We start from the raw sequence: 141,527 nt of genomic DNA on the forward strand, positions 1-141,527 counted from the left end.
TATGTTAATGGGGCTTGAACGTTGTTCAAATTTGAGTTATATATGTAATTGTTGTAACTTTAATTTTAATGCGATTAAACCCGAAGTTTATTTTATTAAATAACATTAAAACTGGAAAAATTGCGAGTAAATTCTATGCATTTTATTTAAAGAAAATAACAGTATAATATTTATATTGGATGGATTAGTTGCAGGTTTTTGTGTGATGTTGTCAGCCAGTGAGACTCTCGGTGGACCTGTTTGGTATATATATTATTACACGAGTGCTTATGTATAACAATATACATAGAGAGTTCAGATTAATCAGTGTTGGAGTAGTGCGTTAAGTCTGAAATAAAGTAGTCATAGACTCATAGAAGTAGGAGAGTACGTAAATAGCATTTATCACAATGTTGGTGCCTGTCGAAATGAGTGAGTTTATGTCGATTCTTAATTCTTGCGAATCCTTTTATATACTTAGGCAAATTAGGCTGCATGGTCAAACTCCGCCTCCCTGATGTACGTATTTTCATCCCTAAATAAGTCATTTCAACTTTTCCATACATATTAATATATACATTTACATATGTATCATTATTCATTTACATGCGATTTATAAATTTGACAGTGAATGTGTATTTTTCGGTTAAGTTATATTTTCAATAGTAAAGTCAAAATACATTTTCATCAGTAGATACACATTTCCACTAGCGAAAATATAATTTAACTGATAAGCTCTATTGAAATTATATGCTGCTCTAAAATGTCTATGAAACTCAATTTGACAGTTGCGAAACGTATATTCGCTGTAAAAACCCAAACCTAACCTTCACGAATTAACTAAGCCCAACTTGACCTAATGAAAGTTTAGAACTTTTATAAGTTCATGTTAAGTTTAGTACAAATAATTGGCGTTTATACTATTAATAGTATCTTTATCTGTAAGAATTAATTCTAATTTTTAACAACACATTTTTGGAAATACTTTTCAAATTAAATAAAAAGCTCCAATTCTTAAAAAAATGATCGATTTGTAGAAAATGTTCTTTAAGAAAGACTAATATTTTATCTAAAATTATATTAATTGTCATGTGTTATTTTTGAATTTTTCTTCTACACATTCGTAATCAAACTCAGATATCTTGTAGATGGTGTATAGAGGAGGTTGATTCCTCTTTGTTGCGAGCATCCATGAAAGTATGTTGTCCGCGGGCGGACGGGAGTCTGCTACTCTCTTCGAGTGTGCCGGAGTTTGCCAGGTGACTGACCTTATGTATTCAGGGCTGCAAAGCTTACTCACCAATCACAAGCGATCATCCAGCCAATCGCTGCTCTCGCTTCTTAGAAACAACGAAATAACTATATGCCTTTAGAAAATGACATTTGCTTGACGGATATCTCCGAGGTTGAATTATGTATGCGTAACGGGAAATATTGTTTCCCGTGACCGTTTCATATAAAATAATTATTCATTCAATGCACCGGAGAATTCTTGCGTGTTATAATATATATGAAGGAACCCTTTAGTTCTAGTCGGAAGGGAGCCTTTATCTAATCGCAGTATTGTTAAATAATCACTTTTGGTTACAGTAATTACGTGAGTTTTAAAAATTGTCCTTTGTAAGCAAATGCTCTGTGTGGTCCCCACATCATTTAATGGAATACCATGAATCTTAATGAGATCGAAATATTAAAAAAAATGTCAACTGGCCAACTTTTGCCCCCCCCCCCCCTGGAAAAAGCTGAAATGACGTTCCTGTTAATATTTCTCTCGAGCGTTTATGTATAAAACGATTTTATTTAAATAAAGCTTTCGCACATGTATGGAAATCTTAAAAGTATGAAAGATCTTCAACAAATGTATGCCAATATTTTCTTGGCTATAACAAAAAATTTCACCAATTCTAGCTGACCATTATTCACATTCTCATGATTTTAATATTCTCAGTGACCCTCAACGTTCTTTCCTAATAATTTTCTGTATTATCGATACATTTATTATTTACTATTTTTTTCCACCATTAGTGTTTAAAAACTTATACATAATAATTCAAATTTCTTTTATTATGTCTTTTGTGACTCTGATTATGCAATAATATCCAGGGTTATATATTTGGATAATTTTTGCCTTTGTAGCACATACATTTTATGATTACGATACATCTATTCAACTTTAATCACATTGTTTTGAGTTAATTTTTAACTTTAAACATTTATCGTATTTTCATAGATCGCAAATTTCTTACGATTAGTTCTCGCAAAATAAAACAAAAAATACGTTTGCACCATCCTAGATAAAGTAGTGGTGATCTTAGTTTTTATTAGAATTTTTAATAAATACACATCATCTCAAGAGATTTTGTAAATGAATAAACACATTTTATTATGTGTATTTTCAACCTTTTAAGTGACAGTATGCAACGTAAAGAACATTTAATTACACTATATTATTCACAATAACTTTATATATAAAAAAGTGACATAAAGAAAATAATCTATTTGTCAATAATTACGCAAACCTTTGCCTTTTAAAAATTGTTTTCACAAATTTTCTGTCACACAATCATGTTAAAAAATATTTTTTGTCACAATTAAATACCTTACATCAAATAATTTAAGCAACGATACCGTTACCCGATACCCGAGTAGTTTTTTTTTATAAAAATAAATCATCAAAATAAACTTAATGTAGAATCACCGACTTAAGAATACATTTATGGGCATTTTATACCTACATATGAGTACAAACAAACTTTATTTATCGGTTTTGGTAACACAAATTATTTTGTCAGTATTTTAATACCATTGCTAAACATCTATTCGATTTGCTATACAATTTTTTTAAAATACACATCACCAATAAATTAGTTCATGACAATATACATATAATATATTATATTATACATAGGTAGCTAAACTACAACTTTTGTTCTTTACAGTCATGTTGCCATCTATTTAATGATAAATATTTTGTACTGAATGAGTTTTCGCAATACGTACAAGCCCAATCGGGATCGATTCCATGAAGTATGGCTAAGTGAAAGCGTATTTCGTTAAATTTTGCACTCTTATTACAAAGTGTACACTCGTACAGGATACCTTTATTTTTGAAGGCTGATAAAAAATCATCGTCAAATATATAATCGAGTTCATCGCCGTTGTTGGTGACATTGTATTTAGGATCGAAGTTCAGTAAGTTAAACGATAGCATCGGGTACGTCATTTGCTGCAATCGGACGTTGAGTTCGCTGTTGTCCAATTGCAACTGATCTTCCATGAACATCTTCGGCAACACGCCTCTCGACGGCCTGCCCAAGTATCTTACGTAAGGATATTTCGACAGGTTTATATGATAGTAAGTGCTGGTTTTCATTTCGTCTTTGCACAAACCGACGTCCTTTTGAAATTCGGATAGAACTAAGCATATGTTGTCTTTTATATGTTTCGGAGTGTCGCTGTTCCTTCTCAGGAACCTTTTCAACTGCTCTAAAAAATTATGAATATGCAGAGTTTTCAAAGATCTGAATCTGCACGTCGATATATTAGTCGACGGTTCATAGCGCAACTGAATCGATTGAATATTGATATCGTTAATCTTATATCCTTTTCGCAAGTTGATCAAATCAAACTTGTCGTAGTTCACGTTTTGATGCAGCATCGCAAAGCCGGGGAGATTCAACTTGATCATAACGAACGGGTTGTTCAGTATCGAGTTTCCGGAAATGTAACCAACGCTGTTCAAGTCTTTATCTATCTGAAATCTTGTGATATGGAAATCTTTGTGCTTTTGTGGCTCGTAATAAAATAACGTTTTAAGATTTTTTAACGTACTACTGACGTGCAACACATTTTCTACTTCATTTTTCTCCAACTGATCCAATATATCACTATTACATTTAGTTAGAACAAAATTAATGTTCGCTCTTAAATAAAAATAGAAATGTTTAAACAACTTTTTATCAATTATGACACGGCCCGAATGGACATCTTGCCAGTGATCCCATTTTTTTATTAAAGTTGTTAAAATTTCACTATAAACGCCATATTTTGCATACAAGTTTCCGGCATTAGATTTGCAGTTAAAAATTTTGTTAATTACATTCTTACCGATATATTTAAAAACATTAGACAAATTGTATTTTTGTTTTATTACAAAGTTGATTAGCTGAATAATACCGTTTATTCTATTAACATCTGAAAAAGTTAAATATTGAAAAAATATTATATAAATAAAAACAATACTTATATATAATATAAATACCATTGCTTTGAATATCACGTTCGCAGTCTTTACCCTTTTCCTTATTACTTTTTAATTCTACATTAGATGCATCTAAATGATTATTTGTTTGGTCCGTATCTTCCGCGCTCACCAGTAATATTTCTGCGCATGAAAAACTAGTCGACGGCGTATCGCTACTGACTTCGTCGTCAATCAAAATGATAGGGTTAGACAATCCGGAAAAATCGCTATTCGCGTTTGTACTCATTTTCAGTATGAGATTTATAATTATCGCTAGTTACAAGTACATAGTATCTGGAAGTAAATTACAGAATATAGTAATATGAGAACGGCAAATTAATAATATATAAATTTATAAACATAACCTCAAATCTACATATCAACAAGGATATAAGGTCACTTATTACTATTGAACGAAAACAAAACTAATTACGATTTTTTAAATACATATTGTAAGGTCGTATTAAAGACTACATACCGTCGATGACAATAGACGAACCGCGACAGATGCAACACAAGCAACGCATATGTCAAACGGAGTCCTTGGCCAAAGAAATAAAAACAAACAATAAAAATACATGTTCAATATTACCACTGGGATGTTTTTATTTTATTTTTATCTACTTAGAATCAAACTGAGCTCAAAATAAAATTGTTCAACCTGTGTTTAATTGCCACCCGTTCCATACGTCAGCAATTTTTTTATTTTTATTACAAAAATATTTGTTTATGATTGTGGGGGGGGGGAGGGGCTGGTTTATTTTCTATGGATAAAAAAATATATGTCACTCTGGTAATACTGACGTGCCGTCAGCGGAAGGCAAAGCATTCTTTGGTGAACCTCAACAGGAAAATGACGACCGGAGACGCCTCATCCGCTGATCACGCACGTCGTTATAACGTGTAGCTAAATTATAAGCCAGTGAACGCCACAGCTTCCACTTTTTATCCAAAATACACGAACGCTGAACTATCACAATTATACTAAGAGCTGACAGCCAGTTACTGTGATATTATATATATTATTTTTTTATGTGAAATGGGCCGAAATATGTACCGCGCATGTATCGCTTCTCCCTCGCATACATATGTATACGTAAACAATGCATTCACAAATAGAATGCCGATGCACTATTGCAGTACGAATTTTTTATGTATCAGTTAACAGCAAATTGTCTTTGGATTCGGTACTCACTCAATTTTTCATAGTGACTTTTTAAAAATTGAAAATGAACTGCCAATCCTTTCTTTCTACATCATTAGAAAGTGCTAGGATAGTCTTGTTGGAACGAAACTATAGAAAACTGCACAAAGGAGTTTTGTTTGACATTATGTAATTATAATTTGCCTGGATTATTTTCTTCTTATTAACTAAAATTTGTTTTTAATTAATTTTAAAATAGAATTTCGCTTTTATAAAATATGGATTTTTCAATATTATACGTGCTGGAGTATTATTTCCCAAATGCGTCAATTGTCATCGAATGTTCTCAAATAATTCTATGAAACCTTCATTACTTAAGAAAAACACTTGTTAGCATTTCATTCTAGATTGGCAAAAAAGACACCGATTTCTTTAAGCAACAGGAATCTATTTCAATTAGGAATAATTTAAATTTAAGTGAATCTCATATGGTTAAACTATCATATATTCTTTCGAACAGAATTGATAAATGTAAAGTATCATATCGAATGGGATTAAATTTAGTAGAACTCTCAATTTTACACGCTATCCATAAAGGTTTAGGCGAACCTTTTTTAACACAGCAATTTTCTTGTCTTGCTATTTCGGCTTCTACAGTTTCACGGCGCGTTAAAACTCTTTAATTTGCCATTGAAAGTCAATTAATCGAGAGATTAAAAGCATGTCGACTTTTTTACCTTCAAATTAGGCCTTAGATTATGCTTAGGATTGACGAACTAGTTATTTAAGATAAAATAATGCATCTGGTGTGTGAAGAGTATATCAATTGAATCTGTACAAAAGAAAGTTAATTGTGTAGTGACTATTCATCAGATATGAATCTGAGGTCCCGCCTTGATCCTTGGATCTGATGTTTTTTGGTGTTCTTAGTTTTTTGTCTCTTTGATTATTAATGGGTGGGGATGTGATTGATAGTTGGCGGGTCAGGATAGCTTGTGAGCGTTTGTGTTTGTGGGGAATGATGTTTGGGTCTAGGTTCGCTAAGTGTTGTAAATGAGGTCACCTTCGACCTCGGACTACCTCTTCGCTACAAGAACATTTTCGTTAAACGGACTCCTTCAACCTCGGATTTACGTCTCGCTTCCTGTGCGAGCAATCACCTCCAGGACACGTGCTCAAGGACAAGCACTGTCGCCTTCCAGAAAGAGATATTATATACAAATTATACAAATCATTAACTAACACAACCGAAAACATCAAAACTACTACCCACCAATTTTGTTTAATATTTTTTGTAGATTTATATAAATATACGACTTAAAAAAATGAGTATATTTACTTCCAACTTGTATTTTAAAATATGTATATTTTCTATGTAAATTTACTGTAAATGTATTTTTTTATATAATAGTTTGTGCAAGAAAAAATATAATTGTACGAACTGAGTCTTTAAATATTATATTTTAGATGTCACTTAAGTGTTTAGGGGAGGGGAGAGGGGGCACAGCAACAATAAGCACTGATGCCCGATTTTTGCATTGGCCTATGAATTTTCTTAATAAAAATAGCGGCTCATTTTATTTTTGTGAAAAATATCAGATTATCACAAAAGTTTCGACATATAATATATTAACATTAAATTACGTTATGTATTGTATATTTGGCATTAGTTATTTTTGTTTTTAATAATAATATATAACACATGGGAGGAAGGGGAGCATCATTACAGGGATAAGATTAGGGTACTAGCTAAAACGTATATGACTCATGAGGGTTTTTAAATACTGAAATCATTTATTCTTATACATTTAAAGGGGTATTTTTGCATGAGAGTAGAATTTCGTGGTTTTAAAATGAAATGAAATTTGTGCATGGTCAGCTGCCAGAAAGCTACTGCTGCGCATGCGCCAAGTCGAAAGAATCCGAATGGCGTATCCCTGATGTTGACGTTTACGCCGCGTTCAGATTAAAATTCAATGTACTTTTGTTTATGAACGGTCGTTGAAGATTAATTGTAAGGTAATCATGTAAAATGTAAATGTTCGACGTGATTAATTAATTTGTAAATAATTACGTTCCAGATAAACATGGAGAAGGAAGAAAGCGTTATAGTCAAAAATCCAGAACCTGTTATCAACAATAATATGGTCGTTCGTAAGATAGGCGATTTCGTCGAACTTTCGACGTACCAAATTCGCGGAAGAAGAGATGCAGTCATCATCAGATCGAACATGAAGAGCAGACTTTTACCAGGTGGGATATTGAAATTGTGAAATAATAATAACTATTTCCTTTGAGCATCCGACTCATTGTCGCTTAGCAGTACAATTATTTCATGCCATAGGCTATCTAAACTTCACTCAGTTTAAATTATATGATAATTATTGAAAAATATATTTACTCACTTAATAACTAATAAAAATTACCTAATAAAAATCAAATTTAAAAATCCGTTCTCTTCCACTGAAAATGGTTTTTAGGTTAGAAGTAAATTTACTGGTACAGATTATCAAAAGTGATTTAACATGTAGGTTGAACGCTTATGATCGGCAATATTTATTTTAAATTGATAGCCCAAGAGCGCTGGCAGTCACCAAAACACCAGGTTTTAACATTAAATATGACCATCACGGAGCATCTGAATTATAGAGAATTTCTTAAAAAAATTTAATTACTTAAGAAAAACATGTATAATAATATAATAAATTATAGATTTTTCATATTACCTTAGTGCGTATATGAGTTATATAATGAAATGTGAAATGAAAGTAATTAAGCTTTCATCAACAGAGACATGCTCCTTAGGATTGTAATGTTTTTTATAATTTTTATTGAGTTCATCAATGATATTTCTCACTTTTGCTAAACAATCTTCGGGATCGGCAGTTGAATTATCTGGGAAATGCTATATTTGGAATAAAATCTCAAACTTGTTTCGGCTCAATACACTTTTAAGAAATATTAGTCTAAATGCACTGTGCTCCAATATAAATTGATACTAGGAAGTTTGACGATTACAAAGCCGAAAAATTTCTTCATCTCATTCTTGTTACTGGATGACCAAGAATGTAACCGAGAAAATGATCCCGGAACCATGCCTTCCAGCCAGGGACATCATTTCAGCTTTTTCTAAGCGGAGGAGGAGGCAAAAGTTGGCCAGTCAGTGCTCGTTTTTTTAATATTTCGATTTATTAACACTTTTTATAACAATATTATGACTTACAATAAGTGAGATTCGTATAAAACATATCTAAACTGAATTTTGACCAATAGGAGAGTGCAAAACACAATTATGCCTTCTCAGAAGTCAAAAATTCATGTCAAAAGTAATAAAATAGCGCCGTCGCAGTAAAAATGCTCGGAATTATCTAGCGTTCATATTAAGACTTTTTATAACAATATAACGTCTTACAATTAGTGAGAATCGAATGAAGCATATTTTAACTAAATGTTGACCAATAGGGGAGGTCAAAAAACAATTATCTCTTCTCAGAAGTCAAAAATACACGTCAAAAGTAATAAAATCGTGTAACCCACTGCGACGTGTTCGAAACAATCGTAATTGTATCAAGTCGGTATGCTGTACAATTGCTAGAAGCAGGGACGTCATTTTAGGGGGGGGGACAGGTGAGGAGGCATTTACCTTCGCTTGAATTTGGTCAGAAAAATACATGTCATTTAATGAACTACAAATATTGCTATGCATTTTAATAAAATCGAAATATTAAAATAATTACCCCACTGATTCTATGCCAAAAATTCTCAGGTTATCCCTAAAAAAAATTGAAAAATAGTCTCGAATCTATCCCGAAAATATTTTTAAAAATGTCATCTCAGTAAAATCATTGAAATACATTTTCGCTGGTAGATATATATTTTTATCAATGAACAAATAATTTATCTGGCATGTGCTAGTAAAATTATATGATTTTAACTTTTCCATACGTAATAATATGTATTTACAGTTACATACTTATCACTATTTATTTACATACATGTTACAGTGAATGTGTATTTTTCGGTAAAGTTTAAATTATTAAACTTAAATTCTCTAGTGAAGTCCAAATTCATTTTCACCAGTAAATATATATTTCTACTAACGAAAATATAATTTAACTAATTGGCGCTAGTGAAATTATATGCTGCTCTAAAATGTCTATGAAACTCAATTTGACAGTTGGGAAACGTCCATTTACTGTTCAAACCCAAACTCAATCTCAACAGAACCTAAACGAATTAATCTAACGGAAGTTCAAAAACTATAATTAGGTTTAGAACTTCCATCAGGTTTGGCTTCGGTTTGACACTGGTGATCCAAAATAGGTGTTCCGCAGAGCCTAAATACATATTTCACAAAAATTTGGAGTAAATTAAAAAAATGTTAGTCGTGCTAATACATAAATCTGATAAAAAAGTATGAAAATATGTGCTAAATATTCAACATTGATGTGTATAAATTCTGGAGGGAAAAGTTTCATAAGTCGGTGTTGTTTTTTTTTAACTTATAAATTTACTCGAATTTAAACAATATTTCTTAGTTAATTAACCACATGATATTAGTGCTTGTTATGCTTATTTTATTTATGTGATTTCACTTTAACGCAATTTTTTTGGGTGCCACGAATGCCACTATTTACACGATTAATTCACGCAAATTCACTTGTACGTGATTTTTCAATGTCTTTACAAAAGGTTATTGCGGATAATTTTTCACGCGTTTTTATTCTACGTGTTAATTCCTGAAACTAATTTATTGCGTTAAATACATTGGGTGTATACTTTTGTAAATGTAAATAAATTAAATAAAATTTGCATAAAAAGAATCGATTTTCTTGTATATTAATTTAGTCTGATTGCTTACAATAAAGATTTTTTTACATTTTGACAAAAAAAAATTTATTACAGAACTTACATTTTATTCAAAAATTATCCATGGATCTTTGCTTGAAAACAGAAAATTTGACGAAAGAAAGGCCAAATACTTTTACTGATACGTCTACATCGAAGAAGAATAAAATAATCCAAAAACTGTGATTTCTTAAAAATCGAATATTAAAGAACAAGTGTCATCTATGAACAGACCAAAACAGAAGTACGATGAAAATTATTTAAATTTTGCATTTACGTATATTAACAATTCAGATGCTCCTGATGCTATTTGTGTTCTGTGTCAAAAAATACTAGCAAACAGTTCTTTGGCTCCAGCTAAACTTCGTAGGCACTTTGAAACGACACACTCTGATTACAAAGGAAAATACGTGCAATTTTTTAAGAGACAACGTGACTCACTAGAAAAGTCCAAATTTCAAATGATTACAATGGCTAAAACTGAAAATAAAAATGCAACAGAAGCTTCTTTTCGCGTGAGTTATCGTATTGCACATAATGGTGAAGATCATACAATTGGAGAGACACTCATTAAGCCATGTGAGAAAGACAGGGTGTAATGTGTTCTTAATGAGCAGGCTACTAAAAAATTGATGCAATACAATTATCAAATAATACTGTTTCACGACGCATTAAAGAAATTTCTACTAGCATAGAGAAAGAGTTAATTCGTCGACTTGGACTTTGCAGTGAATATGCATTGCAAATGGATGAATCTACAGATGTCGCAGGACTAGCTGTGTTATTGGTATTTGTTCGTTACACATATGATAAAAGTATTAAAGAAGATTTACTCATGTGTGCATATCTACATGGAAAAACTACAGGAGAAGATATATTCAACTGTATTAATGATTATATTACAAAACAAGAGATAGGCTGGGAAAAGTGTATTGATATTTGTACAGATGGTGCTCATGCAATAGTAGGAAAAATGAAAGATATTGTATCACGTACCCTGAAAGTAGCTACAAGAGCTACTAGCAGTCACTGTATTTTGCTGTTGCATGCACTATTAACTAAAAAAATTTCACAAATTTAAAAAATGGTATGGATGAAGCTGTGAAATTTTATCAAATTCTTAACAAATCCTTCCTGGTTGAGACATCTTGCATATCTGGCAGATATTTTTACAAAGTGCAATGATGTTAACTTACAAGGAAAAAATATTACAATTTTTAATATGAGAGATAAAATTGAATCTTTTGACAAAAAATACAATTTTGGATTTTATCAGTTGAATCTAATAATTTTTATTGTTTTCCTGTCTTGGATGAATGTTTAAATGATTTGAATTTTCAAGTTGATCAAGAAGTTTCACAAGTATTTTTAGAACGCCTATATAACTTGAAAACAACTCTTTCGGAATATTTTCCGAAAACTAGTAAGGACGATTCCTGGGTTCGGAATCCATTTTCCGTGACAGTTAAACCAGTGGGCTTAAGCACAAGGGATTATGAGAATTTAGTTGATTTAATTAATAACTCTGAATTGAAACAAAAATATAAAGATCAGCCATTAAATGATTTCTGGGCGAGTCTGGCTGAAGAGTTCCCCAATTGTCAAGACAAGCTCTAGTTTGTTTACTTCCGTTTTCCGCGACGTATTTATGCGAAGTGGGATTTTCTAAATATAAGTCGCTGAAAAAGTTTGGGAAACCCTGAATTAGAGTAATGATGAGTATATCCGAATCGAGTGCTTTAGAGCTAATAGTAGGGGCGTAAACCCAAACTTGCTATTTCTTTCTCAATTATAATAATAATGATTAAATGGATAGCTCTCGAACTGACTGTGTTAATGCAAATAGAGTATAGACATTTCGTTTTTTTAGAACAAAAATGTCTAGTGGGAGATAAAAAACAATGTCATGTCGAACATTTTTGTTCAAAAATGTCTGGGGTAACTGTTTTTTTAGTTCCCACCAGCGTTCCCCGCAACGATCAAGACCAATGTTTGAAACTAGACAATCCCAGTCCAACTGGGGTGTATGGTAAGCCTAGTTATTGTACATAATTTAAGGCTGAAAGCTACTTTAATTTATTGAACTAAAATATTTAAAGAATTTATTTATATGTAATATTTTTATTGTATTTAATTTTAATCTAATATATATTAACACTGAAATACAACGAAATTAAGCATACCACGAGGACTATATTACGCGTTTGCTCAGCGATATTGTAAAGTTCAGCTGCAAAGTATATTTAATAATTAATATGAAAATTAATATATGCGTTTGTTTCTATTGCAGAATTTCTGGAGCCTTTTGGATTTTTGACGCGTCGTAAAATGGCAGAGATATACAAAGCGATTAAAACGTTTCATTTTCCGGACGAAGTAGCACGCGGCAAACTGCCAGTCATGCGAATCAACCTCAGCTTGTTTTCTGAGTATTACAATTTTACAAAAACCAAGGAGACTTGCATCGAACAAAAGATATTTTACGAATGTTTTAAGAAAGCTTTCTCGGCATGGGAAGGTTGGGTCAGGTTAAGCAAAAAAAGTATGTGCATAGAGAAGATATGTTATGAACTCGGTTTGTATTTAGATAAAAGCGTGAAACATATAAACACTATAGTGTACGATCAAATTCCTCTAATAAGTTTTTCTAAAAATTCGACTACCAGTTTTCTGAACGTGGATTGTTCGTACAAAAATTTGAAACAGTTCTTTTATCATCGTCCAGAGATGACTGGTAAATCTTTCAGCTTGGCCGGTTCGAAATTGTACGACACCGTAGGCGAAGACCAAATATTACCCAATCTCGTAATAAATTGGCCCAATATTTGCATAAAGTTAAATTTGCCCGGTTTCGAAATTACGCATCAAAACTTCCACGTGGACTGTTTCAATGCGATAAGTCTTAACAACCCCATAAATTTGGAAGATTACGAGTTGCGGATTCCGACGCACGACGATATGATGTGCCGATCGAGCCCTGCGGTTACGCATCCCACGGCTCAAGTAAAAAAGTTCATCACCGATCTGAAGAGATATTTGAAGTCGAACGATGACTTTAAAAACTCTAAGAACGAAATCTTACATTTATTGCTCACCGAGTTTCAGAGAGATTTAAATTTTTGCGGTGACGTCATTCAGAGTAAAATTATGTACAATTTTAACGTGATAGAAAGTCCTTATGTGAGGTATTTGGGGAATACTGGTACCGACGTGCCTCAGATCACTGCCGACGAACAATTATCAACGAAGCCGAACACGTTGAACGTCAGACTTCAACAGTTCATCCTCCCGATGGTGAAGTTTACTCTCCTTAATTTCCATCCACCGTTAGGGAATTTCGAATCGGATCCGATTCTAAATAACGCTATCAAAGGCAACTGTTTAACATATTTATGTACTCTGTGTAATGTTCAATACTCGTGGTTTCTGGGAGCGTATGAGGTTTGTCAACATTTATCGCAGGAACACGGCTTGGAACCGGATTGGACGTGTGCCAAATGTAATTTTTCGTTTTCTAACATACATTTAGTCGCTAATCGGTGGATGCATTCTTGTACTAATTTAAATATCTGTGCTCAATCGAGTTCAGAATGAGATCATTACGATCCGGCGAAAGCGAGAACATGACACCAAATTTTATTTTTTCAAACAATATATTCATAAAGAAATTAAATTTTGTCATTTAATTTTCCATAAATGCCTTGAAAATACTTTTGGAACAATAATAAAAATCAAAATATCAATACAGTATATTTTATTCTTAAATATAGTTTTTCCTCACCTTGCAAATATTTTCTGCACTTTCTTCGACCAGTCATTTTACTCGGAATTTGCGAATACAGATGTCAAATATATATTCATATATCAGTGGCATGCCGTCCATCATGCATGCGGTAGATTCAAAACGTCAACTGCATGCACGGTTGATGGCGAGCGACTATAAACACGAGTACGTGTAACAGCTGAGCTGCTCGCTATTAACCGTACGTGCGGTTGACGTTTTGAATCTACCTCATGTATGGACGGCACGCCACTGATAATATATATAATAGATATAGCAAAAAATAAATAAAATTTGCAGCTTAATTTTTTAAACTATAATTATGGCATTATATTAATCATACCATATCTAAGACCTTTTCAATATCGATCATCAATCATTTTTACTTTTTCATATCAAAATGTGCAGGAATATACTGTAACGATGGGACTAATTTTTATACATCAATGACTTCCTATCATAAAACTGATTAATAATTTTTGTATTATATGAAAACATTCCAGGAAAAGTCCATCAAACAAATGTCCTCGTTTTTGATTTTCAGACTTCATTTAGTCTAGGTTAAAATAGGATTGTATAATATAATTTTTTAGAAACAATTTTGATTATTTTAGAATTTAGGTTACGAATGTTGGTAATTTTATAATTATGTCGTTTTGAAGTATTTTTTGTTTATTTTAAGTATAATATGCAGTATTTTATAAAATAAAAAATCTTAAGAACCCGAAAAACTATTTATTTTGTCAAATAATAAAGATTTTATTGGATAGTGTTAGCATATTTTACGATCTAAATATTAAAAACACTAAGAAGTAGGATGATAATACCTTTTCGTTTTTTACATTTGTATCATAAAAACAACTAATCTAATAAATACTCATGAAACCGAAACCAGAAGGTTAAATATACTTACTTAATATTTTGTTAACTTTCATATACTTACTCAAATAAATTTGGTTAGACTAGAACTTATTTTACATAGAATTCTTTGATAAATAAACAGTCATATATTTAGTATGTGTATTTATTTCAACTATTATTATCTAAGAAAATAATATACGGAATCTATACAATATATATAATAACATTTTAAAAAAGCACTCCCGTCCCAAGACAGAAATTTGTTGAGTTTTTATACTAGTAAAAAAAAATGAGGTATACTTTAAATGTCTTAAAGATTTTGTTATATAGATAGTATAGAAAATGCATTGGAGAAAAAATACGAATATATATTATGTATAAAAAATGTTACGTCACATAATAACACTATTCGACAGTCGGAAAAAATAGTATGATGCCGTTGGAAACTAAAGACTAGAGTAATTACATTATGAAAACCCAAATATGCTAAATATTTTAAATGCGTAAACTATCAACGTCGCTATCTTAACGGAGAGTTATCGAGGCATCGGAGGGGCAGCGCCCGAGCCGATCATTGCTGCACTCGGTCCCAGTAAGTACTGAAAGAAAATCATAATAAAAATATAGCAGTTGAATTATTATCAATTTTTACGAAGTTCTAGGAATTTTGTTGTAACTTTTAATCGGCGTGTTGATTAGGTATCAATATAATTCTGCAAAGTTATAATAATTTTGTAGCCATGAAAGACAATTTTTGATGAGTAGAATTAAAAGTAGCATTTATCATAGGATCGACAGAATTGAAAACGATGAACGCCATGGTCGTAAGTGGTATCCCCATTCCCTTTATTCGCCTAATAATTACCACATGTTCAGAGGAAAAAACACATTAGAGAAAGCATTTAATCTTTTAACGAAGTTAAGGGGTTCAAAAAAACTTTTTTTCTCATTGAAAAGGGCATTTATGGTGAAAAATTACAGACAATTCCTAGAACTTAGTGATCAATTCTCGTATATATACGTACTTGCTTTTGTTCAGATTTTTGTTTCTCTTCAATTTTGGCTATTTCTAATTCGAAAAATACGGGCGCGAACAATATTACGGATGTGCTAGCTGCGATCCACATCACGCTTCGAGATAACGAATATAAAGATTTTACTCCAGACCTGTAAGATTATCAGCGAAGTTCAATTTGCATTATGTAATGAAATCAATTGTTAGGATAACGGTGATTTATACCAAGTTTTCGCAGATGCTGTATTAGTAGCATTTATTACGCAGTCCGGAAACATTTCCGTGAGGCCCCACAATCGCTCCGCCAAGGTTTCATCAGGTTCCTACATAGATTTAATGCAAATTAAGAACAAAATATGATTATTATAATATAGATTATACACACATCTTCGTAAGATTCGGGATTGTTCGGGGAATATTTTGAAACTTCCGTCGACGGTTGTTCGGCTTCGTCCGATTTCAAAATTTGAGCCTGATTATTCGTAAGATCGGATAGGAAAGACATTGCTTCCGCCTGAAATCATAAAAAATTGAGGTTATGTTTCATCATGACAGATCGTTGCAGATGTTTTGCTTTTTAAGTCCGCAGAGTTTCTAAAACGCTATTTTATAGCCTAAAGTTATGATAGGTGAGCGTTTGTTAGATATTTGTAGTCGTACGTGCAATCGGTGAAGAAAGTGAAGTAACGAAAGATCAATAGTAAGTCGTAAAAAGCGGATGACGATTTAGAGTTAAAAATTACCGAGAGCTCATCTTGATTTCGTCGCTCTGGCGTGTTAGCCTTGCTACGTGGGGACTCCAGCCCGCTATCTTGCGATAACTCTTCAGAAATATCCATTCCAGTGGCCGAAACCCAGGAGTTGCCCAAAGGCGAATTCATTAGTGTTGCCAGTGGATTTAAAGAGATGTTCGAGCTTTTGTTTGCTTGTGACACTGCATCAAATTAAAAAAAATATTCCTAATGTTCATATAATACAAATAAAATAATTATGTTTGATAAAATAATAATTCAGGAAATACTGATCAATTTATTAATAGTAACTTTAAATTATGGTTATTATATCAATATTAATTTAATATTCAAAATATCCCGTTTTAAGAACATTGCAGGCAATCCCCCCAAGATTAAAAATGATTAGCCCCTCTTAATTAGGCAAATCTTCCAGGTAGCTTAATATTAAGTAAATAATATGTAAAAAAAACGCAAGGTGAAATAGCCAACGCAAATAAGTAGCTATAGAAATATAAACATACATACAGTAGTGATATTTAACAAGTAACAACTAGGTAGTAACGCCTTGAACACAATGCGTTAATAAATGATGCCATAAACCTGTTAATTTAAAAGAAAAATGATATCTTATCAGATTTTAAAATGTCAGTGTAAAGTTCACCATAAACTTCTAGGTGTTTGAATATATATGTTCATCTTATGTGGTTTCCAGCTTGTTGTGTGCTCTATTTATATATTTTTAAAAGAGTATCATTAACAAATTTGAAGTTTTCATGTCTAAAATATTATCAGATAAAATCCATAAATGCCGTAAGTATAAACTATGGCATTTATGTTCTTCTTTCTGAAATTACTGTAGAATAATTTGAAATAAAAAAATATGTGCCTGCTTATAAAACAATACATAAATAGACATACAAAAATAATGGATGATTCAATTCGAGTTTCATATCTTGGCAGCACTGTAAATCAGACAGCTGTCAATAATGAGTACTTTTGAAATATGAGTGGCGAGTACTTTTGAAATATGTTGTCGTTGGCTGATAAGGCAGAATAGCAACAGTTGTGCACGTTTTATATTCTCAATGCGGTGGATATTTAATCCTCTATGATTTATGGCACGTAACTTAATCCGTTGAGGTCTCCCACGGTGTTTCATTTTAACGAAGAATTCCATTTTTTCAACGAAGAATTCCCTTTTTTATGATTATAGTATGCGTTAATCCCCTCAATTGTGAATAGATAAGTGGTTCAGTTGATGAATCCGACACTTTTTCTGAAAATTCGGGTCTAATTTCCACGAATTTTAGATATCGAGATAAGATCGACGATTAGCGTTGTTGAGTTTCGAGTACATTCTATACTAGTCGAGTACATTTTGTACCATATTTAGTAGATTATTTATAAAGCACATAGATTAATCCACAGATACTGTCGGGGTAGTTGGACAAATTATTTATAAAGGTCTGAACCCAAAAACGTGTATACGTGTCTTCAAGTATTTATTGAATAATGAGTTCGGTGTGTTTCGAGCGCTTCTTCGAAGCTATCGAGACCGACTGCAGCTAAAACGACAAATTTTGCTGCCTTTACCATAATGTGGCGTTCGCGAACACACAATGTATGCAAATCAGGCGTCAACAGATATAGTCTTGTATATCTGTCTTAAATATCAAAACGATCTATGATAACAATAAAGCAATCTGCTACCTAGTAAACCTGAAGAATTTAACTTTCTGTGTTTGCTGCAAAAGTCACCTCTTTATGATTATTCTCGCCTATTACAGTGCTAAAAGCGTCATAATGATTTTACAGAACAAGCTTTAGGCAATGGCCTTTGAGTTTTATATATAGGATTTCTCATCAAACAGTGGAACAAAAAATAGTCGCTGAATAAAGCTATACTAAAGAATAAAGCCATTTCTGTCGTGCAATAAGCATCCTGGACACCGGTTAAGTTCAATGAACAATATACATAGTATATCTGATCAGATTGATCTTTTTAAAAATATGTGTTCGAAATCTATTGTACTTGCAACCATGCTTATTTCATTGTTATATAATATAATTTGCGAATTTTGCAATAAATTCTTCATCAATACCAGCATCTCCTTTTTTTCGTTAATGAAATCTGTGTAAAAGAATATATCGTATATCTCACATCTTTACTTCTCACATAATTTTACACTAATGTGTATAATATTATCAGAAAATACTATAAGAACACATTATAATGGTTCATTTAATGGCTTAATAACACATTTTAATGGTTCTAGATTTTCAGTCAAATGTATTTTTATCAAATGTAAATTAGTATTGAACCCTTTGTTTCTTCTTTTCGTTTTTCTTTCATTCAAACTGTAAAAGGCTTTTCTCTTAAAATGTATCCTTTTAACGTTTTATTTATTGTAACAATTTACACAATTATGAACATAAAAATGGATATAAACCAGTAACGTGTATCATGTTTGTATGTTTAAAATTAATTATCATATTGAATTGAACGTTATATATATAATATATATATTTTTAAATTTATTATTAAAAATTACAAGTTGTTATGATCCAGCTTGTACAAAGATAAAAACTATTCTGGCACAAGGATTTCATGGTAAACGGATAAGCTATGTTTCAGAAAAATGATTATCTTATTAGATTATTAATTCCTGATAATTAAATAGACTCTCTTATTGTTTTTTTTTATAATTAAATAAAATCATTTTAATATTGCTACTCTTGGTTTTAGCTATTCATTTATAACTTTAGTATAAACTGTGTTTGTTGTTCAACATGTATGAAGCTAATATATAAAATTAGCATATTTTAAGTAAATTTCATTAGACAAAAATAACCATAATGTTTAAATGTCAGATCGAAGTAATTATATTATTTAATATTACAAGTGGCATAAAAATTGTCCAAGTGAAGCAATTCTAGCAATTTATGGTATCTATTAATGTAGGTAATAATAATTTTATGTGCATTATTATTACTTTACATTATTTAACCATTTCCTAATTGGTGTAGCGTCATATGCGCTAGGTAAATTATAAAATAGACAAGTTTAATTAAAAATATATTATTTAAAAGAACGATTTAATTTTAAACTAATTTACTTAAAAAATCTAATGATGATATTACAATTCGTTATCTATTTCGCAATGCTAAGACGTATACGTATCTCTAGCTCTGTAAATAAAGACAAATTTTAAAATCTTGTGCAAACATTTGACAAACACGCGTATGCGTATATAAATATAATTATGCACTCGTCACACGTTCATTATAGTTTCTGTCTTTCGCGGTCCATAACTTAATTTATTTCACTTTTCGTGTGACAAGATGTAGCCAATTGTGATGGTATTCCCATATCGTAGATATCTTGATTTATTTTCAAACATATGGGATAAGCGCCTGGGATTCGCTTATATCTTTTATCATAGTCAATAGATATAAAAATAATAATTAGATGGGATAAATTTGGTTCGGTATTATCTATTTAAGTTAAAAATAATAGGTGGAGGTATTCTTTTTTTGTGTAAGCTCAATGTGACTTACATCACACTGCCTAACTATAATACATCGTTACTTCGTTACACTGCCGATAAGCAACAATGGACACTTTGGGTGAGTAGATGCAATTTTTATTTTATTATTTTATAAAGTAAAAGTAAGTAATATATAATGAGTGTGTAGGTTTACTTCTCATGGTTAAATAATTCCGGGTATTATGCGAGCGCGTTTGTGAAAATCGTTCTTATTACGCATTTTCTTTTTATTGGGCAAGTTTTTAGACAATGTCTTTTATCTTCGTTTTTTATTCATACAATCAGTAAATACGTATAAAAATGACATAATACAATTATTATTACAAAAATACTTATTTATCATTCATTACTTGCTACTGTTGCTATGAAAAGTATTTGTGATATCAATAATCGATATACCAGCACCATAGCCCAGTAGTATAAATGTGAACTGAAGTCGGGGTTGTACTGTGCGCTAATATCGCACGCGCTAACGTCGGCGCGCTAATGTCGACGCGCTAAAGTCGGTATGCCGAAAATATATTCCGGTATAATTTCACTGAAATGACATATTTTTAAAAATATTTTTGGGATAGATTCGAGACTGTTTTTTTTAGATTTTTTTAAGGGATAAATTGAGAATTTCTGGATTAGAATCAGATTCATTATTTTATCTATTTCTAGGGCAGGGGGGGAGGGAAAGTTTGCTAGTCAGTGGTCGTTTTTTAATATTTCGATTTCATTAAACATTTTACACCCGCCTGCCCCCCCCCCAAATGATGTCCCCGATGACACGTTAGTCGAACATTTAGAAAATTTGTTAAAAGATCCAGCCGGGCCGGACGGATTCGTCCGGCACGTCTGAAATGGTAGGTACTAGCCCATACAACACCATCCCCACTACACGGCGCCGGCCTGATGCCGGGTGAATCCATCCGGCACGTGTGAAACCGGCCCAAGAGACCTAAATAAGTTTGGATTTCTGCTAGACATCTTAACTTTTCTTTCTAAAATAGATGAAAATAAACTACGTCAAAATTGCACAAATTTTGTGAATTTCTACGACATTTTGGAAAAAAGGTTGACGTTTCTTTCATGAAATTTGGGATCTGGAGGTTTGATTCGGTTTGATACGATTTACGATAAGACTACAACACAATGAACGCTTTTTTCTTTATAATATGAAAAGAAAATTTCGTTTTCCATTAAAATATGTAAAAAATATACATGTCTAATCATGACGCATTTCCAACAAACTTTGTTTCATATTATTATTTACTCGAGTGGTAAAAATAGTTACATGATAGCATGTTATAACATATAGGTGTGATAGGAAACACGACATATTGCATTTTGAACGACTATATCATTAAGTTTATAAACGTTTGTTTTTTAAAGCTTTTTATAGAATATATAGGCTTCACAAAATGAACCGAAAATTATTTATAATCACAGTTATGAACAAAATAATATAATATGTTCATAAATCACTGCTTCTTTGTATTGTATATAAGTAATGCAAAGGCAACTAAATTACTAGTATCTTATAAACGTTATTTTTGTGGTGTTTCAGACCCATTAAGACCCATGCCTTAATCTGACATTAATTCTACGTCAAACTCCACCCTAATTCAATCAAAATTTTAAAAGACGTTTTGTTTTAGTTTAGAATTGTTTTGTCACAATGTCAATATTTGCCCGTCAAACAAACACAATTTCAGCAAAACACAGCTTGATTATTATCAAGTAGATATTATATTTTCAGGCATATTGTCGCCTTTAGCACGACGGGTCAGATAAAACATGTCGCGTGTCAGCCGCTTTTTGATTTATGTCTTTCGCGTGTAAACAACCGAGTGTGTTGTCTGCGTTTTGTGTTTACCGGCGAATTAAGTGATTTCACTTATCGGCGTAGTTCGTCCCCATGACTTCAACGTTGGTGAGTAGTGGGTCCCTCCCGGGAAATCCCGGGATATTTTCAAGTTCTTTATAATATCATTTCCCGAGATTCACGTTTTAAAAACCGGATAGAGAAAATATTAGTGATGTTATAACTTTTTTTATCTATTGATGATATTAATAATATTGATGATGTTAAAAACCTCAAATTCTTTTTTATAAAAACGAGTTCAAATTGTATTGCTGTTTTATTGCCTGTCTACATCCTCTGTGTAAATTACAGAAATTGAAAACATTTTTAAATCTTAAAAATAATTACCAACTTTAATGTAAAATTAAGCAACTTGAATATATAACGGGTTTATGTTGTATGAAACGAAATACATGTTATATATGTACATACATATATTACTAGGAGTGTTACATTTGTATAAAAATAATTATAAAATTAAATTACAAGTACGCGAATCAATTATTAAATTTTGTATTTAGTTGATAAATAGCTTCTTCCCTTTGAAAGAGTTTTACCGTTGCTCGAAGAAGCAAAAATAATACACATAAGATGGTTGTATTTTGTTATTATGTTTCATTAGTCTCGCTACCGCGTCCGCGTAGTTCGGGAGCCAGTAGTATATCTACGTTTGAGCAGAAGGTCCCCTCATGGCTATACATATGTAACGGTCAAGACCCAAATAAATCAGAACAGTTTTTAACGGCTTCAAAACGGATTAAATATTACAGCATTTAATTTTTGGTTTATACAGCATTTTTTTAATGATTTCTGTGAATGCTATTGATAATGATCACTCTAAAACAGGGGTCGGCAACCTTTTGAGACGGAAGAGCCAAAAGTTACAATTTAAAAAATTTTCCAGGTTTTAAAGAGCCACTAACATTTTTATTTCAATATTATGGTATTTGATTAGGATTAGGTATATAAATTTGATTTTTGATTTAAAATAATAGCTTTAAATATCAAATAATATTTATTCATATAACACCATTCATATGCACCAATAACTAAATAAACAGAACAGTGTTGCCACATTGCAAAAATGTCAGCTGTCCGTATACTCTCTTCTCCACCTATTCTTACTATTCTCTGTTGAGTGTTTTTATCCCGTTTAAAGTTTTTTGTAGTATAACCTTTTTATGAGTTTTGAAAATAAAATAATTATTAATATTTGCGCATGGAACTGGAGAGCCGCATCTTGACGTCAAAAGAGCCGCATGCGTCTCGCGAGCCGCAGGTTGCCGACCCCTGCTCTAAAATAATAACAAACTTAGCATGTTTAACATTTTTATTTTATCGAATATTTTCTATAAGACAAAAATAATCTACAAGCAAAAATCTGGGTTGTTTTGAGCGCCAAGTAAATGTCACAATAAAAATATTCTTAAAATAGTCACTAAAAAGTTTATGGAAAATTCCGTCGAAATAAATTAATCGTTAGTGTTATATAATAAAAACAAGACTATACACTTTGCGGAGGCAAAACCAGTATTTCGGTTCAACAATTCCATTTGCACAGAAAAAATGTTGACTTGTAGAAAAATAAGCATGTTTCTTTGGAGGCGTGCATGGGCGCGTAGGTGCATTTAATTTTAGCAGTAGAAAACTGACATAAACTAATTATTAGGGTTAGTATTATAAAATTGCTTCTGCTTCTGAATATTTTACATCATCCTCTAAAACTGTGAAGTTTAGTTTTACGCTACGAGTTACTTTAATTGCAAATTCACAAAGCTTCTCTCAAGATTTTTTTGTCGTAACGTAAAACTTAGAGCATTCAGAACACCTATATGGCAAATAAAAATCATTCAATAAAATACATTTATATGATACAATAAAACTGATAAACGAGATAAGTCGGCAACGAAATAGCTTAAACTTCAGTATGTGCCACTCCGCCACGACACCTTGTAGATTATCTTACCGTTCAAGTAAATATTTATATAGTATATACCGCTTATTTTTACCCCACTTCTATAACTTTATGTTTTCGTTGTGGTTCGTCCCCGTGACGTCAACGGTGGTGACCAATCGATCGCATTTGTCTTCCTTTTTTCTACGCGTCGACCGTGTCTTCCATTGATTGGCGCTCGTTTGTTCAACAATGGGCTCTGGATACGTTTCGTTCTAAACACAACGTGCATACCATCATTCTTGAAGACGTCAATTAACTTTCACGGAATACTCGAATTGGTCTCGAGAATACCTTTCAAAGAAATAGAGCTCTAGTAGCGGTTTGACGTAGTAAACCAAGAAGATTAGTTATTTGCGGTTGCATGTTTGTTGAGACTACTTTTGTTCCGGATTCTGAGGCTTTAGGTTTGCATACACAAGTACCGGCTAATGATTTTTTGAAAAGGTAAAATGGTAATTAGTTTATATCCAAAGATTATTTTACAGATACAAGTTGTGTTCGATAAGAATTTTGGGAAAATTTTGTATATATCATAAGCATATATAATATATATGTTCATTTTTAAATGGAATTTTAGTATATTGGATTATTTTACACAGTACATAAATATAGATAATTAATGTATTATACATTAAGATTCTTTTATTTTCATATAATTAATAATATTGTTCATTAAAAACGATAAATATAAAGATAAAAATATTAAAAGTATATTTTTTTACCGAATGAATTATTAATGAATTTAACTAATAATAAAAAAATAATGATGATATATCAGGGCTGTGGAGTCGTTAAAAAAAAACACGACTCCGACTCCAACTCCGATTCCGATATTTATCAACAACACGACTCCACTCCGACTCCGACTCCGACTCAAAAAAGTTTAATTTTATCAGGTATTTTTGGTGTTTTTCTACACGTTTAATATTCATACGCTATACACATTCATTATTACGCAATTAAAAATTCATAAATTTCATAATTTAAAAAATGCTTGGAGTCGCTCATTTTTCACGACTCCGACTCCGACTCCAACTCCGGCCAAACCACCACGACTCCACGACTCCGACTCCGACTCCGACTCCGACTCCACAGCCCTGTGATATATGTATATTATACAATATATTAAATCAGACAATATAACTATTACATAAACACATACTATTATATAATAAGTAATAAATAAATTTAACTATGGAAAAAGTGTTAATAAAATTATATTATTTCTGTTCCACCTAGGCGTTTTTTTTGTATTAATTTCCATTAATAAGCGTATAAAATGCTGTTGATAATAAGTGTAGCGATATCTGATAATTTTTCTTTAAATCCTCTTCAGCAACAAGGAGTATTTCGCTTCGCTGGGATTCCATATAAAAGAGCTATATTCATATAGCAGCCAATATGGGGATGTGGAAGTGTGCAAATGTTTTGAGCAGGGTCTTCAAAAATAGTTATGCATAATTTGATCTATATCTATTAATGGCTATTGTAGGATTATATTAAGGGTACACGGGCCTTTGACAATATTTTTAAAATTATTGTTTTTGTATAACATAGCGATTTTACCATTTGGCAAAAAAACTTAAGAATTTGCAGCATATTATCAAACTCATAGCAGTTATCGTAAATTGAATTTATTTTCTGTCTGCATTAGTCACAATCCAAAAAAATACATAGCATAAAGCACTATATTTTACATAAAAATCCAAAATACAGGTTTTAATTTGAGCGTCCAGTTTTATGGCGCATGGATAGCGCTATCATTTCAGGCGTGCAGTGTTACACGCATCCGTATGCTTCTCAGGTCCACCGCTATCCGACCCGTACACATCATTCACAACTCGAATAACCATTATATTTATTGTGCTCTTTTAATCGACTCATTAAATAGCAACGATTCATTGTAAAATAGTAAGTCAGTAGCTTGCAACCGTTTTACGCACGTGTATAGGAAGATAAATCCATTGACGATACGCACGCTTCAGTTTTATTATACATTTATAAATAAAATGTATAAGCAAAAACTGGCATATGGTGTGATGCGGGTCATAGTCTTCCTTGGTGACTTATCCGTGTCAGCAAGGGTTATCTGCTTGTATGGAGCAAGCGGTTCCGAATGCGAGATCGAGCAGAGACGCAGCAAATTCGTACGTACGAAAGATGATAAATGATCGTCTCGGTGGCACGTAGTAGTACCGCAGTCAATATTAATTACTATTGATTGTGTACCAAATGCAAAATAATAACACCACTGTGACTAACAAAGCGCGCAAATTTGCTTGGATCATGTTTCGGCTAGGCGGAAATGTGTATCTATTCAAGGTCTACATTTGCGCTACTTTGGTTTAATTTGTTTTTGGATTATTCGATTTGAGATAAGATTTTATCTTGTAGAGATTTTCTTCGTTGTATTGGTAAAAAAATAAAAATTTACTATGAACTGGAAGGCTAAAACTTGCTCCTCCTTCAAAAATACTTCGCCCATATCTCAAAGCTAAACTAAATTAAAAAAATATTACTACACACATGTGTAGTCCATCCAAGATGTTAGTGCTCATCATCGTTGTGTTGGAAATAAGGATGCGTGTACGCATGCATGCATACATACACAGTTTTCCGCGAATTTGTTTACACCGAAAGGAGAACGTCTCTCATGTTTTTGAGTTAAATATTAAATATAAATATAAATAAATAAAATAAGTAAGAAAGTGATATTTTACACCTTCCTCGACAAATTAAATTAAAAAAGTAAAAACTATTGCACTTGTAATTTCACATGGTCACCCTAGCGTTCATATCTTGGACGGACTGTACATATAATACATTTTGGTTTATTTGTTTGTTTGAAGAAAATGCTAAGGTTTAATAAAAGTGTATTTGGTTGCGCAACGAATTTTTTTAAATATTTTAGTGATACATTTTTGAGGTTTAACTGATGGAGCAGTGAAAATATCTTTGTAAATTTTACTCACAAATTAATTTAAAAAATAGAACAGTGAATATGCAATATATTATTATGCTCAATTTAAATAAAAAAATCATTCTAACATTAGTCTTTTTAATAACTAGGTAGTAGTATTCATTAGTGTTAACCGGTTTTCATCCACCAACTCTTAAAATTTATACTTTACAAAGTGTCTTCGCCTGTTTTAAAACATTAGTATAATATTTCAATAAGATAGCATATTCATTGCTTTTGACATTTCTGACACATATGCACATGTTTATTATTTAAATATTTCTGGGTATTTCCATAGCATGCAGTCATGAAATCTATATAATTTGTTTGTAATAATTTTTATGCTATATTTATTAATATTACTTGAACAATGTTTAACCTAAATAGGATAACATAATGTAAAACACAATTTGTAATTGTTTGATACTCAGAAAAGTAAAAAATACAACAGGTTCTTTATTTGTTAATAAGTTTGCATAATTTTTGGGTGAAATACAGTTTTATTATATCAATTACCTAACCTAAGTTACATTATTATCTAGAAAATTTTCAGTTTTTAAAAAATATTATATAATTCTAGATTATTAGGCTAATTATTTATAGAGCAAAAGCGGATCTGTTATTTTTTATTTATAAATTTAAAAAAATAGTTTTCACAATCAACAATTTTCACAGTAATTTCGGCGAGTCATTGAAAAAGATTTTAAATTCAATTTTAACTTAAAACTAATTACCAGTTTTTATTATTATACTAATGGGTGTACTCACACGAAGAGGTTTACATAGCATTTTTGGTTCAATGTTGAGTGCTGATTTAAACCGAACAATTGGCGTCCCCACTTTCTTCAGGGACTTGCAGGTGTCACAGCAGTAGACACCTGAATGCAGATCATTAAACTTCTCAGACGGTTTGTTTCTTAAGAAAGAAAAAAATATATAAAATATTAATATTAAATTATAAGAACTGGACCAGCTTCTCAAAAGTGACATTAAATAAAAGTTCAATGCCAGTGTATTAAGGAGCGGGATGGCGATAGCCGTAGGTGGGTCGGACAGTGCCTACGTCTTGTATTAGTATTAAAAGAGGACGCTATCGTGATTTTCGAAGACGATCCAAAACTCAAAAATGAAATTTTTTGAGAATATTTTATTGTTGACAGCACCCTTCAGTAGTTAAAAAAAAATACTTGCGACACATAACTTTCTGTGAGAACTCAACGAAAAAGGCGCTGGTAATAATTTTCCAAAGTTTTTCGAGTAAGAGGGAATATTTATTTTTTCGAGGATTCTAAATTATAGATCTCGATTCAGCAATGCTGCAAACTAGTGTCACAGAGGACGCGAATAACTGACAGATCGTCAAAGTGAAATACGTTTCTCTCAAGAAAGCACCATCTCAAAATTCCCGCATCGAGAGATTTTGCCATCGTTTTGGTATAATATAGAAGGTTAGCAGTGAAACATGTCTATTTTATTTATTCATATTTATATCAGCAATAAACGAGCCACATATTATTTATTGACGCAAATATTTTAAATAAAATAGACAAGTGTCAGATTCGCATTTATTTATAATTGTAGATTTATTTTTTAGATGAATATAATCAGAAAATGTTAAATTATTATTTCAGTTGAGTTATTATATGTATTTAGTTTAATTATTGTTGTTAAACTGGCGAACGCGCTGGCTCTGACGCAATATGTAGAGCACCCGCTGGTTTAATAATGACTTATCTATACAACTGTAAATACATAGTATGAAAAAATATTTGCTACACTCAAAACTACACTACGATTTGGGTACTTGACATGTTTATACATATATTAAAGCAAATGTATTTAATATTAATATTACCCATTGATCACTGATATAATTTTTCTTGCAGTATTACATTTTTTTGTGAGAATGTAGCTACTGACATTACTGCGCAGCTAGATTTTTTACTTTATTTTATCACAGTTTATTTGACAACGCATCTAGATAAATATGTTAATGGAATATAATGCTTTGTAGATATTTGCATTTTTTTTATCACACATTACCTGTTTTTAAGTTGCATTAAAATGACGACAGTATAAATAATGTTATATAAACAGATTGTTTTTATGATAAATTATTAGGTTAAATATAATTTTACTATAATATTGAAACAGCAATCAACTTATCTAATTTATCTGCATCATGCTCTTTCATTCCAGTTATGTTCGAATGTAAAAAACATCTAAATTACACACAATTAGTAAACAAATGATTAATAATAGTTCGTAAACACGACTCCACTCGATTGGACTAGTTTGCATAGTCAATAACGGTCGTCTCTCCCAGTATTTTATCATCGTACCGATGCTATAAAAATAATTAAAAATACCGTAAAATCGCTCGGGAATCCAATGAACCGAAATGCGAAATATATTTTAATTTTTCTACAATGACCGACCTTCACCGTATATTTTAGCAGACGGGAGATTATAATACATCGGCGGATCTGGTTATCTGCGCTTTGTTTGGTATACCGGTTAAGATTAATGCTATCTTATGTATTTTCCCGCAAGGTAAACATTCGAACCACACGTTGGCATTTCTTTAGTATTTTTATTAGGGGGTGTATGCGGATTAACAGTGCAGTTGATCAAGTAGCAGCCGGACAAAAAGTCGTCTCGTATTGGATTTGTCTTTAAGTTTTGATACTAACGCGAAAATGAAGCGCGAAGGTTTTATTTCGACGTTCGAAAATCGCGTTTCAGTCTCGATATGGTTCACTAAAATTAAAAGTAAATATTAGTTGATAGAGTCAAAAGCCAACACGACGATGGACTACGACGTTGCAAGATATTTCAACGATGGAGGTTTGAATATTTTTTTTTATTAAAAACTACATATTTATCGACTGGAAATAGTGAAAGACTTAAAGATTACCTTTTAACATAAATATATTTGAGAAAAATAATAAATTTGTCACTCTACTTCCTCAGTTTATACACTAATGAAATGCGGTTAAAAAATAGCATTCGTTCGTTTATTTCACCTGCAACTTGGATTTTCATAACGAGATGAATAATAATAATAATAATAAAAATAAGTTAAATTAATTGGAAATTATAATATATGTATAAAACCATACAAGGTACTAACCAAATGAATTTATTCTATTGATAGATTTCGTCTATAGAAATCTAAAAAAAAATCATTCTTAAATCCCAGAAAATATTTTTAAAAATCCGAGCTTTTATAATAAATTTAAATTTTAAAACAGAAATTGTAACAATGAACATTCAAATGTAATCCACAAATCCATTGCAAAAAAATAAGGAATAATCTGATTACATCTACCGTGTAATAATAAAAAAAGCATAATAATTTCAATTTAATTACAGATTGAATTAAATGATTCCGATAATTTAATGATTGATGCAATTATCGATTAGAAGTATAAAATTGGTTCTTGGAACGGAAAAAATATGGACGGAAACAAATATTAATCTTCTAAGAAATATTTTAAAAGCTTTATTCCAAATAAAACTGCTATTAAAAAACTAAGTTTCAGAGATGCGTCGATTATGACTGCTCTAGTAATTCATAAACGCTCGTTTATATTATTTATCCATTATTAGTAGAAATATTTTAAGGACTTAAAATAAAAATTTACGAACGAAAAATAAAAAAATCATAACTGATTTTAACACAAATTTTCTATGTACAGTGAAACCCCGACTTTTGCGTTTTTCAAGACACGAGCAATTTTTTTTAAATTGACTCGATATACGAGCGTAACTTAAAAATAAACTTTATTAATTTAGGTAGTATTTATTTACCATTTAAATTGCCAAAAAATCATATAAATTTTCCGCATTGCAATGGATTATTGATATTTCAATTTATTTCAATTATGAAAATTGATTTGACATACGAGTAATTTGAGTTACAAGCTCCGTCACGGAACGAATTAAACTTGTAAGGCATCACTTTATAAAAATAATTGATCTTATCAAACAGAGATTCAAAAATTACAGATTAAAATGTGTTATTATTCGTTTTATTTTTTTAATTATATTTTAACTTCTATTCTCTACAAATAATTGTATAAAATATCAAGTAAAGAACTTATTCAAAGTCAAAGATTCCTCGTAAAATAATAATATATTTTTATGTTTGACATATACGTATATACTATTTTGGTTATTAGATTAATTTACGCGTCTCACGATTTAGTACATCTCAGTTTAAGCATAATTAAGTTTTTTAATATTTGTCATTTTGCAACAAATTTCAAATTAGATATCAATTTGTTAGTCCAATTAAATGCTAATTAGTTTTTCGTATATTTTAATTGGTCAATTTTGCTCCATCAAACTACTAACATAAAACTTAATTGCATTAAGAAAAAAATAATTTAAATAATTACATCCTTTAAATATTCAATGTGAAAAATTTCAACTTTATACTTTATCGGAAAATTTAGAAACACACCATATGGCTTTACTTAACAAGGGGAAAGAAAAGTTAGTTTTAAAATAAAAGTTAAAACTTTGACGTAGTAATGATTATAATTTTTTAATGGTAAACTTCAAAATGATATATTTTAAAATAACCGAATAAAAAAAATACGTGTATACGAGTTTAGTTGTCGTTATTTAATTATAATTAATAGACATAGGTTAAATAGTATTGCATCTATATTACAACTTAAAATAAGTGAGAATCTAATGAAGCACATTTAGATGAGCTTCATTAGATTCTCACTTACCAAAGCGAATGTAGACCAATAGGAGAGCGCAAAAAACAATTATTCCTTCTCAGAAGTCAAAAATGCCGTCACCGTCGCAATGGGAACGCTCGTTACCGAGCGTTTTTTATAATAGCGCATTTTTAAAAATAAAAATTCGAATGCCGCTGCCGGGGCTAGAACCCGCAACTGAGAGTTACTGGTCTGAGACGTTACGGACTACGCTATTCCGATATAAAAAAATATATAATTTTAGGGCTCAATTTTTTTTTTCAAATAACGTAATGTGGAGTCTAGATGTGCACAAACACATATTTAACAAAATATATACTCAGGTATCAGCGGTCAAAACATAGCAGACTATTATAACTTAAATTTACAAAAATTATATTCATTTTGGGATTACAAATACCCAGCTCACTTTTGAGAGGCATAACTTATACAAAGCAATCAATAACATTTTGTGAACTTACCCCTTTGGTATTTTTGCGTGGATCTTATTTTTGTATTTATACCAATGTATCAGATTACAACATCGCTTCATGTAATATAATACAGCTAAGTTCGATTTCTGCTGATGTAGCGCACGTACTGTATATACGAGCCGCCGCTGCCAGTTGATCAAACTGCAATAGCGAAAAAAAATCTACAACCGGTGAAAACAGTTAGTACTGTTTTTATTAGTTTTTAAGTCTGTAAATTATAATTTAATTATTCTTTATAATAATTATTATAAAGATAAATTAAATTAGGCCTATTCCCCTTTTATGCTTACGCGAATTAAAAAAATGGCACGCAGTTGAATAGTTTTTTAATTTGGTATTGTTGTCTTATTAATTTATGCAGGCGTTTATTACGCGATTGTAATTATTCACACAAAACAATGATGTATATTTTAATTGTTATTCATTTGTCGTAATAATATTTAAATAGTAATTAGTATTCAAAATTTAATTATATTCTTATCGATCTGTGTCGATGGCCGACTTTCGCCGCGTTATCGGTCTCAATCGATGTCATTACCAGCCATTGCTTTTACTGTTGTTTTATTATTTTAATTATTAGATATTATTAAAAGTTTTTAGTTTTTTAATTACTGTGCAATATATAAAAATTCAATCTTGACATACACATTACTTTTCGCCCGTAATTGAATCACACGATTTACGAATTCCACAAAGAAAACTCATATTGTCTTAAAATATAAACTTTTTTAAAAAATATATCGGATAGCTTTTTCAAAAATAAAGGGTAATACTTTATGAACTTTTAGGCGAAAACACAATATTACAATGTATTGGTCAAACGACATTACTTAAATTACATTATTGCTTTTTACATTACAGTATGTGCGCAGATATGACAAAAAAATGTTTTACTTATCAACAAAGATCTTAAAATTATATTTAATAAATTATGCACGGGAATCTTTATCGATATATTATAATACAAATGTTTACCATTTACCCAAAACTTGTAAGAAAGTTAAATGTCAGCATCAAAACCCTCAATTTAGCAAAATATTCGGTAGTCGGTGATTCTTCTTTTGATAAGGGCACGTGGACACAGATGTGTATTTTTTTATTATATGATATTACCATTTTGCTTGTTTTTCACTTTTTGTTATATTGTCTTTCTCAATCTGCGAGTTTTGAGCAAATATATTCTTACATTAAATTATACTTTTTAAAACATCCGCCAGTCGTAAGAATAATGATAATGGCTAAGAAATACTATATGTACTTATTACCCGGCTTCGCCAGGGATAGATTCAAACGTTGTTACAAAATTATTTTAATATTTGGCTGTACACAATATTTTTAGTCTCTGGTCGTCGGCACGTCGCAGTTTAAACTTAAAAGTAGCACAGTTGACCCAGAAATGGCAGCCAGAATGACTTGTGCAAATGTCACGTCGCTACTGATCACCACTTGTGAGGAGTTATTGTGACGGACGGACACACGTATTATATTATAGAACAGAGATCGGCAACCTGCGGTCAATTTTGCTTTTTTTCTGCGGCCCGCAAGTCACACTTGCTAATATGTGGCTCAGTTTCAAATTATTTAAATAATAAATTTTATATAAATATAAAAATATAATTTATTCTTTAAATCGCATCTAAATTTCGTTTAAAACATATTGCACAGCTTTGCAAGAAATATAATCGAAGTTAAAGGATGTTATTTACTACTCGGCTGTTTTTAAGAAGATTTTTTGATTCATGTGTAAAAATTGATATTTTCATGACGGAGCATATGAATTTTGTCCCACAACTTTTGGATAAAGAATAGAAAATTTTTTGTGTACTATCTAATTACTAGCGCTTGCGTCATATTTCAGTGCAGTGGACAACTGTGTAAGTAATTGAAAGTTTCCCAATAAGCACAGCTATCCGACTTTTTAACTATTTGTAGTATAGTACTGATTTGTTATTATCCAGATACTCGCAGTTGATGGACACATTGTGGTAATAACATGAGAAGTATGGAGTTTGCAAGTTTTGGAGAGGCAATCATAAAACATGTGGTTGATTATTATAGTGCAAGAGAATTGTATCTTTTCGATTAACTAATACGAAAACCAGACGTGGCAGTTTTTATGTATTTTGTCGATTTTTTTGGAGATTTAGTGAAATGATTAGCGGCTTCCTTTTTTATCAATCGATTACCCTCATTGCTTTTATTTCATTCAGTTCATGTGGCACCCATTTGGCAAGTTTTTTAATTTTGTACCTTTGTTAAGTGGTCTAGAACCATTGATAAGTAATCTAACGCCTAACTTTGCGCAAGCTCTCGAATTATATTACAATAATTGGTCACTATCAACAGGACGCCCATGAACTTTTTCTTCTTCAAGGTTCCTGTCTTAGCACGATTTTATTGAAACCACTATTGCACCATACGTTTCTTAACAGTATCTGCACCAAAAGCATTGTGTATTTTACGAGCAGTTTCTGATGATTTACCATCAAAAATAGCCTGATTTATTCCAAAATTACTAATAAATCGAACTTAATGTTATCTTAAAGCAGAACTAAAAATGCATAAGCATTATAAAATGAAAGATACACAAAAAAATTAATGATATAAAAACGTAGAAATTATATTTTTACTGTAAAAAATGAAAGTTACACAAAAAAACATATTTATTTTTATTCCAGTAAATAGTAAGAGAAATTAGCTAGAATGTATAATGAAGTATCCAAAAATAAGTTTTTTTTCTTCATAAAATACTATATCAATACCCCCCTAATGTAAAATATGTATTGCTATTTGTATATTATAATTACAAAGATTATATATAAAATGTTGATAGTTATAAGAATTATCGTAGAATCAAAGTAGATATCACGAGGGCGTTCTTTGACATCTTTCACTTTTATAGATTTGTCCTTTATTTGCCTTCGATGAACTATGGCAATACTAGAAGATATTTTGTAATAACTGCTTATGCAGTTAATTAAAATTAAAAATAATCCAGTCTTTAATTGGAAGTTACGATCGATTCCCTTTTTCGTGTCACAGGCGTTTTGACATTGATGTTCCTCGAACAAGGAATTCGGTCGCATTCGTCACGAAACTCGGCCGTTGTGTTTGTTCAGTAACCGTGCCGACCCGATGCGGGACGGACGTGCGTTCGCGAACGGCCCGACGCTAGCGAGACGAGCGTTTGCGAACTTTGTTTATTAATTAAAATCTTAGATTAAAAGCCGCGTTCGTAGATCGTTCTGTGCGCCAACGTCAATGGCCGTCGGCGATAGGTGTTAAGACCGTGTTCTTCTTTTTAATTCAATTCGGCAGGCAATCGAAAGTGATTATTGGTCGCCGTAAATAAATGGCGATACGTTTCCGCTCGCGGAAAAGACGATCACTTTCAAATCTTCGGGACAAAAAGTGCGTTCGAATCGAACAGTCGCAGTTGCAGTCGTGAAATGTGCTGTTGCAAATTGATGACCGGATTTTGCTCAAAACTCTGCGGAGGTGAGACATATTGCAAAATTCACTCTTCATATTACGCTATTTTTAGTTCGATTGCATTATTTTAGGAACTTATATTTAAATAAAGGCTAATATTTACAAGGTTCTATTTACGCCATTAGATTAAAAATTCTCTGCAAAACATTTAAAAAAAATATTATTTTTAAATTTATGTATGTGCATACATACGTATGTACATTCATATATATTTTTTTACCGTGGCAGTTTCATAGTTTAAAACCAAATATTTTTTTAAGTAAATATTTTTACGTCTTTACCCTATTTCAACTTTTTGGATTTGGATTCATATAATTTTTAATTTCTAGTTAATATTGAAAAAAATCTGAATACTGCTGGTATTTTGTATTAACAAAAAGTAGCGTATATTTCGTTAATAAAAAATGTATATGAACCGTCATTTTATTTGTAATTAATGCCGATTGTCGGATTAATAGTAAAAAATATTTATTTTACGCGTTGCACGGTCGCTAAAGATAGACACTTTTTTTAGGAATAACGGCTATTTATTAATAAACTGGCTAACTTTACATTAAAGCCAAAATTAATTAATCATGTCATTTTGCTCCCACTATTCTGATACAATTGATATTAAAATCTCACATCTTTAAAATGTCAAGTTGACGTCATTTTTTTATTTAAAAAATATAATTAGAACGTATAATTTGTGAAATATTAAATATATGTATTCTCGCCGTAGTACTGCATTACGTTGTCTGAAAGTTGTTTCGAAGGTTAGGTCGAAAGGTCGATGATGCTTTCTCGGGCTTTTAAGGGTCGTCTTGGTAGATTCGGCGTAGTTCCACTTGTTTGAGTCCGGCTGAACTCTCGTTAGTTCCATGTTGGAAGCGAAGTGGTAGTCCTAAAACCTAAGGTGAATATGTTCATAATGATATTTCAACCGATTTCTATTTTTAGTTTTTAAATTCACGATTGTGAAAAATTATTGTTTGACAGATATACATTTAATACGTGCTTTATTGTTGGAGCAAGCTTAAGAAGTTCTTCAGGCTCTTGCTAAAAATAATATTAGTAATAAAAAAAACATTTTTCATTTAAGCATATAGTTTGTCTATTAAAGCAAGTAAATAAAATTTTATTTTCTTGTAACTCATCTAATAAGTTGTGATTAAAATGTGTACGATTATTGAGTCTTCATTACCCCTAATATTTTATTTTTATCTATTTTGAGGTAAATTTCCCAGATTTCCCGATCTTATGTAAAAAATAAGTATTTTATTGAAATTATTGTCAAAAAACAGTGTGCCCAAATGAATGTTAATTTATTTAATATTGTTCCTTCATGTGTTCAAAACAACTAGGGCTGTAATCGCGGAGTCGTGGTACTTTAGGAGGAGTCGGAATCGTAAAAAATCGACCGACTCCGACTCCTTTTTATAATTTTTGTTAGCACGTTGAGTGCGCTGCAGAGCGTATATTTTCCGTTTTTAAAATAGTCAAAACTAATTTAAGAGCTTACATAAATGCTGACTTATTAGAAGCAATTACTTTTTTTAAGATTTAATTCAGTTTAAATCATGGACGGAAAAGTTAAATTTAAATTTAGTATTATTAAAGATTTTTTTATTATTATTATTATTTAATCAAAGAAACAAACTTTTTCCCTTGCGAGTATAAATAATAAATTTAATATTTTATTTATTTTTTAAAGTATATCATTATAATAAGTAAATAAATGTGAATTAGGTAGACGTGCCTTTTTTGCTTAATATTATTTAAAATTCTTTTATTTTAATTAAAATTTAAAAATCGTTGACATTATTTCTTGAAAAAAATAATCGTACTAAAATAAATCAGAGTCGGAGTCGGCCCATAAGATAAAGTCATAGCCGGAGTCGGAGTCGTTAAAATTTTAAATGACTCCACAGCCCCGAGAACAACGGCGACGTTAGTGACGTTGTGGACAAAAAACGACCAACAGCTGATTGTTTGGCTCCAATCTACTAACGATAAATATACGTTTTATGGGCGTTGTTATTAATATCGCATGTAAACAAATATTTACAATAAATTGATTTTATTGTGAAAAATTCGGTCAATCGAAATATTTTATTATTGTGTTTTATTTTATCTTGACGTAAATTACAAAAAAGATTTTCTATATATTGCTTGCTTATCATTTAATGTTATATTGTGCTGAGTAATTGATTAAAATACTAGGATTATTGCTTGTGAAAAGTACATTTTATGAATTAGTATAATTATTTATTTTTTATTTCCCTTGAAACCTGTTAGATTCCATTATAAATAAGTGTCAATTATATGTCAACTACATAATTGATTAAAATAATTAACATTTCTCACTCTAAACAATGAAACATTTTTTAATCACATGGATATTTTTTTATTGGTATAAATAATGGTAAAATATTATTCTGAAGCAAGATATAAATATAATAATATAAATAATGTATATCTGCGAATAAAAGCAAATTGTCCTTATATTTTTAAATTTCTAAAAGAGTGAACTTTTCTTTGAAAACTCAGAAAATATACGACATTTTCTTAGAAGCTCATTGTTTACGGTTTTCCATCCTGTCTATTTAAAATCGTCTTGATTGTTTTCCCACAATGACTAATTGTTTGCTTATATTCGAATGGCGATACATAAATACATATACATACATACATATGCGCTCCACTCTTACAGTTTTTCCAAAAATAATTTGGCACATTTAACGCCATTTTTTTATTTATAAACATATTTTCCCCACCGAAATATATCGAGAAAAAAACATAAATAAACAGCAGTTGGATCGTGTTAGAAATAAATTTATTTCCATGCGCCAAGACGTCGACATTTTGTTTTTAACAAATAAAAAGGAAATTTGTGTGTGAAAAATCAAATACATTTGATCTGTGCCCCTTTGCACTTCTTAAGATAATAGCAATTAATTTAAAGTGAAACATACAAAATTTACCCACTGCTCATCCAGTGATTACTTAACATTTTCTTTAAGAAAATAACGAAATAATCAAAATGTTCATCTTTTTTTGAAAAATTTAGCGATATTAAATGAAAAACTGCAAGTTCAATTTATTTAATCACAAAAATAAAACTTTTTACCTATTATTTATATATAATTTATTTAGAGTACGCTGTACCCATTCCAGGTGTTAGGACAACTACCTGAAAAAAAACACCTAAAAATTCAATGACAAAATAAATAATGTTTCGCTCTATTCTTGTAAATAGTATTTAGTTAATTGTTCACTATTGTAATTCACACAACACTAATGGTTCTTTATGGAATTTATTGCTGTTTTTTATACTTTGATATATGAAACACTAAATATATTTAGGTATGTATAATACATTACAATTACTTACATATTTATATACTTGATGTTTGTTTATATTTGTCCATCGTATGATTTTTCCATATGAAGATATGATTTTGAATTACATTTGTAAACATATATACACTCCTTTGTTTTTCTTTCACCGTTTTTTTTTTTTTTTACATATTATAAGAATTTACTATATGAGAATAGTACCTATTTGATAAGCCACACCTAGTACACATTTTGCCCTTCCGTGTAAATAATATAATATTATTGTTCGTTTATTTATAATTTGTTATTATATAGAATAATCTAATTCGAGTTTCCTAGCGCTGTAAATCAGACAGCTGCAATAAATAATCACGCGTGTTCAAAGTGTCAAATGCAGGGACGTCGGTTTAACTTCTTCCAGAAGGAGGGAGGGGCATAAGTTGGTTAGTAATTCATTCATATAGATAGTATTTTATTAAATGAGATGCATTTTTCTAGACAAATGCAAGGGGGCGTTCCTATTTAGAATCCACGTTAAAAGCAATAAAATCGTGCCGTCACCGTCGCAGTGTAAACGCTCGGTTATCTAGCTCTTTTTATAATAATATTACGCTTTACAAGTGAGAGTCGAATGAAACACATATGGACCGAATTTTGACCAATAAAAGAGAGCAAAAAACAATTATCACTTCTCAGAAGGCAAAAATCCACGTCAAAAGCAATAAAATCTTGTCGGTGCTGTCGCAGTGGGAACGCTCGGTAACGAGCGTTCCCACTGCGACGGCGACAGCCCGATTTTATTGCTTTTGACGTGGATTTTTGAGTTCTGAGAAGTGATAATTGTTTTTGCGCCCTCTTATTGACCAAAATTCGGTTTGAATATACTTTGACCAACACTTTAAAAGTTCGTAGTAATATCAGTGAGGATAGCTATTATATTTTTAAAACATAGTGTAATATCAAAGATGTCGCTTTTACTGCACTTCTTCTTCCGCTTATTTTCTCCTGAGAGAAATATTTTGGACTTGACCTAATGAAAGATCTATATTTAGTTTTAGAACTTTCATTAGGTTAGGTTTGCGTTTGAACAGAAAATGGACGTTTCGCAACTATCAAATTGCGTTTCATAGACATTTTAAAGCAGCATATAATTTTACTAACGCCTATCAGTTAAATTATATTTTCGCTAGTAGAAATATATATCTACTGGTGAAAATGTATTTGGACTTTACTGAAAAATACACATACACTGTAACATGTATACACTGCATGTGAATAAATAATGATAAATACGTAAATGTATATACCTTACAGATAAATTATATTTTCGCTGGTAAAAATATATGAAAATTTATTCCGATATAATTTCATTAAAATGTTTTTTTTTTGAGGGGTAACGCGAGCATTTCTGGTTAAGAATCAGGGTTATTTCAGCTTTTAAAGGAGGGGGGAGGGCAAAAGTCAGTGGTAATTTTGTAATATTTCGGTTTCATTAAGATTCATAGTATCTCATTAAATGACATATATTTTTCTGTCCAAATTCAATAAAATGTTTGGGAATTACTAAATCTTTTTATCGTAATATAAATACTAGAAATTTTATCAAGTCATTTAAAATGGCTTCAAAAAATAGAAAATATATTGGGCATGACATAGATGCCTTTGGACTGTAATGGTAAAACCATGTTGGGCATAACATACATGCCTTTGGACTTCTAAAGGTTAATGAGTCTGAAGAGTTTATTGACTCGCGTGTATTTTCCATATTAACCATATTTTCACGGAAATTCCCGGGCTCAATCCGCCCGTGATCAGATCACATGTTTTTAATTTCCCACGCTGGGATTAGTCAACTAATTTTTCAGCTTCCAAATCTAATTGCGATCTGCACTTAAATTTATGTAATAGGCACTACAATATATAACAAACTTGATATGACTTAACATTTTTTTATAAATCAGTAATGAATACGATGTAAGTTCTTCCGATACTTACAAATATTATATTTGTGTTTAAATTATTATGATTTCTTGCCTTCTGTAGGGTCATGAAAATCATATTCATAGATCAATTTTATTATTATTATTTTATCTAATTAGGTTCAAGTATTCGGTTTTATAACTACTTATTTAAAGTTGTGAATGACATCAAAGTGTTTATATTTAACTTTATGACTCAGCTCTTGAATAAAAAAGTTATACACACCTTTTCAAAAACAAAGCGATTGTTTTTATGAGTTCATCGCAACGTGTGCCATGAGTACATGTATTAACGTACACTTACAAATACACATCTACTGACATTTCAGACATTATATAATTACACGAAAACGCTCTTGTGTCTCGCCGATTAATATAGTGCACGTCTCAAAGCAGCCGCGTCAAAGCCATACATTTTAGATTACAAACTAATCTGACAAGACCGGCGCCGTTACTTCATGCCACGACCGACAGACTGATCCTTGAATTTTTCATCTCGTCTATAAGTTGTGAAAACCAAAAATAGCTTCCACTGGTTAAAGGATTGCATTTTCTCGGTCCTGTCACGCGACTTTGCTGCTAGTCTTTGAATTATTGAGTTCAGTGGCAAGGAAACCTCGTCACGCTCGGATGTGGTCGGCTGAAGCGAAAAATTCATCTTCAACGAGACAAGAAGGTCGACATGGACTTGTTTTAACCTTTTTTCTTAGTTAATTAGACACTCTAAGATGATTCGACTGAAAAATAAACATAATCCTATTTTTGCAACGTGTTCTTTATCTTTAATTATTGCAACTATATGGTTAAGGATATTGTGACGATTTTCGTTTTTAAAATGTTTTATCTGCAAACACATTGCAGTTTGAAAGCTTCATTTATATAATTTACCACGAGAGAAGCATTGCTATCTCAAATCAATTCCTATCACAGTAAGTAACTAGTTTATGGTTATTAAGTACACATTTTTGTTGGATCATAATTATTTCAGTAGTATAAAAAATTTAGTTATTTACATTAAATGTAACCTCAAGGTTCTCTTTAGTTATTTACATTAAATGTAACCTCTTACACTAAATGTAACCTTCATCCATTATCTTGCAATCGAGTAAAATATACGTGCTGCAACTGACATAATCGAGTGATTTATTTTATCTACTTTTACATTCATTAGCGCAATTATTACTCATTCTTAATGCCATTTGTTGTATTGTACTTACATAAAAATTTATATTTAATTAAGGAAAAATACTGAAGACGTTCTGTATTTTTTAAAATCACTAGTGTTTCATTAGCGAATTTTTAATAAGATACATTATTAAAAAATTATGCCTCTATTGTCAAATGTGATATTACGCTAACGCCTGTCGTATTACAGAGGTTGATTTATAATACAAATAAGATCTCGGAAATCCTATAATTCTGATCAAATTACTTTTTTTAGAAGCAATTATTTTCTACTCTAAAATTTTCCATAAGGAAAATAACAGCTTTAAGTTCCATTAAAACTGACTAACGAAGTTAAAATAATTACATATTTGTTAGAGAATGTGTGCATATTTTTATTGTTAATTTGTGTATTTTTATGAGTTTTTCTCAAAAGGTTTTGACATATATTAAATATGTATATATTTATTATTGTTAAGGTTTTATTGCAAATAGTTTCATATTATAAAAAGCGTTTATTATCTCAAAGAAACGATTAAATATCTCATTAAGAGACGTCCATTTAACAGCTGTTGTTATACAATCAATTTAAGCAAATAATAAATATTCATAAATCGTTTTTTTTTAATGCGGAAAAGGCAAAATCAACAAACAATTTGCATTATAGAATGTGTGTAAAAAATAGTTAGAGGTCGCGCGTAGGCCAGATTATCAGATTTTCTTTCTTCGTATTGTATACCTATGTAAAACACACATATGACGTTGGTTAAACTATACAAAACCATTATTGTGCCTCTTTAATAATCTTTGTTCGTTAAAAATACATTATTTAAATCAAGTATTTATCTACTTGAAGATTTTTCTTTTAAGAAAAGAATGAGTCGTAAATAAAGTCACACTACGTCAGTAAGTACGTAAATAAGGCATGACTCAATCCTTATGCAACCCTGAAGTTTATTGTTATTGCAATATTTCATCATTGATGTACAATATAAGGATTCGTCATTAGAATTAATTGGTTTTTGAATATTATTTTAGGTACATGACGTTAAGTGTCTTATGAAATTTTTTAGGTCTAGTAGAAACCAGTTGCATAATTAAAAAGTGATGATTATTATAAACACTTGTTTTCCAACCGAAAAGCAAAAATATATTGAATCAAGTATGATGAACAAATATTTATTTTATAATATGTGTATTGAGGACTAAAAATTAAATGCCTGTACCTATTTGGTTTCTGGGAAAACGAATTAGGATTAGTGGTTTTAAATCGTCGATTCAGTAGGATGGGGTGAAATTGTTTTCTTTTTATATATTACACAAACGTATACAGGATTGATAAAAGTATGGTTTACTATGATTATAAAATATTATCTATAAAAGTCTACACGGTTATCGAGTGATCAAAATATCAAAACATATTGCGTCAAAACTAGCGCTTTCGCTAGAGGTGTGCATGTAAAATATTATTTATGTCAGAATGCACAGATTATTGTAGTTTAAATTAACTATCGGTTAATGTTTCAATGTGAACTATGCTATTAGATCATATGCTTATCAACCATTGGTCACACATTAATTTACAAAATTGATTTATATGTACATTAGTACCATTACGTCATATCAATTTGATAATGCCATGGTAGTATGTCCATTCAACGAGGCTAACGATACCGTTGCGTTTTTTGCTTTATGATGTGTGTTTGTGACGAAATTAATTTTTGAAGCGTGATATTAAAATTTGTTTAATGTATTTATGCTTCCAAGTGATATTTTTAGTTTTAAAGTTTTCCACGAATATTATTTACATTCATGCACCTGATTATCATGTCATGAATTTAGACATATTATAGCTATTTTCAGCGTCAATGTAAATTTTATTTTTAGTTTTTGACAGTGCTAAGTGACATACAAAACGTATTTCGAGGAAGTGGTGGAAGCCATATGTCTACATTAGATATTAATAACAATTGATAAGGCCAGCTTAATAATAGAGTGTTAAAAACCTATTGAAGGTTCAACCTACTTTGGTGTGTATTTATATTTACATAGAGAGTTTTCCGGATGTGTTGTTGTAACGTCGTTAGTGAATGTAATACATTTTTGATTGATTAAAATTAGAATAGTGACATTTGTCTAAAAAAAATATTAAATTGAATACATAAAACTTTTTTTAAAGTAGAGTTGAAATGTACCATAAATATTTTTTTCTACAACCTATTTATTCTTGATTTGGGTTGTAAGATAACGTATAAATCAGTGACATTGTGGTATATATTTTCTATGAATTGTTATTTGCATATCGATAATTTTACTTCCCGTGAACTTATTAATAAATAATAGCTGAGTATAACGGATAATAGATAAGATAAGGGCTAATCTTTGGTAAATACTTATGTGTAAAAACCCATAAACAATTTAAATTGTTTGCAGAATCATGTTTTTGCGGTTTGAAAATATGTAAATTTAACAAAATTAAGTTCAATCAGTTAAATTGACCATCTATAATTCACTTTACAGTGGATATTAACTTGGTCAAAACTACCTCAACAAGCATTACTCTATATTTTTTCACTCGCCAATATTTTTAAAACTATAATAACTTAATAAGTACTTAACATCCTGACGTATTATAGTTATAAACTGTAACCATAAACATTTTCTTAGAAATATAAATACAGCGGGAAAAACCGTGAAAACAGATTTAATTTAACTGATATTATATATGATTCATAATACAGCAAATCACTCTGTTGTATTACTTTCACTATGCAGTAACATTTACATATATTTAAGGTCTTCAATCTCAGTATTTGACTAGGTATTGCATTTTTATAACTTAAGTAATTCGAATATTTATCAAACTGTTCGTGATATAAAAAAAATATATAAAACTAGAAACTCTCTGTCTTTGAAAAAAGTCTTTGTGTATTACAACAATTTAAGTAATCATTATTTCTATGTTCCGTTGATTTAACTAAATTGTTTTGCAAAATGTATCTAATTTATCGAAATTTATGATATTTATAACAACTAACTAATAACCGACAAACAAAAATACATTTTTTAATTGCCGAAATTCCAAAATTTATACGTATATCAGAGTTAATATTGTGCTGCTGTGGATTTTTTCAACAGTTGGTAGTTATTTTTTAACTCTTTAGATTAATAAGAATCATGTTTAATTATAAGTCTGCCCAAAGTAATTTATTATGGTAATATATTTTTAACATACTAAGTTGTAGTATTTTCGATAGCAATTATAATTAAGAATAAATTTTGCACTGATTTATTAAAGTATGAATCACTTTATACTATTTTTTTTTTAATAAAAACAGATATTTTTAAATGATTCCCTGTTAAATATCACTACGAGAGTAACTAATGCTATTATTTAAGATAAGAGAAAATGTAATATTACATTTTAAAGTTTGTAAAGCGCTACCTCCGACCGTTGACTCGCTACTTTAACACACATGCCACAAACATGTTCATTCAGTAAACTGTCACGTAACGATTTTCCGTGACTTTTCTTTGTCGACGATCAGATTGACGCGCTCTGAATACCGTGGCGCATTTTTTCCACTATTTAGTCATCATTTCATTATTTTCGTGGAAGTTGCAAACTCACCCATCCACCGACCGATGGGAAAGCGTCTTAGAACGGAGCTATTCCCACGACTTTTTTCGTTCACATTTTGTGCAACGAGCATCCGGATGATGACACGGAATATATAGTCTTTAAAAATGGCAAAAGCATAAGCTGAGCCATCGCCGAGGTCGCGCCTAAATTGGATTAAACGCTCTAAATGTCAGTTACTAAACGAAAAACCTTTCAATTTCGGATCAGCTGATTATCGATCAGTTAAATGAATTTATGGTAAAATAATCGTATTAGTTATTTACGGCCATTAAATTAACGACTGTGTTAAATTCAGTTAAATAAAGTCGTATGTACAATTAGTATGAATTATCGATTGTGCCTTAATGGTCGCTAATGACAAATTGTATGGCTGTATACAATTTCCATCAAGACCTTGGATATTGAGATCGTTTACGGTGCAGCGACGTTATAAATTTATTATTCTATGAAATTTAATTTATTTACTAAAAATGCATAAACGCAATACTTTAAAGCAGAAGTGCAATAGATGTCAGAAACATGATTTTTTAATAATTATGTTACATAACAAAGCAATTTTTGTTTATCTAAAACTATTTGCCATTAAAATAAAAAAACGCGTTTTTGTGGAATCTTTTCGAAATATTATTTTTGCAATTTGGCTACCTAAATAAATTTTATAATTTTCCATATTTTTTTTCCCCTTAAAAAATAAATAAATAAAAAAAAAAGGAATAAATAGATACCCAGGTGGATGGCTTTGGCCAGGAACTGAAAAATAAATATTAGACACTGTATAATTTTTCATATACGGATGTTAGTAACCTGTGATGCAAGTTTCATGAGCCATGAATAAAGAAATTTTAATTATATCATCATCTTGATTCAGCTGGCTGCGCAGTGCAATTAACATTTTTGATTAATTTTCCCACTCAAATACTGCTTTTTAAATTATAAACAACATTGAAGAAATTCTGGCAGCACATCGTAATTTTTTTATTCTTTAATCATAATCTGTCATTCTCTTTTAATTGAATACATTTTTGAACAGAAGTCTTAATTTTAAGTATTTTGGTCATTATACACCTATTTAATGTAAATATTCTAATAATTTTTTTCGTTTCTTGTCGTAGACTAACATTTTCTTGAAAACGTGAAATTATAAAAAAAAAACATTAACCAATACAGGTCAATGTATCATACATTAGGAATGAGCAAACTTTCGATTTACGCGGTCTGCCAAAATATCATCCACTGATTTTCTGTGTATAATAGTATTAGACACAATACCAGTAAAAACAATATAGGTATATATAGATAAACGTTTTAATATACAACATTATGCACATCGCCAAAAATTTGCGATAAAGCGTCAAGAATGCTCGCATTCATTATGCGGAGCACGTTTCACTTTAACAATTTATTGGCGACTCCCGTTTTGTACGATACGTTAGTTCCTAGCGTTTTCGAATTAGGCTCTATTGTCTGGAATCCCAATAATGCAAATTAGAAATTTATTTTTTATTAAAAATTAAATTCGTACGAATATTTTTAAATGTTCTACAACCACTGCATAAAAAGGGGTGTGTCCGTGCCAGATGATTAGAAATATGCATGCTTTATTTGAAGTTTTTAACCACCTCATGCCTGAAATATTTTTCAAAACTTGTTCAAAAATCTTTCTTTTAGATAAAGAAATATTCAATAAAAAATGAAAATATAATTTTTAGAAAATTTACTCGAAAAAACACATTTTTTGAAAATTTATTAATCATAAAATTTAACAGGAGAAATTATCATTCATAATATATAATTCCATCAGTTCCAGTCATATTTGAATGGCAGAAATTGTAACGATTTTTTCAAATACTCTAACCGGTCTTATCTTTGCTTTAATAAACAATGAACCACATTAATATTCAGATTAAAAAAAACGTTCGTCGTATGTATCGGCAGATTTCAAAAATGTATGGGGGTTTTTCAAGAGGTATGCCATAAAATTTGCATGTCTTGAACTTAAACTTTTTTTATCATTATCTTTAATAGCTGTTTTTAACAATTTTCTCTACGATTCGGGTTAAATAAGAAATATCAATTAAAGTAAATTGATCTATTCTAGTCTTTCGTTTATTTGCGTTCATAATGACTAATCATCATTCTATTGAAGTTATTCTCTTCAACGATTATCCAGTTCTCTGTTCATTAATGTAAAGATGTTTACAATAAAATACTGGATTATTACAATCATATTAAGCATTTGTAGTGGAGGGACTGCGGTAATAAAATTTGACATATTGCACAAAATATCGTAAATAAAACTAAAATATGTACTATAAAGTTACATACATACAAATATTTAAAATATGAGGATTAACTTTATACTAGAAGGACTGCAGCCCCGCAGTCCATATAGACAAACTACTACTGTCACATACTATATATTACGTATATAGTTTTACTTATTTCGAAAATCGAGTAATAAGAATAAAAATTCTCATTTTTTTGAGTAGTTTAAAAGATCAAGAAATATTTAATTCATTGTAGTGCATATTCAATCAAGCTAAGTTTTTAAGGGGCGGTGTCGACAATCCTTCAATGCTCGGCGATTTTCAGCTGCGAGCTTTATTCATGACGCGATCTCGTCCCGTATCCTTGACCATAGTGGCCAAGACGTCAGTGCTTGAGAACGCTTCTCTTACACGATTCAGCTGCTCAACGAACTTGCCAAACACAATAATGTTTTCGGCGTTAATTATGAAATGCTGGAAGAATTTATGTGGGGTGGTGCTTATTTATTTTAGGTTTGCATCACAATAATTTTTTTAATATTTAGTGGTATAATTTATGTGGGTTTTTAATAATAATGTATGTATATGAGCGTATTTTTAGTATATGTGTGTATACAAAATAGTGTATCACGCCGGAAAAGCGTATGCTATTACTGCTTTTATATTAAAATATTTATTAATGGTAACGCGCTTCTCTTGCTTAATGTCGGTTTAAAGGTCGCAATAGCAGCAAGCTCATAAGCAACTTATTTAGTAAATTTGAACTTGTAATTAAAATGCAGATTCAACAGTTTCTGTTTTCTTTACTTTTTTATTTTTCGAGAAAATAAATTTTAAACGGAAATCATATCAATAGTGTGTCAAAACTTTAGTAAAAATAATTAAGATTATTATAATTTTTATGCACAGTAAATAAGGAAGGGGAAATTTTGTTATGTTTTGTATAGTATATAAATATATTGCCTTCCTGGTTCCTGCAGTCTATATATCTCACGCGCATTCGTAACAATGGTGATGAACACCAAGAACAGAGTATCTACTTTGTCCCTGGTTTCACATTTCCGCTTTTTGTTCCCCGCTTACTTCCAAGGCGTTTCGCTTCCGTTTCTATTAGTACAACGCCTGCTCTCGTTTGCCAAATACAACCTTCCGAAAAACCTCCAAAATATTGTTTCGGTAAAATGCCTTTTCCAGCGATCGTTTTGTCTAATGTGTTGTAACTAATAATTACTCGTATGAGTGTTCTCGAATCACGATCGGCAATATATCATTTAACTATCGTGCTTTTGAAACAGTTAAGAACGAGTGTCCTATAAAGTTGCGATTTATAACGTTAATATTTCATCAAAATAGTTTTTTGATATCAAGTTATTCGCTTTTTATACGTGCGCTTTACTTTGAACATTATACGCGAAGGTAAACCGCAATTATATACTTGATACGATTTTATTCAGAAAATGCGTACATGTTTTTTTATACAACGTCATTGTTTAAATACACCGTATGATATATAGTTTAATTTATGACGTTTCGCCTAGTTGACACAGCCTGCTCTCCATTTTCGCAATCGTTTGTTTGCTTTGTGTTTTAGTATCGCGCTGAAAAAATAACAATGATACAAAAAACTGCAACGTCGACATATAGTGATAATTAGCGACTTTGGTTGTGGTTGTGGAAACTAGAGTGTTTCGTCCCTCGCGGCGGCGGTTCAAGTTCAAGTTAACAAGTCTGCGCAAACCGGGTTTTTGTGATGTAACTGTTTATAATAATCTGGGGCAACGTGCCAAGCGTCGATTTTTCTTTTATTCGCTCTCGCGGCATTTTCCACTTTTTTGTTTGTATACACGTTTACAGCTCGGTGGTTTTATGATGATGATGATGATGCATCCTTGAATGTATTTATGTTACCATTTTTATTTAAATGCGTTTACCTCTCGTTACTATGTAGGCATGCGATCATGCATCGTATCAGGATTTAAATATGAGTACTTTAGCTTTATTTATTTTATTTTTACTACAACTATAATCGCATTTTTATTGTGTGTTAAAATTCTGAATAGAGCCTTGAATATTAATTTTGACTAATTTCTCTATTTATAGTCAAGAGTTGTTCTTAAACTTCCGCAAGAACACACCTTTATGATTCAACATAATCACAATAAACCAATGCATTTAGTGAGTCTTAGTACGAGTTTCTTGATTTTAAAATCTTGTTCAAAAAACGCGTCCATATTTTCCGTTTCCATCATAGAAAGTAATGCCAGGAGACCATCAATACTACACAATCTTCGATCGTGACAGCTTAGGTCAAGAACGGAGATGAAGCACTTCTATGTATATATTAACCTACAAGATGTTGAAGCTACGGGTTGCTAATTAGTCTGTGGTTTAGGGTAGGGTTCTCAATTATTCATAGTTTTCTACTATTCGAATATTGAATAAAAAATAGATGAAGTATTAGAATATTCGAATATATTCGTAATTTTTTTTTTTGGTCAAAAGAAAAATGATTAATTTATTTTTTTACTTACTTTTTAATCAGGGACATCATTTAAGCTTTTTCCTGGTGGCGCAAAATTTTTTTTTCATAAATTTATACATAAAATTACAACCCTCTTCATGTAAAAAATCTGTAAAAATGTATTTTTATTGCTTAGGTTCTATTATATCCTCAATGTTGCTACACTTTAAAAAAAATGCACCGCAGACGATTTTTTTTCAGTAAAGTCAAATGTTTTAATTGAATGTTATATTTTTGCTAGATAATTCTATGATTTAATTTTTTCAAAAAAATCTTGTAATTTTAGTGTTTTTTGTTTACACAAAATAATAAAACACAGTAAATTTTATTTTAACTCAAATTTTCAAAAACGATTTTTTTTGAAAAGTGTCTCATTATTTAAACAAATGACACACATAGTGTTTCTTTTCGACAATTTCACGAGAAAAATGGCAAATAGAGAATTCTCATTTATAAAGCATTTTTATTAAGTAAAATTAAATTTGTACGTATATTTTTAAAATGTTTACAACCACTGCATTTGTTTAATATGTATACTTCTTCGAAGGTTCTAATAGGGATCTGGGAACGACAAAATTATTTACAAATTTTTCACACTGAGCTCGACATATTTTGATTAAGCAATAAAAAAAAACCTTTCCGAAGGTGTTGCTGCCAAATGTTTTAAAATATGCATACTTTCTCGAAGGATCGAAAGTATCTGGATGACTAACATTTTTTTGTGATTTTCTGTTACTCTAACCGGCCGGCGGTTTTATGATTCCTTTGGTGATCTAAGAACCCGCTCCTGTTATAGGGCTATTTTTCTATTTCGATACTCTTTATATTGTTTTTGTAAAGTAGCAACAGCTGTTATTGACTGTCAATCTGAGCAATTAGTTTTCTTGATGGTCAGTATTGAAGACCAAGGACAAGATGAAGAATGCTACGGAGCACAGTTCGCACAAGTACACATACTTAAGTATTATATTATAATAATACTCTCACTTCAATTGATACTAAACTGTCCGTCCCTATTTATTGTATGTAAATTATTGTTTTCATATTCGTACAGATAGAGTAATGAAACATTATATAATATATATATTCTTTAGTCTATGCGTACAGATAACGAACGAGTTCACCTCGCACATATCTGAAGCCATATCTGCTTAATTATTCTTTTATCAATTGATGGTTTTGTAATTTTAAATGAATTACTAATAATAACAACAACATAATATGTAAATCTATGAACCTACTACTAGCAATATGCATACTGACTTTTATGATTATTAAATTTCAGTTTTTTATATGCATTCAATGTGTAAAGAAGTGTTGCTATTTCAAGCAAATTGCTCGTATTTGCTTATTTATGCACAAGTATTTCATCACTTGTGTGCATAGGTATAACACGTGTATTTTTATTGCACATTTCATTATATTAACTAAGAACTTGATAGAACATTTACGCTTGAGACACACAGCTACTATTGCATTATACACAATAAAATAAACCGGTTAAAATTCACTTTCAATCCATTATAGTACTCTGTTTAACATATATTGTATATACTATACGACGCAATCGGGCGTGACTATGTTAATACAGGAGATCGTCTGTTCTGCGCTTTCTACGAGTAAATTGATTTATTATTCCGAAATTTTACTTTCAGACCTTTGGGTCAAAGCAATGGCTAAAAGTTGATAACATTGATTCGTACGTCGCCCTTATCGAGGTCGAAACCCTGCGATTTGCAATTAAATTGATTCTTAATTGAAGGTCGGTGACGAGTAAATCCTTGAAAATGTGTGTTAAGAAATAAAGAAGTATACAATAGTAAACATATTTATTTGACATTAAACTAAGATAAAAATACTATAAATCCTTAGAATAAAACAAAAGTAATTTTCTATATTATGATAAAATAAAATTAAATTTACACGTCGAATTGTTTAGACCCCGTGTTAAAACTCTCGCATAGTGTAATTATTTAGAAGTATTATAAATACTTATGATATTTATAAAGTTATTCGTAATTCCAAAATCTTCAAAGTATCATTTTAAATAGATTCCATTGAGGATTATGAAATACTTAAATTTGATGTTCTTGGTAATTCGCTAATAGATTACCATTTAGCATAAAAAATGTCATGGAATGACATTTTATAGAACAAAAACACCACTTAAATTTGATTATAAAATGGATAACAATGTGCTAAATCGCACAAAAATGGTAATCAATTTTAGTGTCATATTTCAAAAGGACTACAAATACCATCAGTATATTTATTTATTTATTTAAATTTAATTAAATCCACCATTACCTAATCCAATACACCACGATGGTTGAAAATAATGCATAAAAAAATATTACATAGAAACAGTAATAATAAAAAAATACCGGACCAACTCCACGTAGCTGACAATAAACAGATATACGTGCAATGCCAGTGTATTAAGGAGCCGGATGGCGACAGCAATAGGCGAGTCGGCAAGTGCGGATGTCTTGTCCTAACCAACATCAAAAGATGACACAATAATTACTTATGGATATAAAAGTGTATTTTTGCTTGACTCTAAAGTATTATATATTTCCATAAACAAGGATAATTTTTTCGTTTATTCAATTTTACAAAAGCTTGATCAACGACGTGCAGAAATATTGAAGAGCATGCATTTATTTTTTCTTTTAACGTTTTCATCAATAACACTTGTGTGTTAATACTTCATTTTTTATGATTGAGTGTTCTACACGGAAGTCAAACTGTAAGAAGAAATTAACTAATTGACTTCAAATATTGGTTTGAGGCGCTTGAAAAGCAGTTTTTCAAATAGCTTGGAAATGAGTGGATATATAAAATGACATTTTTAATCGGTTTTCCTTGTTTTGGTATTACCACTTCACCTCTCATTATTTCAATCTAATGAACTATTTTTATGAACTTCTGTTCGAATTAGTTAATGAAAAATCAAATCCTGGCACATTTTAATTTTCTTGTGGATTTCGTTTCGCACTTACTTTGATGTAAGTTAGTGGACTAGTATCTCGGGCGCGTATGGTGAGATACATTCCCTTTCGCTCGCTCGCTTGTAAAATTATGAGAGTGAGTGAGAAGAAGTGGGCGTGCGGAACGCATGTAACGCACGCCCTTATCTCTCGCTCACTCTCGTCACTTAACACTAGGTTTAATAAATAGGTTATCTCTGAATGGTTTGCATTAAGTTGTTCTTTTCTTGATTTGTTATTACCCTAGTTCTATATTTATTTCACAGTGAAGGCACAAGTAATGATATTGTTATATTTTAGTGGTCTGTAGTTTTATCCGTAAACACTCTTTATAGAAAAATGCAAATCTATTTTTGTTTTTGCTTTTTAACTGCGTTAGAAAGTTAACGTGTAAGCTAATTTAAGACATTTTTATCAACAGGATTGTTTGTTATTTTGCATTTCTTTTGCCAGAAACTATATATTTTATCTTGAAAGAATAGATATTTCATTCGTCATTTCATCAGTCTAACCAGATTTTCATTTTCAGCATCTTGCTGTGTTTTTGTTTTAGAGGTATTTTTTTACTTTGTGAATTATTATTATTATTTTAAGATTATATGTATATGTAAAAGAAAAAGTTATTGCGATAATAAATTATTTTATCAACATATTTGTCATTGTAAAATAGATTTATAATTCCCTAAATATCTATTGTATACTATAAAATATATATGTAAGCCTATCACATTCATATGTAAAAAATATATCCATTTAAGACATAAGGTCAATATTTACTACGTACTAGAATTTATCATAAAATTGTGAATTGATATTAAACAAATTAAAAAAAAACTAAAAATATGCAGAATAAACTAAGATAATAAATTAGCGTTTAATTATACATATAAATTGATTTATTTTTATCGTTCTGGTAAACCTTGTAGTACAGTAAAATTAACACATTGTATTACATACAGACTGTATTATAGTACAAAATTAACGTTGAAACTCTTTTATTTATGACAATGTTAGACTTGTGTTTTTATCTATCATATAATAATATTCAATAGTAATGTTAATGATAATGACTATGAGCTTATGTTTTATATTTTAATGAAGAAGTAGTAAATTTTTAGAATAATTCTAGCAGACGTTTATATGACGCTGCTTGGAATCATTTTGTAAATATTTGCAAAAGTGAACGTTCTGCTTGTTTTGATTTGACTTACATAAGTACATAAGCCACTCTCATCTCGAGCTTTCAAGGCTTTAAAGAAGATACTACAAGATACGACCTTCGTATTTTTATTTCCTTTTTATCACAAATAACTCTTTTTGTGCGGATTTAAATGCAATAACATCGATTCAATCGATGTGTATAATATTATAATTTATTTTATTACACCGCATTGTATAATATAATGACATTCATTTACATATTTTTACTGATATATCGTACCGGGGTAAATGTTTTCTAATTGATTTTTCGTAATGGCATATTGGCTGTAGAAGGCAGATTTCACCCATGTGGATATTCAAGGTGCGTTGTTACAAAATGTCAAATCTCAGCGCCAGGCGCCGACTTGGAAGCAATTCTAAAGTGTTACAAAACGTGTGTTCAAATATCGCTATGGGCGCATTTATAATTCAACTTTGAATTGATCTAAATTATGTGCATAATATGAGTTATATTTGAGACAAACAAGCCATTTAAATGTCTAATTTTAGAACAAAGCCTTGTTAAACGTCTGAAAATAAAACTCTCGGAATACGAAGCTAATTGAATATCCTCATAAGAAGCGAGGATGTGACTGTGGATTTAGTGTCACGGTTACAATGCACTTTCTAAAATAAATAATCAATTAGAGCAAGTCTCTACATACATTATTCTTAATGTGTAGTTTATCATAATGCTATTAGTTATTAATTGAAAATCAAAACTCGATTAAAATTGTTCTTGAAAAATCTATTTAATTATAATCTATTAAAATCTATTAAATCTATTAAAAATTATTTAATGTCTCTAATCAATTTTAATGTGCATATGTAGTAATATTTATCCGGCGCGTATCAAAACATATTGAGTCAGAGTTGGCGCGTTCGCATTTTTTAAACTGGTTTTTCTTTATTTGCCCTAAAAAACTGATATCATAAGCACTAATTTAATAACTATATAAATTGTTTTTATTAGCTCTCGCTTCGTATATCAGTAATAAAAAAATATTCAGTTTACTTTAATAACAATTATTTTCCGGCCCATTTCCTATCTGTAATTTAATTTATATATAATGACACATGAAAATGGTGTTAATAAAGTCATTATGACGTAACTTTAAACTCTTCTAAATATGAGATATATATAGTTGACTAGACGTGTATGAATGTAATATGTATTATTGTAGTATGTGAAATTTCAGAACTTGTAGGTGAAATTAAAAATGCGATATTTTTATCATTAGCAAATTTATTTGATTTAATTAAAATAATTTCCACTCACTTTTCATCGTTGAAAATATTATTTTTTAAAAATCTTGATTTTTCACTCTTTAAAGTGTCTTCGAACCCCTTAATTAATTCCGCTTGAGTTCGGAACGTTTTATTCCTTAAATACAATTTCAAGTGGCGGAAAAGGTAAAAATCTGTCGGCGATAGATCTGTTAAATACGAGGGATGCGGCAACATTTCATCATTATATTAATTCAATTTTCTAATGCTGATTTGGTATGTATACAATCGAGCGTTGTCGTGCAGTAAATTGGTTTGTATTTGTTCATTAAAATTGGCTGTTTTTTCTCAATTATTAGTTTAGTTTATAACATAAATTTCACGACAATATGTAATTGTAAGTGATTTGCTTGGTTTAAAAATAAATATGAATCAATCATTTATCATATTTTGGTGCAATAACGGCTTAGGTGCGTGACCTAGAGTCTAGATATCATCTGTATTCATTCATTGTCTAGATCGTTTTTTGTTATAATACAGAATCCACTTTTCATCAAAGGTTTGTTTCAAAATTTTTTTTTCCATTTTGAATCATTAACGAAGAGCACGCCTCCAAGATTGACATTGGTGAATTCGTGCGGTACCCACTTTTTGCCTTATCCTATCACAACGAGGTGGCGAGAAACAGAGAGTCATAACACCGACTCCTAGATTATCGTAAGTAGATTAGTTTCCACAATAGTCTTCAATTCAGGGACGTCATTGCAGCTTTTTCCGAAGAGGGGGGGGGGGGACAAAAATTGGCCAGTCAGTCAGTGGTCGTTTTTTTAATATTTCGATTTCATCAAGACTATTATTATTTTATTAAACGACATCCATATTTCGGGGCGAATTTCCCTAAACCCACGTCAAAAACAATGAAATCGTGCAGTCACAGAGGAAACACTTTTTTGCAAATGTCCCCCCCCCCACACAAATGATCTCCCTGCTTTAATTGTTCTTTATTTATAACGATTTTGGTTTTCCTTGAGGCTAATTTTGAAAATTCTATATTCGCAACCATAATTGAACTGTTTTGCGTATTTTTACCTGCGACATTGTGTCTCAACTTGAATTTGTATAAAAAAGGACGCAAAATTTATTAGTTGACATCATATTGCTTAGGGCCGTTAAAAAAAACAATAACAAAAATAAATTTTCATTATAAAACAATTGAAAGTCACAGTATATTTGTAAAAATTTCAAATAACCAAGGAATCGAATACTGCATGGCACCTTTCTCAATTGCGATCGATCCTAAATTGACTGAAAATAGGCAAGTTCATGTGGTACAACTTATTACTTATATTCTGTACAATTTAAGTGCACAGAATCAAAATATAGTTGATTTGAAATGCATCTAAAATGTGTATTTATAGACATCACTTGATGTCTAACATAAAATTGATGTCAAACATAAAATTGATTTTATTATTATTATAAATGTATTTTTATTAGGATGAGCTGAGACTACTTTGCATCCTTTCAAAAACACAAGCAATTAGGCATCAGACTAACACTAATACTTCAGCTTTAGTTCCAATACCATGCGAATGCTAGAACGAGCAAAAACACTTGCACTATGAGTTCATCCATCGGGATTTTTATGCCCAGAAAGCGGTCCTCGTAGTAAGTACTATTTATTTTTAAGAGTTTAATTAGTATATTCTCAGTTTCTTGTTAGCTTGCATTATCGTCATGGTCAGAGCTTCATCCCCCAGGAACGCCCGTGCGTCTTTAAGGACTTAGGCAACTTTGAAAGAGATGTCAACACTAGAGTCTCCAATTACTCGAACCATCAACTACTCGAGTATCGAATATTAAAATTTTAAAATACTCGAGTACTCGAGTACTTTCGAGTATTTACCAAATGTACCAAAATAACTATTATTCAAATTCGTGCACATATAAATAAATAAATAAAATACTTAGTATGGTAATTTTTACAATTATTTTAACTTCACGAACATACTTTTTAAAAACAATAATGCAAAAAGTGTCTCGAATTTAATATTACTGCTAACCTTTGGTTTTATGTAAAAAAAACCTTTTCAGTTGCTGCTGATGTTGGTCTTATTGTCATTAACGCGTTGGATAAGGCTTCTAATTTATATCTGTTCGCTTTTTATAGATATAATTTTTTTTTAACTCTCTTTTTATGTTCTCTTCTTTCATTCCCTTCTCTGCTTTTCTCTTATTTCCTTCGACTATTGACAAAATAGCATTTTGTTATTCTTCTTGAATAGATTTTTTTTCTTAACAATATACAATATTCTACCCCTTCTGATTAATGCGAAGAATTTAAATCTATATCCTTCGAAGATGTATTTGGGTGAATCCCTTTCACTCTAGAGCTAAACGGTTCGCAAAGAACTGACTTTACTTTAAATGCCTTTAAAACACACAATTGTTTTGATTTATATTTTAAGCTGAGGGATCAGTGTAAACAATTTACAACACTTTACGCTACAACTGCATAGTCATAAAACCTAAAAAAAAATTTTGTTGATATTTCATATTGTTCATTGCCATAAATTAGATAACTCGGGACTGTCGAACAGAAAACACAAAAGAAATTTCTCCGTCGTACCCACTAACATAGCCGACGACCGGAACTATGCAACTATGGAACTATGAAAAAATTATACCTGATAGTAACCGCTCTAACTCGGGACTGCGGGCATAAACGCCAAATAAAAGCAAGACGTTAACCTTTACCGGACCGAGTTAAAGTTATTTTTGTTTCTGAAATATTTCAAAATTTTTTAATTTCGAGTATTAATCGAGTAATTTTCAAAATACTCGATTATCAAGTACTTGAAAAATAGACAAAAATACTCGAGTATCGAGTACTCGATTACTCGAATTGGAGACTCTAGTCAACACTACCTCTGATGCCTACATCCGAGAGTCCATCCTTCTCGTAATAAGTTCATATTAATCTTCCACACTGGCCATGCTGAAAGATAATCGATTGTCGATCGACCACCTTTACAGCAACTCCAGTTCTTTTTGTAAAGAGAGTGAATCTGAAATTGTGCGATTACTTTAAAAGTTAGTATATGTCGGTGATAAAAATAAAAAAAGAGCAGAAGGCCCAGATTAGATGCTTGTGGTACTTACACCAGAATAAGCGAAATACTTTACGATTACCGTAGCTCACATACTGACAAAAAATCTAATAAGTCAGTTCGAGAAACCGAACGTGTGTAACTTTTGTATAAATAGCTCATGACAAACTTCGTCGAAAGCTTTTTGAAAGTCGGTTTATACTACATCGACTTTGATTTTAGAATAGAGGGTGTTTGCCACCGTTTTCGAAGGGTACAATAGGTTAAATATTAAATCACCTACACGAGTATCAACATATTATGTATATGACACATCGCTTAATACAGTATCGTATATTTATGTTTCGTTAGTATTTGAAAATATATATAATGCAAACCTTATAATAATTATTGATCATTCTCCATTGCAATGTCGTATTATTCTAGAATTGCATTTTCTCTATTTAAGCTTAAGTTGTATATGAAAGCTTAACTAACAAATTATGTAATGATAGTAATATGCATATTTAGAACTTTAGGTTGCAAAGCGCGTTGCGCAGAAACAACCATAAAATATTCAATTTGATTTCATCAAAATGTTATGAGAACAAAACGCATTGGAGAGTTAATGGGTACAGTTAAAAATACTCTCAACATATAGTATACACAAAGACCCGCGATGCTCAATGTGCCTTCGAGTGGCCTTAATTGGTTTTTTCTACGTGAGTAGACATCCTGGCCCGAGTTCATGGGCTACTGCTCCCGGCTCTCCTACCGTAGTAGTATCACTTTTCCCATGCTACGCTTCACATTTCCCTCATTTCGCCACCATGTGACATCACGAATGACTACACTTGGCACGGCTTCAAGTGTTTCGGCTGCATTGAGCCTATGGGACCTGTGCCAAAATGCAACTCGTCACAACTTTGTGTTCTAAATCGACGAACCAAAATGTTTCTTATATAGATCAATTATTATTATATTGCAAACTTAATTTGCTATCTTAAACGCCTACATAATAATGACCTTAATATTGCCATAATTATGCATATCGAATAAGTTTTTTCATAGCTTATGAATGGGCGTAAAAAAATTTCCTGGGTCAATGATCTGATCTGCGATTTTGCACTAAACAAGGTTCAATCACTCCACGCTTGTTTATTTCAAGGGCGGTGGATAACATATTTAGCTACTTTAAACTGTTCTAAGGCCTTGAAATTGGAAATTGTGAAAGTATGAGGTAAAAGTGTTATTATCAACGTTAAATAATAGCGTCTAAGAAGCTATTGTAACCCAAAATTGTGGATCGCGAATATTTAAATGTGAGAGAAAAGTATTTAGATATAATAACATATTGGCGCACATATTTTTTTCCCTTATAATCACTTTTCATGGTCTAAAATCTCAATTTATAATACATCTTTATACATCTATATACTTTCTATAAAGATTTGATCGTAAAATTTACGTTTGTTTAAGCAACATTGATGTTTATGGATCCCTAGAAAAAGTCTCTGTCTCAAAGGTAACGCATTAAAATTCATCTTTGCAGGATACAGAATCACGCCACATGTGGTCTCACATTATCGTAGTTAAAAATAAGTTACAAGTACAATTTGTATATGTTAGTTAAACATTAATTTTTTTGTTGGTAAGCAAAGAGAGAAGCGGCGGTTTTTGCTATCTTCGATACTTGAAGTTGGGTCGGCCTTCTCTTGGTTGAAGTTTGTATGAACTTAGCGAGTCCAAGTTGGAGAGCTATTAAAATTCTGTAGCCTTGAACTCGAAGTGGATGTTCAAGGGTAAATGTCAGTAGAAATGTCAGAGAGAGTCTCTGAGGGAGTGATCGTTGATTGCCAACGTTCTCATATTTATACTTTCGAACGTACGGTCGATTTAAAAAGGGTGGCCATTGGGTAGTTTTTTGAAACAGGTCACGAATGCATGTACTATTCTTTCTCAAGCCGTTGTGACGGATACTTTCTGATTCATTCTCTTACGGTGGTGTCTCATTTTAACAAATAAACACTTTTTTGTCTTAAACGTTCGATGCTGAAACTGGTTTTGTTACTAATTTTTATGATTTAATAGCATTAGCTGAAAGTAAATGGAAAGGTAGTGCAATTGACGAGTCCGACAGTAGCAAAATAAAATGCTCAAAACATAATTTACAGACACCCTGCTGATTTTAGGGTATATTACTTTAAACTGAGATCTCAATGTTACACTAAATTATTTTTTGAGATACACTCATACAACTATATATTTTTTTTAGAAAAATTAATAAAATAAATCACTACGCCAAATTAATATAAAATGGGAATCAACATTGTTAATAACAGTAGAGCACTGGATTTTGCTGTTTATGTTGTGTTTTATGACCATAGTTACTTTGGCGTTTTTCTTGGATTTATGACTAGCTCCGTTCAAAAGGACTAACGGAAATTGAAGCGCTTTCCCGCCGTTCGATCGATTTTCCGCGACCTTTTCTTTAGTTTCAAAACTAGCGTGACATTTTATTGACCTGATTTTGTCCATAATACTTTTTCGTCTATAATCATATTTACTTTACCATAACATCGTAAAACACATTTATTTACTTATGTTAATGACGATCATTTTGAATATTTGTCATAAAAAACGACGGACACAAAAAGTGGGGAATTTTATTGTTTATGTAGTTTTTTGATAAAATTTTAGACGATTTACTAACAGGTATTTTTTAAGTCAATATTTGAAGTCTTAATAGATTGCCTTTTCGATAGCGTACGAATATTATTTGACAAATCTAGTCATTCACTCGAAAACACACTTTTTATAAGAGTCCTTTTAACTAAAAAAATAACGTGTATAATATGTAATACAAAACTCTTTATACAAGAGTCAAACAAAAACCTTAAGATTACGAAAAATGTAAAAACCCCACTTTGTTGACCGTACATTAACAGACCGTTTTTGTTATATTACCAAGCAATCGGAATAATGATAAGTATAACGAACGTATATCCGTATCGTGTGTATCTTTCTAAATTACAAATAATGATGAAATGGATAGCTCTCAAACTGACTGTGTTAACACAAATAGCGTGTTACATATAGTTTAAAATCAGATATGCTACACTGCAGTAGCCTAAAATGTCCGCCGCACTTTTTATGCACGAAAGTTACTACTATAAATTGTGTTTAGTGTATGACTTTAAAAAGTTATAAAAGTATATTCTTCACATCAATACCGTACATAAGTCATACAATATAGCAAATTAATGTTTTGCGTTTTACGCTATTATCACATAGGTATTAATAATAATGCCCTTCACTTATTACGTCAGGTATAATTATTATCATTGATATGCATTTACTCACAAAACTTATGAATTGTTATTATAAACATTATTTAATTTTATTAATAAAAAGTAACATAACGTCCATGGAATATTATATCAGGTAATTCATATGCAATTGACACTGCCTGCAGTTATAATAATATGCAAATTAAAGTTTAGCACTAACTGGGAGCAAGCTTTGCAATTTAAATCTTATATACATAAATAGATAAACGTGGGAAATTTTCGCAAAATTTTTCCGACTCACGTTTCGCAAATTGTAAAATTGTTATAGCGCCGTTGACATTAAAGTCATCTTTCAGTAAAACCATGGGAAGTGTGTTATGTTAAGGTCGTTGTATTTTTATTATATTTCATTGTTGCATAACTATATGGTTGAATATAACAACGCTGTGTCAAGAACTTTTCATTACGTTACCATATGCTATGTATTATATGTACATACTTATGTATAATTGTGTTCGTTTGATGTAACAATAAGTGATTTATAATGCGTATGAGATCTTAATCGAAACTTTTTTAGAAGATATATTCGAGTTGCGAATTTACATACGTACATATGTGTACGCATACAAATTTTCTATTGTTGTCTGAATACATATTAGTTATATTTAAATACACGCGATATGTGGTATAGGAAATATGTACAAAAACGATACAGGTGTGGCTATCAATTTTTCCACCTTGATACAATTTTCACAATTCGAGTATGTGGCTTTTATAAAGCACGTACATTATAGACAATTTGTCAAATTATATATGTTTATCCGTAACAGTCGTAGGAAAATTGTCTGCCATGATGGCTTTTTTATTGATTTTTAAATTACAGTATGACCCCTATATGTTATTCGGCAAATTATTTATAGTGAAACATTTAGGTTTTGTTCTAATGTATAATGTATACAGAATACTTAATAGTATAATCATATTTATATACAGTTCGTGCAATGTAGTGTGTTATATAATATAGAATATTTTTAATAGCGGCTGACTATAATGAAGTAGCTTTTATAAAATGTACATAATATATTTTGTAGCAAATTTATTTATTAATCAAAATATTCAAGTTATTCATGTGGTAACAACTCTAACTAAATCGTTTCCCTGAAATCTCGAATCGAGCAGTACTATTTAACACTGTTCAATATAAAATTCGACTTGTTAACATGTTTATATATGTATATATAATGCATACGTATTTATATCTTTTTATATTCGTAATTTTAAAACACGTTCAGTTTGTTGTTTTATTTTTAACCGTGCTTATGTAAATTTTAACGTGTGTTGTTTACTCAAATGTTTTGCAGAAAACGAATCGTTATCTCATTTTTACACAAAAGAGAATCATATCAATTACAATAATCACTGTAATTTAGTTACGATATATTTGTATTTTTATTTCCTAGTTTGATGTGCAAAATTACTCGATACGTCTAAATATGTCGTAAGTTTTATGGTTAATATATCGTCGAGCTATCTTTATATCTTAGCTTGTTGTGCAATTTTAAACTTTGAATTGCATAATTTTATTATAGTTTTTTCTAATTGATCTATTTTGTATAACTTGTTCGATTAATCATCGTTCTAAGATATACACAATACATGATATGGAATTTTTTAATGTGACCTATCTTTTGAAATTTATGCCATGATTTTATTTTATCTCCTAAAATTCAGTTCAATTAGAGCCAATAGGTTATTAATTAATGATTAAATTGACTATTATTTCTAAACAATCTATCTAATTATCACATCATACATCTCTTTATTTCATCAGAACAGAAAATGCCATTAAGACGTGCACGATTATAATTTAAAATAATTGTATCACGACTTGAACTAGTTATGTAGACTATTGAAATAATTTGATTGTTTACAAAACCAGAATATTGATATACGAATAGAAACTTATTTCGATACAAAAATACTATATTTTTCTTTAAAATGTATTTAAACTGCCTTTGAATAAATTGAAAGACTTAAAAACGCATCATATCAAAAGTTATATAAATCTATTATCAGTACATAGGATTTTATTTACAAAATTAAATAGTAATATAAATTATTTATTTGGATAGAAAATTTTACTTTGTTTGTGAAAGGCTGTGATTTTTCTTAATTTGATGGCGATCATAAACCTTGTTCTATTGTTGGAGTTTCTAAGAAAGGCTTAAGAGAAAGTAGCAATGTGAGTTAGATAAAGCATTACATATATTGTTTAATAAGCACTGTACTTTCAACAAATCCTCTATGTTTTATGAACATATAATACAGACCTAAATTTTAATTCAAAGTAATATAAAATAATCACGATTTTTCTGTATTTGGTCAATCAAAAACTTATGTAAATTTAATAAAATAAGTAAATAATTATTAATTCATACATATATACAATATATACTAGTTATGTAAAAATAAAAATAAAACTAAAAATAAGCCAACTAATTATATGAATCAAACCATTTTTTTAACAAAAATTACATCTAAATGTATAAATAATGATAGCATTGTATCAAACTCATATTATTTTAAAAGTATTATGTGTTATGATACTAAAAAAATTATTAAAAAATAATCCATAACGATTAACTATAAATATGCTAGCTATCGAATGAATCGAAGCAGAATAAAAATAAGTTGTACTTGGATCAACACAAAAGCATTATTTCTGTGATTGATTGTCCTGTAACGTGTCATACCTCTGAGTCGTGTTTTAGTATAATTAAAAATAAATTAAAAAATTAAAATCATGTCCAAATTTGACAGGATATTATTTTTTTAGCAGCACGCACTGAAATAAAAAAAGATGCAAAACTATAAATTGACATTTTCCACTGTCACGAAACAAAATTTAGTTTGGTTGGTATTGATAATATCAATTGATATTTTAAATACACCCTATATCGATTATTTGCCTAATACAATATTTAAATATTGCTGGTAGCACTAGATTATCTCAAACTATTATTTTTGCGTTTAGTAACGCATAATGTAAAATACAATATAATTATTTTCATGCGTCATTATCGACTCGGTAGATTTTAAATGGTTTATTTTTATAAAATACCAACATATAATAGCAGTTCAAATATATTAAGGTTGATAATAATACTTTTAATAATTATTATGAATAATAAAAAATGGGTTATAGATATTAAAAAATACAAAGATCATCGCCTGTGATTTCCTTCAAATTAATCCTGAGATTCAAGATTTTTATGATATCTATAAATCAATAATTTAATAATTATATGTGCAGTGTATTTTTAGCATGGATCGGATTATTTGTTCTAATTTTATTTATGTGTATGATTCAAACATATTGATTTTATTAAATTTACTTATTAATAATTCTAATCTTAATCCTTACAATCGCTAATATTATTTTTATCAGTTACTAGTGAATCACCGACTGAAGAAATTTCTTTAATTGTAGGGAAAAGACGTGATATAAGTCCTTCGTTTAATGAAATTATTTTATTAAACCTAAATGTTTAATTTAATCTCTTCAATATTTTATATTGATAATTAAAAATTTATAATATTTATTTTATTATCAACATTTTATAACAAAATGGGATAACTCAATTCGTATGAAAAATTACACATTGAATTTATCTACATGTTTTTTATTTTTAAAATCTCGTTTTTTAATATAGACGAATTTGTCAATTTTACAAAGTGCATTTGTGTATTTTTTAGTGGCAACGAAAATTGTACTTGGTATTTTTTATGTATAATTTCCTGTTTTGTAGGCGAAGGGGTGTAACTAGGGATTGCAATAATACCGGAATTTTCAATACCGGTATTACGGTTAATATATATATATATATATATATATATATATATATATATATATATATATATATATATATATATATATATATATATATATATAATATTTTATTTATATTATTATCTCTTTCAATGTTTACTACGATCCAGCATGGGTGATTGTGTTTTGTATTTTTTTGTTTGATTATGAAATACTTTTTATTGCATTACAACTACACCTAATTGTCAGTTCGTTTAGTATCTTTAAATATTGTTTAGTCGGCAAATCTGATAGAAGTCCATTCATTTGAATTCGAACTGATGCTTTATTGCTAAGTTTATGCTGTGATTTATTCTTGAATGTTGATACATGCTTGCGTGTTTTGCGAAAAATTCCAATAATTATATTTTTTTAAATATAATTAATAAATAGGTTAATTTCGACTAAAATTGTCAACGTTCATGACTAATTATCCGTTTGTCTATTTATATATATTTCGTGTTTCGAACAATAATAAGATTTAAAACAATCTTCCTTACATTCAGATACTTTTAAAAATACTTTATACGCTAATTCTTTAGTGTGCTGTCTACGATTAATAATAAAAATCAGTTGAACAACTGGGTACAAAAAACTTTTTGTTCTATTTATTTATTTATTTTTATTAATTTATTATATGCTCAGAAAATATATTCTTGAAAATATCTTTCTTTTTTTATAGCAATAAGTATTAAAAAACATAATTTTTGATCTAACGCTTCTTGATGCTAGATCACCACCAATTTATTCCAATAAAATATATTTCTATTATTAGTCAGTTACAATTATTATTTTTAGTCAGTTACAATTATCCGAAAGCACCTTATGAGAAAGGAATGCGTAGAAAATCATAAATTTGTTTGTTTAAACGCGATATATTTTATTCTAAGAACAGATTTATGTGTTTGACGATTGTAATATTTATGTGATTTATTTATATAATAATATTTCAATTATTTCTCAATAATATTTATTTTCATAAGAATTATTTTTCGTATACTTTCTTCATATCTATTTCGTATATTTTAGGTAAATATTATAGAATTTAAAATACGTAAATACTGCATTATATTCTACTCTGATATCCTACGCCTTAACTTGACGCTTGTTTTTTGTGCTCCGAAATATTCTGTATGTTGTGTAATGTGTGGTCTTAGAACGTAATGGGTTGCTACTTTTGTAGTGTGGAAGATTTATCTCTTCGTTGTTCAAGTGGTTATTATGGTATATATCTTTCTTACAATACTGAATTTCTATATTATTACATAATGAAATTTTTATAAAATATTTTTTGTGTCAGACAATGTTCAATGTTCTTAATCGATTTAAATTTCTATTCATTTGTTCGTTATATCAACATCAAGTAATGTTGAGTTGATTGAATTCACTTACGTATTAAATTTGGACCTACTCCTATAACAACTATATTATTTCCTGAGTTTTTTTAATAAAATTCTGATTTCAAACATGTTATAATAACAACTCAATTGTCAATGTTATAGTTCTGTATCATCAATAGCAGAAATTATACATCATCCAATTTAAGATAGCTTCAGATTTAATCATGTTATTAATTATTGTTTCTCGGTTTTTATATATTTTCTGGTATTCAAGATCAAAAATTCCAGGAATATTTACCTAAATCATATTTCTCCCTTATTTGAAGAGGCAGATCTTAGTATTTTACATAATGTGTATATATGTATATGTATACATGGCAGCTGAACGCGGAAAAGTGCGTCACACAGCTGTGACGCGACCGGTCATCGCGTCACACAATCAGCACAAGAGAGGTGTAAAAAATAAAATTGGACGCGTCAGCTGTGGCCGGTATATTGACCATTAACGGTGCCAATGTTGCATTTATAAGGCGACACGCGGACGAGGCGGTCCATTCTCGCGCCATCATGGAGTACTCGGTCCACACCAGGTCCCTGCGTACGTACCAACTACACACACACGTAGTATACCGGCTCCGTTCCGACCGAGAAAGGAAAAGCCGAAAATAGACAGTCAGGGTCGCGAGCAAGTAGTGTCCGTTTCCGCGTGTTTTGGTTTTTTATGTGCGAGTAAAACATGCGGTCCTTTGTGTTTGTGATTGTGTGTAAAAAAGGAGTGACACGTGCAAAGTGAAATTGAATTGTAATGTTCCAGCCAGGAAATATTTTGCTAAAATAAATGTTTATATATCAGTTACAATTTTAAATAAACCAGAAGATTTTGTTAAGCAAAAAACGAAGTAATGCAAAAAAATACGCTGCATTTACTAAAATTCAAAATGCAGATTAAATCAGTATTGTGAGTAGTAGCGATATTTTGTAGTATTCGGATGAGTATTGTAGCTGTAGACTCGAAAGAGATTGCGTCAGTCAGTGTAGTATCACACTAGTAAATTCAGGAGTGAAGTGTGACGTCTGTGTTCGAAGTAGTGACTCAATGACTTTTCCATACGTTATGTATATTTAGGTCCAGTCACAATCATACTATCCTTCGAATAGGTTGGGATTCAAATCCACCCTTTTCGATTGCACGCCCCTAATATAAAACTGTATTGAACTCGGTTTTTTTTATTGAGTATTCTGACACAAGACATTGATTTGTTGCTTCAAATCAGTTAGTGTAAAATAAAACATTGATAAATCATTGTTATTTTGTCTAATAAATGTTTCGTGCGTTATCTACATCCAAAAGTCTTAGCTGCTAGAAGGTTTAGATATGTTTCATCAAGTCGCATTGATTATAAATTATCTTCGACTTTGTATATAGAATATTTTTTCAATGTCTGTTATGCTTTTGAACTTTATCACAATTAATGCGTAAAATAAATGAAAGATAAAACAATGCTTTTATGTATTGTTAGTAATATATTTTATTATAATTACTCCATTTAATTTATAATTATTGAAAACGTTTAATCCATCTTGCGCAAGCAATAAATGCAAATTGACTGTACTTACATATATAATAAATCATATTTGCTTAAATTAATATAAATATACACCTATGTGCAGGGACGTTATTTAATGGGGGGCAGATGGTGAATTTGCCGCACCCCCCCCCCCCTCTTGAATTTGGCAAAACAATGTGTGTTATTTGATATATTATTTTATAAGCAGGCACATATTTTTTATACAAAGTTGTTACACTATTTATTTTCATGCGATGTTCTAAAATATCCATAAAATTCAATTAGACAGTTGCGAAACGTCTATTTGCTGTTCAAGCCCAAACCTAACCTACACAAATTAACCTAACCCACTGTTTTAAAAATATAATAGCTATCCTTACTGACATAACTACGGATTTCTTATATGAGAGTATTGGTCGAAGTATATTCAAACAGAATTTTGATCAATAGGAGGGCGCAAAAACAATTATCACTTCTCAGAAGGCAAAACCCACGTCAAAAGCAATAAAATCGTGTCGGCGTCGATGTAGTGGGAACGCTCGGTTAATGAGTATTTGTGTATAAAAATAACGCAGGTAATATTTTTTCTTCAGAAATTTTCTTCAGAAATTTCAGAAATAACTCATATTTTTCTAGTAATATTGTGCTGCTGTATGTTTCTCAATTGATGGTATTGAATTTGTGTATCTCTTTAAAGCAATGCGAATAATGTAATTTATTATCGTAGTATTTTTTGAGCATACAGAGTTATAGTATTTTTTGCAGCAGGTATAATTAAAATTATCAGTTTGGAGCACTGAGATAAATTGTTTTGCTAGTATTACTTTTTAATAACATATGTGAATGAACCTGTATTTATTACTTAAACTGCTTTTCTTGATTCTTAATTTTTAATATATTTGAATTAGTATTCGTTATCGAATAATTAAAAATAACGGATATTTGGAAAGTAATTATAACACGCGAGAAAAATATTGTTTTATTTTATAAAATCAGACAATATTAAATTAAATTGTTTTATTATTTTAACTAAAAAATATAAAAATATAGCATTAACTTAGTTTTTAACTTAAAAATCATAAATATTTTACTTTTAAGCGTTTTGGAATATGAGAATGTTATGTAAATAATTATCTTAAGCGATTTGTTAAATTATATATTTTCCTTTTCTATTGTAAATATCATAATATAGATTTGTAATATATTGGCTTCCAATACCTAATATATATCATTCTAAAGCGGCTCTTTTGAAAGTGTCTTGTCAATAAGTGTATTTATCGACAGTTTACCTTCACATTATACTGTAACACGTATTTCCATATCATGGTTATCTTGACTAGTCGCATAAAATACTCATATATCTAAAAGCAGCTATACTTTTGAGGGTCGTTAGTAACCGGTTACTAATACTTGTTGCTGCTGATTATCTTACTCGAGTTTTATCGATATAACTTTTGTTTAACAATAAACTGATTTTTATAATCCTTTTTTGGTGATTTTTTATCTTTTATAAATATTTTTATAAATTGTTGTGTAAATATGCTTATCGTTAAAAACACACGTTAATAAATGTGATTTTAACCTTCAGTTATAGGTACAATAACATAAGTCAGGCAGATTGTTTGGGTTTTTTTCAGAAATATCATTATAATTTAAAACATGTATATAATGCTAAATGGATACTAACTTAATTTAGTAAATGTTTACTTTGTGATATTAACGCATATGTCACTCGCTTTACGAGAGCTTTGATAATTCGATTGAGTATAACGTGTTATCTTTATCAGAGGTTTATATATGTATATTTTTCTATATAAGTGGTTATGAAACATAAAAAAAACATTAATTAATTTAGTTACGGCAACAGCAGTTTAAAACACGTTTATATTGTTTAATAATTAATTAATACACGTGAACCGGCTATTTTTAAACGCATCGTTTTCATAATAACTATATTTAAATAATAATAATAGATTAGCCACTAATTGATCATTGATTGACAAGTATTTTTTTTCAATAAACGCGTCGATAATAAATTTAAATAGCTATGAAATTACCATTTTATTTTTTTTGCATTATAGTTTGATTGCTTTATGCATGTACATATGATTGTACGGTAGTTACTATATGAAAAGCAATTTTTAATATAACTTATTTAATAGTGTAATTACTGTTTTTTCAACAATGTGCGAGATTTTATCTTTATACATTATCAGGAAGTTTGGAGGAAATACTGTTTAATACGGATAAATGATCTGATGGTACACCGCGGATTAAACTAATGTAATTTTATAAAGTTGTGTCTAAGAAAGATTTAATTTTAGTCATAATACATGAATTTTAAAGTCCACAGTAAATATTATCTCTTTAGCATGAAAGCAAAATAAGAGAAAAAAGTGGCAAAGAAATATTTCAATGTCACTCTTGTTTCGTCTTATCTGTGAGGATAGGATAATTTCAATGTATGAATTTGATTATCGTAAAAACACGTGAAACGACTCACCCGTCCCAATATATTGTTGATGCAGTGACGATAATAAATCACTGACGGTAAATAATAACAATTTATTTAAATGTCGTTTTTTGTGTGCAACCGTCCCCCGTGTATTTTTTGCAAATATGTAATTGCATTTAAATTTTTTGTCATGAAACTTACATTGTGAAAGGATACTTCCGGACAGTTAAATAGGGATTTTCTGTCTCTTTTTGATACACGATTCATACTACCCACGTAATTTCTAAATGGGTTTTGCAAAATAGTATGAGATATTTATTTCATATACAGAAATCAAATAATTTATTAATTATACCTGAAAAAACAACAGGGTATTCGGTTCTTTTAAGCCCTAATTAATTCGTGTAGGTTAGTTTGGGTTTGAAAAGCAAATAGACGTTTCGCAACTGTCAAATTGAGTTTCATGGACATTTTAGAGCAGCATATAATTTCACTAGCGCCTGTCGTTAGTAGAAATATATATCTACTAGTGAAAATGTATTTGGACTTCACTAGTGAAAATATATCTTCACTAAAAAATACACACTCATTGTAACATTTATACATCGCATATGAATTTTTTACTTCTGAAATTATTTTTGCGCCCTCATATTGACCAAAATTTGGTTTGAATATATGCCCCCGCCTTGTCAACCCCCCCCCCCTTCCTCCCCAAGTGACGTCTCTGGGGAAAGATGACACACACGCACAGATATGTCCGACGAATACCATGACAGATCTGTCCGGGATTTGCCACACAGTATTTTTATTCGTCCATTTAAAACGGTTGTCTGATGTATCTTTCAAAAGAGCAAAAACTTGTCATAAAATAATAAAATCTTGTCATCAACATCTTATTTTAGACGTTTCTACCGATGGCGGCAACTTTGGCGCAAATTAATAAAGGCGGGCGGAAATGGCCCGCGTCATAAAAGCATTTATGGGACAAATTTTAACAAAAAATACTGTTAATCATAGGGTTCGGGTGCTCGTTTTGAGCACGGACAGCGGATAGATAAATCTGTGTCTTTTCTCACCACACACAATCGGATTTGTATGCCAGGCACCCGCGACGGACAGATTCTTTGGTCCGCGCGTGTATGGCTAGCTAATAGTATTTTTTATGCTGGATTTACTCACAAAAAATTAGTGTTTTCCGAGTGTTTACGTCTTGAGACGGATGTGCCAACAGGTGGTACGTGAAAACTTGCAATTAATACACAATTTCTCAGCAATGATTTCTGCTTTTTATTGTTAAGCCTAGTTGAAACTTTCACAGTATATCTATTGGTTTAATGAGTGCATCTTTCTATGCAGTATAACTAGAAGATTGTTACCTTCTTATTCATATTTCAAATATCGTGTATTGTACAAACATACATTCATATTCGACTAGCAAAGCCTCATCTGAAATGTTTTCACTGAAATCTCAGGGTGTCATGATTTTAACGACTCCGTATCTTTGAATAAAGTTCAAATACCTTTGCTTCAAAGCATGGCCTTAGTGGAAGGATGCAAGAAAAGCATTCAGATAGCTTAGCCCTCATAATAAACGCACGTCAGAAATCAATGTGTACACAAAACAAACACATAAAGCCCTAATAACCCCCCGGCCTGGATAAACAAACGCGTTCTGTGCGATTAACCGTTCGGTTAATGCTTCTTACTTTACGTCAACTTCCCCATCGGACACAGGCACGTGAATAATAGACGCGACACGATATTGATACGATCGTTTCGTGTCGAACTATATTTTTTTATTATCTATTATCTGGGATAATTCGACGGTAGCAATCGAGGGCGGTTGATTTTTTTCTTCCCCAACCCCACGCATTATCGATCGTGTAGTGTCACTTTATATATTATACATATTACAGCGATCGTTATGAAATCATCCGTGTTACACGCTAATAATTCCATCATATACGTATTTACCACCCTCGGCTTATTTTTAGCGGTATCTAATCGCGTTTCAGTGCGAACGATGTGTTTGTTTGTTTATTAGTAGTAATTGTGTTTTTCTATTGGTAATAATAATAATTAATTGTGACGCAAAATATACATATATATATATAGTATGCGTGTGTTCTTAATGTAATTATTTAGTATTGTCGGTGAAGTGATACAAGTATATCGTCTTGTTTTTTGTGCTTTGTAACATACGGTAACGAAAAACGATGTCTGTGTTTCCCGTTTCCATCACATCTCCATACAACCGCTGTGGAATATGTAGCTATTGTTATTTTTTATGTTTATATTAATATTATTTATTTATCAAATGTATGCAATTTAAAGTGTCACATGAGCATTGATTTCTTAAATTCGTGTTTAAGTAAGTTTTCCTGCAAATGAATCTAATACAACAATAATATCAATATGAGCATTTAAAAATTAAAATGTTTTAAAATATCGATTCTTCCATGTGTATAAAATAATAGGAAACCAATTCCTAGTACACTTTCTAATAATAAAACCAGCTACTTATGTTGTATAAACAACATAAGTCCCTGGTATTACCATCTGGTGCCAGTCTATATACATTAATTTATTTTGCGATTGATTCGCGTATTGAGAAAATTTGTGATCTGTTAAAGTAGCTATCTATTAGACTGTTATTATTGTTACATAATTGGCATTATTATAAAAAAATTATGTAATACAGAAACGACGCATGTATATAAATAACAAACAATACTGACAAAATTATTCGTGTAGAAAACTGGGTTTTATCTTTAAAAAAAAAGATATTCATCCAAGTGAGTCTGACAAAAGTATTGAAACTATTTGAAGAGGGTTCAAAATTATCAAAATCATGGTTTATAACAGAGCTTTACATTTTTCTTCACCTGGTAAATGAGTAAAAACTATTTATCCCTTGTCCCTCTTGTCATAAGTGTAACATGCGCCTAATAAAAACGGTATTAAATAAACTACAGTAGTACCTCGACTTACAAACTTAATTCGTTTCCGACTGTGGTTCGTATCTCGAAACTCAACTTTGCAGTACATCTTATTGCTTACATAAATATCGAAATAGATACTTATACAAAAAAGCAAATATGTATGATCACACCATTCTTTTAGACGAATGTGACGTAGTAACAACAAACACTGTTCGGATAAATAGTTTCGGCGCGCGCGTTCGTGTCTTAAATCTAGGTTCGTATGTAGAGGGCAAACTATAAAAGTTCGTATGTAGAGCGGTTCGTAACTTACATTCAGAATATAATCTACATTATGTACTGTAAAACTACTGTGTAAATTATCAGCAGTGTTACATATAGTTTAAAAAAATTCTGACTGGTAGCATGCAATATCGTTTTTTAACCCTTTGGAAGCGTTAATCAAAAATAATATTTAATTTTTTTTTTTTTTTTGAAAAATGCAAATTTCACCTTGATTCTGTTTTTTAAATGTTCTGATTTTTTATTTTTTATTTATTTAAAATGATATTTTATGTTTATTCACAAAAAAAAGTTTTTTCTTGAAAAGCATTTTTTTACTGATTTTTGCGTAAAGAGATAAAAAAAATCAACTGGGCGACTTTAGTCGATTTCCGCGTTCAAAAGGTTAAGTAATAATGTAGTGAAACTCATGAAAGTATGGTGATGCATGTCTGTCACTTAAGGAAGTATACAAGTGCTCAGAAAGGTTTTTCGTTCAATAAATTACGTAATAAAATATTTTTATTTTTTTTATTTTTTTATTTATTTATTAACGTAATTCCGCATGAGTATAAAATTACTCATTCTACGGTTACATTTTATTACAGTTTTATGTTAAATATGAAAAATAAAAACTTATACATTAGAAAGTATAATAAACATATTTAAACTCTTATCAAAATAATAAGTATAACAAATTATAAGAATGTACATACACATATACATACATCCATACATATGCATATATACATATAAATATACAAACATAAACATATACACACATTATTTTTTTTTTTATTTTTTTTTATTATTTTTTAAAGTTCGATGAATTTTTTTAAAAAATATTTTTTTATTTCTTCAAAGTTATTTCTGGTTGATATTGGTAAATCATTATATGTTTTAAAAGCTATATATTTTAAAGAATTTGTTCCAAACTTTACTGAAAATGGTTGAGGGATGTGTAGATCATATGCAGATCTAATTTCATATTTGTGTTGTTCTTTTCTAATTTTAAATTTAGTATTTATAGTTGATTTTCCCTCTAAAATTTTTTTTGTTATCATTATTAATTCATATTTTGGAATGATAGTTATAGGTAAAATTTTTGTTTTCATATATATGTCTTTTGTGTGAGTATCGATTTAGGTTAGGTTTTCAGCGGAGCGTTATAATTTAGGTTTTTATTTAAGGACGGAATAGCGTAGTCCGTAACGTTTCAGACTAGTAACTCTGATATTACGGGTTCGAGCCCCGGCAGCGGCAATCAAATTTTTATCTATAAAAATGCGCTATTATTAAAAATATATGTAACAGGCGTAAACCCAATGCATTACAACGGGAAAATCTGTACCAACTGAGAAAGTGTAGTTAATACTTACTTTTAAATTATTATATCTGATTGACTTACTCAGTTGGTACAGATTTTCCCGTTGTAACGCATTGGGCTTACGCTTATCACATGTTTTTTTAATGATAGTGCATTTTTATAAATAAAAATTTAAGTGCCGCTGCCGGGGCTCGAACCCGCTACCTCAGAGTTACTAGTCTGAGACGTTACGGATTACGCTATTCCATCCTTATTTAATATATTATATTTCTTAATACATTTATTCAATAGCTTTTTAATAAAATCTACCTAAAAAATAAAAAGCAGCAACATACAATCTATATATTAAAACGCTCCGCTGAAAACCTAACCTAAATTGATCTATGTTATGTTTATGAATTTACAATATTACTAAAAAAAAATGGTATGATTTACATAATGTTTTGCTTTTATATTTTATTCTTATCTATATAATAAATGACTTGCGATAGTATACTAATCGAAAATGCGTACCATATGTACTTGCCATAATTTACCTCTGAACTATAGATATTACTTACAATATAATAAAAAAAATAGTAAAAATCACTGAAATAAACTATGCATGTAAAAGTAATATAACTTTATACATATGTAGATGTTTATAGATATAATACTTAGTCCCACTTCTTTATCTTAATCGATAAAAATCGAACGAATTACTGATAGTAGTCCAAAACTTATTTAATATTTTATTATAGTAAGTTGAATGGTATTTAAAAAAAATAATGTTTGATTTGACGATTTTTTGATGACAATCGCCTTTGATACACTGACAGGAAAATTGTAAAGAACAACCTTCAATAGACAACGCAGCTTCTGTGCAAAGAAACGCCTACGAGAGAATCGTGGCCGTATATGGGATACGTTGTTTTGTCACGTATGCTTGGGGAGAGCTTCTTTCTATAAGCTGTAGAGACACGTGGATTTACGATGATTATAGCGTGTCGCTTTAATATAGAACAAAAAAAATATTATAGAGAAGCATACACATAGTACATTTTTTGTACCTTTCACCAACTGGGACCGTTTTCCAATTACTATAACGTACACTGGAAAAGATTTCATAGACGATCGATAAAAATAAACATGTCTATCTATCACACGTGTGCATTCATACGTACTTATTCATTCACGTATTCATGTGCCGTTCGACAAATGTTCTAATTTGTATACTCGCTGTTGCTACTAGAACTCTAGAACTAGTCGTGTGTCCGTCAATCTGTATGGGTCACCTCATTTCTCGTTCAACTTTTACTTTTTTTACTTTATATTACACGAGAAACGCAGTTTGATATACTGTTACGTTTAGTTGTTACTCAACTACAGTAATCTCTCGACGATCGTGCGTCACGCGCCCTATCTAAACCAGCGATGATTTAATCGAATATTTGTTTATATTTATCGTCTCTTTTCCATTAAAGTTACGTTCGATATAAAAAATAACTGTTTTTTTGTGCATTCAAGGAAAATTGCGTGTCAAATGTCTTTATGCAATTATGATTAATTTATTTCCAGTTTATAAGATAAGATAATAAATCAATATGCTTTATATATGTATATACGTTGGTGGTTGTTCCTCTTTCTACGTAGATTAAACTACGTCATTTCTGTGTAAGGAGAATGACACGTATACGTGCAAAAACTACGTTTATTAACCAGTCACATTGAGACGCTCGATCGACAGGTTTACTTCTACTGCGTTAAAGGTAAATCTATAAAAAATACAGCATTTTAAAAATATTACATAATGTTTATTACATTTATATATTACTCATATTATATTAAAAATAATTTTACATGCAAATATAAATTCCTTAAAAACATTTTTTTAATAATCATAATAAAACATTTTATGTCAGCTATTTTATGTTATTTATCGATGCTAATATGTAAATTGTGACCTTTGATAAATATGCATACTTTATATAATTGTGATATTATCACGTAAAGACATTCATTTTCACACTTTGAAGTTTTTATTATCAAGTGTAATAATAATTATGTTTTATTATACAATTTTTGGAAAATATGTTTTGATGCTTATTATCAAATATATGCAAATATTAAATAATTAATATCGTTGAAAAATATTTAAAAAAAATGGGATCTATATCACGTGACTCATGGCATTAATCTTTATCTTTTTAATGACTTGATATTTCGTATTGTATGAGTAGTGGAAGAAGAACTACCAAACTTGTGGAATATTTATTAACCTATGTGTCATGCATGAGACTCGGGACGAATTTTATTGTTTTCATTCTCATGTAATTATTATTAAATATTATATTATAATTACATTCGAATAAGTGATTTTAAAATCAACGTTTATTTAGATTTTTTTTACATGCGTCAAAGTTCTAAGAATTTACAATTTCTATTGCGTATTCGTGAAGCGTGTTCCACATACTTAATTATATATTATATACTATCTATTGTACATAGTTTCACGTTGTTGTGTAGTTTTCTTTTATAATAAAATGTAGTCTTCGATCGTCTTTGCATTGCATTGCTTAGAATCTGCGATGAATGGACGCAAATAGATATTCTCACTGTGTGGTGGTTCACTGTCCTCTCGTTTTAGCGTATTTATGAACTCTTGCAGTGTCATTCTTAATTTTGATATAGTCTTTCCTAAATCTAGCTTCACTGTGTGATATGTTTATAAGTACGTAACAGTCCATTGTAAATGATTTGCGTGTATAAACCCTCAGGAAGTTTTTAGCCAATTCGATTCTGTAGTAGACAAGACTGTCATTGTCTGCACAAGCGTACTTTGATTTTTCTATAAAAAAATCAATCATAAATAATGATATTCTTTGGTGAGAAAACGTGTATTTCATTCATCGTAAATTTATTTTTAGTTTTTACAAAATATGTTTTTAAATTATAATAATCAAACACAAAGATGTCATAAAAAATATTATCACAAATATCTGAATTTTAATTGTGACACAACAGCAAAATCAAACATGTCTAATTTTATAGTTTATTCATTATATGTACGTATATGCAGAAGTTTAGATCAAATCAACATCTATAAAATAAGTGTTTGTAAATCAGCTAATTTTGTATTGTATTTCTAAAACTTTAATCTGTTTCAAACGTTTTGTATTGTAAATGTTATGCCTGCACTACACTCTCTGGAAGTTGGCCAAGGTTGGCCAAGGACGGAGAATATAGTGGGTTACTTCGGTCTAGTTCGGTTCTGCTCGCTCTAAAATCTCTCGGAAGTTGTCCGAGGCTACCGAGAACGGGAGATAAAGTGGGGGTAATTCAGTCGACTTGGCCAGCTTCGAGCGCTTCCGAACATTGTCGGCATTATTTTCCGAGTCAAAGGGACCGAAGTCGGAGCTGCTCTTTCGAGGGCGAGCGGTGAGATACTTCCCCTTTCGCTCTCTCGCGTGTTAAGTGACGAGAGTGAGAGAGATAATGATATGGTGTTTCGCAAACTGAGATAGAACGAGTAACTCGCTTCAATTTCAATATGCGCGTAGACTTCCTATGATTAACACGCACGTCGAGCGCTGCATCGTGGTCACGCAGTCAAGTTATAATACCACATGCTTATCGGGGACTTCAACATACTCTTACTGACATCTTTGAATATTTTAGGGCACCAAAAGGGATTAATTATATTTTTGATAGTATATTCTTCTAACAGAAATCGTTATTATATTTTTTTTCATATAAAATTAAATAATTAAAAAATATTAGTGGTACTTGATTTTATTAAAAAAATCGTTTCGAATATCATTATGTATTTTCCTAGATCGGTTAATATAAATGTCACACCATAACGAATTCTTAATTAGAATCGATGGCGACAAATTCTAGGATAGTCACAGATGTGGTATACGTATTCTGAAGTATGGTTTTTATGCCTTATGGCATTTTGTTAAAGCCGACAAAGATTTTGCGTAAATTGAATATTTACGACCGAAAAGTTTTCACTGATATTGTATTGGTGAGTGCCCACACAAAATTTTATAATTATCAGTAGCGTAATTTTAATAATATGACAATTTTAAAATTGCGACTATTTGGCACATTTTTCGATTGCGCGCAAATATGCCAGCTGTGCGTGACAGAAGCCGCCGTCCGGACATCATTCGCGACCGCCGTCCGGACGACATATGAAATTTGCGGCAGTCGTAGGTCTCGGCAGACTTCAGTTGTAACTTCGGTTCGGACATCTTCCAGAGGGTGTAGTGCAGGCATTACAGTGAATATGATATGTATAGATACAGTGAATATGATTTTAATTATTTTTGAGTTAGGATACGATTTTTTAAAGATTTAATAAAATTATATTTATGTTAATGAAACTATTACTTCACTAAAAAATAAACATCAACTGTAACATATACAATAAATAAGTGTTTTTCTGGTACACTATATAATATATAAGTATTATTTATTTATTTTATTATATTAGCACATCTTCATGTATTTAAATTGTATAAATCTTAGATAGTTAGTAAAGAGTTTAAATAAAAACAGTAATAAAATCAACTATAGAACATCTTAATTTGCCTTAAATGATGCCTTAGTACGTATTGTGTTAAATCTGTGTTGGTGCATATCTAGACTCCATATTAAATTATAAAAAAAAAATTGGGCCCCAAAATTTACGATGGCAGAAGTGTTCAATTTATACAAAACTGCATGCTATATGAATTTATTAAAAAAAATCAAAACAATTGTGAAGTTGTGGGTGATTCATAAGCTATCTAAAAAATATGGTTTAGAAAATTTCGAACGAGAAATTACAATATCAAGAAGTCATGGATTTGGAGACTAGTAAAGCTTCAAACTATTCATCAGCTGCCGAGAAACTAAACCAGTCCGATTCAACAGTCCTTAGACTACTTAAGAAGATTGGGAAGGCTTGGAGACAATGTGTATGAGTTGTACATGAATTAAGCGAATCCGTATGTTTCAAGTGCTTCTGAGATGAGAAATAGTTGTTGTACGACAAAAACGTCGTAGGAGACAGTAGTTATATAAAGGTCAAGTGGTAAAACCTACCTCACTGTAAAAAAGTTATTTTGTGTGTATGGTGGGATTGCTTAACCTTGACCAAATAATAAGTGATCAGCTGGATTTTAGTACGAGAGAGTTAAAAAAAGACTTGCACTTGTCAGCAAAAGTAGAATAGTTCTACAACACGACAATGCACATCCCCAGGTGGAAAAATTTACTCTCGATAAAATCGAGGAACTTGACTAGAAGGTTTTATCTCATCTGCTTTATTCTTCAGACATTTATTTCGATCGATGCAACACTTACATGACGGAAAAAATAAAAATGTAGACGACGTGAAAAATTTTTGTTTAAAAGCTTCCAATATTTTATAATAATGGAATTAAGAAAATAACCGAGGGATGGAAGAAAGTTGTATATTTTTTTTTAATATGGCAGCACCTACATTTTTTTATATAAATACTGTCTTTGAGAAGCGAGCGGCTTAACCAGATTTCGACTAAGTTATTGCTATATTTATATTTTTGTTTACGTCAAGCATGTGTAAATAAATATTTTCTGTCCTTTATAGGAATGTTAAAAATCTAAAGATATTGTATAACGTTGAACGAATAACATAAAAACTATGTCATTATCTACATACGTATATAATATACATAAGTATGTTAAATACAAAATTTATCCTTCATCGTTTTTGTTGAAGGACGACAATATTAACACTATCTGTATATTTGTACTAATTCATTCTAAAATAATCTGATTTTATGCAGATTACAGTTATGCAACTATATCATATTTACGTATTTTGTGAGATAAGTTCATAAAAAACATGAAAAGCAAAGTACAATTAAACACGCTTCATAAACGTATTCGTTATGCACAAAAGCGACCGATATTTACAGACTCGTCTGTGAACCCTCGCCAATCTTGAACATGGCATGTATTACATTATTTGCACGATTGCCAATTAAACTTTTTTATGTACTAATTTGAAAGATGAGCGTTTTTCACGCCCAAACGAATATTTTCACGGAGATTTCCGTGCGAATACGTGACGTTTGACAGGCGGACCAAATAGAGAGTCTGTACAGCATCTGAACGTTTTACATTATCTGATAAGATGGTTTATATGCGAATATGCCGCCGATTGATCTCGCCGCTTTCCGGATCCTTATCGCCGTTCGTAGAAGCGCTTCCGTCCGTCTCCTTCCGTTTCCGCTTATGTGTATGATTTATTTTCACCCAAATCTGACCTCTGTCTGTATTCGTTGATTTCAGCAATGTCTTTGGACGAAACGAGGCAATCGCAAAGGCCGTACCGCTATGGCATGGTTTTGCTTTGCATCGGCGCCTTGATCAACTGGCTGGGCCTGGCCGAGAACTACGTGGAGCCCGTTAGATACATCGGAGTGGCCTGCATCATCGCTGGAGCTCTCCTCATCTGCGCGGCCATGTGCTGTTGGCTGCAAGCCCCCGGGGCTCGCCCTCCTGCTCAAACTAGCCAGGTAAAAATATTCAATAAATCTCCTGCCAAAAATCAGTGTTTTTTTCTTTGATGCATATGCTTAGATCTTAAACGTGGAAAATTTTCTCTCGTTTTGTGTTAATGTTGGTTTAATCGATAACAATCGATTCAAGTATTTTGAATTTTTTCTCCATTAATCCGTAAGATAATGGTTTTCTTACACTACTCCTCTGTAAGGCTAAAAGAAATTTCTTTCTCTAATTGTGGCGTCAATGATAAATTTTCAATTTCTTCAATGGATTCTAATGATTTAATGGAACTCCCCATTTTACATTTTCCTGCTTTTGAAGAATAGCTGAAGAAGTCATTATTTTTTGACTGGTAAAAGATTCTGGATTTTGCAAATATTTATAGTCTGTTCTCTTCGATTATTTATTTATCTTTAACTGCCCGTTGAAATTTCGAGCTTAGCTCAGAATTTATATTTTCCAATTGCTTAAACAAAAAATTTAAGGCCTCTTCGGCTGGCAATAATAATCGTGAGACAATTATCAATAACAGCTGTTGCTACTTTACAAAAACAATATTAAATTTATCGAAAAAAAATAGCCCTATAACAGCAACGGGTTCTTAGATCGCATGTCGGCGTCGTTGCGGTGGGAACGCTCGGCAACGATTTTATTGCTTTTGACGTGAATTTTTGACTTCTGAGAAATGATAATTGTTTTTGCACCCTCCTATTGACCAAAATTCGGTTTGAATAGTCCGTATAATATCAGTAAGGATAAACAAACTATGAGTAATATATCAGATCCGACGTCTATTTATATTTTTTCTTCCGCTTATTTTCCCCCTGAGAGACGAGTGCTTAGTTTTTGTTATAATTAACTTTTATATAGGATTTAAATTAATCTTATCAGGAAAAATAGTTTTGTTATTGCTTATAGTTAAAGATAGCAAAAAAAACTACACGTATTCCAAAAAATACTAATAATATATTAAAATCAGCACATAATTACACATTTAAATCCGTGATTTTTTTATTAACTAAATGTCCCAACGAAATGTTTACTTTTGATATAAATATTACAATTAAAAAAATATCCACTTATGTAAAATATGAATTTAAAAAAGCTTGTTTTGCAATTCATAAGTCAAAATAAAATAAAATTTTGTAATTTCGAAAAATTTGGTACCTTGTGTTTTTGTGTTATACTTCAACAATAGAAAGCTAACTTGATAGTAATTGATAAATAATACTTACCAGTATCAATAATGAATACTAATCGTGAACCGAGACTCAAACGATTTATGATACTTTGCTTATTTCCTAGCACTCCACCGACACGCTTTTGCGTACACAAAAAACGTATATGCTAATAAAACTTGAAAGGAATAAAAGCAAATAGATCATCTCTCGTCCTTATTGCTCGCTTTCACGTATTTATTGAACCCTTGAAATATATGTAATTGACAATTCTGGTGAGGAAATATTTAATTTCTTAATACGTAAACAAATAAATTACGTAATCGTTTTTACATTCTAATGAAAAAAATATTAGAAGTTTTTGAGAGGAAAATATCGGCCCTTTTGTCTCGGAAAATTAGCATAATATTTTCACTTTACCTTGGTAGTCGTCGGTCCACAATACTGACAATTATTGCGAAATGTTACGCATTATATGCATTAACTTCCTCTTTCTCTGGAAATGTATGCGGTTTTTTGATAAAATAAATCATTTGTGGTTTTGAGAAAGGTCCAGGATGTTGAATGTGATGTCTGGAAACAGAACCGCCGCAGCCAAATCTAATTTCACGCTTATTATTATTATCATATTGAGATACCCTACAATTTGTGGTAATATTTATTACGTGATTTGGAAATTGTAGAAATCGATTGTTTGGTAGAAACTGTTTCTTTTAATATTTAAATTGAAAAAATTATGCTTTATAACACGGCGTATAGCATGAAATGAGCAATAAAAATATTTATAATGTATCACAAGTAATATTTATACAAAAATAGTATAGATACCTTTTCTACTTATATATTATTATAATTCAATTTATATATTTTTCTGTCAATATGTATTTCATTTACTGCAATATATGATCATTGGTAAATATTTTGAGTACTATTTGTCGTGTCTTTGCTAAGCAACCTGTTGGCTATATATTTACATTTCTTGTCTAGCATATCATATACTATATTTGCATTAGCACAGTCAGTTCGCGAGCTATCCAATCATTAAATCATAATTGAGAAAGAGATGGCAAGTTTTACGCCCATACTATTAGCTCTAATTCTACGTTCGATATAATTATCATAACTCCGATTGATTGATAAATATATTTTTATAAATTTGTTCAAAATATAAACAGGAGTAATGATACGTATATCCGTATCGCGTGCTTTAGAGCTACATAATAATATAGTAGGGGAGTAACCCCAAACTTGCCATCTCTTTCTCAATTATGAATATTAATTAATTTAATAGCTCTCAAACTGACTGTATTAACGCAAATATGAGTGTAAAGCTTCAACTGTTTTCGTCTGTTTCCATATATGTCAGCTTCCTGGTCGCTCTATTATTAGATAACCACAATTTATATTGCTGGAATTTTCCTTACATAAATATCTCATTTCAATGTTTTTGAAATTTTGACTACCTCAAAATTGAATTCCATTTGTCGATTAACACGACCGGTTTGTCAGTACGTTGTAAGTATACTTTCCAAGTATTTGACACTATTTTCTTAAGGAAGACCTCTTTATTGCAGTAAAGACTGTTATTTCAGTGAATTTTATCTCATTTGTTTAATTCTATATATTTTCAACTAGTTCTGCAGATATTTTTTGGGATATTCGCATAATGAAAGTAGAGCCGTATAATGGGACCACTATAATATAATTTGTAATGAAAATATAAATGATGCTGCCTTGTGTAACTCAAAAAATTATTGGACTATGTGATAGTTGACATAAAAGTATGACTTCAAGAGCAAATAGTAATTATATGGAAGGTTACTTTTTAAGTTGAGAGAGCAAAATAATAAAATAAACATCTTCAATCTCTAAAATATGATCTTTAAATCTCTCTAGCTGTAAAAAATAAATATTAATATTATATGTACCCCATCTGCAATGTTTGAATTAACATATTTTTTTTATTTTTTAGGTAGAAGACACAATTCACGTGATAACAGTTTCAAGCGATGAAGAAGTTATGCAGCAGAAGCCTCCAGACTACGATTCGGTCGCTGGTGCACCTCCGACGTACGACGACGCCATAAAATTGAACCCAGCTCATTTTCTGCCCTCCGTTCACTTGCCCAGTAATAGCAGTCAAACGCAATACAACTCGTTCGTCAGTCCTCGTGAGGTACAAACGAACAACGTCACAGAAGTCTATCCAGAAAGACAAGAAACTAGCATACAAATCGAAGCTACAGAAGAAGACTCTTGCAACTCCCAAAATGTACAAATACCCAAGACGCCTCCTCCGCCATATAGATCAGTCAGCACAGTGAGGTGAACGATTCCAACGAGATCGTAGAACCCGAACTGTGCACAGATTGTCCTATAAGTGACATCATGATTAATCGATACTTAACAATGTATTCAAAATTGTATGCATGAAAATAATTGTGATAAAATCTACTATATATGTATATTCTAAACGTGTCCAAAAACATGTGTTCCCCTAAACAACAATTATATTAATTGGTGTATTTATGAGTTACGGTTAGCGTCGTTTATATTTTCACATATAAATTAACTGCCTGATCGAATACGGCGTTAAAGAGAATCTTCTGTACATATAAAATAGTTGACCCGACTGACGACATCGCTATCAGCGTATCATGTAGATGTAAAGTACGGGGCAGATTGTTGATGTAATAATGTAATATTTGTATATATATTTAATTTTTAATTTACGTGCAATATATAAGTTTGGCGAAGTTCTTTGTTCTATAACACAATATGGGTATGCAATTTTTTAAACTTCAGCGAGGACTGATTATATGTGCGTTTTAGAAACGCTCAGTAAACCAACGATAGTAAATCTGATTTGTTTTAATCACTAGCTAAGATTCGCTGAACAATGTTTTCGGTAGCAAATTTAGCTTAATCGTATTAGCATTACATATGTTGATAAAATTATTGTGAAGCACTGAACCTAGTCTTTCTTATAATAAACTAAAACTTCACTGTCGCGTGATAAACATTTGTTTGAAAACACCAAACCTTGTTATAATATGTGTTATTATGTTATTTACTTTTATTTTTCTTGGGACCAATGCGAAATTTTATCATATCAAACTATAAACGTTTTACAGCAATGTGTTAAGTGAATGATGTAGTTAAGTATTGTTGTATTCTAAAACCCCTTTATGTCCATTATTGCCTTAAATGTTTATATAATAGTTAAAAATATTTATTAACAATATCCGAATAGAGTTTTTAAAAATTATTAATACATGCACAGATAAGTAAATAAATGTTAGTCATTTGAATACAAAATGTGTGACCATAGTTGTATAAAAGTAATGTTTTATTAAAAAAATGTACATTGAATTTATTATTGGCAGTACGTCGATCGAAATATGCATTTAACTACATTGCCACATTAAAATGTGATATAACTATTTATTTTAAAAGTCGTATTAACTGTATTACCTTGATTTAATGTCATAATATAAAAAAAATGTAATAAAATAAATATACAAAAAAAAACATGTTTGTTTTATTCCTATATGAAGTATAAATAAATAAACAAACAATAAAAAATTCACTTACACGTAAGGTGAGTTAAATGTAAAGTTGCGTATAAAAAGATGCTTATTACATAATTTATAGAACCAAAAAATTACAAAAAAAAATATCAATAACGTTAATAAAAGTTTTATATTGTATACAAGTATATGGATACCCATATAAAAATCTTTTGTCTGACCTTGCGGCCGCTCAAGCACACGCCTACTGCAACTTTTCGTTGGACCTGAACCACTTTTTTCGACTGCGGGTCAAAAATGCTTCTTTATTTATTGATTCAGACTATCGTGACCTGATAAGCTAGTCTAATGCGTCACGATGGTCAAAAGCATAAAATATATAACAATTTAAAAAATACATACAAATATCTATATGTATACATACATACAATTACATATACGCACACACACATTCGTATATACTCATATAACTTAAAACATTAAAACATGATAATAAGACAGACACAAATCATTTCAACAGGTGTGCTTGTCCCATACGAACTGAACCAACTCGATAAAATATCAATATCTCGTTGCAGACAAAATAAACCAAAAATAATTTGCTTTTATTAATATTTATTATAATACCTACTATGTGGCAAAACGTCATATTTAACAGCAAGCAGATGTTTTAATTCCAGTTCCGTCAAGGGCATACAAATACATACATTACATCTAAATACATTTTAACTAGTATGTATAAATTAGGTTAGTATATTATATTTATTATTTGTTGTTGAAAATATTTGGATTTTTTGTGCTAGCATCTCTAATAACAACTTGCGTATAGCAACACTAAATTAAAATGGCCGGACCTGTCGTTGATATTGTGGAGGAAGATGCCGCAGATTTACAGTTCCCTAAAGGTATAGAATGACTTATATACAATATTAGAAATTGGATTAACCTTTATTTCATTTCTATGATGTATTTTTCGGCTATACACGAATTTTAAGACAAAAAACAACAATTACATATCTAACTTAAGAAGTATGCAAGATACTTATTATTATATTGTAATTAGTAATACAGACAAAATTTTCTTTATTTTTGCTGTGAATTATATGTATTTTAAAATATGGTTGTCGTTGATTTAATTTATGTTAAAATGACATAACCTCAACTTGTATGTTTTGTCAATGTAGAATTCGAGAACGCAGAAACATTGCTGATATCCGAAGTTCATATGCTGTTGGAACATAGAAAAGCGCAGAACGAAGCAGCAGAAGAAGAGCAAGAGTTTTCCGAAGTGTTCATGAAGACATTGACGTATACGAATCATTTTCGAAAGTTCCACAATAAGGAAATAATACAGAGCGTTCGAAAGTGAGTATTATCATGGTAGTAATTCTTTTAATTTATATTATATTATTCATTTTCGATTTTAGTATGTTGATTCAGAAGAAGTTGCATAAGTTCGAAGTGGCTAGTTTAGCAAACTTATGTCCGGAGGCCGCCGAGGAAGCTAAAGCTCTTTTGCCATCGCTCGAAGGGCGCTTCGAAGACGAAGAACTAAGAATTATGCTGGACGATATACAAACCAAGAGAAGCTTACAATATTAATGTTAACTTAATTTATCGATTAAAAGTATTTCTTTATTTAATTTTTTTAATGCAAGGAAGAGGAACGAAACGGGTGACAGAGTCGAAAATAAAATCGATCAAAGAGCAATACAATATAAAAAATTATTATTCAATATCAAAAAATAATATACATAATTGAAAAAAGCTAGTGTGAGATGAGTATGTTGTAGAAACAGAGAAGCTAGGACGCACTGAAGGTTTCATAATAAAAAAAAGTGTTATTAATCAGTCTGTATATTGGATATGTCTGTACATACAATAACATTTAACTTAATGCTATTCGTCACAGAATGTTGTTATTTATTCTTCCGATATTAAATAGTGGAGATACTAAGTTTATTAAAAAAAATATTCAAACGGAACCTGCGTCTCGCCGCTCGCGAAATCATAAAATATAGACAATAATATAACAATCCGTAAAATTAAAAAAAATATTCAATTTCGATTCGTAAAAATATGTAAACGCGACCGACGAGCGAACGCCGCGGCTCCTCTCAAAACCTTACCGAAATTTCAACTTAAGACAATGGGCACTTTTGGTTTTGTCAAAGTCTTTTTTTGTAAGTTTACTTTTTAATTAATATCCTTGACTTTTTTTCATCATTTTTTTTTATCTAAACAGTCATTGTCAGTTAAACGTACATATATATAAATATATATAATAACAAGGATAAAATAAAAAATTAGAATAGGAATATATAGAAATACTCCTCCAAACAATAATAAAAATGTTCTCTACACATTTGGTTAAAAAACATTCGTCAGTCGTCTGAAGACACTTTATTCTCCTCTTGCAACGTATGGGAAGTGGGGGACAATAAAATCGGAGGCTGCAGAGGCTGGAATGCTGAGCCCGACGACGGCCGCAGTTGAAAGCCGATGCTCGGCTTGATCGGACTGAGATCGCCGATGGTCTTAGTGCTGCCGGGCGCGTTATCCGTAAATTTTAAATTGACCTGAAGATTAAAGTATACACATTAAACATTGCACTATATGAAAATATATGCAATTTTATTGCTTAACCTTTTCGCATCCGTCCGGAGGCTCTCTCGCTAAAAACCTATTAATATGAGGTGATGTCCCTAATCTATTGGCGTCGAGATCTGGCGATGAGCACACGCTGCCACCTGTATACAATATTTTATATTAAATTATATCCAAAATAATAATCGATAAATTTCAACATAATATTGATAAAAGCATAGTGTGCAAAATGAAGCGTAACATATTTTAAATTCAATTTGACCTGGCAATGAGCGTCTGTCGGGAGAACATCCACTAGAAAGAGACTCTCTAGATGGCGGTCCTGCAGCATTTATAGGAAAGTATTTTTAGATTCCATTTTTTGAACAGTTTAGTAGCGATATAAATGAACATATACAATATTGTGATGAATGATATTTGGTAAGTCTGAAAATTCACTTATCGAATATACTTTTGAAACCATTGAGCAGTTCATGCACCTCGATTACAACAAATGACACTATACTCTATTTGCGTTAACACGTTCAGTTCGAGAGCTATCCATTTCATCATTATTCATAATTGAAAAATAGGTGGCAGGTTTGGGTTTGGAGCATTACTATTAATTTTAAAGCACACAAACTAAAATTTAAACCAATGTTAGTATATCAATCATAAAATCCTAGAACGTTGGAACGAAAAGATAAAAAAAATGCTTCTAGCTTCTGTAAATTGAAGATAAAAACAAGAAGGTACTGTATTACTTTTCAACGATCGGTTCAAACATAATTTGCCATTTAAAATATTATTACTATTAGACAATGCTCTTCAGGAAAAAAGTCCATAAAGAGGAACATTTTGGCTATGAATTTCAGCATCGGTTTTACTGAATAAACCTTGCTCTTGGGATTAGGAAGTGATGCAACTTTTTTAAACACTGGTAACTCTGCTGTATCTAGTCTCCAATTACTCGAACCATCAACTACTTGAGTATCGAATAGCAAAATTTTAAAATACTCGAGTACTCTCGAGTATTTACCAAATGTACCAAAATAGCTATTTATTCAAATTCATGCACATATAAATAAATAAATAAAAGACTTATGTTAATTTTAACATTTATTTTAACTTTAAAAACAATAATGCATTAAATGTCTCGAACTTAATATTATTGCGAAGTTTTGTTTTCATTATTCCCACTGTGGAAAAAACCCTTTCTTGGTCTTATTGTCATCAGCGTGTTGTATAAGACTTCTAATTTATCTGTTCGCTTTTAATATACATCAAATTTTTTGAACTCTTTTTAAGTTTTCTTTTTTCCCTACCTTCTTTACTTTTCCCTTGTTTTTTTCGCCTATCGACAAAATTTTGTAATTCTTCTTGAATAGTTTTTTTTTTTGTAATAATATACAATCTTCTTCTAGTGATTCTTGAGAAGAATTAAACTCTATGCCTTTTGAAAACGTATTTGGGTGAATCCTTTCAAGAATTTCCTGGGCCAGTTGAATTGCAGCGTTTTTGGTGGAATATTTAAAGTTGTCATTTGAAATAGGAACGTTTCTCGTTTGTAAATAAATCAGTAAAGTTATTAAAGTTTCGTTTCGTAATCGACAATTTATTACTTATCAGAGTTCCTAATTCTTCGAATTTTTTAAATAAAAAAATATACACTCCTTCAGCATTCAAAAGAGTGGCATTATTGCTACTCAATTCTTTCAAGGCAGTTTTCAGTGGAATAAGTACATCGATTACATTTTTCAAATTACTAATTTCATTTTCTGAAAAAATATCCATATTCAAATCTCTCAACGTTTTATTCAATGGTGACCCATTGAATAAAACGAAACACTATTGAGATAATACGTCTTATCATGACGATCATTGAATTCCATCTAGTTTTTACGTCTAACAAAAGTTTTAATCTTTTATTTTTCATTTGTAAAACATTATCTTGTAAAATTGAATTTTTACCAGGTGATTCTTTAAACATTCTGACAATTTTTCGAATTTTTTCTATAATAGTGTCGATACTAGATGGTAACGATAACGAATAGTATTCATCTTCAATCATTTCTATGTTTTCTGAATCGGAAATTAAATCTTGAGATTCTTCAAAATTCTCTTCCTCAATATTATCATCAATGAAATCGTCTTCATCATCGCTGTTCCCTTCTTGATTCTCGCGCAGATTAGTTTTCTTTTGTGTGGTACTCGATAAAATACTCGATTCTCGAGTACTTGAAAAATAGAAGAGTATCGAATACTCGATTACTCGAATTGGAAACCCTAGCTGTATTCCATGGTCCCTAGCATTGAAATAGTAGTATCACTAATTGAGTAAAAAAGCGTTCTTTTATACTTTCCAAATATCACCCGTAAATAAAATAAAACTACATTTTGACTGGGAGTTAATACTTAAGACTCAAACAGAAATAACACAACTTTTATTGCAGATTCAACTTGTATTGAATTTAGTCTCTATAAATGCACTAGTGCTTCCAAGCCAGTTAAAACCGATTAACCAGTTTTTCAGTCATTTTTAAAAAATGAAAACTGTATTTTTGGACTCGGTTAACCGGATTATTAAGATTATTTTAATGAAATAAATAATATTAACTTTTTGTCAAAAATTATAAATAACGTACAAAATTAATGAATTAATTCTTAAGCGAAGCGACAGCAATAGGACTACCGTTTCTCAGAAAAAAGATTTTTTCAGGTCATTTTTTGTGAAAGGTTCGGCCAATACCTGATAAGTAGTCTGCTGGTTGAGGTAAATATTCAAATAACCAATATTCTACGGCAGTCGAGTACCCTTTCAATTATGTTGGAGATTAGAAAAAATTTAATGATAAAGATAATCAATACGTGTAAAAAGTGGATAGGAAGAAAACTAAGAAATTTGTAATTTTAATGTCGTTTAACCCATACGTCACGGTGCCTCGAAATGAAAAATGACATCCGATGGGGTCGCTCAACTCCCCCAAACATTTCAAGTCAAAATATTGATGAATTCTTCATCAAATATATTTAAAAATGGATAATTCTAAGTATAAAATTTGTTATTCATGATAAGCTTCATCATCTGGTCAATATTTAGGATTTTTTAATTAATCATTACGACGCAAAAAGCGACGACGTAAACGCCGAGATTTCACTGCAGACTAGCTTTGCAGGTATACGAATGACCGCCGCGCGCTCGGTACATAAAACTACGGAGTAACCAAAAAAAATAAACAAGTATTTCATTTATTTATTATTTAAATTTTTGAAATAAAAAATTGTTGCAACATTTATGTTGTTAATATACAAAAAAGTCAATATATAAATACTATTTTGAAATTAAAATATAAATTTGAAAAAATAAAACACATTTATTTTATAAACACAAAAAAATTCTAGTGTAACACTAAAAAATATGTTTATCTTATACATATATATATTAACATTTTATATTAATTTCAAATTTGTAAAAACTTTTTTCAAGCACACCTTTCTTTCGGATTGTGATATTTTGTGCAAATGATTATCTATAAAAGTGAGAAATGACATTTTTGCTAATACGAGTTTATTGATATATAATTCAATTGCAATCAAATATTCACTCACCATTGTAATTTTCTCCACCGTAATGGGAAATCTTCCAGGCAAACTGAATTCTTATCCATAAGTTTTTATGTGTATCGTGCTAATAATTTAAAAATAATAACTCGAAAAAATTCTCATTTTCTAAAAAAATGTGTCATTTCTGAGATTCGGTACTTCCAGTGAGCCAGTAATATCTGACGGGAGATAATATTTACTCAAAAAAATATGTTATGATTTCCTTATAACAGGATAGAAAAAAATACAATATAATCTTACTAATCTGACAATCTTAAAATTCTCAGTAATCCAATATTATCTAATGGTTAATGGTAAGATAAATTTTTAGTGTTTTGTACTTTTTATATATGTACATCGTATTTTTTATTTTCTGTAATTTGACTTCATTTCTAAATAAACTCTTTCACATTGGCATTCGTGTCCTTGCCAACAGTTAGAGGGCGAAATATTTCTCTGATTGCGGCTATAAAAATTGAAGGAATTGGCTAGAGAATCATTCAAATCGATTAAATTTGGTGGACGTTATGCATGTATATGTACACGAGTATGTAGCCACAGTTACTTTGGCAAATTGTAATAAATATTATATGAATACATATAAGAAATAACCTGCAGCTGCTCGGAAAAATAAACTATAAATTGTGATTATGTACACGTGAGTACAATAAAATGCATTTATTAAAAAATATCTTCTCTGGTCAAACGATCATCAAATCTGAGCATCGAAAATCTATCTCTAGTCATGGCCGCTGAATAAAAATATTGTTTGAACAGTTCGCTTGTTGTCCATAATTCTTTGAACTGTATTTTACCCCCATTCAATCCTCCAGAAGATAATAGGATGCCTATAAACGCTTCAACTTCGATACGATTTACGGGAGAAATGTATTTTTTGAAATGTATTATCAATATCGATATCGCTATCGTATTTGCTACTACTCTCGTCAGAATCTTGCAAAATTCTTAGCAACTCTTCGTCAGTTACAAGCCGATCAGCCATTTTACAATTTCAAAAGTAACGTGAGAAATAAAATAACAATAACGATCGAATTTGGTGGTTCAATTCGTACTGTATGTTTTTTTGGGGAACGGTGTAGTTTGCGATAAAGCGTTGAAAGAACCGCGTGGAGGGGGCGCCGCGCGAAATTCTTAGAAGGCGAATTTCTCTAAAAACTGACTCAGGTATACAAATCACGCGGCGACAGTAGCGATTAGAGTTGATTTTATTTTTTTCTCGCGATTGGAGATAATAAAGTACAATGATTATTTTTAATATTAATTCTTTAAACTATTTTTGACAAATACAAAAAGTTTGCGACAAATAGGATTTATATTAAATAAGTTATTTGAGAAAAACCAAAAAGTTGGGGGAGTCAATAGACCCCACAGGCACGGAAGGGTTAATGTTTCTGATATTTTTGTATAATAATATTTTTAATATATTCTCTCCAAATTTTAGTTATGTGTAAAACAATAATCTATTTGTATTTTTCTTTACAATAAATTAGTTTTATTTTAGTTTTTTAGCGGCCAGTATAGAGAAGACACACTATAACTAACAATTAAAGTTGAATGAAAATAAAAATTGAGTAAATCGAGTGTTTCAAATGCTTGGTGGCATCAAACTGTACTTTGGATAAAGAAATACGTGTATGAATTCTGACCGAACGTTGCGCTGTTATATATGGATGGTATTGCTATATAAATGATACTTGCATTGTACTCATATTTAGCATGAATAAGCTTGAGGTCTTCAGAATAGTGTTAAGACCAATGGTATGGAGTTTGTGAATCAAATGTATAAAAGTAACAACCGCCACTCCAAATGACACATTAAACAAACTAAAAAGCCACAAAGTGTACTCTGGCTATGTACAGAACCATCAACTACTAATGGAAGGAATACAATAGAAGACAAGCACTGGATTGGAAAAACATCTGCAAAAGACTAATACAATCTTGCTTATGTTAAGAGTACGGTATAAATAATCCGGAAGAACAATAATAATAATCAATATTAAATAACACCTGTATTACAAAATCATTAAATAATCTTAACAAAATTGTTTCTACAAGGAGTAAGAAGATAAATTACAACAAAATACCTGACGAGTGTGTGCTGTGAGATTGCCTATCATGATGAGCCGGAGTCTGAGTGTTGACCGATCTTCGCAACAGCTCCGCCAACGGCGCACGATGACCCTCGGGAGTGATCTTCATTATTGAAAAAAAAGTACATACGAGTTAAACAATTACGATAGACGATCTATAATAAATAAATAATAACCTTATCCCTGTTCTTTTCCAGCTGATGTGAAGGCGTCGGACAAAGCACCAACCGCTCTATCTCCTGATTGAGTCCTTCGACTGAGCTTCTGGCAGCTCGCAGCGGCACACCGTTACCGGATTTTAAATTTTGAACTAGAAGTTAAATGGCAACGTTATTAAATCAATATTAAATCGTTTTAATTGTCGATATTAAAAGCTTACAGAAAACGGGACTCATGGTTTGAGAACCGTGCTCCGTGGCGTGCGTCGAAGCCGGCGGACGGTAGATGGGAGGTATCCTTTGAAAACGGTGCCTCAAAAATCTATCAAACTTATCCTCTGAATTACTTCCTACTGTTGCAGTCATTATCATACTATTCGATACTTTATTAGGATATTCGTCAGTCTGAAACATAACAATGATAAACAAAAAGATAACATTGACATAGGTCGATTAAAAATACAGGTGAGTTGATAAAGATTAATTTCAGTCTTTATTGTCCCACCTTGTAAGTATTATTTTTATACGCAAAGGGTACCTGGGTGGCTTTGTTGACCTGCAGCAACTCCACAGAACCATAGTAAGGATCGCGCAGCAAATTTCCTCTTTGATAAATAGCGTCTAAAGACGACGTGCGTCTGATGGTGCTCAAACTTTCTGTTTTACCTGATGTAAAATTTATTCAATTAAAAATACAAGAGTATTAGATAAATAATCTGCAAACCTATTAAATAGAAGATATAATACATATTCCAGTTTGAGATAGAAGGCGATATTTACCAACTATATATATACATGTAGGATTAAGTTAGTATATAAGCCGTAGGATTAAGTTAGTATATAAGCTGTAGTATTAAGTTATTATATTGTATACTGGGTTATGGCCAACATAAACATTGTTAAGGCCGAAAGCGTGCCTATAAAGCAGTCTGTTTGCTGCAAAACGCTCTTCTTTCGCTGGCAGCCGGCAGTCGTATGGTGAGGACTGGCGCTAACCCGTCCTACCGCGACGCCGCTGCAAATATGGATTTAGAAGCAAATCCAATACAAAATACGCTGCTTTTGATTTAATTAATGAAATACAACAACACCTTAATGATAAAAATAAAACTTCAGCAATATTTATAGATTTAAAAAAAGCTTTTGATACAGTAGATCATAACATACTATTAAAGAAATTAAACCATATTGGAATAGTTGGACCAACACTAAATTTATTAAAAAGCTATTTAAATAATAGACAACAAGTAGTAGTAATAAATGGTATCCAAAGTGAATATGAGGTGGTCAAATGTGGAATTCCACAGGGTTCTATTTTAGGTCCATTACTATTTAATTTGTACATTAATGATTTAACTCTATGCAAACTTACAGGAAGGATTCAACTGTATGCTGATGATACAGTGTTAATATATAACTCTAAAACATATAAAGACATGCAAAACAACATGCAGAATGATTTGATCCATATTAATGAATGGATGAGACTAAACAAATTAACAATTAATGAAAAAAAAACAAATTATATGATATTTAATGATGATGGTAACATTTCTCTTAATGTAAATAACTCTCTAATTACAAAAAGTGATAATATAAGATTCTTAGGTCTGCTGTTAGATAAAAATTTAAATTTTTATAATCATATTGATTATATAATAAAAAAAATTTTACCAATGTCAAAAATTTTATACAGGTTTCAAAATATTTTATCATATAAAACTAGATTAAGCATTTATTTTTCACACATTCATAGTCATCTAACATATATGTCTTGCGTCTGGGGGTTTACAAGTAAGTTTAAAATAAAATCACTTCAGGTGATTCAAAATAGTGCCATAAAAAATTTATTAAATTTACCGTTTGACACTCACACTAAAGACATATATATAAAAACAAAAATTTTACCTATAACTATCCTTCCAAAATATGAATTAATAATTATAACAAAAAAAATGATAGAGGGAAATTCAATTATAAATACTAAATTTAATATTAGAAAAGAATTACACAAATATGAAATTAGATCTGCATATGATCTACACATCCCTCAACCATTTTCTGTTAAGTTTGGAACAAATTCTCTAAAATATATAGCTTTCAAAACATATAATGATTTACCAACATCAATCAAAAATAACTTTAAAGAAATTAAAAATTATTTTTTAAAAAAATTCATAGAACTATAAAAAAAAAAAAAAAAAAAAAAAAAAAAAATGTATATATATGTTTATTGTTTGTATATTTGTATGTATATATGCATATGTATGGATATATGTATATGTGTATGTAGACATGAAACTGTAAAATAAATGTAACCGTAGAATGAGTAATCTTATACTCATGCGGTATTATGTTAATAAATTAAAAAAAAAAAAAAAAAAAAATAAACAACGCCACGCCACATCGTTCTTTCATTCCACTTTCGAACCTCTACCGGATCCCTTGAGGCTCCACTACATACATATATGTATATAAATCGGTTTCCATGAGACTCCAAAAATATTTTTATGGGTGCGATTTGACAGGGAATTGTTTCGAGAGATATATGCACTTTAATGAATACTTTGTTCCATAAAACGAATTTTTTGTACATTTATATAAGGTAAATCTTCGGAATTTTTCGTCGGAAAAAGGATTCGTTGCAAAGAGTTATTCATGGGGTGTTCACTGTTTTTGTTTCTGACCAATGCTCGCTCGCTCTATGGAACAATTATTTTACATATTGCTCATTTAAATTGTTTTTTATTTTTATGATGCTAGAAAAATATTGTATTTTGTCGGAAAATATGAATAGCATTTGACACTTCCTTTTCACTATTTGTTCAGTTTAAAAGTCAAGATAATAAGTCGTAGTCCTTTAAATTTTTCTAAGTGAAAAATACGGAAAGACCGTGACTTTTCACAGAATTTTTAATGTGTATGGTAGAGATGCAACTAATGTGCAACATACTGAAATTTCTTTATTTAGAGATATTTTATAAATATATTTTTGAGTATCTTTGGCTATTTTTAAAATGATATGATTGATATAAATATTAAGAAAAAGTTTAAAAAAATATTTAGTAACATTGGGAGGATTTACACATCAACGATGATATACCTATAATTTAAATATATACAGGATGCAAAGTATGTAACAAAGTCGATCATTATAATGAAGGACAAAGAAAATAGAGGGTTATTAAATTGTTTGTTGCGTGTGTAGTATTTTGTTTTAGAAAAAGTATGGAAAATTATGCTTTAACTGCTGACTTTCAAGTTTTCTTTGCGTTTTTCATACCTTTAATTGGGCTTTCAATATTATCTTTATCTAAATCCAGTATTGTGATAACTCTGGCAATTTCAATCAAACTGTAAACATTAAAATTTTGACAAATGCAGAATTTTGTGTGTTGTACAATACATTGAATGGAATTAAAAATATATATACTATTTTTAATATATTAAATAATAATTTAATATCAATAGGTAAAAATGTTTTTTTATTCATCCAGGCGTAGGGATAGTAAAGAGCAGAGGGCACCACCTCTCGAAACATGTATTACATCCATATGTATATGTATAAATAATAACTAGCTGAATGAACATAACAAGCAATAACAAGCAAAGCAAGATGACTACGGTCATCAATCGGAATCGGTTAATCCTATTAAACGAAATAATTATTGTTATATTTGAACAACATTACACTTTTATGTATGGTCGCTATTAATCTAAGACTTTCTAAAGAACGAACGCCTTATAGAGCGAATGAAATTTTTCTAGACAAAGGGAAATAGTCACCTCTGAAGAGGGCGCCGGGGCTGCGTCGGCCGCGCGCGTGCCGGGGGCGCCCCGACGCCCACATCGGCGGCCGCGGTCAGCTGCCTCAGTCACCGCCGCCACCGACGCCGACAACGACGCCGACACCGACGACCGCGGCTAACTTCGGCTACAGCTGCGGCCGTCTCCCACGGATTGACAGCTCGCCGCGACGCACTTTGGCCAAAGCGCCGTTAAAATTGACCATCGACGTTACGGATGCTAAAATCAATCAGAATAGCGTAATAACGTTTATCATCTAACCCGCATTGTGGATTATGAAAACAAAAATAGCGGGTCTATATTATATTATATAAAACACATAAAAATACAAAAAAAAACATTTCACAATAATAGTAATACCAGTAGCGGACTATTCCTATATTTATGTTTTAGTTGTTCAATCCATTCATCTTATAAATTACATCAAATGCAACGACTGTTTGTCCCTATTCTTTTTCACAGCTATATAAAATATGATCCACTCTTCAGATTCTGAATATTTAACATATTTTCAGATTTTTTTATAATCGAACATTTTATGTACTTCGTGAATTATAAAAAATAATATCAATTTAATGGCCGCCTCTGGACCTTTTGCAGTAGCAGATCCTTTTGATGGCTTTTTCCTACACTTCGGGCGGTATCTCGGCTATAACTTGGCGAATGTTGGTTTCGATTTTGTCGGCGTAGACACGACCCTTAACGTAATCCCACTTTTGGGGTGGTGATGATGGCGGGTGGCAATGAGACACAGATTGAGCCGCTGCAGTAATATTTATTTAACGGTTTACGGTGTTTACATGGTTAGAATGGGGCGGACGCGCGACGGCACGCGTCCGAACCCTTACAAGCTTGCCGGAAGAGAGGGAGCCGTCACAACACCGCTATTTCTGCGCCGACCAGTTTTGGCCATAACAAATCTATATTGGCCCCCATACGGCTCCGGCCCTAGCAATTTACAATTGCGAACTATAACCAGGGGGAGGTATGGGGGCCTTGGCGCTGCTGTTGATTAAATGCTGGCGGCGCAAAAGTAGCAAAGTCGTGACGTATGGTGTGGCGGCGCGGCCTCCAGTGACGCGCGGCGTGCTTCGCTCCAAGCCGAGTGGAACACGCGTAGACCCGGGCGGCGCGTAGGGCTCCAGGGGGCGCGAGAAGAACGGGCATGTCCGGGAGCACCTTTCGGGGCCCTGTGGTGCGTCGGTGCAGCTACACAGGGCGCGCGCGTGACGGGCCCCGAACATGTGGTTCGAGCTCGGAGTCGCGGGGGCGTAGCCCTACGGGTGCGTGACGGGTCACGCGTGGTCCACTCGAGCCTGGTCTACGGCAGCACTTCGGTGGCTTCCCGCTGAAGGCGCGTGGCGGCGCCGGGTGCTTCCTGGGTCACGTGGTCGGTGGCGGCGTCTGTCAGTGGCGACGGTGGCTGACGATGGCGGCACATGGTCGGGGGCGCAGGCCCATCGTCTTGGTGGTCCGCCAGCTCGAGTCCGGGTCCAGGGAAGCACCGGCGGGATGGCAGCAAACAGCTCAGCAGCGGCTCGGCTTTTGTACTGCAGCGGCGTCTGTGTCTGCCATTTTGAATCTGACTCCATGTACGTGCTCAGGATCACGTCGCAGGTTACCAGTTTTGGGGTGGTGATGATGGCGGGTGGCAATGAGACACAGATTGAGCCGCTGCAGTAATATTTATTTAACGGTTTACGGTGTTTACATGGTTAGAATGGGGCGGACGCGCGACGGCACGCGTCCGAACCCTTACAAGCTTGCCGGAAGAGAGGGAGCCGTCACAACACCGCTATTTCTGCGCCGACCAGTTTTGGCCATAACAAATCTATATTGGCCCCCATACCACAAAAAATAAAACGTCGTTTAATCTCATGAAATAATGTGACCTGGGAACTTTTTACCCAAAACATCCAACGTTGCACCCAATGTGTGACAAGTTGTGCCAAAATTACTTAGTCACTAGTTTTTTATATCGCTTAAGTATGTACAGTTGGACAGACAATAAATAAAATAACAATTACAATTTTGCTTTTTATTATCAACGATGCAACATCTTTAACATTTAAATAAATCACAATAATAATTTACACATAACAACGTTTGTCGCAATAACCATAATTTTGTTACAATAATAAACTTTAACAAATCCAATATGTAATCAAAATTACCTAAGGATCTTTAGGTATAAAATCAAAAACCTACACAGTAATTGTAAATTATTGAAATAACATTATCTACCATTCTGAATTACCGTTCTACCAATATGTCCACAGAATCATTCAAAACATATTTTTCTGATCAAGTTTAGATGTTTATGTATACCATAATAAATATATATCTTATGCAATTTCGTTTCTCTTTGAAGAATTTGTAGAAGTGTGTGCCATTCTTTTACTTTTGACCCATTCGAAAATTTTTCTCTTTAGTTCTTCGTTAGGCATAACTTGATCCATGGTGAGTGGCGATCTATTGAACGGATCCGATTGATCGCTCAGAACATGTCTGAAAATATTTTAATGTCATCAATAATACAAATTATAACAATATCTTTAATTAAACGAAATACCTAGCTATAGTCGTGCGATCTATAGAAATTTTCGAGCTGGGAAGAACTACAGGGTCGTACATGATAGTGCTCATGATGGGATCGAGGAATTCTTCGGGCGCATCCGATAACGCTTCGTCGTCTTCTAATTGACGCCTAGCCAATTGGGCCACCGTATCGGCGATTTCTCTCAGAGAAGAAATCAATTCGCCGCCTCTGTTAATGCGTACTAAAATTATAAATAAAATTAGTCATCTGTTGAAATGGTAAATTATAGATACAAACTTACCGAGAACGTTTTCAGCTAAGTTGAACAACTGAGGACTGTAAGAGCGGCCGTCTTGCGAAACGGCCAGACAAAAATCTTTGTTTTGACCTAGATGAATATAAATACGGCATATATCCAGCACTGTAGCCACGGGATCGAACTCAAACTCTTTCGAGTCCTTCACTTTGAAATTCTTCTGATTCGGACCGACCAGATTTAGTAAGAAGTAATTGAGCATAGCTGCAATTCGATCGATCATCGTCGGATGGCAGAATACTGATTTGATTTCACTCGTCAGACGCTCCAAAGTGCTTATCGTGTGTTGCCCCAAGATGTTGTCGAATCTAGCTATCATTCCGACGTGTTCTAAATTTACGTAATGTTCTTCTCTTTCAGACTGAGGTCGCTGTGCCAATTCAGTTTCACTAAAAATTAAAATTCGTACTTGATAACTGATAATTTCTTGTTTTTACATTTATTGTTGAAACACAATACCTCATATTTTGCATAGTTCTGATCTGTGACATATTGTTTAAAGCTTCGTCCAGCAAAAATACAGCATCGTTCATGAGAAGATTTACAAACCTCAAGAAAATTGGTGGAGAAACGGCTTCCATGTTAGCTTCAGCTTCTTCCGATAATCGTCTAAAAAATAATTTATTATTAACTTTATAAATTAGTATAATAAAAAAAAAAACACTCACTTAAAACACTCTCTATGTTCCTCAATTGTCCAAAGGTAATCCATTACCAAATACATAGGTCTCCTATAATTGAACTTTTGTTCAAATTGTACGCTTTCACCGGTTACTTCGATACCGACGAACACGTTTAATAGACAAGGAACGATCTAAAAAAGATTTTGTAATTTAATCGTCGAAAGATGATAAGCTAGGGATATAACATACTTGCAGACGATGAGGATGTCCTCTGAACAATTTGTCCCTGATGTAAGAACTCATGGAGTTTATAGGCAATTCGTCTGTTTCGTGATTGGGAAGCAGAGTTTCTAAACATTCAGCGAGGCGTGCCCTTCAAAATTCAATAAAATGTGATTAGTTATTGTGTAAGTTTGATTTACTTCCATTGTTTTTATAGAATTTATTGTATATAAAGGTGTCCCAAAATTAACGCAATATTTATTGCGATAATTTTGGGACACATTTATTTATTATATATAATTATACGTTGACTTTATATGTCCTAATTATTTTCTTACTGCTAAAAGACTAAAAGTGCTGAAAGAAAACTGATTTACATTTCTGTGACAAAATGTTTTTTTCTTGTTGAATACATACATACAAGATATTCTTTATGAGCTAAAGTAGCTTAGTATTAGAGAATTTTCAACACCTAATATGTACGACCTAGCACGATTTAAATCAATCATCACATAATTGAAACTTTTTGGCAATGAAATATCTGGAGCAAAATAATACAAATAACTAGTACAAAAAAAAGTAAAACTGAATATGATAGAAAAAAATTACGCATTTATAAAAACTTACTAATAAAATGTTTAATGTATTCTAGAGCAGGGATGAGCAACACGCGGCCCGCTTACGGTCCATTAAACATGTTTATGCGGCCCGCCAAGCATTTCAAAAATTTACGACGCACACTTGTTTTTGAGATAAGTGTTAAACAATAATAAAAGGTGGGCCTTTCCATCATTTTGTTTCGTTCGACGAAAGAATTCTGCGAATTTCGGTCATAGTAGATACGTCTATAATCATTCTATTCACAAATGTTTTTCGAAGGCGTAAACGCATTTATTAGTTGAAAAGAAGCGTTTCATTGTTTTGTGTTTCGAAACAAAATAAAAACGCGTAAAGAACCATGGATTATATAATAGAACGGCTCTAGTCACTCGGGTATACTGAGATAAAAACGACTGCCTGTGTTAGTCAAGTAAACAAATTGTTTCATTTTAAGATTTTTTCAAATATTATTCAAGATAGTATAAACGAATATTCGATTAATAATTCGAATATTCGCATAATTAAAAATCTGGCGAATGTTTCGAATAATCGAATATTCGATTGAGAGCCAGATCAGAAAATTCACGTAGTGAGCATTTGATTTAATCACACCTAGCAACAATGTTTGGAAACAATTGTTAATGAATCCTGGGTACTCGACTTAAAAAATCAATCAAAGTAATGATGGTGTTCAAAAGCTTGGGAAAAAGCTTGTGATACTTTTTATTGGGAAAGTAATGATTACAATATTTTGAGGACAATTCTTGTGGAACCAAAAGAAGCGAAATACTATGTCGATCTGCTTAGTGGACCACTATGACAAGCTTTGATTAAGAAACGATCTATCGTTCAATGACCCACAATCTGCTTATTCACATGATTAGCGCCAAGTTATTACTACTTATCTATGGAATAAAAAAGAACACTGCGGGGCAGGTAAGCATTTTTAGTTTCTTCACAAAATTCTTCGAAGGGGTTCTAAAAAGCTAAATTTTTGTTTGGATGTCCGTAGTTGTTAATACTCTGGTATTCATTTTGAAGTCATATAAATGAAAAAAATACAGGCAAATTTCTAGATGTTTGTAAGCATTTCTCATATATGTATATATATAATATATGAATTAATCTATTCAATATTTCTGAAATTTGTTTTATAATATTTTCAACTGCTTTGCAAACAAAAAAATATATTGAACATTATATAAAACAATCATATTTACATACCTAAGATGAGGGTTTCGCATCTTCTTCGAAGAGCCCATGAAGACTAACACTAACGACAAAACTGGTTCTAATAAATCAGCCTCTTGATCGGAATTAGATGCATTTTTAAAATGTCTGGTTATCGACAAAAACTTGAATATATTTTCAACAAAACATTCAGGAACACATCTAAATATAAAACAGATAAATATTAATAAACCTCCTCATAAAAATGTCAAAGAATTAAACATACAAGCTATATGATTTTTTTCAGTATGTTTGCAAGATCAAAATACATATTTTTAAAATATTATAAAGATAGGTACTTTGAAAATTATTTAATTACAGTTCTAAAACGAATTAACAAATATATAAAAGTCTGGAAAGTTTATGATATTTCTTAGGTATTCTTGTAATATTGAACAATGTCACATCGAATGTTGAATGATACGACAGCAAGTTCTATAAAAAATAATACCGTAAAGTGTCAGGTTCGTCGTCGCTCATGGGAAAAGTCAATTCCAATGAAGTTAAAGGAGCGAAGGTAGTATCGGACGATTTATTTTTATGAATGGCCAACTGCACCAGCCAATTGCAAGTAGCGATATGGAAGTTGATCAATAATGAGACCAACTGCGGTTCTTGCAATGCGCATCGCATCGATATTAATCTAAAAATGAATGTCTTTAGATATTTGTAAAATATCATAGTAAAAAACATTATTAATCGGAATATCGTACTTGGTCATATAACTCTTCATTCTGGAATCCAACATAAGTGAAAGATCGTTATTTGGAATGTTCATGGTATCGGCAAACGTCTGACGCAACTGATTCAATTCTTGATTTAGTTTTAATAATTTCTCTACTATTACTCTATAACCTGCAAGTGAAAATTTTAATTATTTAACTGAAATAATCTAGATTTTTATTAATGTATATTGTATACCTAAATCGAGTGCTTTATGAGTCATATAAAAACACTCAGTCATGAAGTTGTATGTAGCAACAGTGGGTCTCGTAATACCTAAAACTTCTTCGTATACTTCTCTCGGAGGAATTATACAAGTCTCTTTATGCAATTCTTTCATATGGACTCCTTTACCTATACGATCACGTTCCTATTAAAATACATTTTAAAATCAATTAAGTCATTCTTAAAAATATATAATTTATTACATAACTAATCAAATATACCTCTACAGCACAATAAGTAGGATCAATTTTGAGATACTTAGGAATGCCTTTTGACGTACAAAAAGGTTGAGATAGCAGCAATAAAACTGTGCTCAAATTTATCATGAATCCATCGGATACTAACGAAGAGGACTGCAGAATCTAGAGTATAATTTTCACATTAATTATATATGTAAATAATGAAAACATGTGCTGTTCAAAAGGTACTGAACTTTTAAAATTGCTCATCCTTATGGCACATTAGCCCAATCTAGCCTACTTAATTTCAATGAGCTATGTTGATTTAAAACGATTGAGGCATAAAAAATTTGCCAAGAGAACCTATGCTATACCGAAATAATATCTATCAGCACTCTCGTGGGAAATGGATAAAATATTATAAGCATCAGTATATTTGTAAGTGAGATGTACCAAAAAAATTAGGATAAAAGTTCAGTATCATTTCGAACAGTCTTTGTGTAATCAAGCATGATAAATTACTTCTGATGTCCAAATTTTTCCTCTAGCTTCATTTCTATGCAAACAGTCACCGATCCAGTTTAATAGATCGTTTTTAGTTTTTGGACTGTGTTTTAATAGTATTAAAAATATTTTATGCAGATTAGTAATCAAATGATCGGTTGCCGTCCATATATTGGCTTCTTCAATATTATTTGATGCCTAAAATAGGACGAAAAAATATTTATATACATAATTGTATATTATAATTTTTAGACATTAGAAAGATGTTTACAAAGTTCTATAAATTTATCCGTAGTTTTATCATTTATATATACATATTTTTTTATTTTTCAAAGTAATCCCCTTTAGCGACTATGCATTTTTTATAATGAGAAACAAGTTTTACAAGATACTGTTTATATACTCATTTGTCATTTATTTAGACTAAAAAAGGTTGCCATACTTTTTTTTAAATACGTGGTAATTATTAGCCGAATAAGTAGTACATAGAAATTATACAAAACTTTACTTGTTAGACCAGCGGTGATTGTTTGAATGTTTATCATAGTGTGGTCCAACAGTAGGATCGTAATATTTTTTATATTGTAACCTGTATTAGAAAGTAATCTACAAGAATTGTCCCCTCACAATCTTAAAACATCGCAATCATTACTTTCTCAATGAAAGGCATCACGCAATCTGCAGATTCTTCTTCTAGTCACTACTATTCCTTTGATTGATTTGTAGAACTATCTTTTATTAAGCTAGATTCACAACCACTAAATGAGAAACTCATACATTTTTAATGAACTGCATCTTTTATGGGTACATAATTATCCACTTTGAAGAGAAACACATATCCAGAAAACATCCGGAGTAAACTAAACTTATATTCCTAATCAACAATAAGCATGTCAAGATTTGTTCATAGATGCTTATGTTCTGTATCCACTTGCCGACTAAACAGCAGACAAACATTTTTTTAGAACTTTGTGAACATCTATCATATATAAATAGACAAGATAATCAATATACATTTTCTAAAGGTGTACTGAAATGCCTATAATTTTCAGGATGAAACTTGGGTAGCACAGAAAGGCTCAATAGTGATCCCAGCAACGTATTTTGATATGAGGAACTGCCTCTTTCTATTGTCGGTTTGCAAGTATCAAGAAATATTTGCACAATGTAAGAATTTTCTGAAAAAATATAAAATATTTTTAAGTTTTATAAACCTTTCAAATTGAGTCGATGAATATTATATTATATACCAACCAATAAATAAAGATATAGCTGGAAATATATACAAATCGAGAGATAATAAGTTAGCTTTCAATATATCTCTTTGAATGAGTTTCATAATCGGTATTACGATTGTCTTTAGTTGATCAAGATCAGAATTATCTGTAAAATGATTAAATATCCGTTATATCAATACAAAATATGTCACTATTGAGTTATTCCTATAACTCACCATCAGCCATAAATTCGTTGATAATACTACTTATAAACTTCTGACAAGTCGCAAAGTGGCTTTTTATAATATTGAACAACTGATCGCATAAAATTTGATCACTGAACAATTCCGGTTGCTTCAGTGCCGTAACAGCATTTCTCAAAATAATTTCTTGTATTTTTTTAATAACGATTATTTCGATTTTGTCATTGGAATTCTCATACATTGATAAATTAATATCTGTTGCAAATAAATAAATAAGAACATCGGTTTCAATAATACTTTTATCAGGTTCTTTGCATTGTTTAGGCAAGACACACAGAGATGGGTTCGGTAATAAAAGTCTCTCGAACAAGGCGTGCTCCATTAGTTCCATATCTAATTGCTTTCGAGGCGCAGCCGATTCAGCGATTTCTTCCAAATAGACTAACGGAATAGATATATTGTCATGATCTTTATCTATCGTTATATAAAATATGTTTTCAATCATAATATTCATTTTAGCTAAGTCGATTTTCGTTTCTTTCAATCCTAGAAATGTGTTATCCGTATGTGTGTTATCTGCGCCAATCGACATATCATTAGTTTCGACGGGAATCAGTGCAGAAAATGGGTTGTTAGCCATTTTATTACGATACTTCTGAAATATAAACGTATGATGCTACTTATAACACTTATTGACATATAAATTATGTTTAATTTATATGACAGGACTAAGCAATAAGCAATGTTAATTGAAAATTAACAAACGTAAAATAGAGGCGATTTAGTGATACGTACGGAACTAACCCCAGAACGTACGACTCCCAGTTATTGTCTGACAATGTCAATAACATACATTACTCACAATGACGTTGATAAAACTGTGGCCTTAAGACTTCTTTTTTTAGCCAACAAAAATTAAAATCTACTAAATAATAAAAATATATATTCTACTAATAAATAACATGTGTCAACTCTTATTCAAAATAAAAGTTATTTAATTAATAAAAAAATATTATTTACCTGCTGATGGATAAAAAACATCATATTTATCAGATTACGTGTAAGAGGAAATTAAACATGATGTGGTGACTCGTAGCTAATTGCTATAAAGTCTTTAAATTTAGTATTATTAAGCCTCTTACAATTTCATTTTTACCAGTTCTTATTTTGGCGAAGAAATGAATAGCAAAAATTATTGTATTACTTTATTTATTTAAAATAAGTATCTTTGATCAAATAATATACTTGTAAAAAATATCATATTTTTAAATTTTCTGCATATGTATCAGTGATCGTATAATAAAAGGATTTATAGAAAAAAATTGTTTTTTACTTATATGTATACAGATCCGGTCGGTGAAATCTTTTCTCTTTCACTCGTTCGCGTATTAAGTGACGAAAGTGAGTGACAGATAAATGTATGCAATTGCACGCTCTTATCTCTCACTCACTATCGTCACTATAAAAAAAATATTTCATCGACCGACCGGCCGTGAATTTATGTAATATATTATTTATTAATTATTTATTTAATATTATAGCAAAAATAAGTCATTTAACTTTTACTGCAACGGCAGCTCTCACAATAGTAATACAACAGCATTACTTAATTACCGATATATATATATATATATATATATATATATATATATATATATATATATATATATATATATATATATATATATATATATATATATATATATATATATATATATATATATATATATATATATAAATATATATATATATTTGTGGTTGAATGCGTTTTCGCGGAGAAATATTTGGTTAATATTTCTAGGAGTCGGATTACTCCGCGTACTTTTTTGATTCCGTGCGGAATCATGGTCCCTACGTTCTGAACAACCACATGCTGGGCTTTGCCCACACCGGATGTTCATATTCTCAATTTTCCCCTGAGGATGGCCGGGCGAATCTGGCCGAAACGTAGGGACCATGATTCCACACGGAATCAAAAAAGTAGGCGGAGTAATCCGACTCCTAGAAATATTAACCACATATATATATATATTCATAAATTCATCAACACCCTAATTTATATAATATATGAAGAGAATAGAAGCTGACCTAATAGAATATAAAATGTTAATTTTTTCAGATCCTAGTAATTATATATTTGCGTTTTGTTCATTATTTATACCTAGTTTATTAACATATTTAATTGACAGGTATTTTTGGTTGTAAGAACAGAACCAGAAATATTTTAAATGTAACATTTGACTTATGCTCTTTGTGTATTAAAATATAACAAAAGTGACCAACATAGTCGGCTTCGAGTCATTTCAATGTATTCCTTCTTTTTGTATGTCGGAATGAAATTCATTCTAAGGGCTTTTGTTCTATTTTACTCATAGACGCAGTACCTAATAGACTATCAATTGTCGATCGATCCCCCACACTGTTCAATTATTCATTTTACAGTTAAACATTCCTTCTATTGTGCTCTTCATCTTTTCATAATTAATGTACTCTAGAACTAGGAAATGTTGGCGACATATCGTTCACTTGATACAGCGTATTTGGCATCTTATGCATACTTAGACCTTGAAGAATATATTTCCATTCTCTTTACCATCATTGTTCATTATTTAATGTTGCATCAAATTGAAAACTAGATTTAGAAAAATATGGTACTTTTATTAGTATTCTTACATAAATTTAGAGCATTATCAACATTTTTACAGAATCAATATCATTATCCTGTGGAACATCAAATCGATAGAAAAAATTATAAATCCTAACTTGTAGCATGATTCAAATATTAAATCAACACCGCTACTAGTCACAGGGGTATCGTATAGTCTATTCGCTTTATATAAAACACACAATCAATTGCCCTTCGGTAGAATGCCTTATATACAGATGCGTACGTACGTATGAAACCAAAACAACTTTTCATTCACCTAAAAATAAATATGTTAAATTGATTTGTGATTGATATTATTATTAATAACATACATAAATATTAATATATACGATGTAATAAGTGAAAGCAAAAAGGAATAATATAACTTGAACCAGAATATTGAGTATCAAACTTTTTATACCTAACTCGAGCGTAACAAATTTATATGACTAATAATTATGTCTATTAGTTAATTCCTAAAAATGACTTAAATAATGACAATATATACAACATATTCATTATATACATAAAAATGTACTTTATAGTAATATGTATATTTAAGTTGGATCTCTAAAAATATAAAGCAAATTTAACTATAATTATTCAGTCTATATTACATTTGTAGCCTATTCTTAAAAAATCATCAATGGAAGATAAGTTTTAATGTCTGTCGTTTTTCCAATTCGATCTCTCGGTATAACCTCTACGATCACGACCGCCGCTGCCGCCTCGGGACCGGCCGCGGTTCCACCGGTCGTTGTTGCGACCGCCGCGGTAATTACTTTTATAGTCCTTTTTGTTATCCCTGTAATAATCATCATCCATATCATCATTCATATAATCATTTCCGTTGTTTCCTTGACTGTTGTTGAAATTGTCATAGTTCATATTGTTGTAATTGTCGTTGTTGTAATTCGGCATATTCATCACGTTGTCGAAGTTGGAATTCATGTTCGGCGGAACGCCTAATATACCAGGAGCTCCGCGCGGATCGCCGACAGGATACCTCGGATCGAAATTGTTCATAAAACCCATAGTGTTCATACCCATCATCATGTTCATGTTGTCCATCGGAGGCGGTTGCGTCCCCATGAACATATCCGGAGTCGGATTGAAGGTCATCGACTGCATATTAGGGGGAGCGTTGTCTTGAGAATTTATATGCAAGAAATCTCCATTTTCATCTAAAAATATGCCTAAACTGCTGAAAATCATACACAAGAAACCGTTGGACTTGATCTCCGTCAAGTCAAATTTGCTTCCGGGCACTTTGTTCTGTTGGAAAACTCGCAGCTTGGAAGTGACCGTCGCTAATTGTTCATTCACCAGAATCTTATGTTTCGAACTCAACTCTTTGTACCACTCGGAAGTCTGTATAATTATCGGTATTTCAGGAGAAACCGATTTGGAAGGTGCCATCTTTTCAGTAGTTTCTATCGGCCTTTTTCGCGGGTCGATTCGAGGAGGTGCAGGCGCCTGCTGTTGCGGTTGTTTACTCGTTTGCGGCTCGGAAGCAGACAGCGGTTCGTCGATCGACAACCTGAACATTTTTCGTAAGCGCGGATCGCCGGTCGCTTGAGATTTAGGAGTACTATTTTTAATTCCGCTATAATCGGGCCTTGGAATATCTATTGCGTACACTTTATAAGTTATTGCAGCGTGAGAATCGAAAGAACCGTCGATTTCTACAGCCGGTGTGTAATTGGGCAGAAGCTTAATCGGTAAGCCTAATCGGAGATCGACGTCCGATCCTCCCGGAGTCTGTCTCAAATCCGTGTCTCCGTACGTCGGGATCCTTAAATCCATATCTTTGACAGCGCGCAAATCCACATCCACTTTCGGTGTGCTATCGGAACTGTTGTCGGCACAGTCGTATATAGAGACGAATTCGTGTTTATGAGATATTTTTTTACTGTTATCGACGATGGAATCTTTATTTTCTACGACCGGTTTCGGAAGATGTCTAGGATCGCGCGATTTTATAAATTCTTTTTTCGGCTCTAAAAAGTTTTCATTCGCCGTCGACTCTTTAATCGTCGACAACAATTTAGTGACCTCTTTGCTGATGTCGATTTTAGACAAGTCCCCCAAGTTCTTGATGACGGTGTTAGTGTCCGTGAGTTGCAAAGATTTAGATTCGTTTTCGGTTCTGGTAGGAGATTTATTTTTCAACCTCCACTTCTCGTCGTGATCTTCGTCGCTGGAGTACCCTTTTTCGTCGATGTGGAGAGTGTCATCTTCGTCGTCGGTGGTGGGTCTCCTTGCTCTCTCCTCACCCTTACGGTGGACCGGCGGCTTAGTTTGCATCACACTCGGTCTGATATCCGTGTCGTACTCGTTGTTCATAAAATCGTCGTTCAAATTAACGCTCGCCGCATCCCTCATATAATTGAGAACGCGATGATCGACATCCATTTCTTTTTTGATTTGATTGTTATTTCTTTGCGGCACATTAGCGACGCCTTCGTAATTACCGTCGATTCCTTTTTCTAAGGACGTAAAATTTAAAGCATCCTTAGTGTATTGGTCTATGTCTATAGCGTCCTTACGTTTTCTCGCATCGTAATCGAACGAGTCCGGTCGAGAGTTCTCTCTCTCTGCGGATAAATCGGAACGATTCCCTTGGAACCGCATATCGACGTCTCCGCCGACTGGATCGGACTGTTTATTCGGCAAAGCGGGCAACTGAGGAAGCCCGGGTGAAACTCTCATGTCTAAATCTTGATTGGATTTCACTTTGTTGATTAAGATTTTAGGATTCAGTTCGGCGTTAGAATCGATAAAACCGAGTTTTTGAATGTTCATCGTGTTTAGTTGGATTTCGTTGATTTGGTTGAAACCGATCCCCAGCTGATTCAACTGAATAACTGTCAGCGAAGTGAGCTGAGTGATGTCGTTTATTCCAAGATTTATCAATTCCGTTATCTGCTTCTGCGTTAGGACGCCGCTCAGATTTTGCAGATTCAAAATTCCCTGCGGGCTTCCTTGCGGAGCTGAGTTGTTTAGATTGAGACTGGGATTCGAAGGCGTCGAATCGTTCCATCTGGACTGCCTCGCTTTGTTCCTGCGGTTCCTTTCTGAGGCGGACGATTCGTTAGTCTCGAGCGAATTTTCATCTTCGACTTTAAGGGAATATTGCTTATCTCTCGGGGAGGAACTCCTCTTTCTAGACTTGTCTGATTTAAAAGAGTACTGATGCTCGAGTCGCTTCTGAGTGTTGGTGACCATCACGACGGCGTTCTCTCGGCTCAATCTTGGGAAGTCTCCGAGGATCTCTTTGGGAGCAGATTCAATGTGCTTCAACAGTATGTTTTTAAAATCTTCTGATAGAGGCTTGCCGTGTGCAAATTTACATTCGTCTATTGACGTACAGGGTATACCAGTATGATAGAACTTACAAGGAAAATCCGAGTGCAAATAGAGACATTTGTCTCGTTTGGCGCAACAGTCATTTAAATAAAATTTGCAGAGTTCCATCTTGCGAGGCGGCTGAGCGTCGTGAGAGTAAGAGCAGTCGTCGCCTTTGTAGCATTTTCCTTGCATATAAAAGAGACAGATACCATCGGGGTCTTGCAGAGGATGTCTTTCCGCTCTGTGGCGTTCGAATTTATTTTTGAAACGTTCTCCGCGTACGTTTCTAGATCCGCCCCGTCCTCTGAAGCCACGACTGTGGCCGCGCTCTCTGCCGAACTCCCTCTTGTCGCTGTCGTTCGAGTAGCTGGAGTCGTACTCGTCGCCCGAATAATCTAGGTTTTCAGACTGCTTATGTACGGGAGAAGCCCCGCGCACGCACATCATCTCGTCCTCGTCCACCTCTTCGTCCGACTCGTTCTTTTTTCTCTTCTTAGGAGAGACCTGTTTATCAATGTGGTCGTGCTTTTTTCTCTTTTTGTGTCTTTTTTTGGTATCGGAGTCGTCGACGCCGCTGTCGTTTTCGTTTCCACCGGATCCCATCTTTTTGAGCTCTTTGCGTATGGCTTTCTCTATGTTTCCGGCGAAGTCGTCATCGACGACTCTCGCGGGGCTGCTTCGATGTTCTTTGCTCTTCTTGTGCTCCTTCACTTTCCTCCGTTCGGTATCATCTCTCTTCGACTTCTCTCTTTTAGGTTTTTCGCCTTCCCTTTTGGATTTGCCCGGTTTGCTTTCGACGACGACGGGAAGCACGACGGGAACCTCGGTTTCTTTTTCATTTTGCTGCTCTTGATCCGATTCGATCTCTCCATCCTCCAGGTCCTCGGCCAGCGACGGGTCTTCTTCCGTCATATCGGTCGAGTCATGGGTTTCGCTTTCGGTTCGTGAGGTTTTCTGAAAACGAAAAATAAAAGCATATTCATTCGATCATATTGAAATCTTGCATTTTTGTTTTGCATGCATAAGTAGAACGACCTAGAAAGCATAAACTAAAAAAAAATACGGTGACGTCATTTTTTCGACGAATCCGATATCACATATGCGAGAGGTGTCATTTTACGGGGCAAAGGGCGCTGACTGCTGCTAGGAAACGAGATCCCCGTCGATGCGTCAGATCGATAGCGCATCGTAAACGTCACACACGTCACGCGGCCTACATCGTATCGTGACGTAATCGAGCCGAGATGCGAGCCGGCAACGTCGCAACGAAGCGCCGACGCGCCGTTGCAACGCCCCCGCCAGGAATTTTATTTTTAGCACCTGGATTAGTATCGAAATTATTTAAATTGATCAAAGACGTCGATATTTTGCGAACTTCCATAAGAGCAACGCCCTACTACGAAACGTTTGGAAATCAGCGATACGCTATCTAAAACGAGAACGGGAGGCAATTGGTCGGAAAGCGAGCGCTTTCGGAAATCGATAGTGCGATGCGCATGCGCGGACTCCATACTCCCATACAAAGGAACCTTCGAGAGGTCGGGGTCGTTGCAATTCGAGACGCCATCGTCATATTGGAAAACCGGCTTCCGATGCGCGAACGCTTCGATGAAAAATCGACCCTAACAACTCCTATCGGGTCGTTCAGATCATGAAAAAGTAGTAAAAACTGACTGGAGCAGCCGAAGCCGCGCGGTCCGCATGAGGCGCTCACCACTCTGACCGAAGCGGGCCAGGGGGGCGAGCGGCGAGGGGCGGGGAGCGAACGGCCTGCAAATTCGCACCTACGAGACGAAAATCGATCGTTTTTCTATTTTCTACTAAATTCCTATTTACGGCAAATATGCAGCGTATATTGACGTCCGCTCGCCTTCAAATGATACTCTGACTTTGATAAAAGTCGTCGTCGACCAGAACAATAATGACATAACACATAATGGCCTGCGTTCTAAATCCGGTTCGATTCACAAGCGTCCGATTTTCAAGTGGACTCCGCTTTCAATTCCGTCACCCGCCTGAATTCACGTTTCATTTTATATTTGTTTTATATTTAAAATATATGAAAAAATTAAACAAAATACAACAAACATATAGAATTAAAATTAAATTATTAATTAAATTTAAATGCAATGTGTGTGTGTGTGTGTGTGTGTGTGTGTATTTATACGTAATATGTGCGTGTGTAAAAAAAGGTTAGGGCAAACTAATCGAACATTATTACGAAAAATTTTTTTTTTTAAATCAGTTCAAAGTAACGTTTAAATACCATATTTCATATGTGTTCGAATAAACTGGTCCTCTGAATTAGGTAGAAACCCAATATAAAAAAAACGTTGGGAAATGGCTAAGTATATAGTAAATTTAAATTTTCAGTTAGCGAGTATACACGATCATGGGAAATTTCGTTCATATCGAAAATCAAAGTCAATATTAAAACGTGCGATTTGACTGATCCATGGTGAAATTGGATCACATATTTTTGGCGAGTATACTTGTTCACGGGAATAACAACTTCAAAATGTATTTCGTTTAGTACACGCCGCGTCGAGAATAACATTTCCAAATGTATCCCAACGCTCCTAGCAAGGCACTAGAATACAACAAGAAGTATTTTGCCGAGCTTCCTACACGCTTAGTTGCAAACTCAAAATGTAACAATGTGACACTTGCAATGCTGAAAGGGCTACTTTTTAGCATGTTCGTGACAAACTTTGTCGAATGTTTTTTGAAAGTCGGCGAAGGTATTTCTGGTTAAAAATCAAGTGAGTAATTTTGATGAATGATAATACTGTTTGGAGGCAATCGTAGAAGGCCAGTAGAAGAGTAGTAAACTGTGTGACCGTTTATGAAAGTTCTTTCTGCATTGACCTCAAGAATAAGGTAGATTTGTGTATGCAAAAGTTTTAATTTATATTATAATTTTTAAATCAGTTGCATACATTTTTGACTTTTTTATAAGTAAAATTGTTGGATAGACGTTATCTTGAAACGACATGGTAGATCAAGCTGGCTGGTAAACATAGTCAAAATATTTTGACGTGTATTTTTATAGAAAAGTTTCATGCAAATCTGGTTGAAACTACAACAATTATTGTGTCCACAATAACCGCTATATCCTATATATGTGTGATATCGAAATCCACACGAAAAACAAAATGCAAGGCGAGATCAAGACAAAATTGCATTTAAATAATAAACAAATATCCAGTGATCTCTACTAGAAGTTCAAAACGAACAACTTACAAAGTCAAATTACTTGACTGGTCGTAGCATTACTTTTTTATACTACCCTTAGACAGTAGTGAGCCGTGTACTCATATGGAGTACTGTTCTAGCTCAACCAGAAATATATTAAGCGTAAAAAACAATGTTGGTTAGACAGAGTTTTTTAAGAATACAACTGAAGCATTATTTTTTACTAAACTAGAGGTGCTTTTAGTAAATTGGTTTTCGCATCATTTTAATACACAAGTTACGCCCAGAAACATCACGCGAACAATTAAGTTGCATAATTTTTCATTATGTGAGAGATTATATGTATATTTTTTACTTATACATGATTTTTTTTAAATAGTTATAAAATGTTTTGTGATGTTTTTGTCATTTTTTGTGTTCCTCAGTAAGACGCATCGGGGAAATCTGTCAAATCAAGATGGTTAGATTAGAAAAAAAATGTTTTTAATTTTTACGTTATACATTGAAACCAAGTATATGACCTTTAATTAAATATAAAGTACAAAAAGTAGTACGTTAAATGACAACTTTGTCAAAAATAAGGGTGCCTTATTAAACAAACACATTGCTCAAACACGGAAAGAATGTGCAAAACTAGCAAAAATGTGTTAAACTACGTTTTTATATGTTTTTTAATTTAAAGTGGCGTAAAGAGAAAAACATATATTGTTTCACGAATCTGTGGAATAATTGGGTAAGACATTATTAAATACACATTAAACCATTTATAACTAATAATGCTACAAACTCATTATACAAATATCGTTAGCTATTTCAAATAAAATCTAGTCTTTACAAATTAAAATGATTTGTATGTAATTTTAGGTAAGCTTTTGGAGCATCCACTACTCGGAGTAGATTAGCACGAATTTAATATGTTGAAAATATGGAGGTGAAGAAGGTGACTCGTGATTTCAAATACTAAAATAAGGAAGGATTTGCAATTATGCGTCACTTTTATTCATATTTTAAGCATTTTCAATCCGTACCAATTTACAGAATTACAAAAAATGACAAAATGCCGTTTTCAATAAATACAGGTAAACTCGAAAATGCCTAAATTACTACGAAACTACGTTTGCCAGTTAATTAAAAATACCCTACAGTAGTAGGGTATTTATTAATTAAAATCGAAATCATGCAACGCATGAAGAAAACGGATAAGATAAGAATAGAGCGTTTCTTTGTGGGTGATTTAACCGAATGTCTGGAAAAAGCAGTTATTAAAAAAAGTTAGTTTTAATTAAGTTTATAAATAAGACCAGGCTCGCACTAATTACTCTATGCAGAATTAACTAAAAGCTACAAAAAATGGAATTTTCTACAATTACGCCACTACATTTTATTTAGTATATTGAAAACTATGAATCATATATTTTTCCGAATATTGTTTGGATAAGCTCACATCAATTGCATAATCTCATATCAAGATAGAATTGAGTTATTACATTTTTTATTTATAAAAGTTTCAGGCAGGTGACGGAATTTTGACACGAAAAGTCGCTCGACCCGGGTTACACTAGATCCGCGTCCATACAAACGGTACGCAAGCGAGACGGAGCTATACGTTTCGTATAGCTCCGTCTCGCTCTTCGACATATCGGCAGGATGTGACGAGTCTTTATTGTCACAAATATCACGATTCACATTTTTAAAATTTGAACAATTGAATTTAAAATTTGGAGAAAAAATTGTCCATACTTTCGCCTGAGGCGTTATTTTTATAAAGCATACCTAAGACGCACACGTTCAATATCAAACATTACGAACACACCTGGCGACAATCGCATTCAATATTTACGCAGAACGGTGTAATTTAATCTACGTGTCCGCCCGCAAACGTTTAAGCAGCTCTATTTTTACAATAATTGTATCCCCTCTCTCAGATCGCACTTCACGGCCGCGCTTTTTATCGGCACAAGAGATAATGCGACAAAAGATAAAAACGTTTTGCGTCGCATGTCGCATAAAAAGGTCATAACGCGTGAGGCGTCGACCTTTTAACCTTCTAATACGCAACGGACAATAGACGCCATTTTTGATTCGAGAGCTGTTATGCAATGGAAGGTCGTTCTAGCGAAATATATAAATAGCGATTTTAGCGTCGCACGCATACGCATACCCACGCGGAAAATATGAAATCGAATGCGAATTATGCACACAATTGTCGGCCGGTGCGACGCGCCACACATTAACAGGTCTCATGCGACTGCGAAGATCGACGCGTGAAGCTCAAGTCCGTTCATTCATCTCGGAGCGCTACTTTTACTTTACTACACAAGATCACGAGGGTGGGGGTAGACGTGAGGGGTGGGGGTTGGGCGTAGAGATCGATCCTGAGATTATTATTATAAGTTCGGATTGGTGAAGGTTATCATAATGCAACGCCGATCAATTACCAACGAACTGCCGGCTCATATCGAGGCATCATAATTAATGTCGACGAGCGACCTTCGACGAGCCGGGGCCTCCGACACTGCCTGCAGCGCTACGACTTAACCACGAAGTAGAATTAATTTTTTTAAATGGTTTAAGACTCGGATATATATTTTTTTTTATACCTGACATCTGTTGGTGAAAAATATAAGAAAAAACATTAAATGTAAGCTGTAAACGAGCATAGCCGACAATATATTGTTGATACAACTTTCAAGTCATTAAAATAGATGGCGAAGTATTGTAAAGTGTATTAAATAAGTAGATCGGATTTACATCAAACGTTAAAAAGATTTTTACGATTACATTATCACTACGATAGTACATAATAAGTCATATAATTGGTTTGGAAAAATACTTCCACAAATCAAAAATAGTATTTTTTTTTGTATAAAATAAAATGCTAAAAAGGAGTATACGTAGATAATTAAATAAATACATTTTTTTAAACATATATATATATATTTACATTTCATTGGTTGCTGGTTTATTACCATTAGCACAATTTACGATTAGTTAAACTAAGAGGAATTACAAAAATAAGAATAAAAAAAAACATAAAATGGATATAATGGTATACAACGCAGCTAGATCTGTGGATGCGTGCCACAGATGACCTGTCTATCAACGTCAAATAACAAAAGCAATGATAGTAAGGAAATAAAGACAAGATTCGTTTTATTTGACCGTACTGAGACATACAAAATATCAGTAAAAACCAAGAAAAAAGTACGAATATAATTGAGGTCCCTGTGTGGGTGGAACTCGAATTGTAGCCACCTCCTCATGGTGAGTTCTGGGTCATTTTCCAAAAAAATTGTGAAATGGGAAAAGAGCTGTAAAATGATGTTATCAACATATAATGTATATAATCATTCACATAATCGAATTATTAAGAAAGATGGCCTTTAAATTTGTATGTTTTTTATAAAAAAAGTTCGGAAACTGAAGTTGGATCATCCTTTATATATGATATTCTTCAGCATGAACAATGTATCGCAAAATCTATCGTACAACTGAAGGACTGCTACTCTTGATTAAAATAAAACATTTAGCCTAATTAATTCTCGCGACGTTATAGACCTACCATAGGGCACAATATAATAAATATATGACAATTGATTCGTCAAAATCAATTTCACGATTCGGAATTTAATGCTCTCAAAATATATTGTCTAAATATTGTATTGAATTAAAAACAGTAATTTAAATTATTTAAAGAAAATATGGAAAATATGGATAACAATTTACACGTCTAAGTTTTGAGCAGCTGGTACAGACTTGTCAAAAACTTGTTTCCAAAATCCATCGATGGATTAACAGATTTTACGACGAATTTTAGTAATTTAACAATTGCAAGTAAAATGGTTAGTAATTACTAAGTCTTTTTACCGTAATATATTGACAGAAGTATCTCTGAGTAACTAATGAAATAAAATACTGGAAATTTTATCATCAAGACATTTAAAACGACTTCAAAAAATAGAAAATATATTGGAGATGACATACATGCATTTGAACTTCTAAAGGTTAAGTAATTAAATAAAATACATGTGATTTTTCACAAACTTCATTCTTAAGTACAATTTTTGCAGGGCCAGTGCAACATTTGCGTTTGAAAATCCGCGTGAGAAATTATATCATGTCTAGAAGCTATTACGACGCGGAAGAGTATGCGAATAAGTAGCAGGGAGTAGTGGTTTAATGACTGGGTATTCCGTAATATCGATCGAGGGCTGTCTCGACCTCGGGGAGCCTTGTAGCTTGCAACTTTGTTCAATTTTGCATATGTAAGGCACATCTTTGAATTGATTGACCAGTTGTAATCAATCGAATCTTCAAAAACGATGCAAGTAAAAATATTTCTTTCATCAAGATACATGAATGAAGTGTCTTTGGTATTATCTTGAATGTGGCATGTTTGGAGGCGGGTTTGGAATACGAGCGTTGCGAAAAAGACATGCGAGTATCTGAGGTTAGAGTTCAAAACCGAGAGAGGGCTGCTTGTTCGTTTTTCAAGCGTTCGTTCAGTTTAAATAAGGCTTCGATTATTGTTATTAGAGTCCCTGGTCGTTTCTATAGAAGAAGAGGCGGGCGAAAGGCTGTCATTATCGAGTAACGCGGCATGAGAATTAAACGACGTCTGATCGCGCATGATTGCGTTCTCCTGAGAATAATCGACCCATCTTGGGATATTGGGATCAGCTTCGAGTTTCCGCATTGCTCGGGACAAAGTATTAAAATTTACAACACCCCTGATCTGCATAAACATAACACAGAGTTCAGTTTTTATTACATGCGAGTATTAAAATACCTTACGTCTTTAATCGTTGATTATATAATCTAACAAGTATGTAGCTTGTTATAGTATTTTTATTATAGCAACATCTACTTGCCAATAACCCAGTGATAATTTTCAATTTCTTCAACGGATTCTAATGATTTAATTGAGTGGCTAAGGACCTTAGAATTCGTTGAGCCATTAAATAATCTGCGAATAATATCTTTCCCAATTTTAAATACAACTTTAAATTTAAATACAAGCACAAAATGCCAAAGCACATATTGCTTCTAGAGCCTAAAGACAACATATCAATAATTATAGTTCTTTAATAAAATGTACTCAAAGTATCACTAAATTTAATGCTATTGTTTTTCTTTCTTTTAAATTGTAACAGGTTTTTAATTTTACCCTTTAAATTATAACCATAAACGCTTTGTTTTATATGCTTATTTTTACGTAGTAACTAATTGTAAACATAAAAATGATTATAAACCAGTAACATGTTAATTATATATATTTATTTATATTATTGAAATAAACGTATTTAAAGAAAATATTATTTGGACATAAAATTAATTTATCTACCTAGTTAATAAGAGCATATTAGATCAAATAATCAAACATCGATACACGAATAGACCTTTAAGCATCTCGGAGAGAAAGTAGCATTCCTTCCTATTGATTAAATCTCTCCCTCTGATGAACGCTTCTCAGACCTTCCTTTTCCACTGGGAAGATTGCCATCTTGATAATCGCCCATCGGTGGTTTCCTTCAATCAAAGATCACTAAACCGCTGCTTTTCAACGTTTGATGAGCTCGAGATTAATTCCACCTATACAATTAGCGTCCAGCCTTCGTCTGTGAGTATCTTGTATACATCTAATAAACACACGTGTATATAGTACTTATATTGTATATATGTATATACATGTACATAAACGTATGCACATTCGCCACATGCGAATTTATCATAATTGACGCGATATAATATGTTAAGACAGGTAATGATTTCTTTGAAAGGTCGTTTTCTTGATTGATGGATTACTTGCCATACGTCACTTAATTTTGCTTTAGCGAATTCATTGTATGTATGCAGATGTTTTTATTATTATTTTCTCACGCCTTTCGTGAGTGAAAAAATAGATTATTTGCGCCATGATTGCTCTCTGGATGAATGATGCTAATGAAACGGCGCTACGTAGAATATGTTTTATTTCATATCTGGCGCTATTTCATAGAGTCAAATCCAGGTCCGGTCTAGCAAATTGAAGTATGTCAGCGGGGCTTATATAATATATATATATATATTTCAAAAAATATTTTTTAAATGACTATTTTAGACCGTTTTGCCGATATAGAAAGTAGGAGATATTTTTTTCTATTTTGGACTGTTTTTTATATGTATTAAAACTGATCTTGTTTATGACCAACAATTAATTTGACTCTATGCTTAATAATTTATATGTATTTAAGCATTATGTTCACCCATTGGCATCCAAAAGTTTTCTTTACTACACTACACAATTACTAATAGTAAATGAGTTTTATTAAACTTCAGCCGTCTTTTCAAGTTGTCTATATTGAGGAGTTTACTGCCTCGATGTTGACGTGCTGTTGGAGCCTCGCTTCATATTTAGCAGCAAAACGTTTTATAGCATTGGCGAAGTCTTCGACAACTAGGTCACGATGTATGTCTCTATCGTGAACATGCATTCACATGTTTCGTAGCACTTTATTTTACAACTTTTTAATCATTTTAACACGGCACTGTTTGGCACACCTCCAGAGTTGTATGCCATAGACCCAAACTGGTTTCAGGATTTGGTTCTATATATTGATTTTATTGTAGAATGATAGTTTGGAGTTTCTTTCCACAAACCAATATAGCTTTCTATATTTTATTTCAAGTTCTTCTTTTTTTCCTTTTTATATGATCTTCCTTTTTGTTATTATAAAAATCTAGGTTTTAACTCTAACTTTTATTTGTAGAGGTGTGTAGGTTGATGCAAGTATTAAGCCTGATACTTAAGAGACAATGTTTGTCTTAAGTAGGATGATAACTATCGTTGATCTTTAATAAATAAATAAATATTGGAATTTCACTCGTTCATCTTATTGCGTCGAGATGAAATCATTTTTGGTACGACAGTTACATACATAATACCCAATTACGATTGTATTCACGACTCGCTTTGACATGATCATCCGTCACGCAAGTCCTCTCAGAGTGACAATTCCAATTGAGCTCCGAGAGCACTTAGCTCGAGACCGCGAATAGAACAAGCTTAAGTGATTCTAAAAGTACTAAGTACCATTCGCTGATCGAGAACCGTTGAAAGATAATAATGAATGGCTGAACTCGCTGTTCGCCCACGAAAGACGCCTACGGGAGCCATTCGCCAAAGGATCGCAAGAACGAGATTCAAGAACTTCCTGACTCAGGCACGACCCGGACTCAATTGGTGTGTATATGCATCACCAAGTCCCAAGAAAGTCTAATTTATGGTTAGCCACGCCGCGATAAGTCGTGCATGTAAAAAACCCACACATGCAGCATGCATTATGAAGTAATAATTCGCCGAAAAGAAATTCCATAGAGGTAAAAAAAGGACGAGAACAAAAATAAATTAAGTTAATTACACGAAAGGGCCGTCTCGCAAGAGCGACGTAATCTTAATGAGTTTGTCTTCTTGTACATTCGAAGCACTCAGGTTCGAAATTAATTGGACTTATTTCGCATGCCTCGGAGATCGGCCTGACGTATGACAACTTCTTTAGAGTTCGAGTGAATTATTAACACAAGAAAGAGCGTGCGTGTTCGTTTAATTTCATAAAACGATTTATGTAACAATTTTTCATAAACATATATACACAAAGGTACTATATTTCCACCATAATTTATACTTCTAGATTCATATTTTTAATTAGTATTTTTGATTCGTATTCAAGAGAAGTGAGAATTTAAATCATCATATAATTTATAATCTAGGAGTTCGAATAGTTAATATACTATTTTATGTTGTTACATTAAATATGTTATATAGTAATACCTATATAAAATAAATATTTATCAACCGGTAATTTATATTGCTAATAATATTATAAGATATATTATTAAAATACGTTAATAATAAAATATTATAATAAACATCAGACCAGTATATAATGATATATTATGTAAGTGACGTTTTCTATGTAACGTATAATATTGATTCGGTATTAAAAATTTTATAGTATGCAATCAGCGATAAAATTTCCTCAATGTCTCTAATAAACGTTCAATATAATCAAGTAAGATGGTATATAGTTATATCTCTAAGTAATAAAGTTAAATCGATTTTAGAGACCATCGATTCACTGAATAGAACTTTAAAGCTAAACGATAAATTTTATTGTAAAGTTATAATTTTATCAAATATATTGAATTTATTTTAATATACATACATATACATACATAAAAATATTTAAAACATGTAAATTCTAAGTTAGTTTTAAAGTTATATTGTACTTACGAAGTTATTGCTTTTCTTAGTAAAAAGCTCAACTGGTGGCCAAGCTTGCTTTACGACATTGGAAAATCACGTGTTACGTATTGAATATCTTTTTTGTTCGTAGTACTTGTGCCCTTTTTGCAAACCGTCGAGAAAAGGGAATTTACGACGGAAATTTATCAAACGAGATAAAGTCGGCGTTGCCAGTCGTAATAGAAGGTCTAAATGTATAACGATTTAAGCCATTGTCCTGACGAACGTTTATCGCGATTAACCTACGACTCTTCCCAGGCTCTTTCCTGACTACATAAATTGCTGGAGTCTCGGGTCTCACTTCGCGGCGCATTCTGTCGCTTTGTACAACAAACAAGAGTCGAGATGAAATATGAGGAAACTTGGTTTATGATTAGCTTTGTTATGCTAATATATGCATGCATGTTAACCTTATATTGCAGATACACTACAAGAGAAATAAAATAAATAAAGCCAGTTAACTCAATTCAACATAAAATACATTTGAAATATTTTCTGCATTTTGGATTTTTACTTACAGTTTAGCAATAAATAATAACATCTTCTACACTGTAAATCGTACGCTTTGTATGAAAAGTGTATAAAATAATACATGTAAACAAAGGAAATATATGTAATTATAATAATAAAAATAAAAATTTAATTTGTTCGATTGATTTCCAAACCACCGGTAATGCATTCTGTTGTTTCGACCAATGAAAAATAAGCATTCAAATATAAAACAAGATGGCCGACAGTATCATGACAACAGTATTCAATAATTTGCTAGGCGACAGTAATTTTCATTAATTTGTCTTGCGCATTGTTTGATTTGACTGAATATAAATATTTGGATTACAAATTAACTAGGTATGTTATAACTATTAAAATGAAATATATACATAGTGTGTGTATGGATTATAATAATACATTGATTAAACTAGATAAACCATCATAACACAATCTTCGTAATGAAATCTTCAAATTTTGAGTTCCGAGGGCTTCGAGGCCGAAAAGTGAGTTTTTCCTTTTACAATACATAACAATTATCATTGCTTCTGATTTAATGCACATATTCGTTACATTTGACTGAATATAATCACTCGAATTGCAAATATATACTTAGTACGACTGAGGATTGAGGTTAATATTGGTCTAACCATATAAACGCTAATAAAATGTATTTTTTATCTATTGATATTTAGGGATACCATCTTTCACAACGATCGCATGACAATAATTGTGATGCAGTCGTTAATTTAGCTAATGAAGTCTGCTTCTATTTTTGCGTAGTCATCTTATTGCTCGCTCATGGCTTCTAAAAAAATAATTATAAACAATAAAAACTATGTAGAATAATTAAAATCTAAACACAATACAGAGAACTTTCAATGATATGACATAATAAATTTGCGAGGATGCAAATATTTGAATTTTTAAATTAATTTAATAGTTAGTGATAATACTTAGGGTAGTGGTACAGAAAAAAATTCGCGTCAAAAGCAATAAAATCGTGTCGGCGCCGTCGCAGTGGGAACGCTTGGTAACGAACATTCCCATTGCGATGGCGACGACTTAATTTTATTGCTTTTGACGTATATTTTTTACTTCTGAGAAGTGATAATTGTTTATTGCGCTCATATATTGGGCAAAATTCGGTTTAGATGTACTTTATTCGATTCTCACTCGTAATATTGTAATAAAAAGTCTTGATATAAACGCTTGATAATCGTTTTCACCGCAATGCATGATTTGATTGCTTTTGCCCTGGACTGTAAATTCACTATATAGCAACACTGAGCAGCATAAAATACATATTATGAGTAAATATTTTTATTAATTTTTAATTCCTAATTAAAATATGTCGCAACGGTGACTAATTTTTATATTTACTTGTAGTATAGAAAGGGTTAACCCATGCCTATTATTACTTATACAAGAAATTATATTACTATGTTCAAAAATGTATAAAATGTCATTTTTGTCATGAGGACCGAAATCATTGTTTTCCTAGGGCCCGGGTTCGCTCTCGGCCGCCTTGCCCCCAACCTCATGTTTTATAATGTAATCATCAATACAGTTCAATATATCTTATCCTGGTTTTTTTTCATGTACATGTGCGCACTTGAGTTAATCTTCCTTAATTATTTTATCAAATGTGTAACGAACAAACACTAGTAGTACAAACAGTACTGCGACATCTGTAGATTCATCCATTTGCAATGTTCAAGTTGATAAATTGTCTCTTTCTCTAACAGTAGAAAGATTTTTGATGAGTCGGGAAACAGTATTATTGGATAATTGCACGGCATCTATTTTTTAGCTCGTCTGCTCGTTAATAACGCATGATACTATGTCTTTTACACGTGGCTTAATGAGTGTCTATATAATTGTACGAGCTTCACCATCAAGTGCAATGCGATAACTTCCGCGATAAAATGGCTGTTACATTTTCATTTAACAATCATTTAAGGTGTAGACATTTTAAGTGAGTCAGTGTCTTTTAAAAATGCATATATACATAAATTAATGCTATGTACATTTAAAGATTTTTTATTAAAAAAGTAAAAAGAAAATAAACAATGTAAATATTCAATGTACAAACTTCTTCATTTTTTTTTAATAATATTGTCAATCAATAAATTTGAGTATGCTTCAGAATTTTGTTTTCGGAGCAACAGTGTTCCGTGAAACATAGTTTGATAAACCTTAGTATTATAAATTATCATATGCTTAATATGCTTCGTAGAGGTTCTGTATTCATATTTTTGTAACAATTTATCAAGTCAAAATATATCTTAAATTACAAATCATTCTACGATAGTATACTAGTATCTAGTTATTTGTATGACTAATGATCTCAAAGCATAATATGCCTTATCGAGGTTATGCAGGTACATTTTTATAACAATTTATCAAGTCCGCGAGAATTTCTCGCTTTGATTAATGTCTCAGATTATAACACTATGAAAATGTACCACGTGAATGAGTTGTCGGGCCAGTCGCGAGATAAGACAAGGAGCATTATTCTAGTGCTAATAATCCAGAGCAACAATGCGTCTGCTAAAGTAGACAAATCAAGATAATCGCCGAACCGATCAAATCTTGCACAATTTCGCCAAAAAATGTACAGTTCTTTTTTGCTTTTAACTCGGGAGAACAATCGCAACACGAGAGTAACGGTGAGCTTGTAGGTCTTGTTTATGTAAATCGTAATCGGACGAACAAAAGCAAACAATGGTAATGGCGCCTCTTCGGTCAGACTGCAAACCGAGAATTGTGAAACAATAAATAATCACAGCCTCTCTCGGGATTCCACGGTGCGGTCCGTTAGAGACACGGTGACCCCATGATCCGAAGGCAACGCGATTAGATTCAATCCATCTGACCATTGCGCGATCGAGATCAATGCGATTTGGATTATGCTATGCGGACAGTATCTGCAGATTATGGGAAGAATATCTCTTCCAATCTTACTATATGTCATCTGATATTGCTAGAACCATCGTTTTGAAATACTTTAAAATAACATAGATCGCAAAAAATACTCCATAAATGTATACGAGCCGTTAATAATATAACAACAATAAACATCAAAGCTTATATTTAACATGTAATAGTTTATTTATACCTTCAGTAAAACGCTTAGTTTTTGATTAGGCGGAATATCCTTATATATTATTATATTATATTATATTATACAAACCTACACTTCCGTTCAATATCATTTTATTATACCTAGTTTTTTCCTCTGGTAATAAACCAAGAAACGGGCATTTAAGGCTGATTACTTAATTGCGATTCCAAATTAGGAGTTGGCAAAATTCACAACTTTGAATGGTCTTTTACTTATATGCGTCAATTTACATGATAGCAGATCTAATAAAAAAAACCTATACAAGCAATTGATAGCTGTGCCATATTAAGGATCTCTATATAGCAAATATTTACTATATGTATTTATTAATTTATTTTGGAAAACAGCTAATTGTAAAATAGAATAATATAAAATCAAAACAAGTATTTAACTGTCGTACGGTTCTTATAGTTCTGCAGATAACTTTAGATATATTATTATATAAATTCACATCTTCGTACACTAATACTTAGCCACTCTAAATTTATATTTATAGTACAGTAGGTTCTCGAGTTACGCGGTATCTACTTACGCGGATTCGTAGTTACGCGGTTAAAAATTTCGAAAATTTAAAATTTGTTATAATATCGATGTTGATATAGATTTGCGCGTAAATTTTTGTTCCTGGTTGATAATGCACCAGGACATCCACCGTGTGATCACGAACATATCAAAATAGCATTTTTGCCCCCAAATACGACCTCTATAATACAACCTATGGTTCAAGGTCTAATACAAAGCTTTAAAAAATATTACTTAAGGACAACTTTTAGAAATGCCATAAAGGTAACTGAAGGGCAAAACAATATATCACTCACACAGTTTTTGAAAGAACACAATATTTATGAAGCTGTTAAAAATATTGGTGGAATGAAATTGCAAAGTCTACCATGAAAAACGTTTGGAAGAAGCTTACTCCTCAATTTTTTTAAGTTGTTGAAGACCCCCCCCATGCAGGAAGATAACATAATTAATGATCTTGTTGAAATGACAAACCAATTAAATTTAAATCTAAATGAAAATGATTTCATTGAATTGTTAGAAAGTCATAGAGTGGAATTAAACAATGAAGATTTAATAGAACTTGAAGAATATAGAAACAACGGCGGTGATTCGGAGGAGGAAGTCAAAGAAACAAAAGAATTTGAGTACAAAAAATGAAAGAATGCCTTAATTTTATAGACCAAGGAATGGCTGGTTTAAAAGCACAAAATCCCGACATTGAACGGTTTGAGAAAGCCAATAAAGCAGTTCAGGACGCTATTTCCTGTTATAAAAATATCTATTATGAGAAAAAAAGATCTAGTGTACAATCTTCACTGGATAAGTACGGTTTCTTATTAGATAAAAGAAACCAACACCTAAAGATATTGAAATGGAATAGTATAGACATTATGACATGATATTTTAATGAATATGTATGTATAAATATTATTTTTAGGTTTCTCGTTTTATTTTGTAAAAAGAGTTAAGATTATAATGTTTGTAGACATTTTACACATAGAATACATTTTTATAATGCTTTTATTTTCATTTTAACCTAATGTATACATACAAGAAGACGGCATTTAGTTATTTTAAGTATCGTTCGGATGATTGGGGGAATGTATTAATATTTAATCCATATCGGATGAGTATTCCTCTACTTACGCGTTTTTCGACTTACGCGAATTTTTCTGGAACGAATTAACCGCGTAAGTCGAGAACTTACTGTACATGTATATACACATATTTGCTATTTATTACTTAATAAAATAATCAAGTAACCAAATATTTTCTATAATAAATAACAATACGCAATCATTTAATATTAATATTTATCTGACATGCTTTTAAAATTAGTAAATATTTTTTTATTTACTTCTATTCTTATTACTTTAATTTGCAAAGTTTACAATATTGTTTATTTACTTTATTGAGTTAAAATAGGGAAATATGTGTCTATATTTTTTTACACTAAATAGTATGGAATATATAATATATTAAATGAATATTTTTTAACAACTCTTCTAATATAATAATTCAATGTCAGTGTATAATTTCTAGATTTGGGTTCCGAAATGTTTGATGCTCAAAATCATTGAAAACGAAGTCCTGATGATACCATATGCAAGTAAAGCAAAGTGTGCTGATGTTTGCGCGAAGTCCGACTATTCGCAGGCCCTTTTATATGCCTGATGCGAACAGATTTGACGAATAGTCAATGGATTTTTTGCCCAATTAGACCATGTAAAACATTTCCACCCCATTAGGTACGCCACTGTATTTCTGGCGCACTTCTTTAGGGTTGTAAACCATACATAATTTTATTATAAGCTGGACTTTATGATCCTTCCATCCGTTTGAATAAGGATAATCGAAATATTAATCACAATAATTCCGCTAGAAGATATGCTCTAAAGCACACTATACGGATATACGTTCGATATACTTATCATTACTCCTGTTTATATTTTGATCAAATTTATAGAAAATAAAATCATTACTATATTTTTTATATTTATCAATCAATCAGAGTATAAGTACTATATGAAAAGTATATCCGAATCATGTGCTTTAGAGATAATAGTAGTGGCGTACACCCAAACTTGCCATCTCATTCTCAATTATGAATAAAGATTAAATGGATAGCTCTCGAACTGACTGTGTTAACGCAAATACGATATATTTTTAGTTATTGCTTAAAAAATAATTATACAAAAACAATTAAAAATATGATTTTTAATTTGAATTAATTTGATAATTTCATCTGAATAAATCATATAACATCTTGGTACCATAGCGGCGATAATTATGCAATTATTACAAGTCTAATAATAATAAAATTAATTTTACCATTTATACTTACACCTGGATGTTTTGTCGTAAATGTCCATTAACAAGAAAATATTATTTCAGTACATGATGTATCTAGTGCAATTTAATTGTATTTTAATTAGTACGCCAAGCAGGCAACTTTAACGTTGATTAAAGATAATTTCCTCAAGTAATTTTCTTAACTGTCATTTATGACTAACTCTTACATTGATTCATTAAGTAAATTCCCATTAATCGAAGTTTAGTCTGAACTAATTATCAACTACACTGATTATCATTTAATTTTATTAAAGAGTTCTATACTGTTTATATTAACTAAATAAACTTAATATTTAATAATTTTGTTATGTAATACAATGAAGCATATTTTATGATTTAAAAGGCTTGACATTATTGGTTCACAATAAAGTACATATAAAAATAACTGATTGTGCATTTTTTTGAAAGTTAAGCACAGCATCTTCATATTTTTCTAGATTCATTTTACTATTATTCTAATATTTTGAAAAGTTATAATAACTTATTTTTCACAATTAGATTTTATATAATACTATCTTTAAATTGTCTACTTTTAAAGACAATGGTTTTTCACAAATATGAAATATACATATATACATAATATATTTATTTATTTATATCTGAATAAACCCATTGATTATATAACTATAGTTGCATTGGAGGGTCGTCACGTACCAATATGAACGACGAAGACGGAATCTACGGTTGGGTTTGCAATTATGTCATAATGGGTGCCTCGAACCGTCGACCTCTTGATTGTGATCGTGCAAAATGGTGCTTTCAGATTGACCCTGCAATCTCAGCAGTACCGTTGACTTAATGACACAAATGCGTTGTTGTTGTTGCATAATACAGGCGCCAGTGCGTAGCAATTGTCAACTTGCCGTTATGGTTAACAACTGTGCACGAATGAGACAAAATCCGTTAGCAACGGAAGGAAGGGAAGCACCATGACTATCATCAATCTGGGTGACTAAGAATCGTTAATGCTCTTTAACAGATGTGTCATCAAGCTTATTACATGAACATTTTTTATGGCAAATGTTTTATTTTAATGTTTAGCATTGTAACCCAGATTATTCAGTAGCTTTTTAATCGCGCAGCGAAAAATTTTTAAGCTGTCAAAATTAATTTACTGTATTATATTTTATTTAATATATTTGTTTTCTAATAAGAGTTTTGCGGTAAAATGGGTGTGGCTTTATAGCCCGGAAAAACTATTTATTTTATAAACATATATAGAGTAATGTAGATGCGGTTATCAGGCGATTAAGTTGTAATGACATATCTTGGGAGTTTTATTGTAGGCTGCGATTTCTGTCGTGTGTATTTTCGTGATGCTCTCTAGACGATATCTTTTGATCGGTTCGATTCTCTGCTGTAAACAAATGTCACATATTTTAAAATGCTTGCTCAAGCCAACTTTGGCGAATTACAGATGAAGATGTTTGGAAGTCAATTGCATCGCTTCTTGGAAACACCTCCGAAATGTATTTACGCATTAAATAGTGGTCTACATGGCTACTCCTATTAAAAAGTGGTTCATATGGCTACTACTTTTGTATGTAAAATTTGTATGTTTATGATGCATTAGGGAAACCAGTCAAGTCATGATGCTTAAAAAGTAAAAGTTAGACTATTAAAACCCCCCTGATATTTATGATAAAAACCTAAGGTATAAATTTAACAGCTTAACTATAAATATAGATTTTATAAATAGTTTTTCAGTACAATAGTCACTTAATTTTTATTGCAGTAATGTATGTATGTAAAATATTACTGTAATAAGCTTTATAGTTTGTAGTTTCCATATTATAGATAATTCTATTATTTTACAGTTAAGTATGACTCGTAGTTAAATGCATTATTTCGCTGATATTACACTCGTATAATTTTGCTTGTAAGATTCAATTAAATTTTTGTAAATATTTTTTTACATCTAACTTATTTAACTTATAAAATAAACCACATGAAAGTGAACTACGCAAAGTTAGTATATAATTTTACATATATGTTAATATTAAATTTAGTTTTGTCATTGCTAAATGATGCTTAGTATATTACGTGTTACACTTAGCCATACAAAATAATGTCGAACGACTATAACAAAAAATGAACATTTTAGCAAAATAATAACAACATCAGTAGTTAATATTTTGCTAAAATATGCATCATTATAAGATATGTACTGTGATTTGTTATAGCATAATTAAAGCACTGAGTTCAAAACACAGTTATAATCGAGTTAAAAAAATTCTAACGATATAGCTGAAACTAGCATGAAATTTTAACTATAGATACTTATTTTATCTTTATGTCAGAATATACAAAAAAATATTCAGTAAAATTATTAAATTATATCGCTTAACTGTTAGTAATTTAATTGCATGGCTAAAGATAAAAATACAGGATTTTGCTTTACTATTCAAAAGTTATTAAATTATATACGTCGGTAAAATTCACGTTTAAATTACGTTTTCGTGCCATCCTTAATCATTTTTAAATTTTATATGTATTGAATAAAAAATTGCAGATAATAATTTACTAACTATTATAGAATTATCAATAAGCCCACTCATCAACCATCTAATAATTAATCGATCATTGATCAGCGGCCGATGTATGATTTACGACTAGCTTGATTGATGGATTTAAGCATTGTATAATACATGCACTTCGAGATTAGGCTTTCGCAATAAAATAAGTCTGATTTGAAAAATCATCAGATCGGAATCCAACGTTATTATTGCGACATAATGTACACAAAGAGCCCAGCTTCGGGTCAAATGCGTTGACACGGATTACGCTCGAGTCGGATAAGAAATAAATATTTTATATTGCGTGTTGATAGCATTTCATCGCCGTTATATGACGAGATGACTAGTCGTCTTTGGAGGTGTCATGTCACCGGCGTGGAAGGATGTGTCGGATACAGTATTACCGACGAGCCGTTAAAACGCAGTATCCGTTATAAAACGGCCATTTGCCGATTTACAAACGGGCTAAATGCGACGATGAGTTGTCATGTCGTTTTAAACGCAGTAAAGAAACCGCACGATAATATATTTTAATGTTTAGAACACAATGTATCTAAACACAATTTCATAGTAATTATATGTTGATGTAATGTATACATAACCTTTTTTTATTATAAGTGGGGTCACAGTAAAACGATCCTAGTGTGAAGTGGTTCACACGCCATAATATATTTAACCATATTTATTTTTGTGCTATAAAGTTTACGCAATTACCTCTCGTTTATATCGCTCGTTCAAGTGATATGAATGCATGGTTATTGTTCAAAACTTATTATGCTGCAGCAAATTAATTAAGTAGGCACACTATTGTTTTTTAAATTATATTGTAAATCTACAGCTAGTTGGTACAGTTAAAAATATCTCGATAATTTATTTGCCTTTGTAATTTATTATGTATATAACAATCATCATCTTAAGACATCATCATTTCCTGATCTATGGAAATGCACAAAAGGCACCCCTATTCATAAAAAGGGTGACAAATTATATATAAAGAAGTATAGACCAGTCGCAGTGTTTTCAGCTCCTGCTAAATTATTTGAAATAATTATTCATAACTATCTCTATAATCACTTTCAGCAAGTTATTTGTTAGACCAACAGCACGAGTTTTGTCCTGCCCGTTCCACTGTTACTAACCTTCTGTCGTTCACCAAAACGGTGACAACTTCTCTCGATGCGGGAAGTAGACGTCGTGTATACAGATTTTGAGAAAGCCTTTGACAAAGTTTGTCATAGGTTATTATTAAAAAAATTGTCGAACCTCGGTTGCTCAGATAATTTAACTCAGTTATTCTCGAATCGTAGACAGTTTGCAACCTATGGTGGCCGATTGTCGAAAGAATATTTAACCCCTTTAGGGGTTCCTCAAGGATCCAATCTGGGCCCTCTGCTTTTCGTGTTATTTATTAATGACATAAATACAGCAATTACAAATTCAAGTTTTCTTCTGTACGCAGATGATTTAAAATTATATAAATGCATTCTATCTGTTGTGGACTCCTTCTCTCTAAAAGGTGATTTAGACTCTCTATGGAGATGGGCTTCCGTTAACCGTCTGCCCTTTAGTGTCGAAAAGTGCCATACTGTGTCATTTTCTCGATCCCATTCGCCATCAGCTTATTTATACCATCTCGGTGGTAACATTTTGACTAGAGAAACTTCCACTAAAGATTTTGGAATCACTTTCGAGAGCAAATGGAGGTTCTCTCTACACATACACGACGTATGTGATAAATCTACCAAGATGCTCGGCTTTGTTATGAGGATTGGCTTTCACTTTGACGATCCGTCAGTTATTCGCATCCTCTATGACACCTTAGTTCGTAGCATTCTTGAATCGGGATCTATAATTTGGAATCCCCGAATAGCCAAATATTCCCTTTTAGTGAAAAAAATTCAAAAAAGGTATTTAAGATACCTTTATAAAAGAACATTTGGTTATTATCCGTACATATATCCAAGCGCATTTCTTTTAGGAGCGTTGGGATACGATTCGCTGAATTCTCGCAGAAAGTTGTATGTCGCTAAGCATTTTTTCAAATAACTATAAGGTGCTGTCGACAATCCAGCTATTTTCGAGGAATTCCAGTTTTGTGTTCCGGAACATTTTCGAGAATCACGATCGCGTCCTCTTTTGATGACGTTGAGGCTAGGTCGTCCGCACTAGCTGTGGCCATCTGGCTCCTTAATACGCTGGCATTACATATTGACCTGCTTAATGTTAGCTACGATGAGCTGATCCAGTTTGTATAATTTCATTTTGATATTTTATAATTTTTTGTTATGTTTATTATTTTTAAGTATTGTTCTATTTATGTATATATACGTTTTTTGTTTTATAAATTTAAAATTTGTTTTCGACCATCGTGGCGCATTGGGGTAACCTGTTAGACGACGATGGTCGTAATTTAATCTAAAAAAATAAAATTTACTTTATATTATAAATGAATCTTGCAAAATTAAATTTTTGCTACATATCGTTGTATTTATAACTAAAATTTAGTATTTTCTTAAGATATTCGGGGGACGGTCGTACACAAAAAATGGAATTTAAGTCTGTTGTTATTACTTATCGTCAATTTATGATCGTTAGAGCCTTGATCGCTTGTTATATATCAATTTATGGATAGCTATCTAGCAAAAGATGTGAAGAGATTTTTTTTAATATTCCAATGCAATTTTGATATTAATATTTTAATACACCTCAGACAATAAAATTTGTTAGAACTGTTTTTTTAAATGCAAAAATATTATTATCCTGAAAATAATAAAAACGGTTATTTATTATTATATTATATTTAGCATGTCCTTTGTATTGTTTATATTAACACTCGTGAAAATGGGGGGGCTTGAGACCTTATAAGTGAAATAGCCTAGAGCCCCTCTTCATCTAAATCGGGCTCCGCTAATAACTCATAACGAACCTTGTCGTAGATCCGTATATACGACGTTTATTTTATGGCTAATTAAAATTAATTACATACATAAATATGTATAATAAGCTTTTCCACAAATATAATATAGTTTTTTAAATTAAATTGTACCATTATTATCAAACTCACATTTAAATAGTAATGAATCACCAGAATCATAATTGATGATAAACAACTAAAAAAATCTGAAAAATATATATTAAAGCATCATTGTGCATCATTTATGACGCCCACAATAAAACCGCAGATTCATCATCGTGTCGCAAAAAAATCCTTACTGGGACGCCATTAGCGAATATCCACATTAGCAACCGCTGTTTATGGTTAATTTGTTGAACAACCCGCGGTTACGCCCATCGACACGCCATTTAATGGTCGTTTGCCGTATTTTGTGTCTGGCGCCAACTTACATACTACCATCATTACCATCGAAGACATGACAAAATTACAGCAAATGATAAATGACAAGCAAAATGAACTATTGGGAAAACTTACATAAAGCGCCTCATTATCCTGGGTGAATAACGGAACTCCCACCGGTAACCAATGGAAGGTAAAGATTCGCATGCCCATTGTTTACTAGTCGATCAATATTGTATTACTTCCATCGATCACGCAGAATGTGACCTCATTTTAGGGAACTGTACTGTAACACGATGGGAGCATAATTATCAAAATTGCACATGGTTCTACTTTGTATCTTATAAAATGGATATTTTTAAGAATGTATGATCAAATTAATGCAGCATCATCCAGCAATTGATTTAGAAAAATAATACCATTAGCTAATATCTAATGTGAAGTATTATAATAAAAACATATATTTGTATTAATATTGTTCTAAAAGCATTATTTAATATTATAATTGCTTGCATACTTTCTTTGATTAGATTAGCTATCAGTTAAATTGATTGGGAAATGAAATGTGAGTTACGAATTAGGAAACTGAGTATCCTAGTTTGGAGAAGCAATTAATCCATTAGACTTTATTGCTTCTTAGTTTATCTAGTAATCAAAAAGCAAACTCATTCATTATAATAAGTTTTTATTTTTATCAATAAACTTGATCTTAGAAATAGCAATTATAAAGATGGGTTGATCATTTTTTGTTTATATATTTTATCATATTTGTGTTAAAATAATTATTTAAACTTTACTTTGCTTCCACTCTCTTCATTTTATCTTTGTCGTAAAGATTCAACGATAAATACTCGTGAGGTATAACAGGATTAATATTAATTATAATGGAAACGCTAACTCTAAGCTTTAATTACAATTCATAAAGTCTAACGTGAGTTAATTACACACTTTACGTATTGAATACAATTAAAAGTAGTTCACATTTTACGTCTCTAGCATAGAAGAGGTATGATACTACTAATATTATAAAACATTTTCACATTTATATCAGTAAAAATAGTTTTGTGACTTTTGGAATAAAACTTGAGTTTCACTTTCAGTATAACTAATATTCTACAAAATATTTTATTTAATTTTTTTTGGGTATAATTCTAGTTTTTTCACGTTTTAAATTTTTACAATTTTGAGAATCACTGATTTTCTGTACAACTCGACGGTAAAAAAGCTCAGCTCGTATTGTACACAATTCTTAAGGCATGAAATGAAACATAGTATGTCACCGGCGATCCACAAAACCACGTTGAACATATCAATTATTTAGCCTCTTAGGAAAAATGCATTCATCTAATCTACTCTATGTCGAGTCCAGTCGATTTGAATACAATGCGTTGGGAACACTCATTCTCTACTCTCACAATGGGAGCTCTTCTCGGCATCCTTCGATGCACTCTCGTTGTGTAGATCAGATAAATCGGACTCTGTTATTAGACACTATATCATGTTACGCGGCCCGATCGTAAATCGTAATGATCCATCGATTGATCTCTGGAAGAGCGCGCTCGTCCCTTCAGATTACGCCCTTTGCTCCTTGATCCTGCGTCCGATAGTAAAGCTCCTCGAGGATTGCTTTATCGCGATTGGATAGCACTGGAATTGTATACAATTCTGGTGGCGCATTATAGAATTATTGTGTACGATTCTTATAAATCACTTTGATCGACGTTGTTTATATAATTCATTATATAATACATATGATTTATATATACTACAATCCTAAGGGCTTGAATGAGTAAAAACTCAAAAATGGAACTTTGGGGTGCGTAACCCTAGGGGTGGTTGACCTCGCGGCCAATGAGACTCCTGGTCGAATCCTATTAGACTGTTTATTATTTTATATTTACAAGTTTGTTAATGGACGAATACGGCGTGACGTTTCTCGTGATGTCGGAGTTCGTGCAGTTGATGATGCTCAGGATGGCTCAAGCTGCATGTGACCGGTGTCAGGAGTGTCAGGTGGGGGCGCGTAGCTGGTTCCTCAGGAAGGCTGCTGGTCGTCGTTTGCCGCTGATTCCGCTCTCTGGCGTCTGGTCTCTGTCTCGTGCCTCAGCGTCTCGCTTGACTGCCTCGGGCTCTCTACCAAGGTCTTGTGTCCACTGCGGATCAACTGCCGTCTCCTCGTCGGAGTCCGGGCTTATATTCTTTTAGGGGATGCACCCTTGCTGGCCAATCACGCTTGTGCGTCGATCTCCTAGCCAATCACTGGAGTCGCTTCGTAGAATTCGAGAAATCGGATGTTGCATATTTGGAAGCTAGTTTTTGCTTGCTCCGACTTTCGAATTCTACGGAAAGGGTTTGCCGTTGTGATGATTAATTGCATCCGCACCGTTTAGTCACAAAAAGGATACTCTTAACGACCCGTGTTGTGTGGTCAAAAGAAATCCCTCTTGTGGCATGATGTTTGTCTCATTATTAACAGTGAACATTCTTGGTTATGGGCATTAACAATGAGACAATTGCCTTTTTTTTGTCCGTTACTATTCATGGTGGTCGACAGTCGCCACAGAACACTAACGATATTTTTATATTTATATATACAAGAACATTTAAATGGTTATTTTTTATAATTTTATTGTTCTTAGTATAAGCTTTATATATTAGTACATTCAAAGTTGCTTTAATCAGTTAATAATGAGATGTATAATAATAACATTAGCATTTTCAGCTAAACTGTAGACATAAGAACACATTCAAATTTTGACAAATATTTTACAAAAGCAAGAATATATGTTTTTGCATTAACGGAAAGACTTCTTAAATCGATTTCATCCAAAGCAGATCACAATGATTTTAATTTTACAGCCCCTGGATTTATTTGATTATCATATTTTTTAGAAATTATTTATTATAAAAAATATAGTATTAAACGTTGTTTTAAAATCTCCTATCTTTTTGGACTGTACCAAAGTAAATTGTTTTTTGCAAGATTCTACTACTAGAAAATGTACAATTGCTATTTTTACGAAAAAAAACCTGCATATTATAATACTTATCTAACATATTTGCTACATTAACACACAGTTTCTAAAATTCAATGTTAATACAAATTTAAAAGTCAGCTAGCAATTTTTTAACCTGTTTTATCAGAAAAATTATCAAAGCATATACAGCGTTCTTCAATTTAAAATTCCAAATAGGTGAACTTGTAGATCAAAATATTTAGTCTTTTTAACTTCTTCAATGATTGCGTTTTGAACAAACAAACCGCAAATATAAATAACATCGTTTTGTATTCTCGTTGAAAGATAATGAATCTGCATTATCCTGTTGTCTTGTGCAGTTTGAACTTTTAAAACAGGCTCCGTTAATATTAGATCATATTTACTTAACAGTTCAACTAATCCAAGAAAATTACCGCTATGTAGACTTTCAATGCGTGCATCAGATCTATAAAAACGCTAACCCTCTTCTAGAACAAAAATATATTAAATCAGCAGCTTTTTCCAATGTTAAATTTTTTCATTTTAATTCATTTTTATTTCCTGTGATATGTTTTTATTATAATTTTATACTCATTACATCAATTAATGTATATGAATCCACGCTGGAGTTAAAGTGTGGGA

General features: G+C 31.6%; 8 protein-coding genes and 1 long non-coding RNA gene across 27 annotated transcripts; 4 read left to right on the forward strand and 5 right to left on the reverse strand.

Annotated features, from left to right (window-relative positions):
- Positions 1-2,254: 2,254 nt before the first annotated feature.
- Positions 2,255-4,771, reverse strand: LOC148239098 (uncharacterized). Of its 4 annotated transcripts, none has more exons than XM_088190746.1 (4): positions 4,701-4,771; positions 4,241-4,516; positions 3,079-4,173; positions 2,255-3,012 (listed from the first exon to the last, which is right to left on the reverse strand). In XM_088190746.1, exons 2-4 carry the CDS (start codon positions 4,467-4,469, stop codon positions 2,897-2,899), a joined length of 1,440 nt encoding a protein of 479 aa, XP_088046872.1. In that variant the 5' UTR covers positions 4,470-4,516; positions 4,701-4,771; the 3' UTR covers positions 2,255-2,896. The 4 variants fall into 4 exon arrangements, with proteins under 4 accessions (XP_088046872.1, XP_088046883.1, XP_088046855.1 ...); XM_088190757.1 differs by having other exon boundaries at positions 4,241-4,628; XM_088190729.1 differs by having other exon boundaries at positions 2,255-4,173.
- Positions 4,772-7,283: 2,512 nt separating this feature from the next.
- Positions 7,284-14,726, forward strand: LOC148239099 (uncharacterized). 2 transcript variants are annotated; one of them, XM_088192110.1, is made up of 3 exons: positions 7,284-7,385; positions 7,448-7,619; positions 12,505-14,726. In XM_088192110.1, exons 2-3 carry the CDS (start codon positions 7,454-7,456, stop codon positions 13,806-13,808), a joined length of 1,470 nt encoding a protein of 489 aa, XP_088048236.1. In that variant the 5' UTR covers positions 7,284-7,385; positions 7,448-7,453; the 3' UTR covers positions 13,809-14,726. The 2 variants fall into 2 exon arrangements, with proteins under 2 accessions (XP_088048236.1, XP_088048227.1); XM_088192101.1 differs by having other exon boundaries at positions 7,284-7,380.
- On the reverse strand, positions 14,716-16,765 carry mge (translocase of outer mitochondrial membrane 22 homolog mge). The gene is made up of 5 exons (XM_088192146.1): positions 16,615-16,765; positions 16,257-16,385; positions 16,097-16,194; positions 15,882-16,023; positions 14,716-15,455 (listed from the first exon to the last, which is right to left on the reverse strand). The coding sequence occupies exons 1-5, from the start codon at positions 16,750-16,752 to the stop codon at positions 15,393-15,395; spliced, it is 570 nt and encodes a 189-aa protein (XP_088048272.1). The 5' UTR covers positions 16,753-16,765; the 3' UTR covers positions 14,716-15,392.
- Positions 16,766-19,883: 3,118 nt separating this feature from the next.
- Positions 19,884-87,299, forward strand: LOC148239101 (uncharacterized). 4 transcript variants are annotated; one of them, XM_088185303.1, is made up of 3 exons: positions 19,884-20,232; positions 82,375-82,601; positions 85,741-87,299. In XM_088185303.1, the coding sequence occupies exons 1-3, from the start codon at positions 20,220-20,222 to the stop codon at positions 86,095-86,097; spliced, it is 597 nt and encodes a 198-aa protein (XP_088041429.1). In that variant the 5' UTR covers positions 19,884-20,219; the 3' UTR covers positions 86,098-87,299. The 4 variants fall into 4 exon arrangements, with proteins under 4 accessions (XP_088041429.1, XP_088041422.1, XP_088041413.1 ...); XM_088185296.1 differs by lacking the exon at positions 19,884-20,232 and adding an exon at positions 29,636-29,765; XM_088185287.1 differs by lacking the exon at positions 19,884-20,232 and adding an exon at positions 35,241-35,625.
- Positions 87,300-88,108: 809 nt separating this feature from the next.
- Positions 88,109-88,936, forward strand: Polr2D (RNA polymerase II subunit D). Its single transcript, XM_088185352.1, has 3 exons — positions 88,109-88,203; positions 88,483-88,663; positions 88,726-88,936. Exons 1-3 carry the CDS (start codon positions 88,143-88,145, stop codon positions 88,898-88,900), a joined length of 417 nt encoding a protein of 138 aa, XP_088041478.1. The 5' UTR covers positions 88,109-88,142; the 3' UTR covers positions 88,901-88,936.
- A 203-nt stretch (positions 88,937-89,139) lies between these two features.
- LOC148239103 (protein FAM117B-like) lies at positions 89,140-99,721 on the reverse strand. Of its 2 annotated transcripts, XM_088185333.1 has the most exons (8): positions 99,546-99,721; positions 96,298-96,425; positions 95,981-96,164; positions 95,778-95,911; positions 95,596-95,704; positions 90,168-90,227; positions 89,945-90,048; positions 89,140-89,877 (listed from the first exon to the last, which is right to left on the reverse strand). In XM_088185333.1, the coding sequence occupies exons 1-8, from the start codon at positions 99,607-99,609 to the stop codon at positions 89,683-89,685; spliced, it is 978 nt and encodes a 325-aa protein (XP_088041459.1). In that variant the 5' UTR covers positions 99,610-99,721; the 3' UTR covers positions 89,140-89,682. The 2 variants fall into 2 exon arrangements, with proteins under 2 accessions (XP_088041459.1, XP_088041466.1); XM_088185340.1 differs by lacking the exon at positions 90,168-90,227.
- On the forward strand, positions 92,101-95,911 carry LOC148239104 (uncharacterized). Its single transcript, XR_015809487.1, has 2 exons — positions 92,101-92,802; positions 94,889-95,911. It is a non-coding gene; the product is annotated as an uncharacterized LOC148239104 (long non-coding RNA).
- Positions 99,722-101,589: 1,868 nt separating the features above from the next.
- Positions 101,590-109,012, reverse strand: Ube4A (Ubiquitination factor E4A). Of its 3 annotated transcripts, none has more exons than XM_088185310.1 (16): positions 108,952-109,012; positions 108,181-108,802; positions 107,982-108,110; positions 107,742-107,905; positions 106,746-106,925; positions 106,266-106,406; positions 106,018-106,189; positions 105,810-105,951; positions 105,548-105,739; positions 105,091-105,258; positions 103,294-103,417; positions 103,090-103,235; positions 102,881-103,030; positions 102,407-102,810; positions 102,139-102,346; positions 101,590-102,074 (listed from the first exon to the last, which is right to left on the reverse strand). In XM_088185310.1, exons 2-16 carry the CDS (start codon positions 108,785-108,787, stop codon positions 101,912-101,914), a joined length of 3,090 nt encoding a protein of 1,029 aa, XP_088041436.1. In that variant the 5' UTR covers positions 108,788-108,802; positions 108,952-109,012; the 3' UTR covers positions 101,590-101,911. The 3 variants fall into 3 exon arrangements, with proteins under 3 accessions (XP_088041436.1, XP_088041446.1, XP_088041431.1); XM_088185320.1 differs by having other exon boundaries at positions 108,181-108,799; positions 108,943-109,012; XM_088185305.1 differs by having other exon boundaries at positions 108,943-109,012.
- Positions 109,013-110,784: 1,772 nt separating this feature from the next.
- su(sable) (suppressor of sable RNA-binding protein) lies at positions 110,785-119,882 on the reverse strand. 9 transcript variants are annotated; one of them, XM_088182802.1, is made up of 2 exons: positions 119,779-119,882; positions 110,785-115,099 (listed from the first exon to the last, which is right to left on the reverse strand). In XM_088182802.1, exon 2 carries the CDS (start codon positions 115,055-115,057, stop codon positions 111,455-111,457), a length of 3,603 nt encoding a protein of 1,200 aa, XP_088038928.1. In that variant the 5' UTR covers positions 115,058-115,099; positions 119,779-119,882; the 3' UTR covers positions 110,785-111,454. The 9 variants fall into 9 exon arrangements, with proteins under 9 accessions (XP_088038928.1, XP_088038895.1, XP_088038889.1 ...); XM_088182769.1 differs by lacking the exon at positions 119,779-119,882 and adding an exon at positions 119,542-119,619; XM_088182763.1 differs by lacking the exon at positions 119,779-119,882 and adding an exon at positions 119,506-119,619.
- Positions 119,883-141,527: the final 21,645 nt, after the last annotated feature.

Source organism: Plectrocnemia conspersa, unplaced genomic scaffold, assembly GCF_051122295.1.
Source record: "Plectrocnemia conspersa isolate PC_06_02 unplaced genomic scaffold, ASM5112229v1 ptg000001l, whole genome shotgun sequence".
In the NCBI taxonomy this organism is placed as follows: Eukaryota; Metazoa; Arthropoda; class Insecta; order Trichoptera; family Polycentropodidae; genus Plectrocnemia; species Plectrocnemia conspersa.

What these genes read in the sequence shown, in the direction of transcription:
- Polr2D (XM_088185352.1), top strand. Translation starts at nt 88,143, where the DNA reads ATGGCCGGACCTGTCGTTGATATTGTGGAGGAAGATGCCGCAGATTTA. An exon ending in AGATTTACAGTTCCCTAAAG is followed by an intron (nt 88,204 to 88,482) that starts GTATAGAATGAC and finishes TTGTCAATGTAG; the next exon opens with AATTCGAGAACGCAGAAACA. An exon ending in ATAATACAGAGCGTTCGAAA is followed by an intron (nt 88,664 to 88,725) that starts GTGAGTATTATC and finishes TTTCGATTTTAG; the next exon opens with TATGTTGATTCAGAAGAAGT.
- LOC148239103 (XM_088185333.1), bottom strand. Translation starts at nt 99,609, where the DNA reads ATGTGGGCGTCGGGGCGCCCCCGGCACGCGCGCGGCCGACGCAGCCCC. An exon ending in CCCCGGCGCCCTCTTCAGAG is followed by an intron (nt 96,426 to 99,545) that starts GTGACTATTTCC and finishes ATTTTACATCAG; the next exon opens with GTAAAACAGAAAGTTTGAGC. An exon ending in AACCATGAGTCCCGTTTTCT is followed by an intron (nt 95,912 to 95,980) that starts GTAAGCTTTTAA and finishes TTTAACTTCTAG; the next exon opens with TTCAAAATTTAAAATCCGGT.
- LOC148239099 (XM_088192110.1), top strand. Translation starts at nt 7,454, where the DNA reads ATGGAGAAGGAAGAAAGCGTTATAGTCAAAAATCCAGAACCTGTTATC. An exon ending in GAAGAGCAGACTTTTACCAG is followed by an intron (nt 7,620 to 12,504) that starts GTGGGATATTGA and finishes TTTCTATTGCAG; the next exon opens with AATTTCTGGAGCCTTTTGGA.
- mge (XM_088192146.1), bottom strand. Translation starts at nt 16,752, where the DNA reads ATGAATTCGCCTTTGGGCAACTCCTGGGTTTCGGCCACTGGAATGGAT. An exon ending in ATCCCGAATCTTACGAAGAT is followed by an intron (nt 16,195 to 16,256) that starts GTGTGTATAATC and finishes AAATCTATGTAG; the next exon opens with GAACCTGATGAAACCTTGGC. An exon ending in AAAAATCTGAACAAAAGCAA is followed by an intron (nt 15,456 to 15,881) that starts GTACGTATATAT and finishes ATTTTCTTTCAG; the next exon opens with TACTTACTGGGACCGAGTGC.
- LOC148239101 (XM_088185287.1), top strand. Translation starts at nt 35,577, where the DNA reads ATGTGCTGTTGCAAATTGATGACCGGATTTTGCTCAAAACTCTGCGGA. An exon ending in TTGCTCAAAACTCTGCGGAG is followed by an intron (nt 35,626 to 82,374) that starts GTGAGACATATT and finishes CGTTGATTTCAG; the next exon opens with CAATGTCTTTGGACGAAACG. An exon ending in CTCCTGCTCAAACTAGCCAG is followed by an intron (nt 82,602 to 85,740) that starts GTAAAAATATTC and finishes TTTATTTTTTAG; the next exon opens with GTAGAAGACACAATTCACGT.
- LOC148239098 (XM_088190729.1), bottom strand. Translation starts at nt 4,469, where the DNA reads ATGAGTACAAACGCGAATAGCGATTTTTCCGGATTGTCTAACCCTATC. An exon ending in ACGTGATATTCAAAGCAATG is followed by an intron (nt 4,174 to 4,240) that starts GTATTTATATTA and finishes TAACTTTTTCAG; the next exon opens with ATGTTAATAGAATAAACGGT.
- Ube4A (XM_088185310.1), bottom strand. Translation starts at nt 108,787, where the DNA reads ATGGCTAACAACCCATTTTCTGCACTGATTCCCGTCGAAACTAATGAT. An exon ending in ATGAAGAGTTATATGACCAA is followed by an intron (nt 105,740 to 105,809) that starts GTACGATATTCC and finishes ATTCATTTTTAG; the next exon opens with ATTAATATCGATGCGATGCG. An exon ending in GATCGCACGACTATAGCTAG is followed by an intron (nt 102,075 to 102,138) that starts GTATTTCGTTTA and finishes AAATATTTTCAG; the next exon opens with ACATGTTCTGAGCGATCAAT.